Here is a 124,646-nt window from a genome sequence, read left to right as displayed (position 1 = left end):
GTAACTGACAACTGATAATTTCTACTTTATTCTTGGCTCTCTATATCTAACTTTCTACCTAGCATCTTCTCAAATACATTTTGAATAACAAGGGTGAGTAAATAATGATAGAATTGTCATTTTTGGGTGAACAATCCTTTTGAACTAATGAGAAAGGCCCCAACATCTGCGTCTACTTTTAGTGACACCATAATTAAATGTGAAAAGTTTTTTTTTTTTGTAAAGTCACAAATATCACTATAAAACACATGAACACAAGAAATTAATTAATTGACTTTTTTTTTTTCTTTTTTTTTTTTTCTTTTTTAGGAGATTCAATTCTACACAGCAAAGAAATAGATGCTGCTGATTGAAAGCTGTGATTGACCTACCAGATACGTCTTCTGCGTTTGCTGTTCTTTTCATTTATGTGCTTAACATCAAGTACTAAGTGGAAGCCACTGCTTTGTTGTTTATTTAGAGGTAAGTACATCTTGCAGTATGCTGAAATATTAAGTAAGCATTAAAGGGAAAAATAAAAATAAAATCCATGTACATCTAGGATTGCATGAGGGTAAGTTATAAGAGAATTTGCATTATTGAGTAAATCCCATAAAGGAATAATCCACCCAAAAATGAAAATTGTCATCATTTACTCACCCTCATGTCGTTCCAAACCTGTATGCACTTCTTTCTTGTTTAACACAAAAAGATATTTAGAAGAATGCTGGTGACCGAACAGTTTGTTCCCATTGACTTTCATTGTGTTTTTTGTCCATAATTATTAGGCATGTTGATAATCTGGTCGTATTTTTTTCCCAAGCACATTTTACCAATTCCAAACCATAACAATCTTAATAACTACTATTAATTTTGTATTTAATCATCTGTAAGTGATATATATTTGTCCGTGAAGGCTGGAAGTGAAAAACTCCTTATATTCAGGTGTGCATAATTATTAGGCATGTTTTCTTTTACAGATAAAATGAGCCACAAAAGAGATTTAACCCAGACTGAAAAGTCCAAATTATTAAATGCCCATGAGAAGAAGGCAATACTAATGCATTACAAGAATTTCCAAAGTTATGGCTTGACCATTGGACAGCGAAACACTTGTTGAGTCTGCATGGTCAGAAAAAAACAAGTGGAGAAGAAAAGATGCATGTTAACTGCAAAAGAATTAGGAATTAAGGTGAAGAATTAGGTGAGACACCATCAGGAACCGTTTCCAGTTCCACACATTGTACTTCTGAAGACTCCAGGTAGGTTGCAGTTCTGGAAAATGGTGGCGCTGGAGAACTGGAAACGGTTCCTGATGGTGTCACACTTAATTCTTCACCTTAATTCCTAATTCTTTTGCAGTTAACATGCATCTCTTCTTCTCCACCTGTTTGTTCTGACCATGCAGACTCAACAAGCGTTTCGCTGTCCAATGGTCAAGCCTTAACTTTGCAAATTCTTGTAATGCATTAGTATTGCATTCTTCTCATGAGCATTTAATAATTTGGACTTTTCAGTCTGGGTTAAATCTCTTTTTTGGCTCATTTTATCTGTAAAAGAAAACATGCCTAATAATTACGCACACCTGAATATAAGGAGTTTTTCACTTCCAGCCTTCACAGACAATTATATATCACATATAAATGACAAAATACAAAATTAATAGTAGTTATTAAGATTGTTGTGGTTTGGAATTGGTAAAATGTGTTTGGAAAAAAAATATGACCAGAATATCAACATGCCTAATAATTCTGCACACAGTGTATAATGGAAGTCAACAGGACCTGAAACACCAACACTGGTCACCAACATTTTTCAAAATATCTTTTGTGTTCCACAGTAGACAAAAGTGTATACAGGTTTGAAACGACATGAGGATGAGTAAAGAATGACAAGAATTTTCATTTTTCGGTGGACTATTACTTTTTTTAAGGGATTGTTCACTAGTGATGTGAGATTTAAACCAAGCATTTGAGAATAAATGGAATGAGAATAAATGGGCGCGCCAGATGAAGCCTCGATTCAAGGCTTGTGCTTTTAACGTAGAAATCACGTGACAAATGACATATGAAGCCTTAATTTCTTTCTGTTCGAACTCTCAGAAGTACATTTACATTTAAACCTATTTAATTACATTTTTATATACCCAATCATACAATATAAATACAAATGATTTTTTTACTCCTTTGTTACCTTGGTCGTGTATTTTGGGTCATTGTCATGCTGGAATACCCATCCACGACTCATTTTCAGTGAGGGAAGGAGGTTCTAACCCAAGATTTGATAGTACATTTGTGCCTTTACAGCTCCTACTTCAGAGACTGTGCCAAAAAACATATGTTTGGTTTTGATTATCATGTCTGTCGTGCTGAAATCATGCGTTTTAAAATCACATCAGTTTAAATTCATGATGTAAGTTTTTCTAAGTGCACATATCCGAAGCAAACGCACAGGAAGTGGCTGTCAGACGGCATCCCTGGTGAAAAAACCAGCATATGCTGGTAGGTATGTTTTGATGCTGGAATGCTGGTTAGGTAGGTTTTGATGCTGGTTTAAGCTGGTCCTTTGCTGGTTTATGCTGGTCCTTGACCAGTAACATGACCAGCAAAAACCAGCAAAGGACCAGCTTAAACCAGCTAAGGACCAGCATAAACCAGCAAAGGACCAGCTTAAACCAGCATCAAAACCTACCTAACCAGCATTCTAGCATCAAAACATACCTACCAGCATATGCTGTTTTTTTTCACCAGGGATGTGAGTACTAAACTAGGTTCTTAAACTGTGGAATACATATGTGTATGTTATAAACACACAGGAGTTACAAAAACAGTCGGTTATGTCTGTGAAGATAAACAGCCAGGAAAGAAAGTGCATGTTTATATTAGATATGTGTGGCAGCAGCGCAATATACAGTAAATAAGTCCACTGTTGTAATGGCGCCAGTTACCTGGATGAGTGGCTATACTGGCGATACTTGGATGTACTACTGAATACATTGTTCTGCTAATTTGTGCTGTCTAAACCATGTAAAAAATGCGTGGAAGCTGCTGAATCATATGGAGAAGGACTTAGTAAGCAGGAAAGGGTGCAATATTTTGACTAACTAAAGTTAATAGGTGGTAAAGGTACGTATGAGCAGTATTAATAAAGATATTAGCCTAATATTTCACCTTCCTGACTGAAAATGATAACAAACAACATGAATGTTGTCGAGATTTTTGCCCTGGAAATCCTGGTTCAGTTTGGCCAACCACAAAAACCTTTTGTTTCTCATTTTTTTGCACTCTTTTTCTTGATTCGTTACAACAGTAATGTTTTAGTACAGGCCAAAACATGACAATAATTGACCATTTTCAGCAGTAATAATCATCTAAATGTGCGAGTTTCATTCAGGTCAGTGTCATTATTTACGTTCAGTGCCGCCAAAATGGCCAATTGATGACGCCGTCATGAAAACACTGTATTATATACTAAAGTTACTGGTTCTTTTTCACATTTTTTGGGTTGGTAGATACACTAAGGACCCAATTATAGCACTTAAACACTGAAAAAGTCAGATTTTCATGAAAACTGTCAAACATTCACAGCTTTCGAAACTGATTTGTGTGGTGGACACTGTTAGAGACACACAAACACACTTCAAGAGACATATTTCCATATACGAATCACAAAAGAAATGTTTTTAATATCTCGGTTGTTTCTTTTAAAATGATTTTATGATTGTCTCTCAGAAAAGAACTTCATGAAATTTTTATTATTCAAAAAAGGCAACAAAAATAACAATAACAATAACAATTATCTACAAATGTTGGTCATATTATATTATTATGTGACTGTTTACGTGATTGCTCAGTGTGTTCACAAGTTTGTGTGTGTGTGTGTGTGTATGTGTGTGAGTATTTATTTTTTAATTTCTTCTCAGCTGCTCCACGTGAGTCTGAACCCAGACGGGAGGACGGCAGACTGGGCTGAGAACTGCACGAATACAAGGTTTGAAGATGCTCTGAAAGGGGCGATATTTGTCTCCTGCAAAAAAAAAAAAAAAAAAAAAAAGCAAAAAATAATTATATATCCGTATATAATTTTAGAACTACAGTTCAGAAGTGCATTTATTTGGTTAAATATGCAGTAAAATATTGTGAAATATTACTGCAATTTAAAATAACACTTTTCTATTTGAATATATTTTAAAATGTAATTTATTCCTGTGATCAAAGCTGAATTTTCAGCATCATTACTTCAGTCTCCACCGTCACATGATTCTTCTGAAATTTGCTGCTTAAGAAACATTTCTGATTATTATCGATGTTGAAAACACACACCGTTCCACAGTACGGCCCAACAGCTGGTGAATTAGCATCTGGTCCATCATACAGCTTCAAGTAGTTGTTCTCGCAGTCTCCTGGATCGTCAATGCTGATCTGGTTGAATGTGACCGTCACTATTCTGCCACTAGGAGCCCTTATTCCCCACTCACAGGAAGTGCCGTTGGCGTAAGTGCCAGGGTAGTTTGGACTGGTGAAAGAGCCGTGATCTCCATATAACATACCTCCACAACCTTGATGCACAAAAGGAGCACAATTAGGACTTGTATAAAACTTTCAGCAGTATAAGCAATTGTTGTAATATAATAAGCATTGCATTCTCACCCTGTGGAGAGGAAGTCCAGGTGATCTCAAAGCCGTTGCGGGCTGTAGTAAAGTCACTCTTGAAATATATGAAGAGCTGGTTGTCTCCTGGGAAGACAGGACTGGGAAGTGTGCTTCCACAGTACTTCCCTATCAGAGGCGCTGTGGCAGTACTGCCATTTCTGATCTACATTAGCAGAAAAAAACATTAGAAAGCTCATCATTATCATAATCAGGTGTTAGCGCTGCATAGTAACATACTACTTTTATTATTTCAACAGTATTTATGAGGTATGCAATACTTTTGCATGTATGAACTATTCAAATGACTCGCATTTTCCCAAATGTGCATCAACAGTGCAGTACCATATCCCATAAGGCAATGCATTTGCCTTGACACCAAATTACCAATGTGACAAATAAAGCTCAAGTAATATCAGCTATGATTTTTTTAAAAAAAACCCAAATACTAGGATTTTTTTCTACGTAAAACTGAAATGTTTATTATTTTTAATTTAACTGTATTTAAGACAATAACTAAACAGCTTGCTGAATTAAACATGAATGTATTTAGGTCATATGTTATTTTAGAATTATTTATATGCTATTAAAATATTTTGAATCAGCTTTTATTTTTTTAATTTTTGATTTGATTTAAGGTTTACTATTTGTACGTGTTTTTTCAATTGTATTAGTTTTTTAATATTATAAATGAAATGCAAAAAAATCAATTTAATTTTATATAAATATTTATTAAACAATATATACATTTTAAATACCCTTGTAAATATTTATATTTAACTTTAATATATATTTACTTAAGTTTTTGTCATTTTAGAACGTATAATTTTATAACTAATATTTAATATTATAAATACAATTAAAATTGAAAAATATTAATTACATTTTATATAAATATTTATTAATCAATATATACATTTTAAATACTTTTGTACATATTTCCATTTACCTTTAAAATGTTTACTTCAGTTTTAGTCATTTTAGAATTTCAATTTCAGTTATTTTCTAAGACATTTCTAATTTTCATTTATTTTAAGTTAAAAAATGTCATTTAATATTTAATATTATAAAATTAAAATAAGTTACAATTTTTCATCCAATATTTTTGTTGTATTTTATTTCAGAAATTAAAAAAATATATATTTGTAATAGTTTTAGTTTTAGTAATACTGGGTCATAGTTAAATAATGCAGCTTACTACTGTATAAAATGTTTAATGTTTTTAATAAATAAATAAATAAATGGGTAGATTAAAAAATGCATATTTTAAAAATAGTATTTAGTATATACTGCACAAATATAGTAGTGTGCTAATAATTTAATCTAATCAGATTCTACACAGAGCTTTGTCCTGTCTTCCAATGTACATATAGTATGTTCAGGATTTCCTCATTCTGTAAATGTTTTTGCATTTATTTCTTCACATTGCTGTTAATCTGGTGCCATTTCACTATGTTTATACTCACTTCAAGATAGTCAAAGTTGCAGGAAGGATGATTTTCCACATCAAAACTGGTGAAGAACAGAGAGATGTAGCTGTTCTGTGGGGCCTGCAGTACGATGCTGCATTCAATATTATGAGGATATACGTCAGGCCAGCCTGGGCTCTTAAGGTAACCATATTCCTGTTCATACACCCTGCTGCATCCTGCAGATACACAAAGTTCAGACATATACACACACACAATAACAACATAATCAGACTAAGACGAGTAAAAACACTTCTAGTAATCACAGGAAAAGGACTCACCTGCCACCTGATATGTGAGACTGAATCCATTGCCAGTCATAAAGGCTTCTGATTTGAAGGAGATGTGCATGGTCCGGCCGTAACTGTAGAAATCTGCCACAGTTGAGTCACTGCCACAGAACTTGTGAGCCTGTCCATAATCTCCCTGAAACACGACACACACATAAAAAAAAAGGTAAAGACGTTCTGATGCCAAAATACAAGATGAAAGTAAACTTCAGCAAACTTCAATAAATGCACATTACTGTATGATAAATGGCAAAATTTAATGGAAAATGGAAAAATGTTAGAATAAAGGTTACAAAAAACCTTTATAAAAAAAAAAAAAAAACTAAATTAATTTTATATTGTATATTAAATTCACATGCAATAAGGTCAATTTTTATTAAAAAAAAAAGTGTGTGTGTGAGTGTGTATACATATATGTGTGTGATTAAAACAGAGTTACCGAAAACGATTAAAAACATTTGTATGTTTATAAATAAAATAAAAAGAAATCTAAAATAAAAAAAATATATAAAAAATAAAATGCAACAAAAAAATACAACTAAAAAAAAAAAAATTAACCCTAAATAGTAATATTTAAGAATATAATAGAAATGACAAAAGCACAAAAAAATGTTTTTAATATTAAATTAAATTTTGTTCTGCAATCCAGTGTGATCCTGGGATAATTAGGATTGAAAGAGTGACTATTATTAACTGAAATTAAAACTATTAAAAACATTTTTGTTAATTCAAATAAAGCATTAACAATTACTGGAAAGAAATAAAAACTAAAATGCAACTAAAAATAAAACTGAAATAAAAATAAATTAATAAATAGTAAAACTATAGTAATACTGAATAGTAACCTTAAAAAAAATAACAAATGGCAAAAGCACAAAGTTACTAATATTAAATTAAATATTAAATTTTGTTCTACAATTCAGTGTAATCTTGGGATAATTAGGATTGAAACAGTTACTAAAACTAAAAGTATTAAAAACATTTTTGTTAATTCAAATAAAGCTAATGTTTCAAATGAGGCATTAAAATAACAGGAAAAAAATATAAACTAAAATGCAACTAATCATAAAACTGAAATAAAAATAAATTAAACCTAAATAGTAACATTTAAAAATAACAGAAATGGCGAAAGCACAAGAAAGTAACTAATATTAAATTAAATTAAAAAATACATTTTGTTCTGCAATTCTGTAATTTTGGGATCAAGCTGAAGCATTATGATGTCTAACTAGAAAGGAGTAAAAAAAAAAAACTAAAATTGCAACTAAAACTGAAATAAAAAATTAAACCTAAATAGTAATATTTAAGAAAATAACAGAAATGACAAAAGCACAAAAAATGCAACTAATATTAAATTTAAAAACATTTTTGTTAGTTAATATAAAGCTGATGTTTCAGCTGAAGCATTAAAATGAATGCTTCAAAATAAAAACTAAAATGCAACTAAAAATAAAACTGAAATAAAAATAAATTAAACCTAAATAGTAATATTTAAGAAAATAATAAAAATAACAAAAGCACAAAAAAGCAACTAAACTACAAAATAAATTTTGTTCTGCAATCCAGTGTAATCTTGAGATAATTAGAATTGAAACAGAGTTACTATCATTAACTAAAACTATTAAAAACATTTTTGTTAATTAAAATAAAGCGGATATTTAAGATGAAGCAAAAGAAATATAAACTAAAACTGAAATAAGAATAAATTAAACCTAAATAGTAATATTTAAGAAAATAATAGAAATGACATAAGCACAAAAAGTAACTAATTAAAATTGCAAATTAAATTAAAAATTAAGATTTTTTTTTTCTACTACTAGGGCTGTCTACATTAAATCAGATATATGTATATACAACACTCTCCATCCACACTAGTGTTTTCTAAAACTTGCTCATCCATACTGACACGGACCATATTGTCGTTTTCACATACATACAACAACACGTAAACACTCCTATTTCAATGGACAAAATCATTGTCTCATTGAGGACGAAAAGTCAAAACTAAATAAAAAATGTGTCTAGTCTAAGAAAATGATGTGCCGTTGTGACCTGAGAGATTTTATATATTGTTTTAGTTAATTAGCAAGGCTGCGGTTGAGTCTCACCAGAGGGAAGTCCTTCAACTCCAGGAAGTTGCTGGTGCAGCTCTGGCTGGAGTCCAGATGAAACTGCTGAACAGACACTTTCACCACCTCCTGAGAAGGTGCATCCAACACCCAGCGGCAAGAGGTGAACGGCGGGTAGGCGTTGGGGTAATACGGGGATGTGATGGTCTGAGATGTTGCTGTGGCGTTGAACGCACCTCCACAGATACCTAAAGTGTGAAAAAGCATTTTAGCATGACTGATTCAACATGAAATGACCTGCAATGATAAAACCACAGGCCAACGTTCAATCTTACTGTTTATTGTGCTGTAGGTGGCATTGAAACCACGACGTTGAACGGTGCCGTCCGAGATGAAGTGCACGGTCAGGAAGTTACTGGCCGAGATGAAGGGGGCAGGTACTACATCTCCACAGAATGTGCCACCCAGTGGATATATAGTACTGTCACCATCATAGATCTACAGATGGGTGAGACGCAAGTATAAATATATAGTGTGTTTTGGACATTATGCTGCATTTTAAATTGTTGTGATGTTTTTACCTTGACATAATCGTATCTGCAGACGGTTCCAGTGGGGCCCTCGACGTCAAAGTTTGTGAATGTGAGGTTAATGGCTTTATTGACCTCCGCAGCAATGATCCACATACAGTTCAAACGTGCCTCGTACTGCCCATTCATGTCAATATCAGGAGAACCAAACAGTCCGGTGGGGGACGTCAGGTAGCCGCCACAGCCTTGCTGAGGACCTGGAGCGGATGAAAACAACGGATGAGGAGATGGAAAGAGAGAGTGAGAGAGATTTACAACTACTATAGGATGTGCTTTCAGGAAACCACCTGCAGGAGGCAGCAATGTCCACAAAAGTGACAAAATGTGACTTTTTGTCTTTTAGAGATTCAAAACCTAGTATACTCTTAAAAGTTGTCCAAGTTAACTATAGGCAGATTTATTTAAAAAAAAAAAAAAAATAATAATAATTTCTTTCACATGATACCATGCGTCTCTGATTTAAAAAATGTACTAAAACTAAACTAAAATTTAAATAAAAAAAATTATATGAAGTTAATATTATAATAACAATAAAGAAATATTTATTTACATAAGTTAATATTGTATGAAGTGAACATTACAATTACATATATTATAAATAAATAAAAATATGTATAATATTAATTATATATAATATAGATTAACATTCACAAAAATAAAATTTAATTTAATATTACTGTAAGAAAGTAAAAAAAATAATAATAATCAATGTAATCTCAAATTTCATTCAATAAATGAATTAACTCTATATTGATAATACCTTGTGTCTGACTAAAGGTAAAAGCTAAAAACTAATCTAAAACAAAAATTTTAGTTAATATTATATGAAGTTAATATTATAAGAATAAATAAAATTATATAACAGCATTATTTACAATTATATAAGTAAATAAAATATTGAAGTTAATATTATATGATGTGAATATTACAATGACGTATTATAAAATGTTATATACAATTTAAGTTAATATTATCAAAGTAAAACATAATATTACATAATATTCATATATATAATATAAAATATTAATACTATATTAGTTAATATTATATTAAGGTAATAAAATGTAGTTATTAACTTTGCAACTAAAGTAAAGTTCATATAAAAATTAAACCAATATTATATTTTTAAAACAAAAATGAATGTAAAATAAAATCAATGTAATCTCAAATTTCATTCAATAAATGAATTAAATGTATATCATTGATGATACCATGTGTCTGACTAAAGGTAAAAATTTGCTAAAACTAAACTAAAACAAAAATGTAAGTTAATATTATATGAAGTTATTATTATGATAGGAAGAAATTAAAAATATATAACTACATTTATTTACATTTATATAAGTAAATAAAATATTGAAGTTAATATTATATGACGTGATTACAACAATGACATATATTATAAATAAATAAATAAAATATGCACCAGTAATTATATATAATATAATGTAGATTTACAACCACAAAAATAAATTGAAGTTAATAAGTTAATATTATTATATGTTTTTTTTTTTTTGTATATAGATATAGATTCTATAGTTATTTCTTTTGTAAGTCGCTTTGGATAAAAGCATCTGCTAAATGTAAATGTAGATTACAATAAATATAATAATAATAATAATAATAATAATAAAGTTAATATAATATTGTTTTTTAAATAAATATTTATTAATTTAAAATAAATGCAATAATGTAAAATTCTAACCAGCCACAAAAATACTGTGTTAATTTTCATATAAATTGTAGGACACAGCAAAAAAATGAGAAGTATTGGTTCTTTGACAGCCCTGGCCGATAAAAATAAAAGATTACAATTAAAGTGAATTCATATTATAATAATAAAGTTAAAATAATATCGTTTTTAAAATATAAAAATGAATGTAAAATAAACTCAATAATGTAACCTCTAATTCAGTGTACATAATATATATATATAATAGATGATACCATGTGTCTCTGACTAAACGTAAAAATTTACTAAAACTAAACTAAAAACTAAAACTGAAGTTAATATTACATGACGTCAATACTATAAGAATAAATACATAAGTAAACATTACGTTACAATTAATATTATAATAAAGTTAATATAGTTTTTTTTAAATACAAATAAATATAAATAAATTCAATAATGTAATGTCAAATTTCATTTAATAAATTAATTAAAGGTATATAACTGTTAATGTAAATTCATCCTAAAACCAGCCACAAAAATACTGTGTTAATTTCCATATAAATTGTAGGACACAACAAAAGAATTAGGAGTACTTTATTGGCTGTTTGACAGCACTGGCCAAGACTTATGTCTTGTTTTCTGTCAGGACGAGGGAACAGACTCTTGTGGTCTGAATAAGCTGTGTTGTTCTCCAAGAACAACAGTGGCAGTTGTCAGACAGGGCGGTTCACTCACACCCCCAGAGATGGGCTACAAAAGTGTCTACAACTCAGTTCTTAAAGAGCCTGGTCATCCTGAAGTGACTGCTGCATCAGATGCTTTAAAGCACAAAGCTGCTACAAAGAACACTGTTTATGACCCCTGAACTCTTTGTTCAGTCCTCAATGAGATCTTTGTCTTTGTGATTCACTATGAAATCATCCTTCACACTATCCCAAAATGAGAACCATAAAGGAACAGTGTCAAAGTATCACACATCTTGACCTGTCAGATACTTTTGAATCAGACGATGTCATAAAAGAATCATCTTTGGTTCCACAAAGAGCCTTTCAGTAAACGGAATCTTTTTCTACTTTAAAGAACCTTTTGTAGAATTAAAAGGTTCTATGGATGTCAAAGATTCCAGTAAAGAACCTTTAGTTTTAAGCTCACTATGTTTTGTAACAGGGCTAAAATGAGATGTGCTTTATTTACTGAGAAGATGGAGAAACACTACCTAAAGTCTCGCTGTAGGTTGCTCTCCAACCCTCCGCCGCTATCGATGCATCTGTAATGAACTCAACATACAGGTTCTTGGATGAAGATCTGAGGTTGGGCGGCAGTTCCCGTCCACAGAACTTGCCCATTAGTGGTGCCAGAGTGTTTTCTCCATCATATACCGCCACATGGTCATAGCGGCAGTTCGAGGAGGCTTCCAGACTGAAAGAGTTGAACCTTTTGGACCGGAAAAAATACATACAGTTGATGAGGAAATGTTGCAGAACAATCCAGTTTTTCAAAAAGTGATACTACTAATGAGAGAGGGGGGTAGGAGGGTTTCCCTGAAAAAAAAGCCTTTAGGGACTGATTATGGGTGAAGGGTTTCCTGTCATCCATACAGGATCTCAGTGGGGTTTACTGAACAAAGAGAAAGACAGGTGATCAATACCAGAATGCTTTTGTCTTTGAGCATCTGTCTCTCTCTGGTGGAACACAGCGAGCATGATGGATACCTAGTAGGATTTGAGCTGTAAAGATTTTTTCTTTTATTGCTGTTCTTGTTTGGAACCAGATATGTGTGTAGACCAAAGGGAATGTGGGTGAGGACGAGGAACCTGCGTTTATCATCGGAGCACTAATTAGGATATTTTTGATGAAATCCGAGAGCTTTCATAGACAGCAATGCAGCTACCATGTTTATGGCCCAGAAAGGTAGCAAGGACATTGTTAAAATAGTCCATGTGACATCAGTGGTTCAACCACGATTTTGTGTGGTGAAGACTTACACGAAAGAGAAATTGTTGAATAAAGTCATTGTTTTTGTTTTTTTGCACACAAAAAGTATTCTCGTAGCTTCATAACACTGTGGCTAAACCACTGATGTCACATGGACTATTTTAACAATGTCCTTACTACCTTTCTGGGCCTTGAACGTGTTAGTTGCATTGCATCAAAAATATCTGAATTTGTGCTCTTTTTTAACTTTTTGAAATTTAAGGCCTGAAAAAAACCCTTGAAAAGTGCCTCTAAAATGTATGAAATAATTGTTTCCTTTTTTCAATCACATATCTTTCCCAGCAAAATTTATGCAATTCAAAAAACATCATACCTTTTTCGCTTATTTCAGTTAATGTCATAAAACTAGCGAGCTAAGCCAGTAGTACTGACAATTTTGTGTAAACATGGCTGAAGACAAAAAAAACAGATGAACCAAATCAGTGAGCCATTTATGCTGAAACCGCTCCGACTGATTCAAACTCATGACTTCGACCATTCATTTCAAGTGATTCACTAGCAAAAACCAGATCAAATTAAAAGAGCCATTAATTTTTGAATTTCAACATCGCTTGTAATGTTTTTAAAAAGCATGCGATGGGTGAAACTGAGCTTTTCGAAACTCCGAATCAGTTAAATTATTGTGTCGCAAAATGATTCACTGTTTCAAAGCGCTCCGATCAGATCACGTGTCACGAATCATTTGTTTCAAATCGGGACTTGTGTATCACAAATCATTTAATTTAGATTGGAACCTCAGGCGGGATCGCAAATCATTAGGTTTAGATCGGGACTGTGCATATCGTGAATCATTTAATTAAGATCAAAACGGGTTTGTGAATTATTTCATGAATGAATCAAATCAAATGATTCGTGATACGCAATTTGAAGTCCCAATCTAAATTGAATGATTCACGATGCGCAAAGTTACGGTCTAAGTCAAATTTCATGATCCGCGTTCCGAGTCCTGATCTGAAATGATGGTTTGAGAATCATTATTGAGACAAATCCCTAAGAATATTAACCATGGCTTTTCTATAAAAGTGTAGTATACTTTGTAACACTTTAGTAGTGATACTTTGCATGTGCTTCACTTTATTTTTTGCCATTTTTTAGTATATTTCTATTAGTCTATCTTTAGAATTTAGAATTTGAAAGAGAAGACATTGAGTTTTAGTGAGATCTCTGATTAAATCCTTAAAAATCACAAAAAGCAGTGCTTGAAAAGTCCATTTTATAGTATCTGTATAAATCCTGTAATTATGTCTATAACAATACATTTTCAAAACTTTTCCTAATCATATGACTAATTCAGATCACTTAAATTGGATCAAACTCACTTGAGATCGATGACACGGTTGTCACGCACAATTATGTGGTATGTGCAGTTGATATTGTGGTGGTAGTTGGAGATAGCATGAGATGGACTACTGATTGTCCCAGCAGTACCATTATACACGCCACCACATGCTGTAAAAAACACATAAATACACATATTGTTATATATACACACAGGAATTATAGACATGGAATAATCACACATGGAATCTTTTCTTCAAACTTAATTTCTTTGCGACTAAAGAAAGAAAAACTTCTCTTTTAATTGTATTTAAATGTCTTGTTCATGTGCTTGAGGCTGGCAGCTATTCTTTGAGAAATTTGGGCTGTCTTCCCATACAGCACTAAGTCAAAGAGCACTTGACTGTGCATTTCTATTGTGCACCATTTACAGTGAATGAGTTTGTTTGTGGAAGTAGCAGTGGAATCTGCAATGGAATTCTCTTGCATATTTGCATATTCTCCCAAATCCCCTCATATTGTTTGAAAAGTGCAGCGTCCTCTCATTCCACATTTGTGGGCTCAGTGAATCAGATCATCATTACTGCAATGATAAACAACCCAAACTTACTCTAGCATACACTTACATCCAAGCCACACTCTTTATCAGCACACAATAAAGTATAAAGACAACCAAAAAAGTATTGCATTAAATGTACAGTTTGCTTTGTGGTTGAGGCTTACGTATGCTTCTGTATTCTGCCAGGAAGCCATTGTCACTGATGACAGAATCAGAGTAGAACTTGATGAGCATTGGTCCAAATGTGGTGAAGGTCCCTGGGATGGTATGTCCACAAAGAGTAGCCAAGGGAGTACCAGTGGCGGTGGTGCCACTATAGATTCTCACACCATCGTAGACACACACGGAGTGTGCTATAGAGGAGATGGAAAGCCATTTTTTACATTTTTTAGATCCCTCATGTCAAGATGTATAAAACAATTTGTGATTTTTGAGGAAGTGCATACCTTCTAACTGGAAAGTTTTAAAAGTAAGCACAACCACAGACTGATCTCCAGCATCAATGATGTAATCACAGTTCGAGTTAATCGGGTAGAGGTCTGGGTAGTTTGGAGTTATGACACGGCCAGTTGAGGCTGTGAAATTGGCCCCACACCCTAAAGAATGATGCGAAATAGAGACATTACGTTATTTCAATTATAGACGGGATGAAAACTTTTGAAGAACAACCAATACCATACATACTAGTGTAGAATGCAGCAGAGAAGCCTTTGCCGAGTGTTTCTGAGGACTGGAAACGAGCCGTAATAACATTTCGGGGTGCAACGACTACAGCAGGGGCTGTAGTGCCACAACCAGTGGCTAAGAGATTATCATCATTCTGTACATTGTCAGACCACATCTGTATGTAGACAATATAGACAAAATGCAAAATATAAATCACCAGATGGCTCTTAGAAAATACAACAATGGGAAAGGTTTTGAAATGGTTATCTGTTTACCTTGATGTAACTGCTTTGACACTGTCCACTTGAGTCTGGGATCTCGAAGTTACTAGCAAAGCCCATCTCTAGATGGTTTCCATCGTGGGCGATGATAGTCCAGGTACATTCAGCATTGGCTGGGAAATTCTGAGGGTAATTGGGAGATTTGATGGTGCCGGTATCAGCATGGATAATTCCTCCACATCCTGAAGAAAAGAAAGAAATTTTAGGAAAAAGTAATCCGATATTTGACGTATAACACTTTCAGAAGAGTATATATAAACACACATACCTGATGAGTCTGATGACCAGGTGGCAGTAAATCCTCCTCTGGACACTGTATGATCAGCAAGGAACAATATAACTAACTTGTTGGAGCCTGATTGGATAGTTCCTGGAGAGTTGTTGCCACAGTATTGACCAATGACTGGGGCTCCCGGTGAGGCTCCATTGAAGATCGTCACTGAATCCCAGGTGCACTGGTTGTGTTCCTCCACTTCAAAGTAAGTAAAAGTGAGCTGGAATGGATGGAAATTATGTGACGTTAATGATGAACTTCACTGTAAAGGTTTAAAGAAACCAGCAGACCCAAGAAGCAGTCTTAACTTACAGTGATAGTGTGGCCCACCGGAGCCTCAAGAAGCCAAGTACAGCGGCTCGGGCCGGGGTAGTTATTGGGATATCCAGGACTAGAGATGGCACCCTCCCCTCCACTTTGTGATCCTCCACATTCTGAGGAAAATCATAGTTTGAGCTCATGCAGAATTTTAAAGAGCAGAGATAGATCTGTCAAAGTGTCACCGATTGAACGACGGTACCTGAATAGTAGTACGTGGCTTTAAAGCCCAGATCACCCACATCCTCATCAGACACGAACTGAACCCAGAGTTCAGGGGTGGACACTACTATGGGGTTCCTAGGAGGGGACTGACCACAGAAACGAGTCAAGAACTCTCCATTCATATCTCCTACAAAGAAAGAAAGAGACAAAACATCCCACAAATGTTTGCTCATCAGTAACAGTTTTAAAATATAGTGAAGTGTTAAGTCTCTCTTATTGGATTTGAAAACTCTTACCCAATCTGAACTCCAAGAAGTCCCAATCACAGGTTTGGTGATGCTCTAGATAGAGCTCTTCTATAATGACCACAATGGAGGAATTTGTATGATGTGGGTTCTGGATCAGCCATTCACAGTTCAGGTTGTTGCTGTAGTTTCCATTGCCAAAGTCAGGCGAGGTGAAGTTTCCAGGTTCACGGAGTGTCCCACCACAGACTACCAAAAGGACAAAGATTCACCAATCAAATCAGGACCCAAAAAACATATGCTAATGTTCAAAGCACTAAGTTCTTCTTTCTCACCTGCGTCCTCTTCTGAAGAGTAATCTGCCGTGAATCCACCATTAGACCCAGCTGAATTCGTTTTGAAAATTACAAGCATAGTATTCCCAGAAGATTTGATCTGGGTACCAGCAGGGACTGTACCACATAACCGATTCAATCTTGGGCTACTGGGTGTCAGACCATTTATGACCTACCAACCCAAGAGTCAGGCAGTGTTAAAGCACTGAATTAAACAATATTCAGAGAAAGCAATACATAGTTTGAATGCTTAGTTAACAGAAACATACAGATGACCTCACCTCCACATAGTCATATGCACAGGTGCCATGGTCCTCCAGCCTCAGATCATTGATCGTAAGAGTGACCCTACGACCCTGAGGAACAGTGATTCTCCAGCGGCATACTCGGCTGTGAGGGTAAAGATTGGGGTAGTTGGGAGATGATATGGTGCCGAATGGTGCGTTCAGATCGCCTCCACACTCTACAAGAGCAACAACAGCTTATCATCATTTACCCATGGAACTGCTCCATAACCAACAGCATAACTATGTAAGTAGTCATGTAAGTAGTCATGAGCTTTATTCACTGGCAACACACTTGCCTTCAACACTGGCTTCAAATGATAAACTAAACCCTCCGGCATTCCCGCTGCCATCACTGACAAATTTTACATAGGCAAAACTGTCTCCAGTGTCCATGGAAGCAGGAAGGCTGTTTCCACAGTGTTTCCCCAGTAGGCGACCTGGTGAGAAAGAACAGTTTGGTTTACTATCCCTAACATTCAACAAGACTCTCAGGTCTCTTTTATGTAGGGAGAACCCAAACCTGAAGCATTGTATTCACGTATCTCCACATAGTCATTGTTGCAATTGGAGGAGCTCTGCAGGTCAAAGGCAGTGTAGGTGAGGGTCAGATAGTGTCCAGTGGGACCTTCCAAATACCATTCACAGTTAGAGTTATCAGGATAATTTGAGTCTGGATAACCAGGGCTTATGATGATACCATTCTGGCCGATGTAGGTACCTCCACACGTAGCTAAGAAAAGAAAGAATACTCTTTAAACCATTGGAAATTAACCAGAAACTGTTGGAAATATCATGGGGATTGCATACCAATGGAATACTTGGCTTTGAAACCAATATGCGTGACGCTGCGATCAGTTCTGAATCGTATATACATGTTGGTGCCGGATGAATGCTGCGTAGATGGGCGGGTGTTGCCACAAAGCCTGCCCATCAAATCAGCATTTGATGTGGGACCATCACGGACCTCGATGTAGTCAAACATACATCTAGGAGAGAAGATTGTGATTATGTTCAATGGTCATATGGTACCAAAAGTGAGCATTTTGATTGTTTAAAATATGTTAAACATACCCAGAATGAGGCTCAATATAGAAATCACCCTCGAAGTCAAGTCGTACAGCCTCTCCATTGGGTACAGTGACTATCCATACACAGTCAATATTTTGGGGGTAGTTCGATGGGTAGTTAGGAGACGTGATGTATCCTGGTGGATCTCCATCATTGAGCTCAATGAGACCACCACAAGCTGAAGACAAACATTGAGATTTTCTCTCATTTACTCTTCATTATCCAATGAATCCAAAATTACTGGAATATTCTATATTAGATAAAAGTATTAACCTAAACTGTGGGCTTCAAAAACCAGTTTGAAGCCATTCCCCTCATTGGAGCCATCAGAGACAAAGTGGGCATAGAGGCTATTATCTGAGGTCTGAAATGTGGATGGAGGGCTGGACCCACAAAGACGCCCTGATAGAGTCGGTGAGTTGCCATCAGGTCCATTCCGTAACTAATACAAAACAATCAAACTATTTAAAGCTTTTCCTTCATATGTAAAAGGACATTTTCTATTATCTTCTTCTATAATAACTCACCTCCAAGTAGTCACCTGTGCTGCAATGATCGCCATAACCCTGTATTTGGAAAGGACTTTGGAAATTTACCGACACTCTAAATCCTGGGGTGACCATTACTTGCCAGTTGCAGTTCATGTTGGGCTTGTAGTTCTGTGGATACTGAGGAGAACTTAGAACCCCTCTGTCTGTATGGAGGAAGCCACCACAACCTGATGGAGAAGGCACCAGAAAAATAGCTCAAAGTCCAACTAAATGTATAATACACATCATGATAAAAAGTTGGCTCATGGACTTGCTGTTTACCTCTGGAAAAGGTGGCATTAAAGCCTCTGCCATTAATGCTGCCATCAGAGGTGAACTGAAGGAACATGGCATCACCGGTAGAGTGTAGAGAGCCAGGCAGCTGCCGTCCACAAACACTTGCAATCAGTGGAGACAAGTTGGTGTCACCTTAAAAAAAAAAAAAAAATAAAGTCATGAATGTCAGTTTAGAGTTGGGATTAATGTTGAAGTGACTCCATATGACAAACCTACCATCCCTAATGGCCAGACTGTCATGGAGACATGAAACCTCATCTTCCATGTCCAGATAGAGCAGATTAAACTCAACGATAGAACTTGGAGACCGGATTACCCATGAACAGTCAAGGTTATGCTGATACACCTCGGGCCAACCAGGAGAGAATAAGAACTGGGGATTGTCTCCTGTTATCAATGATCCTCCACATGCTCCTGAAAAGACCCAAAATAGTAAACAATTGTGAAATGAGACCAAGCATCAATGTCGAGCATGATTTGAGAGGCAGATTCCTTAGAGAACTAACCTGGGGCTATAGTTGGCAAAGGACCAGAGCCCTGAACAGCTGTCCACTCAACGAGGAAGCCTTTCCCTCCATATATACTGTCAGATTTAAACTCAAGCGTTATAGAGCTGCCTGAACTTCTTACAGAGTTAGGCAGGTTCAGGCCACAGAACACACCCAGAAGGAAAGCATTGGTGCTCGGACCATCATATATCTAAGGAAAGAGAAGCTATGATCGTCAACCTCATCTACATCATTTGTTTTGATCATTTGTCTATGTTTTAAACAAGAGTGCATACCTTGAGCTGGTCATAATAGCAATTGAATAGGTCCTCAATGTCGATGTCCAGGAATTGAATCTGGACATAGGAACCTGAGTCCACTGTGACGGTCCAGCGGTAATCTGCATTGTTTGGGTAGGTGCGGGGGTAAAGCGGGGAGGCTATCTGTCCCGAACTGCCCGTGATCTCATTTCCATACACTGAGGATGCAGAAAAAGAGTAAATATATTCCCATGTAAGATTTTAATTCAGAAAAACTTCAGAAGAACCAGCAAGACTTTCTTGTACAACCAGAGCCAAGGTTTTTGGTGAACAGAATGATCATTCAGGCCCAGGAAACCAGCATTAACCAACAAAACCACTCTAGAATGGACTAGAATCTATTGCTCTGACTTACAGTGGGAGAATACTGCTCTAAATCCAGCTCCGCTGACTGAGGAGTCAGAGACAAACTTGATCCAAAGAATGTGGCCCATTATAGAGGTGTAGTTGGAAGGAAGGGAGTTGCCACAGAAACGACCAACCAAAGTACCAGTGGAGTGTTCTTCACGAATCTCTAGGTAGTCATTACTGCAGTCTGAACTTTGCTGCAGCTGGAACATTCTGTAACACAAAGTATAGCACTGTTTGTTTTGATGAATCCATTACAATTGTGAAATCAATGTAACATCCTGACTGGCTTACATGAAGGATAGTTGTAGACGGTTCCCAGGGGAACTGGTGATGGTCCACACACACTCCACATTAGGTGGATATACATCAGGATAGTTCGGACTGTTAAAAGCACCTGACTCCATATGCAGAAGTCCACCACAGCCTGGAAAAGCAGGTACCCGAATAGTGTTAAATCACAACCTAAATGAAAATGACATTACTTGAAATAAACATTGAAATCTAACCTGAGGTTGAGGCCATGTAGGTTGCCCTAAAACCTTTCAACCCTACTGAAGCATCTGAGACGAAGTTTACCACCAGGCCATTGCTAAATGAAGTGACTGGATGTGGCAACTCAGTCCCACAGTAACGACCTGGAGAAAGGTTACTTATTACTACTAACCACTTCATCAGCATTCAGTGCATCAGTACACACATATTTAGTTTATATCTTTGACAGGAAGAGATCTTTACCAACAGATGGGGCGTTGTAATTGTCTCCATCCAGGATCTCCACACGATCATGAGAGCAGTTACTATTCAACATTTCAATCTCAAAGTCAGTGAAGGACAAAGTCACGTGGTTGACTGAAAGGAATATAGGAGATCAGAGAATCTGTTAAGATACAATAAAGGCAATACAACGGAGTGGTTTTGTGAATTCTATGTTCAAAATGCCTTGGTTTTGACTTTGAGATTATGGATACTTACATGGCTCCTGTGGCCGTATGATCCAACTACAGTTCTGATTGGGTGGGTAAGAGTATGGATAGCGAGGAGAAGCGATCTCCCCACCCACGTCGTCAGCCGTTATAGTGGATCCACATGCTGGAAATCATAAGAGTACTCAATGAGGTTTAACAACGAACAAGCCATGTTAAAATCTTGTGGGCTCATTAATGAAGATGGCACTCACCTTCTGAGAACTGGGCACTGAAGCCTTTACGGTTCTGACTGTGATCTGACCTGAAGCGAACATAGATGACATTTGTTGTGGATGTAATGGGAGGAGGCCTGGATAGTCCACAAACTTTCCTCAGGAGTGGAGAAGACTCATATGGACCATCATGGATCTAGAGAGTAGAACATGATACTTTAGTCCATAAATTGGTCTAAACCAGGGCTGCCCAAACTCGGGCCTGGACGGGCAGTGTCCTGCAGAGTTTAGATCTAAATTGCCTGAACACACCTGTCTGGAAGTTTCCACAGTAGTATGCCTAGTAAGAGCTTGGTTAGCTGGTTCAGGTGTGTCTAACTGGGGTTGGAGCTAATCTCTGCAAGACATCTGCCCTTCAGGACTGAGTTTGGGCACCCCTGGTCTAAACTCCATCCATTATGCACACACAGAAATGTAGGTTACTCACAGCCACGTAATCGACACTGCATGACATGACATTTTCAATATCCAAATCAGTGAAGTTGAAGAGGACTCGATGCCCTACGTCCACGGTGATGACCCAGGAACAGTCCACATTGTCAGGATAGTTGTTGGGATACTGCGGAGAGTGGATCTCTCCATTGGGGGCTGTGACAATCCCTCCACATCCTGAATTTTCAAGGAGAAGATTTTAATAATATATAGTATTCAACTAGAGATAAAAGAATTCTATAGTTGACACAGGTGACTAACCTCCAGAAACTTCTACCCAGGTTGCGTTGAAGCCTCTGCCACTCACGTATGCATCAGATGCGAATCGAACGGTGACAGTGTTACCTGTGCTGGCCACCTGTAGAGGGTTATTCGGAGGCCTTGTGGTGCAGAGCTGGGCCAATCGTGGGGATGAGAGATCAGGCCCTCCGTACACCTGGATAAAGGTCAAAGGTGAGGGGATACTTAGGAACTTAGGTAACAAAATATCAAACCAGGTGGGTTCATGATATGTTTATTAATATCATGAATTTTAAAGGATTAGTTCACTTCCAGTTTAAAAATGTTCTGATAATTTACTCATTCCCATGTCATCCAAGATGTTCATGTTTTTCTTTCTTCAGTCGAACAGAAATTAAGGTTTTTGAAGAAAACATTGAAGTATATACTTCATAACTATAAATGCGATGCGCATCCGTGACTCTACACATTACAGTACATAATAACATTGGAAAGGTCATGCGTCGTTAGTTCTTCGTCTGTGTACTTTGGTTAAAAAAAATAGGGTAGTGCAAAATAAAATAAGCATTAAGCATTTGTGGTTAAAAAGTGTCAATTTTTATTTTTATTTTTAGAAAATGACTGATCGTTTTGCTAGATAAGATCCTTATTCGCTGGCTGGGATCATGTAAAGCCACTTGAATCTGCAATTTGGATCTTCAAGCCATTGGCTCCCAGGCCATTGGTCCACTATATAGAGAAAAATCCTGGAATGTTTTCCTCAAAAACCTTAATTTCTGTTCGACTGAAGAAAGAAAGACAGAATGATTATCAGGAAATTTTTATTCTGGAAGTGAACTAATCCTTTAACCAACCTGAAAGTCTGACTACCAGAAAGTGTCAAAATATCAAATTTGATTGTCATTTTGAACAGTGGCCCACATCAGCTGTTTTATGTTGTGAAATGTTTTGCAAAAGTGTGCTTGTGTTGTCTCTAAGATGCATACCCCTTTTCTTTAAGACGATAATTCATACAAATCTATCTGTTGCGTAAATGTCCAAATATTGCAAATTGCATTTTGTCTCTGTTGTGTCATTTACTGTAGAGTACATAATGAGCAAGCAAACAAGACATATAATAATAAACCACAGGCCACTAAAATTATTGCAATTTTAAAACAATGCCTGGATTTGGTCTGGCATCTGTGTGGCACATAAAGTGTATGTTTGTGTGCATGTGAGACTCTGAGTCTCTAAGCCCTCTCTAAGCTCTGATTTCCAGTTAATTTCTGCCCTGTTGGCTCCATTCAGTGCTACAGTGGAGGTCAGCATTCCACAGGTCTACGCTACAAAACATAAACCAACAGAGCCTAGCAGATGCCAACAGGGCACACACCCACATAAACACACACACTTGAATTTTGATCTCATAATGATGGACAAATGAGCAATTGTAAATGTAATAGAGCATATTCAATGCATACAGACATTTTGCATACTGTTTTTATTTATTTTCATACCTCCAGCTTGTCATAGTTGCAGTCAGGATGATACTCCACATCAAACTCAAGGATGGTGATGGAAATGCTACTTCCAGGGCTTGTCTGGATGTGCCAGATGCACTCACGGTTTGCTGGGTATCTGTCAGGATAGCCTGGGCTGTTGAAAGCACCAGCAGGACCAAAGAGTTCCCCACCACAACCTGCAGGGGGTGACAGTGAGGTACTTTGACTTTCCCTGTTTTTAATCAAGGATCCACATGAAATTTCACAACAGGAAATCTGATTCACATATAACAAGTCTTTTGTATAAACAGAAGGCAACCAAAAATGACTATGACACTTATTTGGCACTAGTGAAAGCACCATGGTATTTTCATCTTATATGACTTAAAGAGTCTCTGTGTATATGTGGTCAGGGATGCTGAAGAGGACAGAGAGTTGCATTACAGTGTCCAGACAGAAAAAATGTCTCCCGTCAAGCTTATCAGAGGAAATATGAAACCACAAGGCAGTAGCAACAAGACTAAAATGCGGTCAGTGTAATGTGATATTCACGAAAGATCGGTCAGAACAGATTCATCCTCTCCACCCCCACTGTCTTAATCAATAACATCAATCCTAACGGCGTCCACAGGTCTGTGAGAGGACAAAGGAAGGGTGGAGCTACGTTTTTAATTTTCAAAATGGATCAACTGGCTTGTGGCCATGAAATACTTTATTAAATTGAGGAATCTCCACAGCACCTACATTATTCATCCCTCAATTTTATGTTTAAGTTGTCTCTTATTATAGGGACATTTCTATCTCGTCCGTCCCTGTTGTTTTTTACTCTCTGCTTGTCATTTTCCTCTCCGTCAGGAAGGTTTTTATAGCAGTGCTGTGCACATTACATAATAACATTACAGTGTTCATTCTCTGCACACTGTGTCTATGGAAACCAAGACCATTTCCTTCCAAATAATGACATCATCACAGACAGAGGTGCATGAATAATTAAGGTTCAGAGCGTACGTCTCTCTCTCTCTAACTCTGATCCTGCTCTCTGTGCAAAAATAACAGTCCACACCCTTGAGCAATGTTACTCAATGTCTCACAAGGACAGAGAAACACACACAAAACATTAGTTAGTGTAGGTTATCGCACTAATATGTGGCTTTGAGACATTTATGTCAGTGTTTCTTCTTTGAGATGTTAAGTGTGACACTGCAAGAGTTAACCCTCTGGGATCTGAGGGGGATTTAGTTTTTTTTTTAGTATCTTAAACAGGGGCGTCTCCCAAGACAAAGAACAAGGACAGAGCTTTATTGGTCTGTTCTCTGTAGAGGAGCTTATAGCCTTGTTTTCTGCTGGAAGTAGGCTAATACATGTACATTTACTCTTTCCTTTCTTTCTTTGCTAGATTCATTCATCACTTGTACTCAGCTCTTTCCCTGCTGGCCAATCACAGTGAAGCTTTCCTAAGTGATGTCACTGCTTTGCTCATTAAGACCGCTATTTGTCCAAAAGATTTAGTGACATCATCACTCAAGAGATTACAGGTCGCTGACCTCTGGCTGCCCAGTAATGACTCTGCATGTTATTTCCTTCTGAGTACCTCATATGTCTTTCCACTCTCATACACATCTAGATGTTTCACACAGTGTTTTCAGGCTGGCACATGTCCTTGAAAACGTTTCCATGAATGGTGGTACTTTCCATGAATATTTGGACGTGCTCTGTGCTGTGTGTTGGCTCTTACCATTCTGGTACCAGTCCATCTGAAAGCCTCTGTATGAGACAGACAAGTCTGAATGGAACACAATGTGGAGGCTGGTACCGGTGGTGGTGTTGGCTGGAGGAGGTGTGTTTCCACAGAACGTACCGATCAGAGTAGCCTGATCGTTTGGACCATCGTACAGCTAGATTGGAAACAGAAAGGAGGATTATTTAATACAGTAAAAGACTGTTAACTGTCACATCTCACAATTCTAATTTCCTTGCAATTCTGACTTTATATCTTGCAATTCTTACTTTTTTCTTTGTAACTGTGACTTATCTCGCAATTCTTTTTCCCTCAGAACCGTGAGTTTATCTCTCAAAATTCTCTTTATTTCTCAAAATTGTTGGTTTATCTCTCACAATTCTGACATTTTTCCTCAGAACCGTGAGTTTATATCTCGCAATTCGGCCCTTATTTCTCAAAATTGTTTATATCTCGCAATACTGACATTTTTCCTCAGAACCGTGAGTTTATATCTCGCAATTCTGACTTTATTTCTTAAAATTGTTGGTTTATCTCTCACAATTCTGACATTTTTTCCTCAGAACCATGAGTTTATACCTCAAAATTCTGACTTTATTTTTCAAAATTGTTGGTTTATCTCTCACAATTCTGACATTTTTCCTCAGATACGCGAGTTTATACCTCACAATTTGGCCTTTATTTCTCAAAATTGTTTAGATCTTGCAATTCTGACTTTTTTTTTCCTCAGAACTGAGTTTATATCTCAAAATTCTCTTTATTTCTCAAAATTGTTGGTTTATCTCTCACAATTTTGACATTTTTCCTCAGAACCGTGAGTTTATCTGTTGCAATTCTACAATTTTTCCTCAGAACCATGAGTTTATATCTCAGAATTCTGTCTTCATTTCTCAAAATTGTTGGTTTATCCCTCACAATTCTGACATTTTTCCTCAGAACCATGAGTTTATATCTCGCAATTCTGACTTTTTTCCCCAGAACCGCAAGTTTATATCCTGAATTTTCAGACTTTTTTCCTCAGAACAATGTTTGTATCTCGCAATTCTGACTTTATTTCTGGAATTTGTTGGTTTATATCTCGCAACTCTGACTTTTTTCTCAGAACCATAACTTTATATCTTGGAATTCTGATTTGTTTCCTCAGAAGCGTGAGTTTATATCTTTCAATTCTGACTTTATTTCTCAAAAGTTTGAGTTCACACCTCGCAATTCTCACTTTTGTCCTCAGAACGTGAATTTATATCTCGCAATTCTTTTGACAATTTTAACTTGTATCTTGCAATTCTGACTTTATTTCTCAAAATTGTGAGTTTATATCTTGCAATTCGGACTTGGTTCCTCAGAACCAAGAGTTTAGATCTCTCAATTCTGACCTAATTTCTCAAAATTGTGAGTTTGTCTCTTGCATTGTGACATTTTTTTTGCAATTTTGACTTGTCTTGCAATTCAGACTTTTTTCCTCAGAACCTTGAGTTTATAGCTCGCAATTCTGACTTTACTTCTCAAAATTGTTTTGTGCCTCACAATATTTTGTCCTTTTTCTTCAGAACTGTGAGTTTATATCTTGAATTATCTCACTTTTTAACTCGAAATTGTGAATTTATATCTCACAATTCTGACTTTATACCTTGCAAAAAAAAACTGAAAATTATCTAAAAATTCGAACAATTATACTAGTTTTCTGACAGAGTTGATATACTGTATGATTGGGACACAAAAATGGACAATTACTTTTTTTTTTTTTTTTTTTGAGAAAAAGTACAAAGCTGTGCCTGATCATGTAATTTCATAACTTTGACAAAATAACAGGGAAATAAAACAAGGTGAAAAAGTAGTCAAATTAAAGTGTGAAACACATTTTCTCCTGCACTATGTCTGAAAAATCAGATCAGTGACCTTTCACAGGAAATACAACCAATGACATCACATCAGAAATTCAGACCATCTGTTCCACAGCCTTAGGAACAAAAGTGTGCTGTAATATTGTTGGCTTGTGCACAAAATCTCACATTCCATTCGTAAGAAGTCATCAGAGTCCAAAATATCCAACACAACAGTCCATGTATTTACCCAGCTGATGAATGCCTATCTATGGAATGAGGTTTATGAAAACAAGAGTGTAGCTCTTTCTCAAGTATGCCTAAGGGAAAAGGCAAAAACTCAACATCTCTAAAAGAGGCCCCAATGATGTCATCACTGTTTGGATCGCCATGGTGATGAGTGTATGGAGAGGAACTCAAAGGCCCATTGTACATTTTCAAAGACTCTGCCAGTAAATCACTGTAGTGTAACTGAATGACAAACTGTCGAGCATGAATTAAACAACTTGACCCCTTCACAGGGAAATAATATGATGATACAAGCTTGAAAAGACACGTAGATGGTCCTCGAGTCAAAAAAACCCAACTCAGTCTGTCAAAACAGATCAGGAGCCAGCATTCACAACCCATTTTGTTTTAACAACGTGACATATTTCAGTCCAAAACAAAATAATCAATGAGAAAATTAACTGGGCTTGATTCAATCCATCAGAAACTGATTTCATATCAGTATAGAGAAATCCAAAAATGTAATAACATGCAAAATATGACCATAAAGTCTACTAAGTAAGCAAATATATTAAATTTCGAATTCATGACAGAAGGAGGTGCCGGTGCGGTCGCTTGCTCTTAAAATACTGTCATTTTTGGTCATACAGATTAAAGCTACACATTTGTCGAATCTGTTAAGACTCTACATCTATTTGTGTGCACCCAGAATAACAACAATAATGAACCAAACGGGACGCGCTTTCAGCTGTTTCGTTCTCTGTAAACTTCGAAACTCTGTGTAGACTATATAGAATATAATCTATAGAGAGTGAAATGTCTACTTTTAAATGAATTAATTCAAATCGAAAACAGATTATATAATTCGTATGAAACATGTAGGCGCATCACTACTGCGGAGATGACGAGTCAGTGTCGCCGAAAACAAATAAAGCACTAATTTATCAATAAATTATTAAAATGTGAATGCTTTTTTTCCCTAAAACATTCATACTTATTATATCTGCCGGTGCACTGTGGCAAGCTTTTATTACGTGCACTGTAGGCAATTAAAGGCTCATTGTTATGATTTATATGGTTTATTAAATGTGCGACTAATAGTCGACTAATCCTTAAAATGAACGACTACTAGTCAACCAGAAAGATTTTTAGTCGATGGCAGCCCAAGATGACAAATTGAGTGGGTTTTGGTTGTAATATTCACTCGAAGGGCAACAAGAGAAGCGATGCAAGTCTTCACTGACTTCCTAAAGACCCACATCTTTGTTCTCTCCACTTTAGCCCTGATGCCTTTGAGGCTTTTAGAAGACCACAACTAAAAGAGTTTACAAATGGCAGAGAAAAGAAACGCTAGATGCCATCCTGGCAGGATATAAACATGCAACGCTTGTCATGATGCCACAGCCACTGAAGGAGTTTCTTAGCACGGATCTCTGGGGTTTACACTCCTTGTAGGGAAAAATTTATTTCATGGCACCACCTGTAAGCCCTTTACGTAGCTGTGGTCATCCTATCAGTATTTGATTTTCCAAGTTGTGTTGCTGTAAAAATAGCAACAGGTAGTGCCAGTAGCTTACTGAGTGCATCCATTTCACGTCATCGAGATAATGGCGCACCCCATAGTCGAAAAACAATGTTGATTTTTTAAACAACATAAATCATTCATGGGTTTTCGAAGTAAGTGACATCATTTATGTTATATTAAGCAATACATGTTTAAGGTTGTATAATTTAAGACAAAGCATGTACTGACCTTCACGTAGTCGTAGGCACATCCGATGTGGTACTCCACCTCAAAGGTTATAAAAGTGTAATTGATGGTGTTGCCCATGCTGGCCTGAATGGTCCAGCTGCAGTCAGCGCGAGATGGATAGTCGTTGGGGAAGTTCAAGCTCTCAATCTTTCCCCGGCTCCGATTGGCGATCAGCATACCTTGGCAAACTATAGCAGAAAAGCCGGTCTTGATTAAAAACGTATTAATAATACGAGATGCGAAGAATTGTGTAACTTGTTGAAGACTTGGAGAATATTTTACACCAATTTTAAGGCAGGAATGCATTAAATTGGTGCAAAGCTGAACTTGACCCTGCAGTAAAGTTTTAGAGTCTGGGAAACACACTGGCATGTGAACATTGACAGCCAAAAGAAAAGGCAAACGCCTGAGAGAATGCACAAGAAAAGAAGACAGATAGTGCACTGAGCTCTAAACTGTGACATTTAACCTCTACAAACATAATTAAAACAAGACTAAAAAGCAGAGATCCAAAACAAGTCTATGTCCTCTGGGTGAACTTAACTGCTAAATACAAAAATACTTAACTTACAAAAAAACTAGCATGTTATTCCCATATTTTGGGGAATACACCATGGTAATACCTTTCTATGAAGTACCACTGAAATATGGAATCCACTGCAAAAATAAAACTAAGTATTTTTGTCTTGTTTTCTAGTACAAATATCTTTATAACATTATTTCAATACATTTTCTTAAATCAAGAAATATTTACTTGAGAAGCAAGATGACATAATCCACTGATCATTAAGTTTTTCTCTTAAAAAATTATCAAAATTAAGTTTTTGCTTAAAAATATGTTTCTGACAATGAAAAACAAAAATGTAATTTTTTTTCCCCTTTCAATTAGCATTATTTTTCTTCCTCGTTAGATTTTTTTTAAGCATAAACTCAAATTTGGTAATTTTTCTGAAAAAAATAAATTCAGACATAATACCTTAAGCCATTTTGTTTCTTAAGTAAATGTATTTTGATTTAAGAAAGCTTACTATACCGTAAAACAAGACAAACATTCTAGGAAAAATATTTTTGCCATGTATGAATATGTTCCAAACTACCACAATCCTTTTTTTGTATGAGTTTACATCAAATATAAATAAAAAAAAACTATATTTTTACTTTTTTCAGAATTTTAACGGTCCTTGGTGTTCAGTGTAACTCACGGGTTTGGTAGGAAGCCAGAAATCCGCCTGTGTGGACGACGGCGTCTGTACGTAGCTTCACATACATGTTCTCTCGGGAGGAGTAGAGTGGGGCAGGAATCTGATTTCCACACAGTTTGGCCATCTCTGGAGCACTGGTGCTGTTGCCATCATACACCTGGTAAAACATGTACACATCAGGGAAAGATACCTCAATACATCAATACCTTGAATAGAGAAGTCTACAATTGTGTAGTAAATCGTTTAAGTCAATGCTTTCTAACCGCCAAGTAGTCATAGTAGCACTCGTTGCTGTTCTCCAGGTGAAAGTCTCCAAAGCTGAGCGCGACTGTGCTTCCTGCACTGGTTTTGATGTGCCAGTAGCATTCGGCGTTGGGGTGATAGGGCAGGGGGTAGTTGGGCGAGCTGAAACCTCCAATACTTGTGGTCAACGTCCCACCACAACCTATAAGAGAGATACACGGTAAGTCTGGGAGAATATAGTCCATTGATCATCTAATGCATATTAGAAACAAAATTGGAGTGCAAACTTTATGTTCCAGTTAAAATTGCTATGATTTCTGGGATGTCTGAGTTGTAATTAGGCCTTCTGGAAAACAAATTTGTGTGTATAAGGTAACAGGTTGATAGTAGCACTCAATTAGTACTTACTACTTTTGGATCTAAAACTATAAAATGATTTTTTTAAACTATAAAATGTTTATTATTATTATTATTATTATTATTAAAATAAAGTTGAAAAATAAAATAAATATTACATCAAAAAAATTGCAAATTTTTTATATAAAATTATAAAAAAAAGAAAAAAAAAATCACTAAAGCACATGACAAAATTACTAAAACAAAAACTATTAAAAACCTTTTTTTAATACAGCAGACATAAAATTAAATATAAATATTACAAAATGAACTTAAAACAAAAATTGTAAATTTTGCTTTGGAAACTAAATGAAATAAGTTTAAAAAAGTAAAATATAGTAAAAAAACATAAAAATATAATAAAAAATTTAAATATTATAATATAAAAATAAAGTATTAAATATAATAAATGTTTACAAATAAAAAGTAAATAAATATTAAAATATAAAATCATATTAAAAAAACTACATTCAAATATCAGAATATAAATATAAAGTATTAAATATAAGTTACTTAAAATAAAGCAAATATTTACAAATAATAAAAAAAGTTTGACTAAAAATGAAAACTGTAAATATAAAAATAAAAGTTAATATTAAATATTAATAAATACTATAATAGTATGTTAGTAATACTAAAAGAACATGGACATATAGTATAGAAATTATGATCACAAAGACTACACTCTAAATTATCTGCTGAAAAACAGCACTAAAAAACAAACTGCAGTTGGTCCTTTCAAATGACAGTCAGACATGTTGGCAGTTCTTGGCCAGACTTTATGCAAACGGTCTGGCTGATATTTATCTGGCTGATTGAATACACAAAGCAAACAATAGGAAACGAATACCTGTCTGTGTGCCATCCCAGTGGGCTTTGAATCCCCTGAAGGTGACTGAGTGGTCGGATCTGAATTTAATCCACAGCCTGTTGCTGTGGGACATTATGATGGGTGGACCATTTGTTCCGCAATATTGACCAATCAGGGGGGATGTTTCATAGCCACCATCTCTGTAAAAAGAAAGGAAAATGTTCGAAAACCAAAAAGTGACCAAATCAGTGTCTCAAGATGCTGGAAAAGTTCCTCACCTGATCTCCAAATAGTCAAAACCACAAGTACTGAACCCTTCCAGCTGAAAATCGGAGACATTCAGCATGATCTGCATGTTGACCTCCACTATGATTTTAAAGATACACTCCCGATTGTTAGGATAATTGTCGGGGTAGTTAGGCGAGTAGAACTCCCCAGTGGGTGAAGTAAATATCTCACTGCAATCTGCATGGGCAAAACATATGAGATATAAGACAACATTTAGCTCCTTTGTATATCTCTACATACTTCACTATGAGGCCTGGACTTTCATGGCTTTTCCAATTCAATTTTCATATCCAGTTACTGGAATAAATTTATACCTGTGCTTGCATTGATGGAGACATATTGTGCAGAAAAGCCTTCGGCAGACAGACTGTGGTCAGAGACCAGCACAACGGTCATTAGACTATCAGTGCTGGTTAGAGATGGAGGAACGGAGCGCCCACAGAACCTAAGAACAAAATAACCAATATTTTCCAACATATTCATTTACACATCTATAATTAAGTGATGACTGTGGCCTAAACTGTCTAATGGCTGGTTTACCTGCCCATAAGGGTGCCGGTCAGTGCTGTGCCATTATCATAGACAGCCACATAGTCGTATGCGCAGTTGGTGTGATACTCCAGGTTAAAGGTTGTGAATGACAGACGGATGAGGTTGCCGGGCTCAACGGATATGTACCAGGTACAATTGGCTCCATGAGGGTAGTCAGTGGGATGTCCTGGGCTGGTGAATGAACCCGATAGTTCTGTGAGAGTCTCTCCACAACCTGTAAAAACGAACACAAGTGTTGAAATAATATGAAAATGCTTTTAACAGTGGAGAACAATTATGCGCTGCTCATCGTGGGAATCAAACCTAGACCTTTTTGGTTTCCAGGCCAAATCTTTAACTAGTATGTCTCACCATCACTGGTCTACCAATATCTGTTCACTCTGATTCACCAAACATAAGCACGAATATAGCTGCAAGCAGCGATTACCAGGGTTTAAGCGCATTTTAGCACATATGAAAAAGACATTACATATTATTTAGCAAGCTTGTAACCAACTAAATCAATGATTAAAAAGAGCATTTCTGGAAATTCCAGGTAATTTACCACAGAAATATGATGTTTTTTAACATTTTAGCTGAAGTTTTCATGAAGTTTTGAGTTTTCATTTAGGATTTATAGGCTTTTCGGCTTTTGGGTATATTTGGTCACGCCTATATCGTAAATTATGTGTTATAGCTGTGCGAATGCAAAAGTTCAACTTTAATAATTATTGCCCGAGAGAGTCCAGAATTGCATTGCTGTGTTTTTTTTTTTTAGTTGAGCAAAAAACCTAGGACTAGTTTGCAAAAGAAGGTTTTTTACATAATAGAGAATATTTAATGAATGATTTGATTGACATCAGTGGTTCTTGAGGCAAAGTTGCTTGGTATGAAGAAATGTATCAGATGATATGAATATTGTGTGGATGTTTGAAACACCACATGATAACAAAGGCGTAAAACTTGTTAGTGCCACCTAGTAGCCGATTTCTTTCAAAGTTCTTACAGACCTCGAGGACCAAGTGTTGAACGTGCCCACCGAGTTTTGTTCCGATCCACCTCCGTTAACCTTGTACAATAGCTGCTCAAAATTCATTGGCCGATGGCGGCCGTGTTTTTTGGGATATTACGCAGATGTCCTCATAGACACTTGTGGCACTTTGGACAAAGACACTGCATACCAATTTTCAAGTCAAGTCGAACTAATGGGTACATACTTATAGATGTTTTTAATGTTTTTTTCCCTACTATAGCGCCACCAAGTGGCCAAATTTCGCCTTTTTACTGTGACGCCAGATTGAGCTTTTACATATGTGTTCCAATTTTGCCAAAAATATCTCCTTCCTATCAAGCATTTAAGGCGTTTTAGTAATAGTGGCTTACTGCAAATTTAACATTTTAACAGTGATCACTTTCACATTGAGATTGTTGCTGTTTAGTCTAGGTAGGCAGCTCACTAGATAGTATATACAATATGTTTAAATAACCTACATTTAAAAAGAACAAAACAATAGTTCACCTTGCTCTGCGGATGCAAACTCAGCAGTGAAACCATGGTTGGACACTGATGAATCTGTTCTGAATCTGATATACATGGACCTCTGGGTGGACTCCAGCATGGGAGGCATGTTAATTCCACAGTATCGACCAATCAGAGGGGAGTCTACACTGGGACCATCTCTTACCTAAGAGATAGAGAGTGACATTTCAAAAAAAGTGTAATGTGCAATCTGTATGTTGGCTGAATAGGATTAGCACAATATTAATGTTGTACCTCAACATAATCGAAGATGCAGGTAGCGCTTCCCTCAACATCAAAAGTGAGGAAGTTAAGAGTGACCACATAGCCTTCAGGTTGGTTAATGACCCACTCACACACCTTGTTGTGGGGGTAGGGGTCGGGGTGCATGGGAGTGCGAATCTGACCGGTTCCAGAGAAGGTTCCTCCACAAGCTAGAGAAAACAGTTAAACTCTGAGATCATGTTGGGGTGGGGGTGCACTTATCATACTTACAGTTGAAGTCAAAAGTTTACATACACCTTGCAGAATCTGCAAAATGTTGATTATTTTACCAAAATAAGAGGGATCATACAAAATGCATGGTATTTTTTTTAGTACTGACCTGAATAAGATATTTTACATCTACATTTACATATAGCCCACAAGAGAAAATAATAGTTGAATTTATAAAAATGACCCCATTTAAAAGTTAACATACACTTGATTTTTAATACTGTGTTGTTATCAAAATGATCCACAGCTGTGTTTTTTGTTTAGTGATAGTTGTTCATAAGTCCCTTGTCCTGAACAATTAAACTGCTCGCTGTTCTTTAGAAAAATCCTTCAGGTCCCACAAAGTCTTTGGTTTTTCAGCATTTTTGTGTATTTGAACCCTTTCCAACAATGACTGTATGATTTTGAGATCCATCTTTCCACACTGAGGACTGAGGGACTCATATGCGACTATTACGGATGGTTCAAACGCTCACAGATGCTCCAGAAGGAAACACAATGTATTAAGAGCCGGAGGGGGGTGAAAACTTTTGGAATTTGAAGAAAAGATCGGGGTAAAATTAACTTTTGTCTTCTGGGAAACATGATCAAATATCTTCTGTAGCTTCTGAAGAGCAGAACTAAATGAAAAAAATATGATATTTAGGCAAAATAAGAAAAATTTACACATCTTCATTCTTTTCAAAAGTTTTCACCCCCTGACTCTTAGCACATTGTGTTAACTTCTGAGGCATCAGTGAGCGTTGGAACCTTCTGTAATAGTTGCATATGAGTCCCTCAGTTGTCCTCAGTGTGAAAAGATGGATCTCAAAAACATATAGTCATTGTTGTAAAGAATTTAAATACACAAAAATGCTGAAAAACCAAAGAATTTGTGGGACCTGAAGGATTTTTCTGAAGAACAGCGGGCAGTTTAACTGTGAACATAATGAACATTTTGCAGATTCTGCAAGGCGTATGTAAATTTTTGACTTCAGCTGTACATTGTTGCATAGAGTATGTTTCTGGTCTTGTTTTTACTCTTTGGCGCCATACACTTTACATAAAAAGGAGGTTTCAGTGTCTCACCGACTTCATAGGTGGCCCTGAAGCCAGCACGGGCCACAGAGCTGTCAGACTTGAAACGGATCCAGAGTCCATTAACAGAGGACAATATTGGTGCTGGCAGGGTGGTGCCACAGTACCTCCCAATGAGTGGGTCGGTCTCACCCGTCCCGTCTCGAACCTAAAAGACATTCGACGTTGTAAGATCAAAATGCTATTTACTTCTCCTCTCCTCAACTCTAATTACACAGATCATACCTCCACAAAATCAAAAAGACAGCCACTATGAATCTCCAGGTCAATGTGGGTGAAGTTGAGCGCCACTTGTTCGCTACGTGGCATTCTGATGACATATATGCACTGCCTATTGTGAGCATAGTTATTAGGCCAGTTAGGAGAGATGATGATGCCTTCTGTGTTTGTAAAGATGCCTCCGCAGCCTGGGTCAGCTGGTGGCACAAAGTAAATAGCATTATACTCAAGCAATTCATCCGAGTATTGTAAGATAACTGGGTTTGCCCATTTGAACCTAGTGTTGTTGTACATCATAAGTTTACAACATTTGTAATGTGACTCCTGACTTTTAATATCTATATAACGGCAATAAACTGTTTTATAAGCATTCGAAGGACAGTATTCCACTGATGGATCCATTAAAATGATCCATAATTCATTTACTGGAACTACTGCTAATGCATTATGATTAGAGTACTTCATTTACATAACCACTGACTGCAAACAAGAACATAGTGCCGTAAAATTCAAATAGGTTCAGAAAATGGTTCACAAACTGCAAAATATGGGGCCAGTTAATACTTTTATGCATGCATTATAAAGGCATTCATGTTACAAAAGATTTCAATTTTAAACAAATGCTGTTCTTTTGAATTTACTATTCATGAAAGAAAACCATTTGTTACAGTTTCCAAAAAAATATTAGGCAGCAAAGCTGTTTTAAACATTGATAATAATAAGAAATAAGTCTTAAGCAGCAAATCAGCATATTAGAATGATTTCTGAAGGATCATGTGACACTGAAAAGTGATGATGCTGAAAATTCAGCTTTGCATTCAGAAATAAATTCTATTTTAAAACATATTTAAATATTTTATATTATTTTCTATAATAATATTATTTACATCATTTTAAAATGTAATAATATTGCTCAATATTACTGTTTTTACTGTATTTTTAATCAATAAATGCAGCTAAAAAGATACTTCAGAAACATTAATGTAAAAAAGAAAAAAAAGAAAAATACAATCCAAGCTTTTGAATGGTAGTGTAAAGGTGTATTATCCTGCCTAAAATATCCCATAATCCCCCTCTCTCTGTGGTTTGACAGCATGGGCTTTACTTACATGGTGAAGTAGTGTATGTAATGTGAAATCCCCGATCGCTGACACTAAAATCAGAGTGGAAGTGGATCCAGGCAGATGGTCCTGTTGTCTGTATAGGCGGTGGTGATGCTGTACTGCAGTATTTTCCCAGAACTGGGTCTTGTGGAAGCAGTCCGTCTCTGATCTATAAAATAAATCTGAAAACTGAAGCATTTTAACACATATGCAAAAAAAATGGATTCAAGATGCAACAAGCTTTACCTCCAGGTAGTCAAAGTTACAGCTATCATGGTGCTCCAGACTGAGGGTGCCAAAAGCGAATGTGATTAGCAGACCAGGGTTCACATTCACTGTCCAATAGCAGTCCCGGCTGGGTGGATAGTTACCTGGGTACCCGGGTGACTTGATATCACCGTATGTATTGGTCAACTCTCCACCACACACTGGAAAAGGAAAAAAAAAGTATTGGAATAAGAAGTAATTTGTTACTATAATCACAAGGGAAGCAATCATTTGGACCAATCAGTAAAGGTTTTTGTTTTCACATGCATAATCCACTAAATCCACTATTTTCACATGAAGGCGCACACTGACTAGTAGAAACCAGCTTGGTTTGAAAGTGACTTCTGTGTAGGCAATTGATGTTTTTGCCTTAGAAATTTCACTAATGTGAGTTTATTTTAAAGGAGAAGTCCACTTCCAGAACAACAATTTACAAATAATTTACTCACCCCCTGGTCATCCAAGATGCTCATGTCTTTCTTTCTTCAGTCGTAAGGAAATTATGGTTTTTGAGGAAAACATTTCAGGATTTTTCTCCATATAATGGACTTGATTGGTGACCCGATTTTGAACTTCCAAAATGTATTTTAAATGCAGCTTCAAAGGGCTCTAAATGATCCCAGCCGAGGAAGAAGGGTCTTATCTAGCAAACCAATGGGTCATTTTTTTCGAAAAATAAAAATTTGTATACTTCTTAAGCACAAAAGCTTGTGTAGCACAGGCTCTGGGATGCACGTTCATGATGCTAGGAATCAGTGATGGGTCGTTCTTGAACGATTCGTTTATTTTGAACAAATCTTTAATGTGACTCGGGAAGAACGAGTCGTCTCAGGGAGTGATTTGTTCAGTCATGCAAGCACAACATCCTATTAGGTTCTGTACTGGAATTAGTTCACCTGTTTCGAGTCTTCAGGTTTTTCAAGAAAAAGATTCGTTCATTTTGCTGAACGAGTCGGTAAAATGATCCGAACTTCCCATCATTACTACGAAGTCTGTGTACTCCGACTAAAAAAAGGTAGATTATGGAAAATAACTCCATCTTATTTTCTCCTACAACTTCAGTGTCGTTCGACATCGTTGTACCTTTTTGTTTGTAAACAGCATTTGACTTACTTGCACTTTCTTAGTCTTTGCACATTCGCTTTGTAAACATTGGGTCTGTGGTTCCGCGTGACCTTTCGAAGTGATTTAATAGTACGTGAACGCGCATCCAGAACCTGTGCTACACGAGCTTTTGTGCTTAAAAAGTTTACAAATTTTTGTTTTCCGAAAGAAATGAACGATTTCGCTAGATAAGACCCTTCTTCCTCAGCTGGGATCATTTAGAGCCCTTTGAAGCTGCATTTAAACTACATTTTGGAAAATGTTGAAATGTTTTCCTCAAAAACCATAATTTCTTTATGACTGAAGACAGAAAGACATGAACATCTTGGATAACAAGGGGGTGAGTAAATTATTTCTGACTTGTTGTTCTGAAAGTGGAGTTCTCCTTTAAGATTATTCTTGGTTTACCTGGTGCTTGGGATTGCCAGGCCACTGTGAAGCCGCGACCACTGACTGAATGGTCGGAGCGGAACCAGAAGTACAGAGAATTGTAGGAGCTGAAGAGTTCTGCTGGGGCGGCGGTGCCGCAGAATTTCCCGATTACATAACCTGCGGCACTCTCGCCATCGTGGACCTGCAGGAAATCGAAGTTGCAGTTGGCGCTGTTCTCGATGTCGAAGAAAGGGAAGGTAATCCGCAGAATCTGGGAAGAAAAAACACAAGAAAGCACAAAATGCAAAGTTTACTTTCATGGATAATTGCATCATGCATCTTGAAAAAAAAACTGCTGATTTCCAAACAAGGCCTAATATTATCTAATCTGATGATGCAAAGTTTAAAAAACACAGTACCAATCAAAAAGTTTTGAACAGTAAGATTTTTAATGTTTTTTAAAGAAGTCTTTTCTGCTCACCAAGCCTGCATTTATTTGATCCAAAATACAGCAAAAGCAGTAATATTGTGAAATATTTTTACTATTTAAAATAACTGCTTTCTATTTGAATACATTTTAAAATGCAATTTATTTCTGTGATCAAAACTACATTTTCAGCATCATTACTCCAGTCACATAATGATGATCTTGATTTGCTGTTCAAGAAACATTTTTTATTATTATTATTATTATTATCAATAATAACATTACACACAAATAACATTATATATTATACCATTCAAAAGCTTGGAGTCAGTATTTTTGTATTTTTTGGGGGGTGGGGGGGGAAGAAATTATAAAAATTAATCTTACTGTTCAAAACTTTCCACTTTCCTCAAAATAGGAATGAAAATTGTTCAAATTATATACGTATTAGTCAAATGCAAAATTAAATTAAATAATAAAATAAAATAAAAATAATTCAAAATGTTTAATTTCACTTACAGTCTGCAAAGAAAAAAGTATATTAGGCATATTAACAACACTAATTTATTTGGAGAAAAGTCTTGAAAGAATATGATTATTTTAAATAATATAATCTAAGATAATAAAAATGATACTACACATATGAATAACTTTAAAAATTAGCGCATTCTGTTAAAATGTATACTTTTTTAGAACAAAATATAATTATGCTTAATTAAGATTCTAAATGTTAATATAAATTAGAAACGTATATAATATTACAAAATCATACTGAAAAATTACGCATATCTGCATGTTTTGGTTCCTCTTTATGTTTATTTAAAAAAAAAAATTAAGAATAATTATGCACTTTTTCATAATTAAAAAAGGGCCTACTATTACCTAATCTGATAATGTGGAGTTCAAAATATTAATAAAAACTTTCCATTAGGTACACAATGTGTATATATATATATATATATATATATATTCAAAATGTATCATTTAACTTACAATCTGCAAATGTGTGGAAAAACATGATCTAATACTAAATCAAAGAACATTACAAACAAATAAGCTTTTTTCACAAAATCACATTTTTTCTGTCACTGTTTGGATGTAGTAAAACACCCACAAATGTAACATCTTTGAAACTTGAAACATCTGGGTCATGTTTGCATTTTCTTCTGTCACTGGCCATAAAATAATGTCTTCAGAATCATTCATACATGTGAAAACCAGCTAAGAATTGAACAAATACAAATCATGTCTTTGTGGCATTTTTTTCTGATAATTAAGGGATAACACAAGACTTCTTCTCCTTCTCAAAAATACACATCAAAACAGGCACTATTTTTGAATCAGCATGCCAAAATTAGTTGGAAATGATTTTGGATTTCATTCAGCATGTATGATGTAGGATCAGATTTTTAAAAAGGTCATTGATGTATCTTTACTAACCTGGTTGGGGTCGGTTCTGACGACCCACGCACAGCTGACCTGATGATCATAATCGCCCGTTCCAGGATTCGTAGGGTAGCTAAAAGTGCCGGCTGGACTTTCCAGAACTCCTCCACACTCTGAAGCACACAAAAGGTCATGTAGTCACCGTATGGAAAAACATACACTACCACATGCATCACTTTTCCAATAACACACACCTTGCTGTGGAGTCTGGCACTGCGGGCCCGTCCATTGGGAGGTGCAGGTACAGGTGTAGCCGTTGATGCCGTCGGTGCAGGTGCCTCCGTTCTGGCAGGGATTGCTAGAGCACTCGTTCACATTCTGATCGCAGTTCTGCCCCGTCCAGCCCGGGTCACAGCGACAGATGTAGCCAGTCAGGGTATTCTAGGAAAATCACAGACAAAAAAAACATGCTGACTACTGTAATTTGATGGAAACAGAACAGAGAGGGAAGTCAAAGAGATAAACACTTACCTCACACTGACCATTTACACAAGGATTACTAGTGCCACAAATGTCAGTGATCTGAGTGCAACCCGCAGGTCCGTAGCCATTACCCACGTAACCAGGAGGACAGGTGCATGATGGGATAACGCTTCCTGAAAGGAGAACAAAAACGAACCCATTTATAATTCAGAAATGATACTTCGACTCACTTTTATTTTTCATCTACACACAGATTTGCCAATGATAGAAAGATGTAGAAAGAATATGATTATTAAGACCCAAAGATATTATCATAGATAATACATAATATTACAGATATATGAAAAACTACTTTTTTATTTTTTTTAAAAAAGTGTACTTCTTCAGGAACAAATATAGTTTTTATTTCTGTGTTTGTTTTGTATTTTACTTAATTTTTTTATTTAGTTTTGTTTTATTTTTTATTAAAAAGTTTTCATTTTTACCATCAAAATGGTACTAATTAAAATTCGATAGCATTTTATTCTGAGTAAAACTGACTGAAATGAAAGAATATGACAAAACATATAAACAGTACACATGACATAAGTAACACTAAAAATAACAGCATTTTTTATATTTTGTTTTATTTTAATTTACTAAAATTATGAGGTAAATGAAAAAAGGACCAAAAATGATTTTTTTTTAAAAAAAAAAGCATGAATTTGACAAAAATTAAAATATAAAATTTTTTATGACATAAGTAACACACTAAAAATAAGAGCATTTTATTTTTAAAAACGTTAACTTTCAGGAAAAAATATAGTTTTTAATTTATGTGTGTTAGTTTTTTTTATGTATTAAAAAACACACTTTTTTTCAAAGTGTTTCTGTGTGTTAGTATTTTTTGTTTGTTTGTTTTATTTTGTTTTTATTTTTCTAAAACAATAGAGATAAATGAAAAAAGGTTACATTTTCACTATATATTTCACATTTTCTTTATTAAAATTAGACAGCATTTTAGTCTGAGTAAACATGACTGGAATTAATAAATATGACAAAATATTAAAAAATACATCAACAGTATATTAGACATATTTTAAATCTACAAAAGAATATAATTAATAAGACTATAGTCAAAGATACACAACGTACTATTACAGATATATGAATAACTACTAAAAAAAATTAAAAAAAGAAAATCACAGAATTTTTTTAAAGTGAACTACAAAAAAAAAAATATATCATTTAATTTATGTTAGTTTTGTATTTTATTTTATTTTATTAAAGCAATAAAGATAAATGGAAATAAAAATATGTAAAATAGAAATAAAATATATTGAAATGGAAATAATATATTAAATGGAAATAAAATATATTAAAAGTATATAAAACGCATATGACATAAGTAACACTAAAAATAACAGTATTTTATGTAAAAAAAAAAAAAAAAGTGTACTTAAAGAAAAATTTTTTTTTTATTTTAATTTTTCGTTTGTTAGTTTTGTATATTTTTGTATTTTGTTTTATTTTAGTTTACTTATGGTTTAATTTACACTATCCAAAATGTTATTCATTAAAATTAGATAGCATTTTAGTCAAAATAAAAATTGACAAATGTATATAAACCGTACATAAATAGTTTTTTATATATAGTTTTTTGAGAAAATATGATTATTAAGAATATAACCATAGATACACAACATAAACGTAATAATACATACATATATATATATATATATATATGAATAACTACTAAACACCACAGCATTTTTTTATTATTTTTATATTCATGTGTTAATGTTTTCTTGTTCAAAATGTAAATGTAAAGTTAATAACAAAAGGTTTGATTTTGCCATTTTTTGTCAACAAAAATGTTTTCTAGAATGATATCCCCTTTTAGTCACAGTAAAATTGGTTGAAATTAATGAACATGACCAAATATTGATACGATCTGAAGAATATTTCCATCAAAAGACAAACGCTATGACTAAAACAAACTAACTTGTAAAAACCGACACATACAGCAATAACATTTTTTACTGTATATCAGGAGTTTACGTCACAGAAACTAAACTTTTAACACCCATTTTATTGATCCTGTTATAACATACCATAAATGCTACTAGTCATGCGCTGCTGTAAAGAATAACTACAGTAAAAGTATGCAGTGATTGTGTGTGTGTACCTGGAGTAGAAGTACAGGTAGCCAGTGGATGACATCCTCCATTGTTGGTGGAGCAGATGTCAGCTTGAGTGCAAGTCTTCCCGTCTCCCTCATAGCCTGAGGACATACACATGGGGTCAGCAGTCTCATCTTACATTTAATGGCTATTTTAGCTCAATCATTTCAGTGCGTCTGGTCTTCCTCTGCAATCTAGCAGTCAATTGAGACTTGTAAAGCTGAATATATTAGCAGGACCCGTAGACAGCACTGTCCTCAATGAACCCAGCTAATGGATCTCTCCACCTCTCCTAGCTTTCTCTCTCCATCTCTCCCAGAGGGAATATAATGAAACTGAAGATCACACAAGCATCTGTCTCTTATTTGAAACATACTACAGTGAGGAAAAAACATGATTCAGCAGGATTTTACAGGCCAACCTGTGCAGAAAGCAGGACAGAGGAGCAGCAAATATGAGAGATGTACTAAAAATAGGCATGTTTCTTTTTCCCAGCCATCTCTACAGGGAAATTATGATCTAGAAATGATTCAGATACTGAATATTAGGATATCAAATCCATAGTTCACCCAAAATGAGCCAAATTTTTAACCTATGACCTTTGATACTTTTACTAGAATCTGTTAAATTGATCAAAAGTGACATTTAAGACATTTTTATTGTTTTAGTGTTCAAATAAATGCTGTTATTTTTATTCTAGTCATTAAAGTAAAAATACGTTTCCACAAAACCATAGTGAAAAAAATATACTAAAATGTATTTGAAATACATTTCTTTTGTGCTAAGTATACTACAAGTGCATTTACATATTTACGTGCTTAATAAAAATACCCTAAAATCATACTTTTGGTATACTAAACTGGTATACTTAAAGTCTGCCACATTAGAACGAATAATTTTGAGCTTAATGCACTTTAATGGTGCGAAAGTAGTGCTAAGGTCCAACTAAAGATACAGTTGAGGTTAAAAGTTTACATCCCCCTTTCAGAATCTGTAAAATGTGAATTATTTTATCACAATAAGAGGGATCAAACAAAATGCATGTTGTTTATTTAGTACTGACCTAATTAAGATCTTTCGCATAAAGATGTTTACATATAGTCCACAAGAGAAAATAATAGTTGAATTGAAAATGACCCTGCTAAAAAGTTCACATACGCTTGATTCTTATTACTGTGTTGTTACCTGAATGATCCACAGCTGTGTTTTTGTGTTTGGTGATAGTTGTTCATGAGTCCCTTGTTTGACCTGAACAGTTAAACCGCCCACTGTTCTTTAGAAAAATCCTTCACGGTCCCACAAATTCTTTGGTTTTTCCAACATTTGTGTATTTGAACCGTTTCCAAAAACGACTGTATGATTTTGAGATCCATCTTTTCAGACTGAGAACAACTGAGGGACTCATATGCAACTATTACAGAAGGTTCAAACACTCACTGATGCTCCAGAAGGAAACTAGATGCATTATGAGCTGGGGGTGAAAACTTTTGAACAGAATGGGAATATGTACATTTTTCTTATTTTGCCTAAATACCATATTTTTTCATTTAGTACTGACCTTCAGAAGCTACAGAAGATACTTACATGTTTCCCAGAAGACAAAATAAGTTAAATTTACCCTGATCTTTAAATTCCAAAAGTTTTCACCCCCCAGCTCTTAATGCAATTGTTTTTCCCTCTGAAGCATCTGTGAGCGTTTGAACCTTCTGTAATAGATGCATACGAGTCCCTCAATTGTCATCAGTGTGAAAAGATGGATCTCAAAATCATACAGTCATTGTTGGAAAGGGTTCAAATACACAAAAATGCTGAAAAACCAAAGAATTTGTGGGACTTAAAAGAACAGCAGGCAGTTTAACTGTTCAGGACAAACAAGAGACTCATGAACAACTATCATTAAACAAAAACACAGCTGTGGATCATTCAGGTAACAACACAGTATTAAGAATCGAGTGCATGTAAACTTTTGAACACAGTAATTTTTATAAATTCAACTATTATTTTCTCTTGTGGACTATATGTAAACATCTTTTATGTGTAATATCTTATTCAGGTCAGTACTAATTAAAAAAATATCATGCATTTCATATAATCCCTTTTATTTTGGTAAAATAATTAACATTTTTAATGATTCTGAAAGGGGGGTGTAAGAGGGGGGGGCTTTTGACCTCAACTGTAGGAGTTTAAAAACATTTTAAAAATCTTACCAACCCCAAACTTTTGTTAAGCAGTGCACACATTCAGCAGTTGGGTAAACTATTCTTGTTAAGACAACAGGTCTTATTTTAAATTGCATGAGAATCAGGATGTGAGTTAAACCTGGAGGACACTGGCCGCAGTGGAAGGAGCCCATGGTGTTGAGACAAGGCACCATGGGGGAAGTCGAACAGCCTCCATTGTTTGTGGCACATTCATCGACATCCTGGCAGCTGTAACCGTTCCCTTGCCATCCTGGAGGAACCAAAAGAAATAACTTCATGAAAAGATGTCCTTGATAAGAATCTGTTAGTTTATTAAATGCCTTCAACATAAATACACCCAATAATATTATACATGAACAATCTAAAAAAATTACATGAATGACATTTGCCAATAATCATATTTGACATGGCTCAGCTTTGCTGAGTGCTCTAACCTGCAGGGCAGGCACCGCAGTAGAACGAGCCCAGAGTGTTGAAGCACTGCACAGGGGGGGTTTGTAGAGCAGGGTTTGTTCGGGAGGCTGCACTCATCAATATCAGCTGTGCATGCTGACTGTCCGGGTGGAGACATCCAGCCAGCATCACAGATACACTTATATTTGGGCTGAAATGAGATGTTAAAGAGATGCATGTTGCTCTGAAGCTGTATGACTTTATGTAGAACACAAAAGGAGACGTTAAGCAGAATGTTCACGCTGCTCTTTAGTACATAATGAAAGTGAATGGTGACCAAAATGGCCAAACACCATAAAGTATTTTAAGTCATGTATACATATGCTACCAGTCAAAAGTTTTTAAACAGTAAGATTTTGTATGGCTTTTTTTTTTGTTTGTTTTTTAGAATTGCATTTGTGGTGCAAAATACAAAAGCTGTAATATTGTGAAATATTTTTACTATTTTTTACTAACTTGTTTCTATTTCAAAATATTTTAAAATGTAATTCATTCCTGTGATTAAAGCTAAATTTCCTGCATCATTACTCCAGTCTTCAGGGTCACATGATCCTTCAGAAATCATTATAATATACTGATTTGCTTCTCAAAAAAACATTATTATTAATAATAATAATATTTAAAACAGTTAATTTTTTCAGCATTCTATGACGAATAGAAATATCCAAAGATCAGCATTTATCTGAAATAAAAAGCTTTTGTAACATTATACACACAAATTACAGAAATCAATACTTTTACTTGGCAAGAATGCTGTAAATTAATCAAAAGTGATGATAAAGACATAATGTTGCAAAAGATTTGATTTCTAAAGGACCATCTGACTGGAGTAAAGATGCAAAAATTCAGCTTTGAAATCACAATATATATACATACATATATATACATATATATATATATATATATATATATATAAAATATAAAACATATTTAAAAATTTGACTGTCTTTGCTGTACTCCGGATCAAATAAATACAGCGTTAATGAGCAGAAGAGGCTTCTTTAAAAAAAAAAAAAAACTTATGTATGTATGCATTTATTTATTAATTTAGAAAATTAATTAATTTATTTAGCAACAATGCATTAAATTGATCAAAAGTGGCAGTAAATTATTACAAAAATTAAACTGCTACAAAATATTTCTAAAATAAAAGCTGTTCTTTTGAACTTCCTATTCATCAAAGTATTGTGGAAAAAAAAGCTTTGCAGCACAAAAATAAATTACATTTTAATATACATTAACAGAAAATAGTTATTTTAAATTTAAAATATTTCACAATATCCTGAGTCTGAAATTTTTTGTATGTCAAGTGTGTCAAAACACCTCACAAAGTGCTTGCTAATGATGTGAAAAATGCAGAAAATTGAACCAGATCTGTTTTATATAATATAACATAATATAATATATATATTTGGGGGATTTTATGCCTTTTTTATTAGATAGGACAGTAGATTGCAGACAGGAAGGTGTTGGATGGAGAGAGGGGGGTGGGATCGGCAAAGGACCTCAAGACAGGAATCGAACTCGGGTCGCCGCAAGCACAGTTGTGCTACACGTCAGCGCACTAACCACAAGGCTATCAGTGCTGACCAGATCTGAATTTTTTTTATGATGAACGAAAGCTTCGGAGGCAGTGTGTAAGTGTGATTGAAACATGAGCTAGATTTATTTTTTAACATGCAAAAATTTTGGATGAGAATTTCAGACTTCGTACAAGGACCTTAAGAGACTACTTTCAAAAACTACATGAAGCCATATTTTAACTTTCTGTGAGGAACTGACTCAAAATTTAACCTGTTCCTCCAATTAGAGCTGTTATGCAAGTCAAATGGACTAGTTTTTATGGTGCTCTTTGTCTTTTTTGGATAATGAAAAATGCATGTAAAAGGGTAACGTCCCGTTAAATGGTTTTTATTTTATGTGGGTCATGATACAATCACATGGAATGACAAGAGCGTAAGCCAATGCCTTAAATTTTGGCGTATTCATCACGCAAAGCTATTTTATGACTTTAGAAGAGATGTAGTTGTATGAACCACTTTTATGATACTTCTATGACAAAGCATCTATTTTGAATCTTAAAAGTCCTTATTAGGATCTTAAATTTCCCGTTTTTTTTCTATGGGACAAAAACGGTAATACAAGTACAACATGAGTGTACATTATGAAAGAATATTAATTTTGGGGTGATCTACTGTACTTCAGTGATGATTATCGATCAGTATGTGGAAAACTGAGAATAAATACAAATAGTTTTGAATCACCTCATCGGGATTGACTCTGTCTGAATCGATGCACACGCCGTGAACACACAGATCCTGACTTCCGCCTGTGCAGTCATCATAGCGAGTTGTACAATGTGGACCGTACCATTCTGGAGTACAGGTACAGCTGATAAACAAAAGAAACGTAGAATATGAACATACAAATCTCTCAGGCTACGTTCACACTATCAGTTTTTGAGACTTTACTTATAGGTGTGAGTCAAGAAATGTTCCGTTCACACAGCGCGTGTGTTCCGAGAATGCGGTTGTGAGCCCTGAAAATGTACGGGTGTGAGTTCGGTTATAGAACGCGGTTGCCACAACCGTAAATAACCGTGTGAACGTAACCGTATTAAAGATTCAAATACACGACTGACAGTCGTATTCTGCTGCTGTGTGAACGTGGCCACAAATACACCTAAAACCCCACTCAAGAGAAATAACGGAGGATTACGTGTAAGATCCGGGTGTGTTTACACATGTGGCTCCGTTTTGACAGCCCAGCGGAGTTCCTGCTAACACCTGACACTCATTCACGTCCACAGCACATGTGGGACCCTGTAGAGATTGAACCAAGTGGCAGTCAGAACGACATACAGTATGAACGGGACAGATGGACAGATGGATATCTGAGTGACTGACCTGCCAGTTGTCAGGACAGAGGCAATGAAAAGCGTCTAACAAGTTCAAGCAGGTTCCTGCATTTTGGCATGGATTGCTGCTGCATGTCTTCCGCTGTATTGTCTATGAAATACAGAATGTTGTAAAACTAAGATCAAATCGTAAAGGCTGTAATGGAAGGCAATAATAAGCAATAAGAGCCTCGAGTGAAATTGATGATTACAGCAATACCTGCTCAATTGTCTGAACTTTTGTCTCGAGTGTCGTCACTCTGGTGTTGAGCTGATTGAGCTGGTTTGTAATATCTGGAGACGGGCCACTGTTCTTTATGGTATCGATGTCATCTTTGTTAATTTTGATCTGGAACAAAGTGGATTCAATTTGATTTAAACTACACACAGATGGAAAGTGCTTCAATAACACAGACAAAATGCTTGCTATGAGCTGACCAGAATAAAGAAATTGAATCTAAATGGAATAAAACACTATCACAATCATGGAATAAAATTAAATTAAACAAAATGCACTCAATAAGAAACAAAACAAAATAATACAAGTAAAAATAAAACAACAAAACAAAACCAACCCTAAACAAAATGCACAAAAAGACAATGAAACATAGGTAAAAATAAACAAAAAACAATAAAATAAAATAAAACAATACAAAAATCAACAAAACCAAACCAAATAAAATAAAATAAAAATTTTAGGATTTTTTTTTTTTAAATCAAAACACAATGAAATATAAAAACAAAACAAAAACAACAAAACCAAACCTAAACAAAAGGCACACAAAAAGACAATGAAACATAAGTAAAAAAAACTTAAAAACAAACAAACAAACAAAAAAAAAAAACAATACAATAAAAAAAGCAACACAAAGGCAGCAAAATTAAATAAAACAAAACAAAATCAACAAAACCAAACCAAATAAAATAAAATATAATACAAATTTGGGGATTTTTTAATGAAAACATAATTAAGTATAAAAATCAAACTAAAACCAAACCAAACCTAAACAATAATCACACAAAAAAGCAAATAAATAAATAAACAAACAAATTAATAAATGACTTAATTAATTAACAAAGCAACATAACCAAAGAACATAAAAAAAAAAAAAAATTAAATAAAATACAAAAATAGACATTATGGGTTTAAAATTTAAATTTCATAATTCAAAACACAATTAAATATAACAAAATAATGAAATAAAACCAAACCTAAACAAAACGCACACAAAAAGACAATGAAACATAAGTAAAAATAAACAAAAAAAACTATAAAATAAAATTAAAAAAGCAACACGAAGGCAACAAAATAAATAAAGCAAAACAAAATCAACAAAACCAAATTTTAATGAAAACATAATTAAATATAAAAATCAAACCAAAACAACAAAGCCAAACCAAACCTAAACAATTAACCACACAAAAAAGCAAAAAAATAAATAAATAAACAAACAAATTAATAAATAACTTAATTAATGAATTAATTAATTAACAAAGCAACACAACCAAAGAACATAAAATAAAATAAAATAAAATAAAATACAAAAATAGACATTTTGGGATTAAAATTTAAATTTCATAATTCAAAACACAATTAAACATAACAAAATAATGAAATAAAACCAAACTTAAACAAAATGCTAAAAATAAATAAAAATAAAATAAATAAATAAATAAATAAAATGTTCATTTTGTATGTTAAAATAAAAATGAAATGCCCTATAGACATTTTGGATTTTTTTTTCCCGATTCTGTTCATAATACCGACACCATTACAGCATCACAATATGCTTGACCAACCTAAACCTTAAGTCTCAACTCTTAGCGCTTCAAATACAAGCCATATTTTTACTCAGAAACCTGATGTTTCAACCTCACCATGAACTCACCTGATTTATCTGCTGGATGAGGTCTTCGGCCCCCACTTTTACACTTCCACTCCCTGAGGTTGTGAAGCGAATGTCTTTGTTGTAGCCAGCAGAGAATGTGAGGTGACCATTCTCCGATATCATACGAGGCCTGCAAATCAATCACCAGGTAACTTTGGAAGACACTTCCACGTTTAATTTCTAACTCACAGTAGAATTAAAGTATTATTTATTATACTGTTCAATAATATCATACATTTCATGTTAAAATCTTTACAAAATTATACAGAGAATTGCAGCAGAGGAAAACTCAAACAAACCCTATGCAAGAACTGATCTACTGAAATGTCAATTGCTCTCGAACAAGGCAATACATCAATCCCTCAAGCAAACATAAAATAATTTAAAATACATACTGGTCAGTGCTTGCCCTTGTTTGCCTGTTGTTGGATTGTCCATGGTCACACTGCAGTCCAGAAAGGAAAAGCAGAAAGACTAAAGGCCAGGAGAAGCTCAGTGTCCGAGCCATGCTGAGAGAGCTCGTCCCAGGACGCTCATCAGACACTGGACTGTACCTTCAAACCTAAACCTGCCTAAAACACAAGCAACCGGAGATGCACTTTGGCCCCGAGGAGTCCTAACGCCACCGAATTTCCTAAAACTCACTCATAAAGAACACATAACTGACTAGAGGGCATTTAACTCAGCTGCATGCAAGTGATTTGACTTTTATTGGGCAAGTGTCAGCGGCTGTCACATGTTTTTTGGAGATCAGTAACCAAAGTTAAGACTGTGAACCTGCTGCTCAGAGCTCAGTCTATGAATATGAACAGCTTCACTGCAAATTACCCATAAAATTGGCTATTTAAAATACACTTTAATCCATATTTCCACAGATCTCCACATTTCCACAGATAACAAAACCAACAAAACCTTTAGAAAATTTGCATAAAAATAAATAAATAAATAAACAAATAAAATAAAAAAGCAACACAACCACAGAATAAAATAAAATAAAATAAAATAAAATAAAAATTTTACTTTGGGATTTTTTTTTTAAATCAAAACACAATTAAATATATAAATAAAAAACAAACCAAACCTAAACAAAATGCACACAAAAAGACAATGAAAGATAAGTAAAAAGAAATAATAATAATAATAATAATAATAATAATAATAAAATAATAATAAAATAAAAAAGCAACACAACCAACGAACATAATTAAAAAAGCAACAAAATAAAACAAAATAATAAAATAAAATAAAATGTTTGGTTTGTATATTAAAATAAAATACAATAAGAAACAAAACAAAATAATGCAAGTAAAAATAAAACAAAACCAAACCTAAACAAAATGCACACAAAAAACGATGAAAAATAACAAGTAAAAATAACCAAAAAACAATAAAAATAAAATAAAAAAGCAACACAAAGGCAACACGACCAAAGAACACAATTAAATAAAATAAAGCAATACAAAAAAAATAACAAAAAACAAACAACAAAAAAAAAAAAAAAAAAAAAAATAAAATAAAACATTTCCACAGATCTTGAAAGAAAAAAAAAAAAAAAAAAAAAACCAATTTCACACACTTTGTGGCAATAATAAAAAACAGTTGTTCTGTAAAAATAACATTTTATTTATTAGTATACAAATTTACAGAAAAAAAAAATCCAAAATATACAGGGCCTCAATTTGAAGAAAAAAAAAAAAAAAAAAAAAGTTCTATATACTGTATACATATATTTTCCCTGTATACTGTTGTTTTCTTTCAGTCCATTTAATGTCTATTCTCAAAATGTCTAGTTTGAGATCATGAGACGTATAAGATGTGAAACCACATGGACGTTCAGGCTGTTTCCCAGCACTCGGTACTGCTGCTTAATGGAAATGTGCTTTGGAAATGCTGAAACACACAAAATATGAAAAAAAACATCAGGTCCAGTGAATGATATTTCATTGAAAACTACAATAATGTAATATATTTCACTAAATGCGCAGTACACCCTTAAAATGTACAAAAACTGATTGAATTTTTTACTTTTATATGGTAAAAAGCTTAGGAGTCTGTCTAAAAATAAACTGTGCTATCATATGCAGCTGTTTTTGAATTGAATCGAATCCTGAAAGAGCTTATTATCTGCATGGAAGCTGAAAGTGAATAATTGGTTATTTATTAACCTTTTCACAATGGAATGACAAAGTGGACTTTAAAGCTTATGTTGCTGAAATATAACAGCATGCAAGGATATCTGTGCATATCTGTTTATACTCATTTTAAGTTAGAGAAGATTTCTGTTCATTCATGTAATTGTATTGTGTGCTATGAGGGGTGAATGGGGTTAAAGTCTTACTGAAATCTGCTGGAAAGCCCATGAGGTTGGCGATCTCTCTGGGTGTGAAGTATCTCAGCTTTAACTGATGAAGCTGCTTTAGTTTGTCTTCTTCAGAAAGCAGTTCTAGGTTCTTGAACACACTCTCGAGCTCCACATCCACACAGGATTGCAGGACGGAGCCAGTGCCTTCCACATAGTGACCATAACTACACAGAAAAAAATTAATGGTTATATTCAACAAGGATATTAGCAAATCATTTTAAATATGGTAAAACATGTTAAATAGTGGTACACTCCTACAGATGGCTAAAAACATTAGTAAATTAGTATATATTAAATACATTTTAAAATGTATTTATATACAAAATTATAATGAAGATAATCTTATTAAAAATCTTATTTAAAAAAAACTACATATATATATATATATATATATATATATATATATATATATATATATATATATATATATATATATGTATATGTATATATATATATATATATATATATATATATATATATAGATAGATAGATAGATATTCCCTTATTTTAAAAAATATATACATAAATGTATAAACAATATAAATGAAGTATATATTGTAATGTATACTAAGATCACACACTCTATAACGTAAAAAAGCAATAAACAAATAAATAAACAAATAAAAAATAAATAACATTATATATATTTCTAATATATTTCTATACATAAATACATATAAATATATATAAATTATTAATATAAAAATAATTAATATAAAATATAATATAAAATAATTAAATTAATTAAGCATATTAACTGAAATAAAACAAACTATTTAACTAATTAAATTAAATTTGATGTATATAAATATTTATAAATTAAATATTATATTTTATATATATATACACACACACACACACTCAAAATAAGTAGTATATATCATAAAATATTTTCTTGTTGTATTAAATATTAATTATAAATATACTATTTATTTATTTTCCTTTTTATAAAACACATAATAAATAAAGGCACACACCCTATAATGCAAAAAAGACAATAAAATAAATATATATATATAAAATAAAACTCATATAGTAAGGCGCACACATTATAATGTATGTATATATATATATATATATATATATATATATATATATATATATATAATGTTATAAAATACATTAATAAATGTATAAACAAAATAAATTAAGTACATCTCATAATATATAGTAATATAGTAAGGCAGACACCCTTTAGTGAAGCAGACTGATCTTCTGCTGCTGGGCTGAACTACATCCATCAGCAAAGCGTATCTGAGCAGGGTTTTAGGGGGCAGCAGATACTGGTCCATGTCTTCTTCACCCTCCTGCAGGAAGTCCTGCAGCCTCCGTACTGTTTCCTGACTGTCCTGGATCCTCTTCCTTTCCAACTCTTGTTCTGTCTCCAGCTTAAAAATGATAGTCCCAGTCTTTTCTATCTCACTTTCAGATGATGTAGGGTGATTGTGTGGAGCAGCAAGATTGTCTGGGGATCCAGACATGGGGAAGCCTTCCATAATCTACCAGTAGAAGAAAAGCTTTAGTATGCAACAGCAAATGCATTAGTTAGAAGAAAAAGACAGAAAACAGAAAAATACCTCTGCTGATGTCAGGAATGAGAAGGATCCTGGCGGTCTCTTTGCAATGAGGAAGTATCTGAGCCTAGAGTTTGGTATTCCAAGCTGTGACAATAAAAACCATCATAAAAAAGTATATTCTGTGAGATTTTTAAGAAATGATCAGACATACTTACAGATGTTGGTGAGATTAGAAACTCCTGAAAGCTGTAATCACACTCTCTCAGTGTCTGCAGCAAAGCATCCCTGTAAATCAAATAATCAAAATTTGAAAAAGCTCAGATATGTTTTTGATACTTATTAAAAGCAAATAAAATAAACTAAAGGTTCTTTATTGGCTTTGATGGTTACATGAAGTACCTTTAAAGGAGAAGTTCACTTCCAGAACAAAACTTTACAGATTTACTCAGCCCCTTGTCACCCAAGAAGTTCATGTCTTGCTTTCTTTGTCGTAAAGAAATTATATTTATTTGAGGAAAACATTTCAGGATATTTCCCCATATAACGCTCCCAAGTTTGAACTTCCAAAATGGAGTTTAAATGCAGCTTCAAAAGGCTCTAAACAATCCCAGCCTAAGAAGAAGGGTCTTATCTAACAAAACGATTAGTTATTTTCTAAAAAAATTGACAATTTATATACTTTTAACCTCAAATGCTTGTCTTGTCTAGCTCTGCGTGAACTCTGTGCATTCCGGGTCAACACAGTTAGGGTATGTCGAAAAACTCCCATCTCAATTTCTCCTCCAACTTCAAAATCATCCTACATCGTGTCAGAAGTACCGACCCAGTGTTTACAAAGTGAACGTGCAAAGATGATCAAATGCCCTTTACAAAAAAGTTAAAATAGCAATGTAGGATGACTTTGAAGTTGGAGAAGAAAACAAGATGGGAGTTTTTCAACTGTCTTGAACCGGAATACACAGAGTTCACGCAGAGCTAGACAAGACGAGCATTTGAGGTTAAATAGTATATAAATTGTAATTTTTTTCATTAGATAAGACCCTTCTTCCTCGGCTGGGATCGTTTAGAGCCTTTTAAAGCTGCATTTAAACTGCATTTTGGAAGGGGCACCATTGAAGTCCATTACATGGAGAGAAATCCTTTAATGTTTTCCTTAAAAAAACAATTCCTTTACGACTGAAGAAAGAAAGACACAAACATCTTGGATGAAAAAGGGGTGAGTAAATTATCTGTACATTTTTGTTCTGGAAGTGAACTTCTCCTTTAACATCCATGGAAAATTTAAAGGGACAGTTCACTCAAAAATGAAAATTCTGTCATCATTTACTCACCGTTACATTTTTCCAAAACAAACAGTTAATAGTAGGCATTGACTTCCATAGTATTTAAATACATACTATAGAAGTCAATGGCTACCGTCAACTGTTCGGTCACCAGTATTCTTCAAAATATCTTCTTTTGTGTTCAACAGCTGATAGAAATTCATACAGGTTTGGAAAAATTTTATTTTAATTTTTTGGGTGAACTATCCCTTTAAGGTTCTTTAAAGTGGAAAAAGGTTCTCTCAATACTCTTCTAAGAACTGTTCACTGTAAGGTTCTCAAAAATAATTCTTCTAAGGCATCACTGCAAAAACCCACTTTTGAAACCTTTGTTTTTAAAAGTGTAAGACCAATTTTAAAGTAACGTTTTACTTTTAGCATTTTTAAAGGGTTAGTTCAATTTCAGACCCAGAATTTCAGGCCTCATGTCATCCAAAATGTTCATGTCTTTCTTTCTTCAGTCAAAAAGAAATTAAGGTTTTTAAGAAAAACATTCCAGGATTTTTCTCTATATAGTGGACCTCAATGGGGATCAGCAGGTTGAAGGTCCAAATTGCAGTTTCAATGCAGCGTCAAAGGGCTCTACACACTCCTACTCGAAAGGAAAAAAATAAAAATTTATATTCTTCTTAACCACAAATGCTCATCTTGCACTAGCTCTCTTCATGCATTACATAATGACATTGGAAAGGTCACATGCGCTTTGTTCTTCGTCTGTGTATTTCATTTCAAAAAGGTAGGGTAGGGCGGAAAACTCAATCTCATTTTCTCCTCCAACTTCAAAATCCTTTGACGTTGTTTTACCTTTTTTTGTAAAGGGCGTTTGACTTTCTTCGCACATTCGCTTTGTAAACACTGGGCTGGTACGTCAGTAATGCATGAAGATAAGCTAGTGGAAGATGAGCATTTGTGTTTAAAAAGTATATCAAATTAATTTTTTTTAGAAAATGAGTGATTGTTTCACTAGATAGGACCCTTATTCCTCAGCTGGGATCATGTAGAGCCCTTTGAAGCTGCATTGAAATTGCAATTTGGACCTTCAACCCACCGGCTCCCATTGAAGCCCACTATATTGAGAAAAATCCTGAAATGTTTTCCTCTAAAACCTTAATTTCTTTGCAACTAAAGACAGAAAGACATGAACATCTTGGATGACAAAGTGAATTAACCCTGTAAAATACTTTAATGCATCCAAGGTTCAATGTGCAGAGACAACTCTAAGATTCTTGTTATCACAATCCATGGTGACAGAGACACATGGGGGAAACCGATGACCTCATTGGCTCATAGCCATGTAACCATGGTGATCTCAATGCTCCTGCTGGTTACCTTGCAGCAGAGGTTTCAAAGCCCTTCACATTCTCCAGCAAAATGAAGCGCGGCCGCTTGCTGAGCCTGCGGGAGGAAGAGAGGTACATTCTTTCACAAACTCACTCTGGGAAAGGACAACTCTGGCAGAGATCGAGAATAACACAGCGGACTTGAGAAAGGGCAAATGGAGAGGGAGAGAGAGGAAGCTTTTTTTGTTCTTTCATCAGAAATCATGAATTAACAATGTCAGATCTGCAAAAATACTGCAGAACGTACAATGGCAGGAAATTTGGCTTGTTTAGAGGAAGTAATATTAATTTGGAAATCAATATCAGAGAAATAATGTTTAAATGACTTAACAAGAGCACAAATTGATCAATCTAACCTTGGCAGAAGGTCTAGGATATAGAGGAAGCTCTTTGTTCTGGGGTCAGCAACATCTCCCTGCAAACCAATCCTGTTGAGAAACACACATTAGCTTTAGTTGACCAATTTACTAGTCTTTTAAACATTACAGAAGTTTGGAAAAGTCTCTTCTGCTCACCAAGGATGCATTTATTTGATTAAAAATACAGTAAAAACTGTAATATTGTGAAATATTATTCCAATTTAAAATAACTGTTTTCTATTTAAATATGCTTTAAAATTTAATTTATTTGTGTGATGCAAAACTGAATTTTTAGCATCATCACTTCAGTCTTCAGTGTCACATGATCTTTCAGAAATTATTCTAATATGCTGATTTGATGCTCAAGAAACATTTGTTATTATTATTAATGTACAGTATTGCAGTTCTTAAAACTTTTGTGGAAACTGTGATCATTTTTTTTCCCCTCAAGAGTTTTCAATGAACAACAACAACAACAAAAAAAACATTCTGATCACCTGGTGAATGGCTGACATGGTGGGCTCATCAAAATCACGTCAAAATTCAGTTTGTCAAAATCCTGTAACGTCATTCCCTAATAAACAAAACCAAAAAAAGCTATTATTAAACAAATTTAGTTCACTAAAAACAAATAAATTACTGCTCTTTCTTATATATTTAGCTGTTTTATTTTTTTTAAACTCACATATCAAAATATATACACTCCCAATCAAAAGTTTTTGAACAGTAAGATTTTTAATGTTTGTTTTTTTTAATGAAATCTCTTCTGCTCACCAAGCCTGCATTTATTTGATCCAAAGTACAGGAAAACAGTAATTTTTAAAAATATTTTTACTATTTAAAGTAACTGTTTTCGATTTGAATATATATTAAAATGTAATTTATTCCTGTGATTTCAAAGCTGAATTTTTAGCATCATTACTCCAGTGACATGATCCTTCAGAAATCATTTTAATATTCTGATTTGCTGTTCAATAAACATATATTATTATTATTATTATTATTATTATTATTGTTGTTGTTGTTGATAAAAACCGCTTAGTAGATTTTTTTCAGGTTTTTCAGGTTTCTTTGATGAATAGAAAGTTCAGAAGAACAGCATTTATCTGAAATTGAATTTTTCTGTAACATAATAAATATCTTTATTATCACTTTTGATCCAATTAAAACATCCTTGCTAAATAAAAGTATTAATTTCTATCACTCAGAATCTTTAAGCTTTTAAATGCAATAGTGTATAATGTTACAAAAGCGTTTTATTTCATATAAATGCTGATCTTTAAATATTTCTATTCATCAAAGAATCCTGAAAAGTTTTAAATATTGATAATAATAAAAAAAATTCTTGAAGAGCAAATCAACATATTAGAATGATTTCTGAAGGATCATGTGACACTAAAGACTGGAGTAATGATGCTGAAAATTTAGCTTTGTCCAAAGGAATAAATTACAATTTAAAATATATTCAAATCAAAAGCAGTTATTTTAAATACCAAAAATATTTCACAATATTACTGTTTTTGCTGTACTCCGGATCGAATAAATGGAGGCTCGGTGAGCAGAAGAGACTTACTTAAAAACCTTAAAAATCTTAATGTTCAAAAACTTTTTGACTGGTAGTGTACGATTAGCTAATCAGTTATTTATAAAGGCAAAAGATTGATCTGAAAACATTCTTATGTTTTTAAAATCATATTTAAATTTACAACAACACTGTGATTTAAATATGTAATCCATCATCATTATCATTACTGAGGCCAGTGGCAGGTACATCATTACCATGCTGACGAAGCACAGAACCTTTAACCATCACAAAAACCACTCAGTTACACTTTTACCTCCTATTGCTTTTAAAAACGCAGTCATGGGACTACACGCCAGTAGGATTAACCAAGAAACATCATTTTCAGGATGTTACAAAAGATATTACATGTTGTTAGGAATGCAATAAATCAGTTAAATATGACAGATTTTGTTTATACAAGCTGTTTGGGTTGCAGAAAGGTCAATTATCACTGACAAGTCAGTTATAACTATCTTGCTTGTTAGATTATTGTCTAAATACATTTGCATATACGTATGGGAGCCACTTACTGTTACTTAAATGAGTTTAAACTAAATGTGTCTAAACATTTACATAACCAATTGAGCTTCATGAGGGCAAGGACTGACCTCGATAGTTTTTGGCAAGAGTGGGGTATTGGGGAAGTTGTGTTTGTAGATGTCATTGGCTGTTGTGTTGACATCCACAGCAGCCACAACTTCAGCAGGAACTGAGCTCTCTGAAAGAAACACACATTTGAGAAATTAGCTGGTTTAGACACAACTCTAAAGAAACAAATGAACTTTTTACAGTTTGTGAATGTCATATTTTATGAAGTAAATACTGTACAAAGATACAGTAAGGGAACAGTGACACCTGTGGGAATCGTATAACAGAGACTCTAACGCTACCAGCGTGTCAATAACTTTATAAACAGAAAGCTTCTGCAACTGATCCTGTGTCAGGTACAGTATGTCAACAATCGCTACAGATTTAGATCAAATAACGTACCCTTTAAAGCATAGTGCATCCCTCCTATACCGCTGTATAACTCCAGAACACGGAGTCGCTCCATGTTCTCCATTTTTCACTGCTAATATGATGTTTTTAATATTTTGACAGCGTCTCAAGCATGCCACATGTGTGCGATCCCGAATACACGACCCTCTAGAAACGAGTGGACAGGAGAAACGTTCCGCTCTTAGTTTTCTTCCTCTTCTTCTTCATAGTAAAAATAAATGAATAAATAATCCATTAAAATTTCAGTTGCATTTAAATGTTGTTGATGATGTTACATTTAAAAGGTACGAAACAGTCGTTTTATTTGTTTGTATGTTTTCTTCTCAGAAGTTTTCACCTAGGTAAATATTAATATATGTAAATATAATATAAATATAATAAATATTATATATATATATATATATATATATATATACACACACACTACCGTTCAAAAGTTTAGGGTCAGTACATTTTTATTGTTTCTTTTTTTTTTTTTTTTTTTTTTTTTTTAAGAAATTAATACTTTTATTCACCAAGGATGTATTAAGTTAATAATTAAAAGTTTATTAAAAGTTAATAATAAATAATTTACATTGTTATAAAATATTTATATTTTGAATAAACACTGTACTTTTTAAACTTGTTATTCATGAAAGAATCCTGAAAAAAAAAAATCACAGGTTCCAAAAAATATTTGTTGATATTATCCAACACTGTTGATATTATCCAACTGGATAACAGCTGATAAAAATTCATTCTAATAATAAATTCTATTTTAAAGTATGTTAAAATAAAAAACATTATTTTATATTGTAAAAACATTTTGCAATATAATAATATAAATGCCCCTGATGAGCATAAGAGACACTATTACAAGTCTACTGACCCCAAACTTTTAAATGGTCAGAAAGTCAATTTTTTTTTTTTAAACTGAGAGTTATACTTTATTATATTTTGATATATTTACGGTAGAAAATTTACAGAACATTATTTTTTACTTGATATCCTTGTGGTATTTGGCCTAAAAGAAAAATCGATTATTTTGACCCATACAATGTATTTTTGGGTATTACTATAAATACTGTATACCTGTGCTTTATTTATTTATAGAAATAATTTATAAATATATTAAATAAATTAATATTTAATTAAATTAATAATAAATTAATATTTAGCAGAACATTATATATATATATATATATATATATATATATATATATATATATATGTATGTATATAATTTGTATGAAAAATCAATTATTTAAAATGTTAATTTTTATATATTTGTTATTTTGTGACAAATAAATTATTAGTATATTAATATTTAGTTAATAAATATTAATAAATTATTTAAAATTGTATTTAAAATAACTGTATATTTTCTTATATTTTATGAAAAAGAAATGAATAATATATTAAATAAATCATTATTATATTAATATTTAGCAGAAAATGTTATATGGTAATGTTATATGGTTATATATAATTTAAATATATATCATTTAAAACAATTTTATATTTATTTTTTAGATTATATATATATATATATATATATATAATAACTTATAATATATATAAGATAACTTATTATTTTAAATGAATTATTAATATACTAAATAATTAATTTTAGATGTATTTTTTATATTTTTTATATATTTTATGGATTTTGTTAATATATTAATATTTAGTTAATAAATATTAGTACTTTATTTAAATTTTAATTTACAATAATTTTATATGTATTTATTATAGTTTTATATATTTTATGAAAAATCATTTATTTAAAATTTAATTTTAAATAATGTAATATTTATTTTGTATATATATATATATATATATATAAAATAAATTATTAATATATTAAATAAGTTATTAATATATTAAATAATTAATTTTAGATGTATTTTTATATTTTTATATATTTTATGGATTTTGTTATTTTATTAATATTTAGTTAATAAATATAAACACTATTTTTAAGTTTAATTTACAATAATGTTATATGTATTTATTATAGTTTTATATATTTTATGAAAAATCATTTATTTAAAATTTAATTTTAAATCATTTAATATTTATTTTTTATATTTATATATATTATAAAAAATAAGTTATTAATATATTAATAATATATTAATATTTAGTCAATAAATATTAATAAATGTAAAATAGTATTGAAAATAACTTTACAGTTTTTTTATGTATTTATATATTGCTGAATATAATATTTTGCAAATGATAATAAAATCATAGTTTGACTTGAATAAACCCAATACATTTCGATGTAAGCCTTTTTACAAATACATAATATTTAAAACTATTTTATAAAGTAGCTAATAAATTCATATTGAGTGGATAAATGACTGAATCGATAAAAAAATAATAAACTGATTTTTCCTGTTTGCTACGGTCAAACACATCCTGCTGTTAGTTTATTAAATAATATTTTAAACTAAATTATAAGAAATTAAAATTATTAATTAAACGGGCAACCGAATAAATGCAGAAACAAATAACACATTTTCTTGTTGTTGCCACAGTCAAACTCTTTCCCTGATAGTTATTGAGGGGCACATCCTGCTCCTCCGCCCCGACGGCGCTTCTACGTCACTAAAACTCCCTGCACCGTTATGTCATTAGCATAGGGAGTGGACTATAAATACAAGCCGAATCTCTGCAGTGGTCTCGGTTGGTCTGGACAGGGCGCGGTAGTTCGTGAAAGTAGACGCTGACTTTAACAATAACCCAGAACTAAAGGATTACAATGGCCAGCCGAACAAGCACATCTTCTTACAAAAGGATGTTCGGTGGGGAGCGACCAGCTGTGGTTCGGTCCACTTACTCCACCCGCCAGTACACCAGCCCGGTGCGCGCAACCTCTCGCGTGTCCTACAGCAGCGCGTCCTCCGCGTCTCCATCCATCTATATGAGCAAAGGGGCGAGGGTGCGCTCCAGCGCGCCCCTGCCCAGGCTCGCCACCGATACGCTGGATTTCGGGCTCGCCGACGCCATCAACACCGAGTTTAAAACCAACCGAACCAATGAGAAAGCGGAGATGCAGCATCTCAATGACAGGTTTGCAAGTTACATAGAGAAAGTGAGGTTTCTGGAGCAGCAGAATAAGATCTTGATCGCGGAGCTGGAGCAGATGAGGGGCAAAGGCTCGTCCCGGGTCGGTGATCTGTACGAGGATGAGATGAGGGAACTCAGGCGACAAGTGGACCAGCTCACCAACGAGAAGGCCAGAGTGGAGGTGGACCGGGACAATCTGGGAGAGGACATCGAGCGCCTCAAAGAGAAGTATGTCCAAACATTGTCCAAGTGACTGTGCAAACAAATAAAAACGGGGAAAAGTGTAAAATAATATTACATATCTGCAAGGTGCAAGCTATCTGCAAGGTGGGCGTGCATAAGTTTCTTAAAAAAATAATAATAATAAAAATACAAAAAATATATATATATATACATATAAATAAATATAATTTCATGTTTCATAACTCTAATAGCAAAATGCAATATATATAAATACAAGCCGATATATATATATATATATATATATATACACTGTATATATATATATACACTGTATATATATACTGTGCAAAAAATAAAAATGGGTAAAAGTGTAAAATAATATTATATATCTGCAAGGTGGACATGCATAAGTTTATAAATATATATATATATATATATATATATATATATATATGTATGTATATATATATATATATTTTGTTTTTTGCAAACAAGTTTTAAAAGTCAGATTATTGTCATGTCCTATTTCACTGTGGCTAATAAGAAAAATGCATTTATAAATGCATTTTAACAGTGCAGTTATACAACAGAACAATTAATAAGTTGAAGATTTGGTGTCTATTGTTTAAAACTATATAAAACTATATATATATATACACACACACACACACACTGAAAACTGAAAATGCTCTGATCCTTAAAATGATTTATTAATATTTAATAATATTCTTCAGTTTTACATTTAGATTTTATTTTATTTTATTTTGTTTTGGCATTGTAATATGGTATTGAATTTCTCTCAGGACAAAGCTTTCTCTTTACCAGGTCAAATAAAACCAAAATGTTCTCTTAAGTTTTATATTTCATATGAACAGCACATGAAATGTGATATGAATTGTATAAACTGCAGGCTAATTAGAAAAATGTCTATAAATGCATTTTAATGATGCATTTATGCAACAAAGACTATATAGATTTTATAATCCTATTAAATATATTTTTTTAAAGTAACCATTATTTACTTTTACATATCAAAAATGTTATACATTTTTAAACATGACTGGGGGAAAAAAACGTTTCTTTTTCACTATGTAAGATAAATCTAGTTGAATTATTTTTAGGACAAAGGGTTGTTTTTAACCTCATAAAGAGAAAAATCTTTAAAGAAGTTAGGTTTTACTCTTTACCAGGTTAAAAACAACCCTTTATATGTTTTTTTTTTTTTTTTTAGATACAGCCAAAGAAGAAATTAATCTTATTCAGTTTGATGTCAAAACTGAGAGATGCTCCAGTGCTGTGTGTATTAGAGTGGGTTTGGTTGTGTTCTACAGGGTGTGGCTCTGCTTTAATATTCATATTATTTTCAGACTCCAGGAAGAGATGCTTCAGAGGGAGGATGCGGAGAACAACCTTCGGGGCTTCAGACAGGTACATCTTTGCATATTCAGAGAAACAACAACCATTTTTTATACATATTCTTGGACCTGATGCTTAAGTTCTTCCAAAGCCACTATTATGATGCAATCTGTTAGCGTTCCAGTCAGTGTTTGCAAGACACTACTGATTGTCTGCTCACAATAAAAGGATCAGTGCAGGCCTGGTCAAGCTGCCCTCTTGTCCGGCATCAGATTTAGACACACAACTGAAAAGAAAGCTTTGTCTGAGAGCAGGCTGGGCGTTCATGACAAAGCAAACTGTTGTACGAGTGGGAGGGGTCAGTGTTAACCAGGGGACATTTGTGACTTATGGACACAGAGGAGAGGATGTGTGTGTGTGTGTGTGTGTGTGAGCTTTAAAGGGTGTCTGCCACCACCAGCTGCAGCACTACAAACAGTTAGCAGCAGGCAAACTATTGTTATTTAATTTAAAAAATAGCTTAAAAATTTACATAAACTGGGGTTAATAAGATTACTGTAAAAAGAGAGCAGTACTTTTGTTAATACAACTGCAGGGTTGTATTAAATTGATCAAAATAGACAAATTCAAAAAATAGCAAATTCAGTGTTTTTCAGGATGTCTTGTGGCTTGCACAAACATATTAATCAGCACAACTGTCTTCTACTTTGATAATAATAATAAATTATTCTTGAGGAGCAAATCAGCATATTAGAATGATTTCTGAAGGATCACATGACACTGAAGACTGGAGCAATGATGCTAAAAATTCAGCTCTGTATCACAGGAAGAAATTACATTTTAATATATAAAATAGAAAACTATGGAAGCTCACCACTGAATTTTACAAAAGGTTATTGCAACTTTTCAATCTTACAGCTCTGAACTCTGTGATATAAACTCACAATTGCAAGATATAAAGTCAGAAATGAGAGATATAAACTTGCAGTTCTGACTTTTCCTGAGAATTGCATGATATAAACTCACATTTGCAAGCTCTAGTCAGAATTGCGTGATATAAACTCACAACTGTGAGGTATAAACTCCTGACTTTTTTTTCTTGCAATTGCAAGTTTATATCACACAATTCTGACTTTTTTCTCAAAAATGTGTGAAATAAACTCACAGTTGCAAGATATAAAATCAGAAATGAGAGATATAAACTTGCAATTCTGACTTTTTTCTCAAAATTGCAAGATATAAACTTACAATTACGAGTTATAAAGTCAGCATTGAGATATAAACTCACAGTTCTGACTTTTTCCTGAGAATTGCACGATATAAACTTGCAATTGCAAGTTCTAGTCAGAATTGTGTGATATGAACTCACAACTGCAAAACACAATTCTGTTTATATCTCACAATTTCTTGCAATTGCGTGTTTATATCACACAATTCTGACTTTTTTCTGAGAATTGCATGATATAAATGCACAATTACAAGAAATAAAGTCAGAATTGTGAGAAAAAAGCTTGCAATTTGACTTTTGTTTCTTGCAGTTTGCAAGTTAAAAGTTATAAAAAACAATTTTGAGGGGGGAAAAAAATTGCTATGTTCTCAGAATTGCGAGTTTATATCTTACAGTTCTGTCTTAATAACTCACAATTGCTATTATCTTGCAATTCCAAGAAAGAAATTCAGAATTGTGACATAAAAAAAAAATCACAATGACCTTTTTTATTTTATATTCAGTGGCAGAAATGGGCTTTCATAGAAAACTATTATATTAAATTGTAATAATATTTCACTATTTTATTATATTTTTGATATACTGCAGACTTTTTTTTTCAAAAACCTTAAACAATGACCCCAAATGTTTAACTATAGCATATAATGTGATTATATTAGTGCAAAGAAATAGAAGATGAGAATGTGTAGAATTCATAGGAAACACAAGTAGAAGTTTAAAACAACATTTTTAGGAAAAATGTCTCCTATGTTTACACAAACAGAACTGATGAATATTTTACATGTTATGCCCACAGGATGTTGATAACGCCTCTCTGGCTCGTCTGGACCTTGAGAGAAAGGTGGAGTCCTTGCAAGAAGAGATCGCTTTCTTGAAGAAGCTTCATGATGAGGTACTCAACCACCTGAAGAGAGAAACATCAAAAATGAGATCTCTTTAATATCTCAGGTGTTTCTTAATGACAGCAATAACATTAAATGCAAAATGGCAATTTTCACAGATTTTACGCCTGAGAAAAAGACCCTAATATTTTCTTGTTTCTCTCCAAGATCTCAATGATCTTCTGAGACCAAATGAACTGAGCAGTGCTATCCACAGTAAAGGGATAGGTTGCTAAAAAATGAAAATTCTGTCATTAATTACTCACCTTCATGTCGTTCCAAACTAGTAAGACCTTCGTTCATCTTCAGAACACAAATTAAGATATTTTTGATGATATCTGAGAGCTTTCTGACCCTCCACAGACAGCAATGCAACTGACACGTTCAAGGCCTAGAAAGGTAGTAAGGATATTGATAAAATAGTCCTTGTGACTCCAGTGGTTCAACTGTAATGTTATGAAGCTACAAGAATACTGTTGTGTTGCTGGCTATGCAGGGTCAGAAAGCTCTCGGATTTTATCAAAAATATCTTAACTTGTGTTCGGAAGATGAACGAAGGTCTTACTAGTTTGGAACGACATGAAGGTGAGTAATTAATGACAGAATTTTCATTTTTGGGTGAACTAATCCTTCAAGGTTCTTATCAATTTTAAGAGAAACATCCAAGACAAAGCTTATACCTAAAAGAAACAACTCAGAGTTTCCTAAGCCATAAAAGAATAGCTCTGAACAATAAAATAAATTAAATTTCCCCTGGCCATTCAACCATTCTTTTCACAGTCGTGGTTTTCTGGCTGACTGACACTTTTGTTGGGCTTGTTAATATCAGGGGATTGTCAGGCATGTGTGACTTGCTGCCATAGTGATTAAATGGGTCATGGAAAAGGGCGTAATTCCAAGAGAATAAAGCGGAGACATTGTTTCAGGATCAGGAAGTGCATTAGCTCAGGGCTAACAAAGTACTGCTATTATATTCTGAATGAAATTTGTTCAGTTTACATTCAAATTGAACATACAAAATTATGGTACACAATTATTATACAATTCCATTCAATAGTTGAGGTCAGTCATATATTCTTTTTGCAATACGAAATACTTGTATAAAAACGATATGCAATATTGCAATGCGATATGCAAGAAAAACGAATACTTGTACTTTGCAAGAATTAATTAAACTGGTCAAAAAGGACAAGAAATAAAATGTTGTCAATATTAATAATAATAAATGTTTCTTGAGCAGCAAATCAACATATTGGAATGATTTCTGAAGGATTATGTGATGATGCTGAAAATTCAGCTTTGTATGACAGGAATAAATTAAATTTTAAAATATATTCAAATAGAAAACAGTTATTTTAAGTTAGAATAATATTTCACAATTTTACAGCTTTTACTGTGATCAAATAAATGCAGCTTTGATGAGCATTAAAAACTTTCAAAAATATCTTATTGACCTCAAATTTTGGAACAACATTCAGGATGGGTCTCAAACTGTGCTTTTGGATTATTAAAGTCATCTTTTCCAACATCTCCACAGGAACTTGCCGAACTGCAGATCCAGATCCAGGAACAGCATGTGCAGATTGATATGGAAGTGGCCAAACCTGACCTCACCGCTGCCCTGAAAGACGTCCGGCAGCAGTATGAGACTCTGGCTTCCAGGAACCTCCAGGAGTCTGAGGATTGGTACAAATCCAAGGTTAGAAAATACATAATCATAATTATATATATATATATATATATATATATATATACACACATGTATATATACCTGTGAGCAGTGATTACCAGGGTTGAAGCACTTAAGGCATTTAAGCATATAAGGAAAAAGACATTACATATTATTTGGCAAGGCTATACCCACCTAAATCAACAATTTAAAAAGCATTATTGGCATATCCAGGTAATTTACCATAGAAATATGATGTTTTTTTAAATGTGTATGACTGTTATAGCACCAGCTGTGGTCTGATCCCCTTTAAACTTTGCATGCTTGCTTAGAACACACAGGTTTTGTGAAGTTTTGAGTTTTCCTTTAGGCTTTATAGGATTTTGGGTAAATTTGGACAGGCCCCTTTTCTAAACGACCCCATTATAGCTTCCCAAAGGGTAAAGTTCAACTTTTTTTTTTTGATAATTATTGGCCTAGAGAGTCCAGAGAAGTACTGCAGTGTTTTTTCAGAATGAGCAAAAAACCTAGGACTAGTTCGCAAAATTACGTTTTTGACATCTTCTCAGTCATTTAACAAAAGATTTGATTGACAGCAGTGGTTCTAGAGGCACAGCTGTCCAGAATGAGGAGTTCTATAGTATGATGCGAATATTGTGCATATGTGCAAAAAACCACCTGACGTACAATCGTTTACACCCTTGAAAACTACGATATCGCCCCCAACAGCAGCCGATTACTTTCAAATTTCTCTCAGACCTTTGGATCCATGAGTCAAACAGGCCCACCAAGTTTTGTTCCAATCAGCCTTCGTTAACCTTGTCTAACAGGTGCTCAAATTTCATTGACCAATGGCGACCATATTTTTTGAGATACGCAAATGTCCTAATAGACATTATGGCGCATGACCAAGACCATTTTTACTAGGCTCACGATCAAATCTGAGGCATGTGTTTTGTCCGAAATGAGCCAAGGATTCCAACGACGTAAGACACTTGAGCCTGCAACTGCAAGTTTAGGAGTTATGAGTGATTTTGTACTTTTGATCGCTGTAGCACCCCTGTCAGGCCAATTGGGGCGAGACTTGGTCAAGTTATAGGCAGCATGAGTACTACCATCCCTCCAAGTTTCAAGTCTCTACGACTTACGGTTTGGTCTGCACGATCAGTTTAACGTAGAGATCGCTATCCCTAAATAGGCATATCATCTTTTGAAAGAAGGAAAAAACATTCCTATATTTCAGATCTTTTCTGTATCTTGCCAAAGTTGTGCATCTAATCTAATACGGATTTACGTGCAGTAAGAGTAAACACCTGAGATAAGGTCGATAAACTTACAAGAACATCAGATAGAACTCAGTTATGCTACAAATGAACAATGAAACATTTCAAGGAAGGTTCTGATCTGGTAAGACAGAGTGAGATGTTTGAGGAATGAGTAAGACTCGGCTCAGGATTCTCTCCTTAAGACATGGCAGATGGTTGACGTAGAGGTTTGTGTGGATTTTAGAGACCATCTGCTCCTCTGTCACAGTATTGATCGTCCTAATGGACCGATTGATCTATTAACCTAGATTTACAAATGTGAAACTAGCACAGTCATCAGTGTTATTCAGTTGTAAATAGAAAACAAAAGCCAGAGAGGCAGATGGAGATTTATCTTTATCTCACACTTTCTCTTTCTTTGTAGTTTGCTGACCTGTCAGAAGCTGCCGCCCGTAACAACGAAGCAATACGTTTGGCTAAGCAGGAGGCCAATGACTATCGACGCCAGCTTCAAGCTCTCACCTGCGACTTGGAAGCTCTTAAAGGAACTGTAAGTCCTGGAGAATTTTATATTAGCTTCATTGTTATTTTAGTATTTGTTTTTTTTTTTTTTTTTGACATTTTTTTTATTTGCACTTTTATTTTATATTTTAAATATGTTTTTACAGTTTTTATAATTTTTTATTTCAGTTTTATATAAGGTAATATTTAATATTTTTATTTATTTTCATATTTAATATTTTTTTTTTAATGTTGATTTTAGTAACTTTTTTTTTTTGTTAACTTCAATAACATTTATCAATGTGCTTTATATTATGGCTGCTTAGATTACTAATTATCGGATCCATCATTTCAGAATGAGTCCATGGAGCGTCAGATGAGAGAGATGGAAGATAACTTTTCCGTTGAGGCGTCCGGTTACCAGGACACCATCGTCCGTCTAGAAGAAGACATCCGCAACATGAAGGATGAGATGGCTCGCCATCTGCGTGAATACCAGGATCTGCTGAATGTCAAAATGGCTCTGGATATTGAGATCGCCACCTACAGGAAGCTGCTGGAAGGGGAAGAAAGCAGGTGAATGTTTGCTTTAGGAAATATATATATAATATATTCTCATCTTTTCTTTAAACATGCATTCAGCTTATGCATTCTGCTAGACTTATAATAACATCTAGTTTTGGTTACTGTATTTAATGTACAATTGTACATTTATATTGCACTGTATGTACAATGTAATTGTAAATATGTGCTATTAATTAGCAGTGTTATTTTAGCATTTAGCATATGTTATTATACAATTGTGAATTAGGTTTTTATTTTTATTTTTTCAGTTTTCATTTTAATTTAACTTATTCATTTGATTTTTTTTATGTTAACATTTTTTAAATGTTTTATTTTCATTTAGTGTGCGTTTTTCATCTAATATTTTATTTTATTTGAACTTTATTTCAATTATAAAAAAATAAATTAAATTAAATTAAATTAATAAAGCAAATAGTTTTGTATTAAAATAATATTTTATTTCAATTAACAAAATATTTTTAATAGTTTTAGTTAACATCATTAACTAATACATTAAAACATTTTTAACCCTGTTAACTAGATACTGTTTTCTGCTAACAGAATAATTTAAATTAAATTAAATAAATTTAATAAATAAAAAATAAAATAAATAGTGTTTGGCTTTTATTTTATTTTATTTCATTTCAGCTTTATTTCAATTAACAATATATTTTAATAGTTTTAGTTAACATAATTAAATTTAATTTAATTAAATTTAATTAAATTTAATTTAATTTAATTTAATTTAATTTTTAATTTAATTTAATTTAATTTAATTTAATTAATAGTATTTGGCTTTTACTTTATTTTATTTTTAATAGTTTTAGTTAACATCAACTATTAGTTAACTAAAACTATTAAAACATTTTGAACCCTGTTAACTAGATTATTTTCTGCTAAAATAATAATTTAAATTAAATTAAATTAAATTAAATGAATAAATAAAATAAACTAAATGGTATTTGGCTTTTATTTTATTTTATTGTTAGACATTATGTTCTGCTAAACAGAATCATTGAAATTTAATTAAATACATTTAAATTTAAATAAAATAGATAGATAGAAATTTAATAAAAAATTACAAAATAAATAGTATTTGGCTTTTATTTTATTTCAGATTTATTTTAATTAACAAAAATATTTTTAATGGTTTTAATTAACATTATTAACTAAAACTATTAAAACATTTTTAACCCTGTTAACTAGACATTACTTTCTGCTAACAGAAAAATTTTCATTAAATTAATGAATAAAATAAAGCAAATAGTATTTGTCAGTTTACTTGACCTCAACATGGCAGTCCCTGTTTACTGTAAAACAAAACTATAAATATATAGTTCGAAAGGTAAAATGTATGTGTTTTTTAGGTCTAAAATCTTTTTAATGAGGGGGAAAAACTGAATGCAACTTTTAGACTTTTTAAAATAAATTAAAAATATGTTTTTTGACTTAACATTGGTTTTTAAACAATATTTCTCTCTTTTCTTTTTCCTTCTAGGATCACCACACCATTTCCCAACCTCTCATCATTAACCCTTCGAGGTACAGTATATTTTAGTTTATCCTTATAAATATTGTGAACAGTTGGAAAACAGTGCTGAATGTAAATAATGTATTGCATCAAATCAAATCAAATACTTAGAGTGAAAATTTATTTAATTTTATTACATATTTATTAAATACTTATTTAGAACCAATGAAAGAGATATAACAGATATAATGTTCAGCTTTCCAGTTTAGCTTTCCATATATTTGGACTTACTTTTGTATAATAAAATAACAAAACCAGTTGATAAACACTGGTTTAAAACAAGTACTTACAGTTAGAGGCTGATAAAATAACTATGTTTGATTCATATTTTTCCTGTAGAGTCCATGAAGGAAACCAGACCTGCGATGGACAGCCTGTCAAAGAAAGTGGTGATAAAGACCATCGAGACCAGAGATGGACATGTGAGTGGCATGAAAAGTATTTACACAAGTCATTAAGTTTCCATATGAAAATAATGACCTTTTGACCTTTCATCCACCGCAGATAATTAACGAGTCCACCCAAAACGATGATCTGGAATGAGCCGCACGTGAACGTGTGACTACTAGGGGCACTAGAGAGCTGAAGACTCATGCTGAAGTAGATCGAAGAGGCATTGCGTTTCTTTTGTTGTTTCTGTTAAGAGAGAAAAAAGAAAAACAGCTTTAAAGTGCCTTTTTTGCATTGCCACATTAGAGCGGTTTGTTGGTAGAGCTGAAAAGATAATATAGGCCACTGAGTAAACCAGCTTTATCCAGGTTTATGTTTACCACAATGTCTGTAGTTTACACTGTTGAAGACCACAGCAATACTGCTACACCTTTTTCTGTTTTGTATAATTATTGCAAATGACCAAAAACTTGATGAACTCGTGTCTCTTGCACCGGATGAAGACCAAACTGTCAACAAATTTCCACAAATTCAATAAACCTTTTAAAAAATAATCATAATTCCTTTCTTTCTTATTGCTGTGCAAAATGAGTCAAACATCTAAATAGGTTTTTCAAATGCTCCTCTAGCTGTTGCGCAGTAAAATCTTCTGCGTCTTAAAAATAAACAGATTAGCAGGATCTATCCGGGCAATGAGCAACACAAGAACATTTGTATGATTTAATTAAAGGCAATTTCTTGAACGCAACCATTAGTCTCTAATGAGATCATCATCTCATCATGTTTAGTGATTTGCTCTCTGCATGCATAAATAGCTGCCAATCAATCCCCAAGACCTCCACATGTTTTTTTTACAGTGTCATTATGTGATTCAGAATACCTTCATAACCAAAAACTAATCCCAAATCCATTTTTTTCCTGATGGGGAAAGGAAAGAGCAAAGACCAGGCAAATGGTGGCAGTCTGAAGGAGGATTTGGCATATTGGCATTGATTCTATGCAAGATTAAGATATTAAACCAACTCTGTTGAAATTAAGCCAATATCTTAAAACACCCTTGTACCAGTGTTGTTTTAGTTTCATTGAGATCATACATTTACTTTTTATTTGTATATATTCTATGGTTTTCTATGGTTTTAGTTAACTACAGCTGAAGTCAAAAGTTTTCATACACCTTGCAGAATCTGCAAAATGTTAATTATTTTAACAAAATAAGAGGGATCATACAAAATCCATGTTAATTTTTATTTAGTACTGACGTGAATAAGATATTTCACATAAAAAATGTTTACATATAATACCAAAAAATCCTTCAGGTTCCAGAAATTCTTAGGTTTTTCAGCATTTTTGTGTATTTGCACCCTTTCCAACAATAACTGTATGATTTTGAGACCCAACACAACCGAAAGACTCAAATGCAACTATTACAGAAGGTTCAAACGCTAACTGATGCTTCAGAAGGAAATACAATGCATTAAGAGCCAGGGGGTGAAAACTTTTGAAACAAAATGAAGATGTGTGCATTTTTTCTTATTTTGCCTAAATATCATATTTTTTTCATTTAGTACTGCCCTTCAGAAGCTACAGAAGATACTTACATGTTTCCCAGAAGTAAAACTTACCCTGATCTTCAAATTTCAAAAGTTTTCACCCCCGGCTCTTAATGCATCGTGTTTCCTTCTGGAGCATCAGTGAGCGTTTGAACCGTCTGTAATAGTTGCATACGAGTCCCTCAGTTGTCATCAGTGTGAAAAGATGGATCTCAAAATCATAAAGTCATTGTTGGAAAGGGTTGGAAACTGTTCAGGACAAACAAGGGACCCATGAACAACTATCACTAAACAAAAATGCACAGCTGTGGATCATTCAAGTAACAACACAGATATCAAGTGTATGTAATTTTTTATAAATTCAACTATTATTTTCTTATGTGGACTATATGTAAAATCTATGTTTTATGTGAAATATCTCATTCAGGTCAGTACTAAATAAAAAATAATATGCATTTTGTATGACCCCTTATATTTTGTTAAAATAAGTAAGATTTTGCAGATTCTGCAAGGTGTGTCATCTGTATAACATATAATATTTAAACTGTAATAACCTTCCATTGTACAAAAATCAATCTAAATCCAAAAATATTACAATTCTAACGATTCCGTTTATATCAAACTGAACTATTAGCCGAACTCAAATATTAATCTCAATGTTATTGCTCTGTAAACAACTATTATTAGATAATTTTTTAATAACTATCTTTAAATATAGGCCGATTATAGGCTGAGGAAATCCAGATATTCTATCAGGTGTACACAATACATGAAATAATCTAGTTAAAATTGATATACTTCATATTTTAATTCAATTACACCTGTTCTATACCCAATGTTGTTTACATTGGAGAGTGAAGTTATTAGCATGTAAATAAAACCGTTCTGCATTTATTTCCATTTCTATGGTCCAAAACCTTTACTTGTCTGCTCTCTAGTGGACACTGGTTTCAACTGCACATGGGTGGAGAATGTATAAAAACATATTTAGTGATGTACTGAAAGCAGTAGAAAGAAGCAGTAAGCAAAGTGTATCTATAGTATTTTTGATACAGTTATTGATCTGCAGGTTAAGACAATTGTGAACTGTGTGATGTAAACTCAGAATGGCAAGAAATAATGTTGTAAGACATACATTTTGTAAGAATTGTAAGATACAAACTCACAATTGTAAGAAAAAAGTCAAAATTGTAAGATGCAGTCTTGCAATGTAAACTTAAACAAAAAAGATAACTGTGATTTTTTTTTGTTATTGTTCTAATGCAGTGACATTCATATATTTGTAAGCCTACTGTACAATCTACATTTAACTCATTTTAGCTTTTCTATCTTATAGGTCTAATACAAGATGCTGCACCTACAACAAACTACTTTCCAAACTACTTTACTTGATTTGATTAAGTGGAAGACAGTAAGAAATCATCTATGCTTGATTACAATCATGAACACACAGGGTCTGATGAGAAGAATGTGCCGTATAGCGCCATCATTTAATCACTTATACTAATACTGTCCAAATTAAAAATGATTAGACAGAGACAGCAAGGCCACAAGAAGCAGAAGCTCAGAAAATATATTTTTCATTAAACTGAAAATGTGTTTAGTGGCTGTTTGTGTCTCCTACCATAAAACCTGAACTTGACATGGACGGCTCAGCCCTTAAACTGTGTTTAACAAACTCCAGCATGAAAGTGCCTGACTGGTGTTGTTCTGATTCAGTAATTGCAGGTCTAGCAGCTGCAGGGACTCATCTCAGGCATCCAAAATGGTCCACAGCTCTGCTGTTCCATTACAGATTTCATTACCTCCTCCAGAAACACTGTGAAGGGCAATCTGTGTCATCAGCAGGGATATGGGAGAATTGTGAGAGATGCACAGGAGAGAAAGCATCGGGATGGTCTCGGATTTCTGTCAAAACAGACAATGTTGCTTTCTTAAAACTAACAAATATGATAATAAATCTGCACAACAAGCTCATAAACATTTATGGCAGTGTGGAATTGTAAATTATATATTCATTGTTGATACAGATACATGTTATACGATGTTGACCTTTTTAAAGTTTTTTTTCTTTAAAAATTGGCTGAGAATTCCAACTTCAAGAGTTGGATTTTACACGGTTATCTGGAATACTTCATTCTGATTGGTCAACTGTACAGAGTCCCCATAGAATGGTAAAAATATGAGGTGGGAGAAAAAAATTCTCTGGCACAAGTACTGTGTTCCCTCAACAAACTTTGCATTCACTTACGAAACATTTGCATTTGGTCACAAAAGTATTGCAAACCCCCAAGAAACTTCGTGTTTGCTTGCAAAACCTTTGTGTTCTCTCACAAAAGTATTATGTTCCTCTGAGAAACTTTGCATTGTCTTGCAAAATATATGCATTCTTTCACAAAAGTATTGTGTTCCTCTAAGCAACTTTTGCTCAATAACATTTGTTTTTTCACAAAAGTATTATGTTCTTCTAAGAAACTTTATTATCTTTTCCAAATATTTGCAAATATTTTGTGAGTTCTCTCACAAAAGTATTGCAGTCCCCCGAAAAATTTTGCATTATCCTGCAAAATATTTGCATTCTTTCACAAAAGCATTGCGTTTCTTGGAGAACTTTGTGTTATCTTGAAAAAAAATGTTAACAAAAGTTTTATGTTCTTCTGAGAAACTATATTATTTCACTATATTTTATTGCACTATATTTTCCAAATATTTGCATTATCTTGCAAAATATTTGCATTCTTTTGCAAAATTATTGCATTCCTCTGAGAAACCTTGCGTTATCGTGCAAAATATTTGTGTTCTCTTGCAAAAGTATTATGTTTCTCTGAGAAATTTTGTGTTATCTTACAAAATATTTGTGTTATCTTGTAAAATATGTGCATTCTTTCACAAAAGTTTTGCGGTCCTCTAAAAAACTTTGCATTATCTTGCAAAAGTATTGCATTCCTCTCAGAAATTTTGCATTTTCTTGGAAAATATTTGCATTCTTTTGCAAAAGTATTGCATTCTCCAGAGAAACTTTCTGTGATCTTGCAAAATATTTTGTTTCTTTTGTGAAGATATTGTGTTCCTCTGAGAAACTTGCAAAAATATAATTTTTTTTTTTTTTTTTTTTTTTTTTACAAAAGTATTAGAAATTTTGTGTTATCTTACAAAATATTAGCAAAAGTATTGTTAGGGTTAGGGTTACAAAAGTATTGTTTTCTTCTAAGCAACGTTGCATTTGCTTGGAAAATATTTGCGTTCTCTCACAGAAGTATTGCGTTTCCCCAAGAAACTTTGTGTTATCTTGCAAAACAAGATAACGTTCTCTTCAAAAAATATTGCGTTCCTTTGAAAAACTGTTTGCTTGCAAAACTTTTGCGTTTTTTTGCAAAAGTATTCTTCCTCTGAGAAACTTTGTGTGATCTTGCAAAATGTTTTTTTTTACAAAAGTATTATGTTCCTATGTGATATTATGTGATAAATTTAGCATTATCTTACAAAATATTTGCGTTATCTTGCAAAATATGTGCGTTCTTTCGCAAAAGTACTGTGCTTCCCTGAGAATCTTTGGGTTATCTTGAAACATATTTATATTCTCTTGCAAAAGTATTGCATCCTCCTCAGAAACTTTGCATGATCTTACAAAATATTTGGTTTCTTGAATGAAGATATTGTGTTCCTCTGAGAAACTTTGCATTATCTCGGAAAATATTTGCATTCTCTCACAAAAGTGTTATGTTCCTCAGAGAAACTTTACATTTTTTTTACAAAAGTATTAGAAATTTTGCGTTATCTTACAAAATATTTGCATTATCTTGCAAAATATGTTTTTTCACAAAAGTATGCATTTGCTCGGAAAACATTTGCATTCTCTCACAAAAGCATTGCGTTTCCCCAAGAAACTTTGTGTTATCTTGCAAACTATTGCGTTCTCTCACAAAACTATTCTTTCTCTGAGAAACATTGCGTGATCTTGTGAAATATTTGTTTTGTTTTTTTTTTCACAAAAGTATTGTTCCTCTTAGAAATTTTGTATTATCTTGCAAAATATTTGCGCTCTTTTGCAAAAGTATTGCGTTCCTCAGAGAAACTTTGCATTTTCTTGCAAAATATTTGGTTTCTTTTGCAAAATGATTATGTTTGCTTGCAAAACATTTGCATCTCTAACAAAAGTATTGTGTTTCTCTAAGAAACTTCGCTTTATCTTGCAAAACATTTGCATTTTCTCGCAAAAATATTGCATTCCCCTGAGAGACTTTGAGTTTGGTCAGAAAATATTTGTGATCTCTCACAAAAGCATTATGCTCCTCTGAAAACTGTAAATTGTTTTGCAAAATATTTGCATTTTCTTGCCAAAAGTATTGCATTCCACTGAGAAACTTTGAGTTTGCTTGCACAATACAGATGTGTTTCCTCAGAAAAGAACTGCGTTCCCCTGAGAAATGTTGTAGTAATACAGTAACTGTACTAGTTTCCCGTCTCTTGCATCTCTGTGGCTGCTTTCTTCTCACATAATATAATAATATGAATATAATACAATATAAAAAAATCATGAAATCATGACCATTTATTGTTTATTCGGTAGAGAGCCACATAATTAGCAGGATAATGAACAGTTGGTCTGAATCGCAAAATAAACCCCCTCAGGGTGACTAGTTTAATTGCTTGCCTGTATTATAGTTATTGTAACACATTTTGGATAAAAGTGTAAATGTCACAGTTTATTTTGTGATAATAACAAGTTGTCTGCATATGACCCATCTCAAATAATCATATTTTTGGGGGTAAAAGCAAGATAATAACATTTATCACCTAAAAGTTCTTAACGTTGTAGTACAACTAGTTTGTCAGTGTCTGTTTATCATTAAAGTTACTAGATGACTAATAAATCTGCCTTTCTATTTCATACTACATGTTACGCTCATTGCAGAACATATATTTTGATTATAACTGGTTCAGAGTGAACTTCAACAGAGTTTGTGCCCAGATGGGTTTAATAACCCCAGGCCCCATGTGATGCAGTCCGATGACTACGCCTTTTGTGGCTACTTCATGCAAAAACTATGTGTAGTCTGTATGAATCTGTAATGTGACCTTACAGTTGAGAGGTCAAAGTTTTGGACACAGAGATGGAGAATTTACTGCTAAAGCCTGTGGTCAGTGTGACATATAAGAACGTTGTGTTCAAAACCAACTTTGCTGCAAGCCGCCAACCAAAAGAAAAGGTCATTAAGGTCAACTCTGCTTCTAGCCAAGGTCACCGGTCAGATTAATGGGAAGGAAGTGGGGTCAGAGGTTGAAGGAGTTTTGAGCAGTCATGATCAGGAGGTCAGTATATGAATTTGGAATAGCATACTTCATACTTGTTAAAATAAGTTAACTGGAAGCTGTTACCATTTATACATTTATTTTGTGAGCCGTTTAAATGAATCATGCATTCTGACAAAATAAAACTTCTTTAAGTTACATAAGTAGGAAATATTTAATTATATTAATATATAAGTGCGAAAACACATTCTAAAGATTTTTAAGCATTTGCATGTGGCTGACTAGGATAATGACAGAAGAGCTCAATTACGCTTTATTCATGTTTGACATGCAGTGGCCTTAATAAAGATGAGCGTTTCTGAGCAACTTCTTCCTCTCCGTGATACAAGGGCTAATTGCTAGGGATGAGGCTTTAATTACCATAGTCCTTGATGAAACACTCGTTTTCTTGTTTAACTCTCAGCTATGAGAGCAGAATTAATTGCAGTGCTCAAGAGGGGCAAAGTAATCAGAGAACCATTATAACGAAGTTCTGGTGTCAGATTGTGACACAAAAGATAGCTGTCTGTTTCAGAGCGCACTTTACTGAGAAAAGCAGTTGCGTGCTGGGAGTTCAGTAAATTAGAGGTTTACCTCATTTCAGATCCCATCTGTTTTATGATCTTCTGTCTTATTGATTCCAGAAACAGAAAATGTTTTTTTTTTTTTGTTTGGCAATTGTTAACCATTAAAAACTTGCTTTAAGATGAATTGAAAACAACGTTTCTATTTGTAACTTATACGTATTGGATACGTTTACTGTGTTGTAACGGTCTTAGCTACTTATATAACTGTACTTACAGTATTGCACAGAAAAAGAAAAACATTTGGTATATCTGTGGAATGGATTAAATGAGTTATCTCTGAAACTGTTTTTGTGGACACTATCTGAAAATCTCGACTTGTTTTGCCTCAGGATTTCAGGATAGGAGACATTACACTTTATTTATATACAGTATCGAAATGGTTTATTGTAAAAAGTAAACAAAAATGTCTTTAAAATGAAACACCGGAAACTATTGGTTTTTGGGGATGAGGACATGTTACACAACTGGTCTGTTTTGCCATCTGCCTTTATAGCTTTCACCAAGTGACATATTAAATGTGTGCCAAAGTATTGTTTGGGTCAACAGCTAAACATATGGAAAATATTTTATCCTTCCTTTTATAAGCCGATAAGTGTATTAATTTAGCTACAGATACAGTGCTGCATCGTGCCCAAAGCTGGGCAGAATACAGAAAGCATTCATGGCTGATTACTAATGATGTTTGTTTTTGACTGACAGACCCTTTAGTGTTCATTATATGAAGGACAGAAGTCATAGTTTTGTCACATGTTGACTCATTTACAACTCTGATAGAGTTCTTTCAGTGGTTCATCAGACTGAGTCAAACCGTACTGGTTTTTAGTGATTCATTAAATGATCTAACTCATAAAAGTTCATAAAAATTCATAAATCAGATTGATTCAGTGTTATTTTAACAATTAATTATTATTTAAAAAATCGAGTTATTTGTTTGTGAATCGGCCTACTGGCTCATATGAATCACTTGTTAGTGAACCGAACTACACTGATTCCGTGTGTCTTTGATCAGCTAAAAAGATCTGGCTCATATGAATCACCTGTTAGTGAATCGAACTACACTGATTCCACCTGTTTTTGATCAACTGAAAAGATCTGGCTCATATGAATCACTTGTTAGTGAATCGAACTACGCTGATTCCGCCTGTTTTTGATCAGCTGAAAAGAACTGGCTCATAAATTACTTGTGATTGAATCAAACTAAACTGATTCTGCCTGTTTTTGATCAACTGAAAAGATCTGGCTCATATGACTCACCTGTTAGCGAATCGAACTACACTGATTCTGGCAGTTTTTGTTCAACTGAAAAGAACTGGCACATAAATTACTTGTAAATGAATTGAACTACACTGATTCTGGCAGTTTTTGATCAACTGAAAAGATCTGGCTCATATGACTCACCTCAGTGAATCGAACTACACTGATTCTGGCAGATTTTGATCAACTGAAAAGAACTGGCTCATATGAATCATTGAACTACACTGATTCCATCTGTTTTTGATTAGCTAAAAAGAACTGGCTTATATGAATCACTTGTTAGTGAATCGAACTACACTGATTCCGCCTGTTTTTGATCAACTGAAAAGAACTTGCTCATATGAATCACTTGAACTACACTGATTCCGTGAGTTTTTGATCAACTGAAAAGAACTGGCTCATAAATTACTTGTGAGTGAATCGAACTACACTGATTCTGCCTGACTTTGATCAACTGAAAAGATTTGGCTCATATGACTCACCTCAGTGAATCGAACTACACTGATTCTGGCAGTTTTTGATCAACTGGAAAGAACTGGCTTATATGAATCACTTCAACTACACTGATTCCGTCTGTTTTTGATCAACTGAAAAGAAGTGGCTCATATGAATCACTTGAACAACACTGATTCCACCATCACTTGTTAGTGAATCGAACTACGCTGATTCCGCCTGTTTTTGATCAACTGAAAAGAACTTGCTCATATGAATCACTTGAACTACACTGATTCCGTGAGTGTTTGATCAGCTGAAAAGAACTGGCTCATAAATTACTTGTGAGTGAATCGAAATACACTGATTCTGCCTGACTTTGATCAACTGAAAAGATTTGGCTCATATGACTCACCTCTGTGAATCGAACTACACTGATTCTGGCAGTTTTTGATCAACTGAAAAGAAGTGGCTCATATGAATCACTTGAACAACACTGATTCCGTCTGTTTTTGATCAACTGAAAAGAAGTGGCTCATATGAATCACTTCAACTACACTGATTCCGTCTGTTTTTGATCAACTGAAAAGAAGTGGCTCATATGAATCACTTGAACAACACTGATTCCACCATCACTTGTTAGTGAATCGAACTACGCTGATTCCGCCTGTTTTTGATCAACTGAAAAGAAGTGGCTCATATGAATCACTTCAACTACACTGATTCCGTCTGTTTTTGATCAACTGAAAAGAAGTGGCTCATATGAATCACTTGAACAACACTGATTCCACCATCACTTGTTAGTGAATCGAACTACGCTGATTCCGCCTGTTTTTGATCAACTGAAAAGAACTGGCTCATATGAATCACTTGAACTACACTGATTTCGTGAGTTTTTGATCAGCTGAAAAGAACTGGCTCATAAATTAGTTGTGAGTGAATCAAACTACACTGATTCTGCATGACTTTGATCAACTTAAAAGATCTGGCTCATATGACTCACCTGTTAGCGAATCGAACTACACTGATTCTAGCAGTTTTTGATCAGCTGAAAAGAACTGGCTTATATGAATCACTTATTAGTGAATCGAACTACACTGATTCCGCCTGTTTTTGATAAACTAAAAAGAACTGGCTCATAAATCACGTGTTAGTGAATCAAACTAATACACTGATTCCGCCTGTTTTTGATCAACTGAAAAGAACTGGCTCGAATCATTTGTTAGTGAATCGAACTACACTAGTCGCGGCTCGTGTGAAATGTTTTAGTGCAGACAGTATACAGATTACGCGAGGAAAACTCAAAAGAAACACTTGTTTTCTTACCACTGTTTGTGTTACACATTCCGTCAGATTGCAAGCTCTTGCCACGGGAAATTCAGCCGTTATGGCCTGAAAAACTAAAACAGTGCGCCTGCTTGGGAGCTTGAGACACGAGGTGTCCGAGGGCTCAATACTCCTTTTCAGTTCAGAATATATGTATTGTGTGACAACCAAACCCTGATTGTGCCATAAGTAACGTTAGCCTGCAATTTTCATTGCTGCAGATGTGATTCTCATTTCAAGACTACCGAGGCAGTCAGCATTTGTATGTGTGCGTGTTCTTTAAAAAAGTCTTTTATCTTAGTGACAATTGGCCTTTTGGGAAGGCGAATCATTTGATGACAGATGAACAGTGATTTGGCTGGGATTGAAAGTTCAGATTCATGCTAAATGGCTCTTTTGACTTGCTATATATGAATTGAATATGAATTGTTATTACATTGCCTTCAGAGTTGTTCATTTTGATGGTAGTGGAGGCATTGCACATTTTCTGTTAAGTTAAGCATCAAGCACCTCTGGCAGGGTTGCCAGAGCTAAGAAAAAAAAATAATTCCAGGTCAAAACCAACTCAAAGCCAACGAAAAGGAATGAAAACTTGTCCAAAATGTAGTTCCACAGCTCACAGATACGGGAAAAGGTATTTATTTAAATTTCATGTATTCTATGTTTTACATTTTATAATTTTTGCGTTTTTGAAATAACCCAATTATATAGCAAAACCACAACCCTGGCAACACCGGCTCCAAGTTATCAGTCTTTGCATGTTCACTTTCACTTTCCGCTTCTCCATGACATAAAATGTTAAACATCTGTGGTAGACTGACTCATATCTCCAGAGATGCCCAATCAGTGTCATAGCTTGAAAGATTGCTGTTAAAAGTTTAATTTTTAAAGTTAGTTTAGGCCAGTTTAGAGGTATAATACCTAGACAAAGCTATTTAATTTCCATAAATTTCATAGGCAGCTCCTCATCTTGCACAAAATTGTCCTCAGCAGTGATGTGAAGGACAGCAGACAAACAAAAACCAAAGTTCAATGAAACTTGAACTTGTGTCCGGTGTGATGTGGTGTAAAGGCCCGTCCCAGAACTTAAACTTGCATTTTTGGGCACTTAAAAGCACATACATGTGACAGAAAGTATGCATGATTGTCCCAAGATGGGAAAACTGACATTTATTGCCTTGAATGCATAATAAATCTATGCTTCGCTTTGGAGATGAAACCTGTCCTTCATCACATTCAAGAACTTGCGTGTCCCAAAAATCTTGAAATTTTAGAGGAAAACTTTCAGTGTGAATTAAATTAATTAGGTATTACATCGATATGTGTTTTTCAGGGCTGATGCCGATACGATTATTACAGATCAAGTAGACTGATATTTTCTTAAACCTAAAAACTTAAAGCACAGTCAAAATTTCAGGAGCACCTTCTAATGAATAAACAAAAAATCTCATCAAAGGTTAGCCTTCCCATTACAAGCTGATATTTAACTCCTTAAAGTGATTTGCAGGGGAATTTAGTTTTTACCTTTGTGATGGCATTTTTTCTAACTTTATTAAGTGTGTCATCTTTTATCTCAAATTAAAAAAAAGATATTTTATAAGCTTTTTAAAATGCCTAATTAAAACAACAGAATAAGAACAAGTAGAAATAGAACAAGTTACCAATCAAATGAAATCATTATTAAGAAAATTGACTTGTACTAGTACAGAGGTGGCACAGAAGAACACAAAAGTGGCTTGTAGGTGTATTTTCAAATGTTAAATGAGGCTCAGAGGTGGCATCCGTGCAATCAAATTTGTAAATTCATGTTGAGAATAATGTTTTAAATGTCAAATTTTGAATATAGGAATAATAAATGATTAAAGCAACTGAAAAGATACTTTAAAAATGAAACTAAAACTACCAGTAGGTGGCTGCAAGTCACTGATTTAATTTCTGAATCATTCATTTATTTGATTCGTTCAAACGGCTGATTTATTCAGGAATAAAGGAAGTGTTTTTTTATGAATGGGAAATTGAATCATTGACTCACTAGATTTGTTTAAAAACACACGATCACGCTGTGTTTGAATGGACATGCACAGCGGTCCAGCTTGACTTGTTTCAAACTATTTTTGATGACGAAATAGAGCAAAATCATCAATAGTGTTATAGTCAGACAATGTAATGTTTATTGAATTGTTGTATTAAATCAGTATCTCATTTACAAACTCCCTTAAAAATCATTAAAAGCTGTCACTCATCTTAGTTCATCACAATCTCACAAAGTTCCATTATAGCTCTCTACACTGCACAGTGAATCTATTATTTTAACTCTCTCTACACTTTGTTTATAAAAGGATTTGTGAGATATGTCTGTGATACATTACTCAAAGTTGCAAAAACACATAGAAACCTATGAAGCTCCCCTCAGTGCAAACACAAATGCTGATCAGGCCAGTTGCACATGGTGCTCCTAAATATTTTTTCATAGTCGCACGCAATAGTTTAAGTCGCAAATTATATGGCATAATTAAATTATATGTCTTATTTACATGTTCCCAGTTCGAAAGGTCTGTAAAAATAGATACGATAGTGGCATTCAGGTGCGTTCATCAAATGTTATTCCAACATGACATTATGGCAGCATTAATTGTATGCCTAAGTAAAAAGCTTTTTAAATGAAGCATTAAAATCTGTCTGATTTGAGATGTGGAGGTGTTTGTGAATGCTGAGTTGGGCAGCGTAGACCCACCGATCACAGCCTCTGCAATGCACTGTTCTCATTACCCGCAGTTATACCAGCTAGATAGTCTACTTGAACTTAACACCAGGCTTTTAGCAGCTCAATCATACGAACTCTTGAACAAGACATTTGATGCTGCGAACGCAGTCGAGCGTGTCAGAAGCTGTAACACAAGTGTATTGGTTTATCAGGCCTGTTGTTGGAGCGATAGAGTTTCTTACAAGTGTTTGTTGCTCTCACTGTGATGAGCGGGTAACCAGAGTCGAACACGCAAAGCAGAACCGACGGAGCGTAAAGCATCTTATTCTCTTTCTCCACCTCGGAATAAGGCGGAGGAGCTCCTCAAACATTCATGAGTCAATAGAAAACTCCTTCATGATCCTTTTGTGATTTTAAATGAAAAGGGTGGATTGTTTTACACGTAACCTTTGTTTTGCACTTACAGGTGATTTAGGCGTTCAAAGTTCAGACAGCTGTGATACGCCAGTTCTCCAGAAGACTTTTCAGAAGACTGAATTGGAAACTCCCAGAGGAGGTTTTATTGCACAGAGTTTGCACCAGAGAGTCTATAGACTTCTCACTTGTGCTTCCTTTAAGTACACTGACCAAAATTATAAACGCAATTAAAAACACTTTTTTTTTTTGCCCCCATTTTTCATGAGTTAAACTCAAAGATCTGGAACTTTTTCTATGTACACAAAAGGCCTGTTTCTCTCAAATATTGTTCACAAATCTGTCTAAATCTGTGTTAGTCAGAACTTCACCTTTGCCGAGATAAACCATCCACCTCACAGGTGTGGCATATCAAGATGCTGATTAGACAGCATGATTATTGCACAGGTGTGCCTTAGGCTGGTCACAATAAAAGGCTCAAAAATGTGCAGTTTTACTGTTTTGAACTGGAATGTTTTCAGCTTCCAGGAATTGTGTACAGATCCTTGCAACATGGGGCCGTGCATTATCATGCTGCAACATGAGGTGATGGTCGTGGATGAGTGACACAGGGCCTCAGGATCTCGTCACGGTATCTCTGTGCATTCACAATGCCATCAGTAAAATGCACCTATGTTCGTTGTCCCTAACATACTCCTGCCCATGCCATAACCCCACCACCACCATGGGCCACTCGATCCACAATGTTGACATCAGCAAACCGCTCACCCACACGACCCCGTACACGCTGTCTGCCATCTGCCCTGTACAGAGAAAACCGGGATTCATCCGTGAAGAGAACACGTCTCCAAACTGCTAGATGCCATCGAATGTGAGCATTTGCCCACTCAAGTCGGTTACGACGACGAACTGCAGTCAGGTCGAGACCCCGAAGAGGACGACAAGCATGCAGATGAGCTTCCCAGAGACGGTTTCTGACAGTTTGTGCAGAAATTCTTTGGTTATGCAAACCGATTATTGCAGCAGCTGTCCGGGTGGCTGGTCTCAGACGATCTTGGAGGTGAAGATGCTGGAGGCCGGTTGGATGTACTGCCAAATTCTCTGAAACCCCTTTGGCGACAGCTTATGGTAGAGAAATGAACATTCAATTCACATGCAACAGCTCTGGTGGACATTCCCAAGTCAGCATGCCAAATGCATGCTCCCTCAAAACTTGCGACATCTGTGGCATTGTGCTGTATGATAAAATTGCACATTTTAGAGTGGCCTTTTAATGCATCGTGTTTCCTTCTGAAGCATCAGTGAGTGTTTGATCCTTCTGTAATAGTTGCATATGAGTCCCTCAGTGTAAAAAGATGGATTTCAAAATCATACAGTCATTGTTAAGAATACACAAACATGCTGAGAAACCAAAGAAGTTGTGAGACAGGAAGGATTTTTCTGAAGAACAGCAGGCAGTTTAACTGTTCAGGACCAACAAGGGACTTACAAACAACAATTACTAAACAAAAAACAAAAAAACAACAACTGTGGATCATTCAAGTAACAGCACAGTATTAAGAATCAATGTATGTAAACTTTTGAATGGTCGTTTTTATAAATCCAACTATTATTTTCTCTTGTGGACTATAAGTAAACATCTTTTATGTGAAATATCTTATTCAGGTCAGTACTAAGTAAAAAATAACTGCATTAAATGCATAAAATGCATTTCCTCTTATTTTCGTAAAATAATGACCATTTTGCAGATTCTGCAAGGTGTATGTAAACTTCTGACCTCTACTGTATTTACCATGGATGCCAATATTAGTCAAGGGCACTGTAATTTGGATGAAAATGAGGAGAAATTGTAGTATGAAATCTCATTGCTGTCTTAGAGAAACAGTTGAGATCTCATTGCTTTTGATTCTTCCAGACTTACCTGCAACACAATTTCCTCCGCAAACAAATGTAACCAACCACATGAGCTTAGACTAGAGTGCCAAAAGCTGTAAATACGCTGAATGTTTCTGGCACATAGCATGTTGTGAAACCACAAAAAAGGCACTTTTTTAACCTGTGAGCGCCGTATTGGGTTACCATGGAAACCTATGAGCTGAGAGTCCTGGGTGGGGTTTTGTGGACTATGGTCTTTTCAGAATCAGACAAACCTAGCTTTTATCCTGCTACACCCACTCAGAGATAGAGAAGTTAACCTGCTTCGTTCTGCTATTAGCGTCCTTGAGGTTTATATCTTTCTCTCTGGCGTTCTGTCAGAGTGTCAGTGTAGGCTGACCCTGAGTTTTTATTTCACTTGTTGCATTGTTTGAGTGAATTGCCGACTGGCCATGGACTGACTATACAGCAGTTCTGTAGAAAAACACCATCGCTTTTGATATAGTTGTGATGTGTATGCTGATTATGTGCTGATTATTATATCTAATTTCAAGATTACCATATATAAAACTTCTGTCATCATTTGCTTGTCTTAACGTTGTTCCAAACTCATACAGTATGCTTTTTCTTTCTTCTGTAGATCTCAGAAAGAGATATTGTGAAGAATGTTCATGCTGGTGTTCTTCATACAATGAAGGTGAATGGAGACTGATATACTTGAGGTACAAAAATGACAAAAACCATCATTAAAAATAAATACATATGCAAGAACTTCATGCATTTCTACTGACGCTACAAAAAAAACTTTATGCAATGAACAGAAGGAAGTATATGCTGTTATTATCTTTCCAAACACTTCTCGCATCTCATGTTTCATAACCAATAAAGTTTAAATATGTAAACATGAAAATGAGAACTACTTACTTGTAATATTATGATTTTTATTGTGTATCAATTATAATTATATTTTTATAATTTTTATATTAAGAATTATAATTTCATATTTTATATAGTGTGTATATATAGTGTATATTTTAATATTTAGTGTTTAAACATTATAAGCAAATCTTTATACACTACCAGTAAAAAGTTTTTTTAATATTTATTTTATTTATTTCATCCAAAGTACAGCAAAAATAACTTCTTTTCTTTTGAAGCTTTTAAATAACATACTGTAAGGAATCCTGAAAAAAATTTACTTTGCTGTTTTAAATATTGATAATGATGATAATAATAATGATAAATGTTTCTTGAACAGCAAATCAGCCTATTAGAATGACACTGAAAATGTAGCTTTGATCACAGGAATAACATTTTAAAAATATTAAAATAGAAAACGGTTATTTTAAATAGTAAAAATATTTCACAATTTTACTATTTTTGCTCGACGTTAAATGCAGGCTTGGTGAGCAGAAATTAATATTTTAAAAAACATTACAAAACTTTTGACTGGTAGTGTATGCAAATATGGAAATAAGAAAAACTACTTATTTGTAATATTGTGTATTTTTATTGCATATCAATAATTTTATATATATTTTGGATGTGATTAATCACAATTAATCATGATTAATCGGGTTGACAGCCCTAATTTTAAAACAAATTTTTGGTCAGCCCAGGTTTTTATGTCAGCCAATTTTTATTAGGTCTTTGTTTTTGTTCACTTTTAAGGTTTTTTAAGATAGATCCTAAAAACTTAGTTACAGAACAGTTTTTAAATACAATTAAACAATCTTTGTCTTGAATGTTTTAAATGGTTAGGTATATACAGTGCAAAATTGTTTTGCATCTGTATCTATAATAAAACAGCATGTGGAGCTGATATAATGGCAATAAATGTAAATACAACAACAACTTACTATATATTAATATACTATATATTACAATATATTACATTTTTTCATAATTTGTTAAATTATGAATATTTTGAGTGTTGTATGGACCACTTTTATTTATTTATTTATATATTTATTTGACATGTATGTCACTCAATTTCTGAAAAAGAGCAGCATTAACATTCTGCTAAAGATTTTGTTTGTGTTCTTCTGAAGAAAGTTAGTTTTGCAAGTTTGGAATGACATGATGGTGAGTAAATGATTACAGGATTATCATTTTTAGTTCAACTAACCCCAAAAATAACTATTTCTCTCTCTTTGACTCTTTGAATTAAAGGTGTAAGTAAATTTTCACACATGCATGTGTAAATCTATAAATAGAACAGGGGTGTAAACACACATCAGGTGAAGGTGTGTGAGCTTTGTGAGAAAGAGAGAGAGCGGGAGAGCCACATGCACAATCATCACTCTCAGATTTTAATCTCAGCAGGTTTACAGCAGGTGTTTCTGGGTAATGACGCTGTACTTTGGTCTCTGTTTTCTGTGCAGGTGGGTGAGGGGGGATTTGGAAAACAGGTGCTCAAAAACACAGCTGAATGGGAATGTCCACTCAGCTTGTGTGCGTGAGGTAGATCACATTACACTCATGTGGGAGAGTCACGTATACGTCCACACAGCAAGTAACAGGTGCTATATGTTTTAATACAGCGTGAAGGGGTCTCCATGTCTCCATCCCCGAAGAGCTCTATAGGATTGAACTAATATGACAGTTTAATTATCACTATGCACCATCCGGTGTATATGAATGCAGGCTGCATGGAACGACCCCTTCACCTTTGCTTTACGAGAACATATATCCAGACAACATTCATTTTCACTTAAACGCACTCATCTGATTTAGATCTGACACCTGCTGACACTGTACCGAATCCTAGTGAAAACAGATCACAGCAATAAGACTCAAATCTAAAGGACACATATTTTTGTGGTTGCTAAGTGACACCAAAATTGGCTCCTAGCCTTCAGGTGAATGGCGAGAGAAATTTATTTATTATGTTTTTATTTCACCTGTTGCGTTGGGGATGGAGACATATTTTTTATTGGAGACCCCCCCAAAAAAAAAAAAAAAAATTTACCATGGAAACCACAGTTTCTGCAGAGTAATGTTAGTTACTCCAGTTACTGTTTTTGTTATTATGGAAACATTATGAAGTGAATTTACAGTGTGTCTATCCAGAATGATTGCAAGCTTTTATGGTCTGTTTTGTACTGTTGAGTTCAAAAGTTTACATACACCTTGGAGAATCTGCAAAATGTTAATTATTTTACCAAAATAAGAGGGATCATACAAAACGCATGTTATTGCTTTTAGTACTGACCTAAATATGATATTTCATTTACATATAGTCCACAAGAGTCAAGAGTCCACAGCTGTTTTTTTTGTTTAGTGATAAATGTTCATTTATCATCGAGTCCCTTGTTTGTCCTGAACAGTTAAACTTTGGTCCCACAAATCTTTTTTTTTTTTTTTTTTTTTTAGCATTTTTGTGTACTTGAATCCTTTCCAACAATGACTGTATGATTTTGAGATCCATCTTTTCACACTGAGGACAACTGAGGGACTCATATGCAACTATTACAGAAGGTTCAAACGCTCACTGATGCTTTAAAAGGAAACACAATGCGTTAAGAGCCAGGGGTGAAAACTTTTGAACAGAATGAAGATGCATGCATTTTTCTTATTTTGCCTAAATATCGTATTTGTTTTACATTTAGTACTGCCCTTCAGAAGCTAAAGAAGATACTTACATGTTTTCCAGAAGACAAAAGTTAATTTTACCCCGATCTTTTCTTCAAATTCCAAAAGTTTTCACCCCTGCTCTTAATGCATTGGGCTTTTGTTAATACTACAGTAGATCTTTATGAATGTAAATGTCTCGTGATAATACAATTTAAGACTTTGAATAGAGATGCAGAATGGTTGATGCTTCAGCCTTGTACGTGCGGTTTTCAGATCACGAGGGCTAATCAGTGAGTGAATTGAAGTGCCACAGGGTTGTAACGTAACACCAGTGAATGGTTGCATCACTCAGATTAGCTCAAAGACCTGTTCAAAAGATCTGTTTTGAAAGAGATAGTAAGAAATGTGTGTAACTGGATCAAATAAGTCTGATATTTCAGCAGTAAGTGGATCAGAATCTTAAAGTATGTGCAGATGCTAATTTTTGGCCAGCTTATGCTAAATGCACCATGCTGTTGTACAAACATCCGTATTTGAAGGGATAGTTCACGCATAAATGAAAATTACCCCATAATTTATTCACCCTCAAGCCATCCTAGGTGTATATGACTTTCTTCTTTCAGATGAATACAGTCAGAGTTATATGACCTTGTGGCTCTTTCAAGCTTTATAATGGCAGTGAATGGGTGTTGAGATTTTGAAGCAAAATAAAGTGCATCCATCCATCATCAAAAGTACCCTACACGGCTCTAGGAGGTTAATAAATGCCTTCTTAAGTGAATTAATTCATTTTTGTAAGAAAAATATCCATATTTTAAAACTTAAAAAAAAAAAATTTCAAAGTTGTAAAAATAAAACAATGATTACTGAAGTACTGAAGTACTTAAAACTTTCATGTTTAATTCAGTGTATTACTTGCTGTTTCTTTGTACTTGGAATTGAAATTTAGACATTTCTGAGTAAAACTTTTTTGAAAAGAAAAAAAAAAAAGCAGTTGAAAAAGAAAACCTGAAAGAAAAAAAACTGACTGTGGAAGATGGTTTATTCTAATACCTGTTATAGCGCCCCTAGTGGCAATGCATGGAATGCAAAATGTACTTCTGTTGCACTATAATTTGTTTTGTGACTCATTTCAAAACTCCGTAACAATGTTTCCATCCAAAAACTGTGAATTGAACTGTTGCACTACTTTGGAATATCGCATATAAAACATTTGCGAATACAGTGCTGTTTCAGTCTCATAATATCTCAAAATATCCGTAAAAATAGAAGTTGCTGCAGTCGTTTTTAATGTTTTTAATGTGCATCTTTGTATTTCCAGCTATTGACAGACGAAAGTCTTCTAAAAATTGTTTACTTTAAGTCCGAAACTACGAGCGTTTTAGTGAATAGAAAACACAATTAAGATTATGAGATTGAAGTAGGAATATTTCGGGAATAAAGTTGAAATTACGAGAATAAAGTAAAAATATTACGAGAAAAACGTTGAAATATTACAAGAATAACGTTGAAATATTTCGACAATAAAGTCAAAATTATGAGAATAAAGTTGAAATGTTTTGAGAATAAAGTTGAAATATTTTGACAATAAAGTAAAAATTATGAGAATAAAGTCAAAGTGTTTCAAAAATAAAGTCAAAATATTTTGAAAATGAAGTAAAAATTATGAGAATTTGTAGCAATTACAAGATTAAAGTTATCAAAGTTGATTCACAAGTGCAGTGATCTGCCCCACCACATTAAAAAGTGTGAAAAGCACAAAGCTTATTGCTATTATTGGGTGGCTGGCGCACTACAAATGAAGGCCTAATGAATGCAATCGAAGATGTGAAATATTACTTCCAAGCATACTGTACCTGCGAGTATAACACATGGTATGATTTTAAAATTACAATTAAAATTTTGAAATTTCGATTTTATTCTCGAAACATTTAGCCTTTTTTTAAACATTTAGACTTTTTTTCTTAAACATTTAGACTTCATTCTAAAAAACAGTTACACTTTAGAATAACACAATACACTTTACACTCAGAATTTTGATTTTATTCTTGAAATATTTACACTTTATTCTCGTAATTTTGAATTTATTCTCGAAACATTTACACTTTATTCTTATAATTTTGATTTTATTCTTGAAATATTTAGAATTTATTCTTGAAACATTTAGACTTTATTCTCGTAATTTTGATTTTATTCTCTAAATATTTAGACTTTATTCTCGTAATTTCAACTTTATTCTTGTCACAGATTTTCAGTTATTTTCATCATTGACCATTAGTTTTGTTTTCATGGACTACTGATTGGTTATCTTTAGTCACATGGTCTCATTTGTTCTGTGTTTCCCGCCACTCTTTAGTTGTCATGGTAATTAATTTAATCAGCTCAGGTGTTAATTATTATTTCATTCATTTGGTTTGTACTTAAGTTCCTGTCTGCACACTCTTGAGTTGTCTGATATTGCGTGTGGGTTACCACACTATTATGCTGTTTTGACTATATTGGAGTTTGTTAATAAACCCGTTTTGCTCTTTATTCATCATCTTTGTCATCCTCTTGGACTACATGTAACAATTCTTGAAACATTTAGACTTTATTTTTTAAACGTTTTGACTTTATTCTCTAAACATTTACACTTTATTCTTGTAATTTCAATTTTATTCTCGAAATATTACAGCTTTAATCTCATAATCTTAGATATTTTTGTAACATGGCACTAAATCACCGTCGTACAACACCGTGTTAATATGACATTCTTCATAATGTAGTAAATAATGACACAAAACTGTCATTTTGTGTAATTTTTGCATGAACTATTCCTTTAAGTAAAGTTTGTAAACAAGCTGAAATTTTAAAAAAGAGTCCTATATTAATTGTTTTTTTTTTTTTTTTTAATTGTTTTTGACACCATAACCTACTTTTAATCTCATCCTGCTAGCATTTCTGGCAGAGTGTTTTGTTTAAACATCATAAAAAGGTTGCCTGTTGCTTGTACACACACACACACGCCCACACATACAGTAACCACACATGTTTGAAGAAGGCACATGCAAAAGCGTCCAAGAATAAACATCAGCGCGTATCACTGACTCAGATCAGCGAATGCATATATGCTTAGCGCTCAAGTAAATGGGCGAGTGAGTGTGACAGTGAATGAGAGAGAGAGCGCCTGTAATCAAGCACAGTTTAGCAGTGGGAAGGGTCACAGTGTGAGCGGGAGGGGGAGAGAGAGAGAGAGAGAGAGAAACATCTCCCATCTGTGTGTTTATTCTCTTTACAGTGTAAGAAAGGCAGGCAACAGAGAAACAGGCTGTATGATGAGCTCAAGAGGGATTTTTACAGATGGGATGCGCTCCCTGCAGGAGATGTCAACCCTGTGACTTCCTTCGCTAATGATCCTCTCTGATCTTTGACGTCCCCGCTCAGAGCACGCTTTCCCACCTGAGGAGTCTGTTTCCAGAGTTTCTTTCCCTTCGCAGACGGACCGAGTCAACTGGAGAAGATGTCAGAGCTCAGCTCCAAAAAACAAGGATTTAAAAAATGCCGGAGTGCCACTTTCAGCATTGACGGCTTCAGCTTTACTATTGGTAAGAACAGCTGGTCAGGTATGTGTGGGTGGATGTGTGTTTCTGTGGCCAGCACTGATTTTTTTTTTCTGTGTGAGCGAACGTGGTGCCTCTGCGAGAGCCTTTGGGCTTTTGAAACCATTAAATAGACTGTTTAGTTTGAGAGAACTAATTTGTTTTAGTTTACCTCAAACAAACATCTCAATGGGACATGCGAGTTAACTTTTGCAATATGTTTAAGGGTCCCAGAGACCTCAAAGGTGTATAATAATAATAATAGTAATAGGATATTTATTTATTTTTGTTATTTATTATTATTATTATTATTTTTAATAATATTATAATATTTTATGCATTTATTAAAGTTATTATTGTTGTATTATTCTAAATCTTTCTTAATAAAAATAATACAAATTGAATTCTTAATTTTATAATACCAATAATAATAATAATGAATAACAATAAATTATTTTTCTCTTTCCCTTTTCCTTGTTTTTCTTTACCATATAATAAAATAAATATTAATAAAATACTTAATGAGTATTAATTCATTCATTTATTTATACCATTTTATGGATTTATTATTTTTAATTATTGTTGTATTGTGTTATTCTAAATTCTCTCTTAATATTATATATATATATATATATATATATATATAAATATATAATATTATTATTAATTGTGAACAATAATATTTTTTTCTCTTTGCCTTTTCCTTGTTTTTCTTTACCATATATTAAAATTACTATTAATATTTATTTTTTAAATAATATTGAATTGTTGAATAAAAATAGTACATTTAAAAATAATAATTTTAATGAATTGTTGAATAAAAATAATAATTTAATAATGATAAGAGTAATACAAATATTTGTATTATTTTTTATTATAATTAATTCTTGATTTCCCTTTTCCTTGTTTTTCTTTACCATTATAATAAAAAAACGTAATAAAAAATTTAATTAATACAATTTTAATAAAACATTAAATTCTTAATAATAATAATAAAGCTTATTTATATATTATTTTTATTATTTGGTAACATTTTATGTATGTATTATTTTAAATTATTGTTGTATTATTCTAAATTCATTCCTAAAGAAAATAATAAAATGGAATTCTTAATAATGATAATAGTAATAATAAATAATTCTCTTTGCTTTTGCCTGATTTTTCTTTGCCATTATGTTAAATAAATATTTATAAAATATTTAAATTATTAATAATAATTATTATTTATTATTAGATATAAAAGAATAATAACTACTTTATTATGGTGATGATATTTCTTCTTCTTCTTCTTCTTATTATTATTATTATCATTATTAATTTAAATTCTTTTAATATCAAATCAAAGTTGAAATATTGTTGCCGCTTTGTTTCATGCAATTACAGAGCAATGGGAAAAAAAATGCATTTATTTAAACCCCAAATATTTGGAGGACCGCTGAAGCGTGTCAACTATTAAAGTCATTAATAATCAACCTAATATGTTAATATTTTGTATGTTTTGAGCTATTGGATGTATCATATTCTGACACAACATGAAGGTTAAATTAGCATATGTGTGCTCAAAATTTTGGTGTTTATGCATTTGTGAAGTTTTCAGAAAAGGGTTTAGTCTCAGTGAGTCACTGATCTTAAGCACAAGGGTTTGCTAAATAGTTTCAAGACCGATCAAGATCGTTTTCCTTGCATGCAAACTCTTGTTTTGTGTTGTGTCATAGTAACATGAATGCAACAAAGTGATTATGTCTCTTTCAGTCTCTTTGGGTTTCTCCGAGTCGCCTGAGTACAATTAGATTACATAAGAAACAACTTCTTTCGGTTCAAAATGAGTCACGGTTTTCTGTGTTCTCCAAAAGCAAGAATTCTTTTATTGCCCTGTCAAATGATGGGGGACACAACATCAGGACGTTGATTTTTCTGACAGGGTTAGCGGATTTAGGCAGGCGCTGAACAAAGAGAGCTCGAACGGCAAAGTGACATGACAGTTGTTGTGGCAGAACATTGGATGGTGGTAATTATACTCCTAAAAGGTCAAGGGCTTATATAACAGTCCACAATCAGGAGATGAAGAAGTGGAGAAACCACAGTTCTGCTCAAATCAAAGGTATCAGGTGGAAAACAGAGTCATGTGATCATTCGGAGTCCTTTTGTGACTTCTAACCTGTCAGATTAATTCTGTTTGATGGGATGAAGTCTCGCGGGAACCTGTGTTTATCATTAAACCGAAGCCTACACAAACAGTCACGCTTTTAAATCGCACTGGGCCGGCGATAAGGGTTTGCTCCCGTAGATCTCCCATGCTGCCTTTGCGATTACCATCTCCATGGTCACCGGCGGAGGCAGGATGTGATGTCACGACCTAGTGATTCTTCCCTCTGCCTGACAAACAACCCCAACCCTTTCGTTTACCCAAAGCGCTGCCTGTATGTGTGTATGTGTGGGCAGGACGCCCGATGGGCCTCATTAAAGCACCTGTTGAGGAGTCACTAAGGCTTCTGGGTTAGATGTGGAGCCTGTATGGAGACCTCAAAGCTATATGTTAGTAATAATAATAATAATTGTAATTGAGTAGTGGTTAAGTTTAGGTTTTGGGTAGGATTAGGGATGTGGAATATGGTCATGCAGAATATTTGCTTTATAAGTACTAATAAACAGCTAATAGGTATATATGATAAAACTTATTATTACTATATAATTTATTACTATATACTATATATAATACTATATAACTATATATATTATATGTCTATCTATATAGAATGTAGACAAGTATATGTACAGTATATAATAAAGTAATATATTCATATTCATAATACAATAATTATAAAAAGAAGAGTATTATTTTATGTTTTTATATATGTATGTATGTGTTTATATAAGAATAAATTTATTTAGAACTATATATAATTTTTTATTGATTTGTGTGTGTATATAATATTACATAATTATTACATAATTTAAAATATATATATCAATATAACAGTACTATATATAAAATAATTAGTAAAATAATAATATTATTCATTTTACATAATGTAATAAATAATAAAAATGTTACACTAAATATACTGTGTATGTATATATATATATATATATATATATATATATATATAAAAAACATAATTTAATAAATAATTAAAATTATATATATACTGTGTGTGTTTGTATATATATATATATATATATATATATATATATATATAATTTTACAGAAATTAATAATTTAATATATATATATATATATATATATATATACTGTGTGTGTATATATATATGTAATAGTAATGTATTAAATATATTAATATTCATTATTATAAAATATATTTTTTAAAAATTGTATATATGTCAATATTTTTACAATATTTTTACAACATAGTGTTATATATATATATATATATATATATATATATATATTCATAATTAATGATTTTTCTCTTTCTCATTTCCTTGTTTTTTTACTATTATAATAAAATAAATATTAATAAAATATCAAATTCTTAATAATAACTATTTATGTATTTATTATTTGTAATTATTATTGTATTATTGTATTATTCTAAATTCTTTCTTAAAAAATAAAATCCTTAAAAAATTGTTAATAATGAAAATAGTAATAATAATTAAAATAAATTATGAATAACAATGCATTATTTTTCTCTTTCCCTTTTCCTTGTTTTACCTTTATCATTATAATAAAAACTAATATTAATAAAATGTTAGATTCTCAATAATAATAATAATAATAATAATAATAATAATATATTTATCATTTATAACCATTTTCAAAGGAATAATAACAGTAGTTTATTGTGGTTATGAGGATGATGTTTATTATTATTATTATTATTATTATTATTATTATTAATTTAAATTCTTTTTTGAAATTCTGAAATTCTTGAGTTGAAATATTGATGTTTGTTTTCTGTCTGTTTTGGGTCAATTTGAGCTAAAAAAAAAAAATAAAAATGCAATAAATCCAAATAAACCAGTCAGAAATTCTTATAGTCTAATAGTTCTCCTACGATTGTCAAATTATCTATATTGGATAATCAACATTTATTAACTAGCAAATGTAGAAATGTAAAACTAGTCAACATAATGGATTTGTTTTTACAGAAACGCACACCTATAAACGCACACATGGAGACCTGTACGTACTGTACGGAAATCCAGAGGGGTGAATTTAAAAGAGAAAGGGGTCTTTGCTTGGTTACCTGGCAGGGGAGGCGTGGGTGATAGCGTGCACCCCTCGCTGGGGGCCTTTCTGTCGTCAGCATATTAGAGAAGTAGTGTGAGCTGCCCAGGGGGAGTCATTATCACTAATGAAGAGTCCTTCCTCTTCTCCTGAGTACTGACTCGTTGGACACTCAGCAGCCTGACAAACTCTCCGTGCTAAAGGCTCCTCTCTGATTTCCCTCTCATTACCTGTGTGCCCCCCACGGACCGGCAGTCCCCACTTAACAACCTCACGTCTCTCTCTCTCTCGCTAACTCGCTCTGTCTTTTTCATGTAATGTTTTTTTCTTTTAGCTCTTTTATTCACCTGTGTAATTCTCAGCGGTTCACCTTTTCTGTGTTTTCTGTCTTTGACTGTCTTTCATTACTCTGAATGGCTATTTATATAAAAATCCCCTTATGCCAAAATTAAATCTATTTAAAAAATGTGTTAATTGTAATAAAACTGAAAATATATTAGATTTTCATCTAATATATTTTCAGTTTTATTACAATTAGCACATTTTTTTTAAATAGATTTAATTTTGGTATAAATAGAAATGTTGCCATGGCATCACTAAAATAAGCTGAAGCACCAAATTTACTGGAAATTAATAAAAACAAAACTGAAATACAAATTTAAAAAAAAAGATAAAAATGACTAAAATGCTCATTTAAAATGAACTGAAAATATAAAGACAATATGAAATATTAATAAAAACTGTAATTGGAGTTTAATGTATTTTTAATGTAATAAAATTTTATTACTAATAAAGTAGATACATCACACTTTCATACATGTACATTTAACAATCAGAATCCTCATTTCTGCCTAAATTATTTCTGTATAATATAAATAGGCCTACTAACAGAAAAGATTGAACTAAATTAAGATATTTTTAATTGTAATAAAACTAATATATATAATGTAATAAAACTAATATCTAATATATTTTCAGCTTTATTACATTTAACACATTTTTTAAATAGATTTAATTTTGGTATAAATAGAAATGTTGCCATGGCATCACTAAAATAAGCTGAAGCACTAAAATTACTGGAAATTAATAAAAGCAAAATTGAAATACAAATTTTAAAAAAAGATAAAAATGACTAAAATGCTCATTTAAAATGAGCTGAAAATATAAAGACAATTTGAAATATTAATAAAACCTGTAATCGGAGTTTAATGTATTTTTAATGTAATAAAATTTTATTACTAATAAAGTAGATACATCACACTTTCATAAATGTACATTTAACAATCAGAATCCTCATTTCTGTCACGTTCGGTGTACGGAGAAAAGAGGTCAGGGTCCAAAATGCAGGGAAGGGAATTTAATATAACAAAACACAAAAGAACATTAACCAAAAGGCCAACACGGCACAACACGACTAGAATCAAGGATCAAAAATAAACCGAACAGAAACACACACGAAGACAATAGACAATGCAGACCTGAACAGGAGTGAGAAGTGAGAGTTCTTATACAATAGTCCAGAGTGTGAACAGCTGTGAGCGTAATCAGTGCAAATGACAAGACAGACGTGAACAATCAGGGGAGTGCAGTGCAAGGGGAACAGCGACCTCGAGAGGCTGAGGGAAGACCCACAGCCCCGATCATGACACATTTCTGCCTAAATTATTTCTGTATAATATAAATAGGCCTACTAACAGAAAAGACTGAACTAAATTAAGATATTTTTAATTGTAATAAAACTGAAAATATATTAGATTTTCATCTAATATATTTTCAGTTTTATTACAATTAACACAGTTTTTAAACAGATTTAATTTTGGTATAAATAGAAATGTTGCCATGGCATCACTAAAATAAGCCGAAGCACTAAATTTACTTAAAATAAATAAAAACAAAACTGAAATACAAATTTTAAAAAAGATAAAAATGACTAAAATACTCATTTAAAATTAACTCAAAATAAAAAGACAATTTGAAATATTAATAAAAACTGTAATTGGAGTTAATTTTAATGTATTAAAATTTTATTACTAATAAAGTAGTTACATTACACTCTCAGAAATGTAAATTTAACAATCAGAATCCTCATTTCTGCCTAAATTATTTCTGTATAATACAAATAGGCCTACTAACAGAAAAGATTGAACTAGATTAAGATATTTTTCGTTTTATTAGGATTATATATTTTTGTATATGTTCTTTAAACGTTTTAGATTTAATAAAATTTGTATTTATCCTCCTGTTTTAAATTTTTCTTTTGTTCTGAAGCTCGCACATCTGAGTCATTTGACAAACGATTCACGATTTGATTCAAATGAATCATTAACGACCAATCGCTAACGAATCAGACGCCACTAATCCGTCTCGTAGCTGCTAATTTGACGTTTCTGGAGGTCTGTAATCTCCTGTTTCGTTATTAGGGTTTCTAAACCTCTTGTGGATTCAGTAAACAGTGTTTCCTGCGGTCAATTTATTAATTGTAATTAGTTTAGTGTCGTTAGGTGGCCTGAAGGGGGAGCTGTCCGTTCAGTTTTTATGTCAGTGCGCCTCCTCAATGTAAACAAAACAGCTGCGTGTTGAGTCTTTAACCTCATACGGCTTCTTCTACTCATCCATCCTAAGGCTGTTTGACAATTTTATTGCTCAGAAGCTTAAAAGCCACAACAGAGTTTAACAAGGAGCCTTTTTCAGCAGAAACTCTTCATGTAAACACAGAAAAACCTCACGGTTGATGTCCCCTCAGCAGTTGACAGTGTTTAAACCAGAGCTGGATTTATGTCTGCATTTATGGGGAATGTAGGAGGACTGTGGTATCACACATGTGTGTCCCACATCTGTGACCTTGATTTTTGTGTTCACTATAAATCAAACAGTACGAAACTGCTTAGTTTTTCACTCTTCTGTTCTGTAGAGAACAATTTTGTTTCTCTTTCATAGCTTTAGAGATGATTTCAGTTATGTTTCATGTAAGTATCAAATCTTCGTTCAGTTGTTTATTCTAAAATAAGAGGTAAACTAAATATGATAGTAATTCTGAGTTCATTCCCATTCTCATATGCTTCTCATTGTGGATAAATGCCAAAATCCTAAAATGTTCCACCCTTGTATTGTGTAAATAAAAAAACATCTACTTTAACGTTGTTATATTACCATATCATTTGCATATTTCATGAGTGATATGCAAATGACACACTGAGTGAAGTGATTTATGCTTCATTTATTGCATGCATCAGGTGAACAGCATCAACAGCAACACTGATTTTCACATAAAGCCGAAAAGTAATTTTTGTACTTTCGTGACTGTTTCTGAAAAATCTGTCTGAGAGCAAACTTGAGATTTGTGGTGAGAAAAACAGTTTCTGGTGAGTCATCGTGATTGAAGAAAGGTCTGCATCACTCATCCAAATGTGTGTTTCGTTCTTTCTCTCCACAGTGGCGAATGAAACCGGAGAGAGCAGTGCAAGACCTCTGGCACGATTCGCACGTAAGTATGTGCTATCAAACACATGATTAAAACTTTGTTGTTGACTTCTGTTTTACTTTAGAAAGTTTCCTGCACAGTGAGGAAAAGGGTATGAGCGTGACACAATAAAGCTCACAGTCAAGTATGTGATAGTGACAAAAAATGTTACTGATGTTTTCTGGAGATTTGTTGATAATGATAATTAGGCAATATTTTGCTGAGAATGTTATTGTACTGGCATATCAACAGGTTTAGGCCTGCCATAGGCAGCTGACTCCCATAGCTTTTGATATTCTTCCTATTCTGTGCAGTGATTAGTTAACATGAAATTAACTTTTCAAATAAGTTTAAATTGCTTTTGCATTTTATGGGCATTTTTAGCTTTGTAAGGCCAGTTTTTCCTTTTTTTTGTGTCAAATTCTTAAATTCAAACAGTAATTTCAAATAGCAAGAACCTTGTGACCCTGGATCACAAAAACCCGCCATAAGTCGTGCAAGTCGGGTATATTTGTAGCAATAGCCAACAATACATTGTATAGGTCAAAATCAAAATTATAGATTTTTCCTTTATGCCAAAAATAATTAGGATATTAAGTAAAGGTCATGTTCCATGAAGATATTTTGTAAATTTCCTGCCATAAATATATCAAAACTTAATTTTTGATTAGTAATGTGCATCGCTAAGAACTTCATCTGGACAACTTTAAAGGTGATTTTCTCAATATTTAGATTTTTTATTTGTTTTTGCACCCTCAGATTCCAGATTTTCAAATATTTGTATCTCAGCCAAATATTGTTCTGTCCTAACAAACCATACTTTAATGGCAAGCTTTTTTTTTCTTATTTATTATTAGAATTTATGCACCTGAAGTGGGATTTAGATGCATTTACATAGACCGTTTAATGCAGGACTTGAATGCAAATTGATCTGCAGTTACAAATGCTTAAATAATGTTTTAAAAATAAAACGTGAAAAAACGTTTTTTGGGGAAAAAAGGGAAAATATACTTGCCTGCATGAGTGAGTCATTGAGTCATTCACTCCCACGTTTTATTTTTAAAACATTATTTATGTATTTGTAACTGCAGATCAATTTGCATTCAAGTCCTGCATTTAATTTGCATTCAAGTAAATATCACTTTCAGGTTTTATTTTTACAACATTATTTATGCATTTGTAACTGCAGATCAGTTTGCATTTAAGTCCTGCATTAAATGCTCTATGTAAATGCATCTAAATCCTACTTCAGATGAATAAATAATAATAATAAATAAGCATTCAGGACTTGAATGCAAATTGATCTGCAGTTACAAATGCATAAATAATGTTTTAAAAACAAAACAAGATAGTGATATTTAAAATGATTTTTGGAAAAAAAGGGAAAATGTACTTTTACATTTTTACATGTACTTTTACAAAAGGGAAAATGTAACTATTAATTAAGATATTAGCCTGTTTATTTTTAAAACATTATTTATGTATTTGTAACTGCAGATCAATTTGCATTCAAGTCCTGCATTAAATTTGCATTCAAGTAAATATCGCTTTCACGTTTTATTTGTAAAACATTATTTATGCATTTGTAAATGCAGATCAATTTGCTTTAAAGTCCTGCATTAAACGGTAATGTAAATGCATCTAAATCCTACTTCAGATGCATAAATAATAATAATAATAAATAAGAATTAATAAGCATTCAGGACTTGAATGCACATTGATCTGCAGTTACAAATGCATAAATAATGTTTTAAAAATAAAACATGATAGTGATATTTAAAATGATTTTTGGGAAAAAAAAAGGGAAAATATACTTAAAATGTAAACATAAAATTGCCAGTAGATGGTGGCAAATCACTGCACGAGTGAGTCATTGTGTCATTCACTCTCACATTTTATTTTAAGGAGATGTACGAGGACTATTAATTAAGATATTAGCCTAATATTTCACCTACCTGACTGGAAATGATAAAAGCAAACACAAATGTTGTCAAAATTCTTACCCTGGAAATCCTGGTTCAATTTGGCCAAACACAAACGCCTTTTGTTCCTCAGTCAGTTTTTGCACTCTACTCCTTGATTTGTTATAACTTTTGGCAGTCTATAATTCTCCAAATGTTTTTCCCGGTCCAAAAGATTAGTACAGCCCAAAACATGACAATAATTGACCATTTTCAGCAGCAATAATGAGCCAGATTTGCAGGTTCTGTTTGGTTCAGTGGCATTGTTTACATTCAGTGCTGCCGATATGGCTGTGAGTGGTGTTTGAAATCAATCAGGTTGTCTCTGTGCCATCTAAAAGTACGCAACCTGCATCCTGCCATATTTGCTCATGGGCGCTCAGATGTGGAAATATTTATTTAACCCAATCACTTGAGCATTAATATTATATGACTAACCAGCCAAACCTTCACCCCTTGACTGCCTGTTGCAAAACAGGAAACTAGCACAAATTGTTTCTCTTCCTTTGTCTTTCGATCTCATTTCTCTCTGTGCCCTGGTCTTGCATTCTGTCATCTACACCCCTCTGAGCTTTTGATCTCTGATTGTTGCATCAGGTTCCAAGTCCCAGAATGCTTTGTGGAACGCCATCACAGCAGGCATCGGGATCAAGGACAAGGACAAGCGGGGTATCCTGATTGACCCGCGGAGCCCGGAGGAGATTCTAGCTGATGACCTGCCCTCAGTCGACAGTCCTGATGCTATGGAGAAGACAGCCATCAGGTTCGGAAGGAATCAAACACTCACTCACACCTCGGGGCGAATTGATCAATCAGTATAGCCCGATATCGACTTTCGATCAATCAATGCTCATTTTGTGTTAACTGCTTTTGTGAAAAGTACTTTTCCTTTACCAGCTGTTATCTAAAAGCACTTTAGAAGCCGGTGAATGGTTTAGTGAAACCTTGTGAATGGTCATGCTCTGTTAGCAGGAATTATACAGCGATCATGTCACATAAAGTGCTTTGTGTGTGTGCTTTCCACTCATAAGCACAGCTGGCAGGCCTAGATAGGAATATTGATTTGTTTAGGAGCAATGGTGTCAAACCAACACTTCTATTTCAGATCACAGCAGGCGTCTCAGTATTGAAAGACCACATTCTCAAAAATGAAGGTTCCACCTGGAACCAAAACGCTTTTAGGTCACAAAACCATAGGAGAACCTTTTCAAACCCTGCTAAAAAGTTTTTACGTTCTAGTTATTTAGAAAACCTTCTGGTACTTTTAAGATCTAAATGTAAAATTCTGTCATTAATTACTCACCCTCATGTCGTTCCAAACCTGTAAGACCTTCGTTCATCTTTGTAACATAAATTAAGATACTTTTGATGAAATCCGAGTGCTTTCTGACCATGCATAGACAGCAATGCAACTGATACGTTCAAGGCTCAGAAAGGTAGTAACAAGGTTCATACAAAGTGCTTTAAGTACTTGAATATGACTTTTTGAATTTTAAGGCCTGGAAAACCCTTGAAAATACCAAGGTTCCTGAAGAGGTACTTCAAAAGTCTTTTCACACAACATTCATGCAATTTAAAAAACAAAATACTTTTTTGCTAGTAAAAAAAATAAACGTAATAAAACAAAAATAGCGAGCTAAGCCAGTAGTAGTGCTGACAATGTTGTGTAAACGTGAAGAGGCGAAAAGAGGAACAGATGAACCGAATCAACTGAGTAATTAGCACTGGAACCCGCTCCAAATGATTCAAACTTGTGACTTTGATCATTCATCTCAAGCAATTCACTAGCAAACAAAAAAACAGATCATATTAAAAGAGCCAGTCAGTTTTGGTTTTTGACATTGCTTGTAATGATTTAAAAAAAAAAGGAGGTAGTTATAGGTAAAACTGAGTTTTTTTAAACTCTGAATCAGTTAAAACATTGCATCGCGAAGTGATTCACTGTTTTAAAGTGCTCCAATTGGATTGTGTATTGTGAATCATTTGAATCAAATTGGGACTTCAGATCAGGTATCACAAATCATTTGATTTGGATCGGGACTTCAGAGCAGGTTAGCGAATCATTTGGTTTTGATCGGAACTTTGCATATCGGGAATCATTTAATTAAGATCGGAGCTTCGGAGCATGTATCGCAAATTTTATTTAGATTTGAAACTTTGGAGGAGGTTTGCTTCACATTGGAACTATGGAGCAGGGATCACGAATCATTTGATTTAGATTGAGACTTCCGTGCAGGTTCATGAATAATTTGATTCAGTTCGGGTCTTCAGAGCGCGTTTCTTGAATAATTTGTTTCAGATCAGGATTTTGGAGTGGTTTTGCAGATATTTTTTTCTGATTTTTTTTTTATCAAACAGTAGAAATCATCAAACCATTAAGGCAGTACAGTTACAAATCCCTTACCAATATTAACTGTAGTTATAATTTGAAAGAGAAGACATTTCTCTGATTGAAGAAAACCAAAAAAGTAGTGCTTGAAAAGTCCCTGAAAGTCCTGAAATTTCATTTTACAATATCTGTATGAAGCCTGTAGTAAGGACATTGTTAGAATAGTCCATGTGACATCAGTGGTTTAACCGTAATTTTCCAAAGTTGTTTAGTGAAACCATCAATGTAGATAAAGAACCTTTATTTTTGAGAACATATAGCAACTCAAGAACCCTATATGTGACACTGGACCACAAAACCAGTCATAAGGGTCCATTTTTGAAAGCCGAAAGCTGAATAAATAAGCTTTCTATTGATGTATGGCTTGTTGTGATATGACAGTGTTTGGCCGAGATACAACTATTTGAAAATCTGGAATCTGAGGGTGCAAAAAGCTCAAAATATTGAGAAAATCACCTTTAAAGTTGTCCAAATGAAGTTCTTAGCTATGCATTTTACTAATCAAAAATTAAGTTTTGATATATTTACAGTAGGAAATTTACAAAATATGTTCATGGAACATAATCTTTACTTAATATCCTAATGATTTTTGGCATAAAAGAAAAATCGATCATTTTGACCCATACAGTGTATTGTTGGCTATTGCTACAAATATACCTGTGCTACTTAGGAGTGGTTTTGTGGTCCAGGGCTGCATATAACAAATGTCTCTTGATAAGATGGTCTTACAGGTTATTTTTAAGAGAATATGTGCTCTGTCTGTCTTCAGATTGTGGTGTCATTCTTGAAAATCTTATTTTCTACAAAAAAAAAAAAAAAAAAGTGGTTTGGCTAGGGTGGCTAGTTGTGCTGCCATTTATACGGACTTTTGACATTTGTACGTAGTTAGAAGGCCATATTTTGAAATCTAAAGCATGAGTTATAATAGCAGTTCAGATTTTAAAAAGTAATTTATTTCTTTGATGGCAAAGGTAAATTTTTAGCAGCCATTACTTCACTGACACATGACTTCAGAAATCATTTATTATGCTAATTTGGTTCTCAATTAACATTTTTTGTTATTATCAGTGTTAAAAACAAAAAATTTTTTGGAAACTAGATTTTTTTTTTCAGGTTTTCAGCGTTTATTTGATTTTTTTTCTTGTAATAATGTAAAAGCTAAAAAAAATACATTAAATACTTAAAAAAAAAAAACTATTTTTCTGAAATATGCAAGATAAAGATTGCGTACGTGTGTCCAAACTTCAGAAAAACTATTTCTTGAGTAAAAAAAGTAATGTATTTAAAATACATTTATTTCATACTAAGTATAGTTTAAATCTATTAACATATTTACTGACATATTGTTTAAGACTTAAGACAGATAAAAATTATAATTAATCTGCACATTTACATTTCTTAATATTAAGCCTTAAATGTATTTTAATGTCATTATTGATGAGGTTTGTATGATGTTTGAATAATATTGATCTTTAAATGCAAGATATTTAAAGTGTACCTGAAATATACTTACAATAGTTCAACTTTAGCACAATTAAATATACTTCAGTATATCTTTAGTAGGACTTCAGCACTACTTTTGCACAATTAAAGTGCATTAAGCATTAAGTTGTTCCAATTAAGCAGACTTAAAGTTTCCCAATTTAGTATACCAAAAGTACAATTGCAGCCAGTTTTTATTAGATACATAAATATGTAAATGTATTTGAAGTATACCTAGAGTAAAATAAATGTATTTCAAATACGTTTTATTATATTTATTTTCATTAGGGACCATATTATTTTATTTTATTTTATTTTATTTTAGATAAATTATGTGCAGTATTTATTTTAAAAAAAGAAGGACATACATTTTTCAATGCCATAAACCCACTCCCACATCAATCCAGTAAACCATTCTAATCCATACCAACCCTAGTCTATCCCTAACAGATTTCACATGTACACCAGACACATAAATCCCGTCGTTGTGGCGTTCTGAAAGGAAACGACAGGACAATGAATGATGAAACCGTGTGATATTTGGACTCAGCTGTCTGCTGGTGCGACCGGCTGTGTTAAACAGGGAGACTCCAGTGGACTGTGATGTTCTGTATAGTGAGCGGCTCCTCATTAATCACCCTGTGTGAGGAAGGGAGGGGAGAACCGTATAGCATTAGTCCTGACGTCAGCAGCAGGCACCGTCTGCTATAAATATCCACTGTAAAACTGTGCTCCAGTGAATCCTTAATGTTCTATTAGTGTGTTATTGTGCACTTGGGCAGCTCGGGAGGGCACGTGCGGCAGGTTGGGTTATGGGTTGCAGGTGAGATGAGCATGGCATGATGGGATGACAGGATGTGGCATGCCAAAACCCGCCTGCTTGTTATCAGATGTCCCACAGGGGGAATTTAACCCTTCACCAGAGAGACAGAGGCGATGAACACAAAGAATGACCAAAATGAACAGTTAAAAATAGTTCTGTTCATAGTGGCCATGACTGCCATGCTCAAAAGCACAAGTAAACAATTCATGCACTATAGTATATTCTAAGTATATACTATATTATTTAAAAATTCAGTGAATTGTCATTCACTTATAATCTTGTCCTTTAGTTGAACTTGAGAACCATCTTTTGAGCAAGTCCTTTGAAATGAACCTGTTGATTAATGCTTTATTTATATGAAATGGATGTGCTATATTTTGGTTTAATAATGCATTTTATTTAATATTTTGGGGATTAATATTAGGGGATTTTTTTTTATCATATGGTATATTAAATTTATGTCATAATGATCCATTGTATTATACCACTAGACCTCAAAATGAAACTTCACAAAATGAAGTTTGATCTCTTTTTTTTTTTTAAACAAGACACTTTATGGATTTTTAAAGAAGACACTTTGCAGATTATTAATGTATTTTATGGTATATTAAATTTGTCATAACGACCCATTTATTACCTGTTAACCACTTTTTTTTCCCAGAAAAATTGTTTGACCTCTTCAAACTTTTATATTTAAATTTATAAACTTATTATTGTGAAAAATAAACACACAAAATATTTTTTTTTTTATCTTATGGTATATTAATTTTGTCATAATGACCCACTTTCCAAATTATTAAAGTGAAATCAAAATTTTATTATTAAATTTATAAACTACTTATTATGAAAAATACACAAAAATACTATTTAAACTATTTATTTAAATTTGGTATGAAATATATATGTTTCCAAAACATGTTACTTTAAATGAAATTAATGTACTATATTTCAGTTTGATAATGCATTTTATTTAATAATTTTTATAGTTAGATTTTGGTAAGATTTTGTTTGGGCGCAGTACAAAACGTTTCCCATTCATTTGCAATGCAGTCATTTTTGACCACAAACAGTACAATTGTGAATATTTTGTTCAGGATCATTTAACCTTTTTCAAATCATGTCCATGATTTTTGCATGTTGACCTAGCGTAACATTGCGATGAAGTAAAAAATGAATAAAATTTTTTGGGTAAAAAAAAAAATGAACAGCACCAGAGAGTTAAGTAAACAATCTGACTGATAAGATTCTTGGGTTACACTTATTGATTCAGTTATTTGGATGCAATAGTTTTTGAATGAATAGATAACCAGGAATATACTGCAAGAGTCGAATTTGCTTTTAATTTACTGGGTGAACTATTGATTTAGGAAGACGACACATTGAGACAATGGATTTTGTGGAACTGTGCAAGTTCTTGTGTGTGTTTAAGGCTGATGAGGTGCCTGTGCGCTTAATTAAAAGGGCAAGGAAAGTAATGCACCTTTGAGTGAGTGGTTGGAGAGGACCAGTCTGATCTTATGTTAAGCCGAGGTCTGTGTTTTTTTTTTTTTCTCCCCCCAGGGTAGGATATTAAGATTGGCAGGGCTGCTCTTCTATTAGTCTTATCTAGAAATTGTGTGACTAAAGAGGTGAACTGATTCAGCGTGACCCTCACAGATGAGTGTCAGCTGCATTTATTATTCTAATTTACTAAGAGGTGACTTTTACTCCATGACAGACACATTCACCTTTACGCAGCCTGTTGAGAAAAACTGCACATCCTGGACATTTCTCTGTGGCTTTAAAATAGCTTCTTAACTCTGGTTCTTTTTGACATTTATGTCATTTGTAAGCTCAGGCCTCATGAGCTTAGATTGTTTTTTCGTATAAATTTAAAGTTCAATTTATATTCCTGCTCCCAAACTTATGCCATTTGTGCTAGTAAATAAATAAACAAACGCATAAATAAATAAATAAATAATATTAAAAGATATGATATGGCATAACTGAGATGTTTTGAGAAGTTCTTTTCTCCACCAGACATAAATCTAGTACTTTCTGAAAGCAGTTGCTAAACATTCTAATTTGAATTTATTTTTTATTTTGTATTTTTTTTTTATTATCATTATTTAAATACTATTGGTTGTGAAACATTGGGCCATTTGAGCCAATAAATAAAAATGATAAAAAGTAATGCAAATTTGTTAATAAAAAATAAATACAAAACGATTAATTGAAAAGATTATTGACCGATTAATTAATTTTTTTTTAATTGAAATACTATTTGTTAAAAAATTGTGCCATTTGACCCAATAAATAAAAAATTAGTAATATTAATATAGAAAATAATTAAAAATAATAATTAAAACAAATAATAAAAATAAATAAAATTCTACTTTTTTTGCTAAACATTCTAATCTGAATTTGTAAAAATGTATTATTATATCTATTTTTTTATTTATTTAAATACTGTTGGTTAAAAATTGTGCCGTTCGAGCCAATAAATAAAAATGAGTAATAATAATATAGAAAATAATGAAAAATAATAATTTAAAAAATTATAAAAATAAATAAAATTCTACTTTTTTCTGGTAAACATTTTATTTTGAATTTGAAAAAATGTATTAAATTTTTTTTTTTTCCATATTTAAATACTATTGGTTAAAAATTGTGCCATTCGAGCCAATAACTAAAAATTAGTAATATTAATATAGAAAATAATAATAATAAAAAAGAAAGAAATACAATTCTACTTTTTGCCAAACATTCTAACCTGAATTTGTAAAAATGTATTATTATATATTTTTTTTATTTAAATACTATTAGTTAAAAATTGTGCCGTTCGAACCAATAAATAAAAATGAGTAATATTACTGTAGAAAATAATGAAAAATAATAATTTAAAAAAAATAATAAAAATAAATAAAATTCTACTTTTTTGTACTAAACATTTTAATTTGAATTTGTAAAAATGTATTATTATATTTTTTTCATTTAAATACTATTGGTTAAAAATTGTACCTTTTGAGCCAATAAATAAAATTAATAATATTAATATATTAAATGATATAAAGTAAAATATACTATTATATACTAATACTATACTAATATATTATATACTAATACTATGTAAAAAATTAATAAAAATAAATACAATTTAATCACTATCTGTAGATTTTCAGTTGCTTCGAAAAAAAGCAATTCCTAAACATTCTAATTTGATTGTATAAAATTGTATTAATTAATTTATTTAAGTACTATTGGTTAAAGAATGTGCCATTTTAGGCAATAAATAAAAATGAATAATATTAATATATAAAATAATGAAAAATAATATTTTTTGGTTATTAAAAAATAAATACAATTTTTCAAAACTTTTTTGAAGCCGATTAATTGAATAGGTTATTGAAAGATTAATTACTTATCAAAATAATGGTTAATTGCAACTCTTTCTTGTATATTTTCTCTTGCTTAGAAAATAGACCACAGTCATGTACCTATGCATCTTTCCATTCTAATGATGTTGTAGCATTCATTTCTCGCTCCATTGTTTTTTTCCCTCCCTCTCTTTTTCTCCTTCTTTCCTCTGGAGCAAATTCATGTGTAACACAGCAGGCTGAGGTTCATCTCCTCTGAATGAACTCATTACGACTGAGTTTGCAAGGCGCAGCAGGATTGTTTTGGGAGAGCGTCTGTCTCTCCTTACATCAGCTGTCCCCGATGCTTCTCCTGACTTATGGATGATTTGACCTTTGCACGCCTCCGATCTTTAGCCGGGGCTCGTGGGATCGTACGCAGGTGGACGTCCCATTCTCATCTCGCCCAAACTGAGAGTTTTCTTTCGATTATCGTTTCTCTTTTAGCCCCAGCTTTCTGCCGGCTCTCTGATAGGTCTGTAGCAGGCAGAGCTCATTTTAGTGGAGAAACCTAATTTTCCAGTTGAGCGCAGCCCCGTTGAGTAGAATGAACTGAGTGAATGAAAGCAAGATTGAGCAGGATCTTACAGGAATGCTGGGAAACACGACGGCTGGTGAACAGTATTCAGACTCGGGTGCCGGTCGGGCAACGATTTAGCCCAGCTGTGATTGGAGTTTAAAGCTTAGATGCAAATCTTTTAAATGTAGCATTAAAATATTTTACCTATTCAAATGCAGCAATTTGCAGATTGCCCACCAATTAAGTTTCAGCCCATTCATAGGCAGTTCATGTAGGGTGATTAATCACCTGTAAAAGATATCTGCATCCTTTCTTTCCCAAGCTTTGTTTATCCTGTCATTCTTGCACAAAGGGGACCCTGGAGAGTATTTGTTTTCTCTGACCTACAAATCTCAAAGAGCAGAGGCTGTCATGTTTAGGGAGCTTGTTACTCAATATGAGTGTCTCCCTCCCCCTCCCCCCCCAATAAGTCACCTGACCTGCCCGGTGGAGACCCTACTGTGAGCTGACGGGATTAAAAACTCAATAATTCATGCACTGACTGGATGTTAATTAGCTTGTCCAGTCCGGCTTTGTATTTGTGTCGTTTAGCTCTATGGTGCCCTTGAGTTTAAGGGAGAGTAGAACTATCACTAGACATCAAGTTGTTATTGATGTGTACTGTATGTACTGTATAACACAGTAGTTTAAGAATGTCACTTTATATATATAATTTATGTAAAATATATTTTATATAAAATATATATAATAGAGAATTACAATAAAACAATATTAGCATATTTCATATATATATATATACAAAACCTATATATATATAAAATATATATATATATACACACACACACACACACACACACACACACATACATATAAATATATGTATATATATATATTCTTAATAATAACAAATATTCATTTAAATATTAATACAAATTTTAATTTTTTTTTAATAACTATATATATATAATTTAGAAATTATAATATATTATAAAATTGTATTATTATTTGAAAGATCTCGTTACACAATGTTAATGTATATGTATATATAATTACATTATATGAGTACACATATTAATATTCATAAACATTTTATAATATGTAATTTTATCAAAATATGGAGGGAAAAAAATATATAATGACAAATCTTAATTTAAATGTTAATATAAATTTAAAAGAATATTTGTTATTATTAACTAATATATATATATATATATATATATATATATACATATATAAATTAGGAAATAATATTATACATTAATATTTATAAACATTTTATAATATATACATAGTTTTATCAAAAAATAATGACAAATATTAATTTAGATGTTAATATAAATTTAAATGAATATTTTTTATTAACATATCTATATCTATCTATCTATATATATATATATATATATGAAATATTATATAATTTTAAATGTTATAATGTATTTTATATATAATTATATATGTAATATGTTTAATTTTTATATTATTATTATTATTATTATTATTATATTTATTATGTACTTATATATATATATATATATATATATATAAAGAAAAAGCTATATATATGTATATAATTAAGAAAAAGACATATTTTATATAATTTTATAATATATTTTATATTTCTACACACTATGTATATAATTACGTTATATAACATTATATAACTTATTTACTCATATTAATACGTATAAGCATTTTAAAATATGTACATTTTATGTAAGTTATTTAATTTTATTCATGAAAAATGTAATGTAAAATAAAACATACACGCGCACACACACACACACACACACACATATTTAAGTTCAATTAATATATAAATTCATGTTTGGTCAAATATGAATGTAAATGAAGTATTATATATAGTAATTACTATTTAAATTTATGTTTGGTCGAATATTAATTAAATATATATATACCTCAAATATATATCATGAATATTTTAGAGTGTGTACAGACTGTGTGTACAGACTTCCTGATATTTGACAGTTATGGAGAAATACTGTAGCTCAACCTGTCCGGATGGTAGCAGGGATATGGATATTCCCTCGTGAAATTCGTTACTTGCTTTTAGTCACAGAACAATTTGAATTATTTTTTAATGAATAGGGAATATTCCGGTAGGTCATCAATCTACACAGTCAGACCAATGACTGCATGATTAGATATGCCAGCAATGTTAATTAATAATGCAGATAAATTTCATTTCTTTTGTGCTTTCTCTCTCTCCATCTCCCTTCATTCTTATTAATACAATTATATTCTTGCTCAAGGAATTAAGTGAATGCAGTGATGAAATCGATAAGTTTTAATTACAGAATTCTTACCATGTTGAACAATAAATGGCACTGATAGTACGGTTATGGTCAGGCTGATCTCTTCCCTGTAGTTCCACCCACTCCAGCTTGTTGAAGAACACACCGCATGTTTATCTCCCCTCAGAGGTTTTCATTTTTGTTATCTGTTAAATATTCATGTCTGTTGCTTTCTACCTGCATATTTGTTTTGGGAAGGTCAGATTTGAATAATTCGGTGCAGTCATGCTTTTTGCTTGATTTGCTCAACAACACTGATTTTAAAATGTGCAAACTCTTGCTCACTCCAGCCCACGACATACAAATGTTAAAACACCCCTAGCACCACATACTTTAGGAAATTGTAGTTTCTATCCTAAACCTTAAAGGAATCGCTCAATCAGAAATGAACAGTCTGTCAATATTTACTCACCCTCTTGTTGTTTAAAATCTGTGAGCTGTTATTTGTTACATAGAACACAAAAGAGTTTTTGAAGCTCTGCAATTCAGTCAAAAGGAGCTGTCAAGCTCACAAAATTATAGACAAACATCAAAAACCATAAAAGCATCATGAAAGAAGTATGTGATTTGTGCACTTAGTTATTTCTAAAGTTTTTCAAGGGTTTTTTTGAGGAACTGACCAAAATTTAAGCCATTATTATATCGTAATGAGAGATTGGAAATAAAGTGGTATCAGTTGTTGACTGATAGTTTTTGTCTTTTCTTTTTCCTTTTTTTTACTAAAAATAATAATAATAATTATTATTATTTTATTTTTATCATTTTTTAATTTATTAGTTGATACTGAATAGCTATTATATATATATATATATATATATATATATATATATATATATATATATATATATAATTTTTTTTTATGTACATTGTAATGTTCTAAAGCTTAAATTCACTTGAAAAATGAATGATTATATATATATATTTGTTTTATTATTTGTGCATTATTTATTTATTGTTCTATTTTATTCTTTTTATTTCATTATTTTATTTTATTTTAATAGTGTTCTATTTTTATTGTAATATATATATTTTGGAAAATTTTTGAGAAACTGACCAAAATTTAAGCCATTATTATATCATTATTAGAGATATTGGTATATATTGAAATATATTGGTATCAGTTGTTGGCTGATAGTTTTTTTTATTTTCTTTTTTCTTTTTTTACTAAAAATATTTATTTTTACTTTACTTTTACTTTTACTTAAAATACTTATTATTATTATTATTTTATTATTATCATTTTTTAATTGATTAGTTGATACTGAATATTTATTATTATTAATATATATATATGTACATTGTAATGTTCTAAAGCTTAAATTCACTTAAAAAATGAATGATTATATATATATATATATATATATATATATATTTGTTTTATTCTTTTTTTGTTCTTTTCTTTTCTTTTCTTTTATTTTAATAGTGTTCTATTTTTATTGTAAAGTATATCCTGCAATCAATAATTATAGTGTATGATGATTGTAATAAGCAAAATGATGAGTAAAGTTGAGTAAATGTGACCCTGGACCACAAAACCAGTCATAAAGGTCAATTTTTTACATACATCAAAATACAATACATCAATAAAATGATTTTAATGTATTATAATGATTTTATATTTTTGGCTATTGCTAAAAATATACCTATGCTACTTAAGACTGCTTTTGTGGTCCAGGGTCACAAATAATGCCAGAATATTCATTTCTGAATGAAATACTCTCTTTTAAAAATTGCTGTGAGAGTTTGTGCTGAGCTAGATATTCACACAAAAAAAGAACACGGCGGGTTTGAGCTTTTATGATGAACAGTTTTAATACGGTTCAACATTACAGCTTGGTTCATTGCTCTGTCTAGAACACTAAGCGTGAGTTCACAGTGTGATTTCAGTTTTAATGCTTACATCTGCCATTATCTGTTTTGTTCATGGTCTTAGGAAGTGTTTTGATTTGCACAGTTTTTCTTTGTGAATGTGCACCGAGAATGGAATAATGCTGTAGTATTTGTTAGTTCTGGCTACAACTTAACACTGATTATAATCATTGTTGAATTGTTTGTTATTAATACTGTATGTGGTTGTGAATCTCCTTTGTCAAACGGAAGAACTAAGAGGATCATCCAGACGTGTCACATTAAACCTGCACTTAAGTTCCCTCTTGGCATGCTGTACAAATAGCTTTAGCCTTAACAGATAATTACTGTAATTATGAGTTGTAGGGAAAATAGTTTCTTAAAATGTCAACCAGTTGTGTTTCTATCAGAGATTTAAAGAACACCCGGGTATTAAGACTTGTATGGCTTAATATAATGTAAATAATGTCTCTTACTGAAATATTCAGTAGACAACCTATGAAAGATTTACATAGTTTAAAAAATCCACTTTGTTTTATGCACAGATATGCATTTGATTCATGTGCACACACATTTTTTGTATATTCTTGACATACAGAAACAAAAGTGTTTCTTACATTTATATTCTACTGTAGGATAAATCAGTATCTCTAGGCATTCTGTCATCTAAAATAGTAAAAAAAAAAAAAAAAAGTTACAGTAATGCACTTTGAGAAAATCTGTGAGAAAAGTGTTTATAAATATTGAAATAGAAATATTCAGTGTTTTATATATGCAACTTTCACATTTTTTTAAAAAATATAACTATAAAATGTAAATGTTACATGTTAACCAGGGTTGTTATTGTTAAATAAACTATTAAAAACATTTTTGTTAATTGAAATAAAGATTAAATTAATATAAATATTAGATGAAAAACTCAAACTACTACTTCAGTAGCAAAGTTGAAGCACTAAAATTAGTGGAAAAAAATTAAACTAAAATTTAAACAAAATAATAACAGTAATAATAATAAAATGACTAATATAGAAAATAATAATTTGTATAAAAAATACAAATAATAAACTTAAATAGTAATATATATATATATATATATATATATATATATATATATATATATATATTATTATTATTATTATTATTATTATTATTATTATTTTTTCTATATTTTTTATTTTATTTTATTTTAGATATATTATACTTAATACTAAATAGCACTAGTGTTAATGTATAGAATATGGTGGACCAAACCTGCAGAAATAAAAAATATATATATTTAAAATAAATATGTAGATAAATGAAAGTAATAACAGGAAAAAAATAAAGAAATAATGACTTGATAAAAAAATGAATATAGTTCATTTGTAGTAAAAATTAATCCTGTATTTATTTTTATTACCTTTAACAAATATAGTTCATTTTATAAAATGTTATCCTGTAATTATTTTTTTTTTTTTACCTTTTTTCCTTACATATTATTTTCTGTATTTATGTTTACATTTATTTTTAGTATTTTTAACTTATTCTTTCATTTTATTTAGTATTTATTTAATTTATTTATGTTTTTATTTGTTCATTTTTTTATGTATTTATGCATGCATTTATTTTTTAATATTTATTTTCAAAATATGTATGCATATTTATTTATTCATTTATTTTAGTGCTGGGTAACAATTAATCGTGATTAATCACATTCAAAATAAAAGTTTTTGTACATAATATATGTGTGTGTGCTGTGTATATTTATTATGTATATATATGTAAATACACACACATGCATGTATATATGTAAGAAAAATGTTATGTTTATATATTAAATATATTTATATATAATATAAATTCTATGAATATAAATATATGCATGTAAATATTTTCAAAATATATACTGTATGTGTGTGTCTTTATATATACATAATAAATATACACAGTACACAAACATATATTATGTACACAAAAACACTAATTTACTTCTTTTTACTTTTCCGTGTAGAACATGGAAATGAGGGAGGCGGTCCTTGCAGACCTCTGGTGAATCATTGGTTTTATTTAATTACATTTTAAATTTTAAATTAAATTTTTACATTTTATTTGTGACGTCTTACATTTTCAAACCGTTTGTTTGAAAATGCATTCTTGTTTGGTTTTCATGGTAATTGCAGTACTGTTAATTTTGAAGGATCAGTAGAAATTATTATTGTTAGTGGTAATCAAAAGCATCCATGGGCTTTTTGCGATTCAGTAGTGCACATTATTCCAACCCTGATTTTATTTACAAAAATAAAATATGCCGGGAACCCCAACATACTTCTCATCACACGTTTATCTGCATGACTGTAACGCTTTACTATATTGCCAAACATAATAAACACACTGTGTACTGAATGTGTTGTAGGGTTTGCTCTAGAGCGTTGAGTTGTTTAGGAGTATTTGCCTCAGGTCTGCAGGTGTTAATGGAATTATTCACAGCTCTGGACTGATCTTATTTCAGCCGATTCCCTGTGATCACCAAATACGGTATTACCACAGAATCCTACGATGAATTCATTGCTCATCATCTTGGTCACACTTCTCAACAGCTCTTCCAACTGCACCTTTCCCCTCTCATCCATCTCTCAACACCTGCTATTTCTCACCTGATGGCCTTTCGAGTCTTGTTCGGTCTTATCCTCATTGATTTGAGTCATGCTGGTCAATATAGCTCACTGCACACTGCCTGTAGCTCAAAACAAGAAAGCGCTATCATCTTAATTATTAATTTGCCACATCTGCATCAAAGAGGAACGCAAACAGAGCAGATGTGCTGTTGAGCGTCTCATGCTAATGGAGCGTGGTCAACCGTCATCAAAACGACTCCGTCTAATGGTGCTTTAGTCTAAAGCTCAGTCGGATGTTGATGCTGTCTTGATTTGACTGCGTGGGTTGTGGCGTCCTCCCTCTGCTGTGCCAGCCATTGTGTTTTCATTTGTTGTTATGATGATATAATTTGTATTTTCACGTCAAGCCGTAGCTGTTCTTCAGTCAGAGATACAATCTCTGTACTAGCCATCTGCTGTTTTGTTTCAGGTTTCATGCACGGTGACGTTTATGAACCATCAGTTTATGTTTAATGACAGTGGGAATTTAATTTTATATTTCTTACTGGTACAGTATGGTTTTATACAGAATGTGCTGTGGGTTCACTGTATTTTGGGGTATTTTAATCGTAAGGGTGAAGGGTCAAAAGTACATTATATTATTGAAATAAAATGGGGAGTAATTACATGTTATGAGTACATGGTGCATATACTGTAAAAGCAAATTTTTAGTTATTTGTACCTCAAAACACGTTTAATTTTTTCACTTTTCACAACACATCACTTTTGTTTATTCATTTTAATGCTTGGTTACTGTATTCAGTTTCACTTTTTTATTTTTGGTGCATATATAGTTAAACTATTTGGCATTTTTTGGTAGTAAAAGTACATTATTCTATTAAAACTGTGGTTACAATTATTTTATACAATTATTATTTATCAATTTATTATATAATTCGTTTTTTACAAAATTATTTAATTACATTTTTTGAAATTGTTTCTATCTATCTATCTATCTATCTATCTATCTATATATATATATATATATATATATGTGTGTGTGTGTGTGTGTGTGTGTGTGTGTGTGTGTATTTATTTTAATGCTTGCTTACTATATTCAGGAGGATTCTTTTTTTATTTTTGGTGCATATATGGTATTTCAACTTGTTTAAATGTTATGAATTTAAGTATTACTGTAAATATTTTCTTTTTTTATTGTAAGTATTTAAAAGATATATTTTAAGTATTTATTTATACCTAATCTGACCCAAACCCCCCAACTTTATATATAACTACTTTTATATATTTATGTGTTCAGGTTGATTACCTTATTTGTGGTGCATATATGGTATTTAAACTCATTTACTCATTTAAATTTGATATTTTAATTATTACTGTACATATTTTAATTTATTTGGCACTTTTTGGTAGTATAAGTTATTCTATTAAAACTGTGGTTACAATTATTCATAAAATAATTTTTTATAATTTTTTTAAGTCTTTTTTTTTTAATAATTATTTATTTAGAAATATTTAGTTTAAAAATTGTGTGTGTGTATATATATATATATATATATATATATATATATATATATATATATATATTATTTTATTTTGTTTTTTTTAATATATACATGTCATATATATATTTATTTTAATGCTTACTGTATTCAGGATGATTCACTTTTTTATTTTTGGTGCATATGTGGTATTTAAACTTGTTTAAATGTTATATAGTTTAAGTATTACTATATATATTTTCTTTTTTTTATTGTAAGTATTTAAATGTTTAAGGCTTTAAATTCTAAGTATTTATTTGTACCTAATCTGACCTAAATCCCCCAAAAATAATTTTTTTATTGTCGTTCCTTTCACTCTCAGTTATACTTTTGTGTAACTTTTGTGTAAAAATATAAACTATTTAACTAATATATATTTATTTATTTTTGGTGCATATATGGTATTTAAACTTTTTCAAGTGTTATATAAGTAGTACTATACATATTTTAATTTAATATTAAATATTAAATATTAATTTAATATTTAATTTATTTAGCACTTTTTGGTAGTATAAGTATGTTATAGTATTAAGACTGTGGTTACAATTATTTCTAAAATTATTTTTATACATTAAGCATTAAAATAAATATATATATAAAAAAATATATATATGTATATATGTATGTAAATTATTTATATATATATATATATATATTTTTTTTTACACTATATTCATAACTTTAAAATCAGCATGATATTGTATTTGCAGCCCATTTCATTTAACGCATTTTGAAGTGAAACAGGATATTCAGCAAAAAATGACTTGATTTTATCCATCTGAAATTGATTCAAGGGTGAAAAGTCATAATTTTTGATCCAGGTGGTTGGAGAGGAGGTTGAAAATACAACTGGATGACATCCAACAGCTGAAACGGAAATTGCTTTGAGAGACAACAGGCTTTTGATGTTTACCATTGTACCTTTTGCAATAAGACAGGAATATCTATTATGTGATTTCACATTGGCTTTCAAAAATGCATTACAACACACCATTACACAACATAACCAATGACATTTAGCATTTATAGTGTGTTTTAATGCATTATACACTTATTTAAGGTAGTATTGTAAGTGTTTATTCAGAAAAATACTACCTTTTTCTTCCTGTCATAGCTTCTTTATATCTCTCAGACACTTCATTTATACTCTAGAGACATCCTTTCCTCCAGACCCGCCTCTTTTAACTTCTTCTTATCTCGAATTTGTTTTTTCCCTCCTGTCTCTCCACTCACCCCAGAGAGTGCAGCGGTCCATGCTTCCATAGCAGTGGTTTTATTCTCCATTTGCGTGGCTGTATGAAGCCGAGACTCTGATACAGAGATCAACAGCAGTTGTTTAATCCCCTCCCCTCCTCCTCCTCCTCCTCCTCCTCTCCTCTTCCTCTCCACTGCCTTATATTCATGAGGGGGAGAGAGAGAGAGCGGCCCCCTGCAGTGCTGCCATACGCGCTCCTCTCTGTACACCTGACCAGAGCTGGTGACACAAGCCCACAACCACAGAGAGAGAGAGAGAGTGAGAGAAAGAGAGAGAGAAACAGGATGAGGGACGTGCTACAGCTGTCTCTGTGACAGACTCGGCGTCTGCTGCTGCTGCTGCTGACGATTGCTCTACAAACTGCCTCTGCGTCCGTGCTGGCCAGATACAAACTCGTTCATGTCGTTTTGCCTGGTCGACTTTTTTGACATGGAGTCGCCCACCAAAGAGATTGAGGATTTCGAGAACAACTCTCTGAAGTACCTACAACCGGATCAGATTGAGAAGATCTGGCTCAGACTGCGAGGACTGTGAGTTGAGTTTTATACTTTCTGTCTCTGTGCATGATTGAGCAACATGTATGTGGATTTGAATGGTATTAAAGAGCAAAAAAAAAAAAAATAGCACAATAATAATAGTAATGTTTAATAGAAATATGAAGTGTGAAAGTGCAAAAAATCATGTTTTTGTTATTAATTGTATTTCATTATTTTTTAAACTATTTGAAATTAAGTTTAACAAATTTAAATTAAAATTTTACATTTAATTTAAGTATTAATAAAAGTAACCTGAAAGAAAAAATACACATTATGAATAGTAAAAGCATATAATTTGAATATTAAATATGATTATTGTAATTCATAGAAATTGCTAATAAATTACGAATTAATTGAAAGTACTGCTGTGAGATAAATTGATTAAAAATATGGATTATATAAATAATGTCAAATAAACTATCATTTTCACATATGAATAAGAATTAAATACACTACAAAGTGTAAAATAACAGTAACACAGAACAAGAATCTTACATTACACAATAGCAAATAAATAATATATTATTTTAATTAACAAAAATGCTAATGATTTACAGTTGTAAGAAAATTAATTATTTACATTTTAAAAATGAAGTAAATTAAATAAGAATATAATACACTACAGAGTGTAAAAATGTAAAGAATATAATAATTTATTACAAATTGCTCAAAATAAAGATAATATTTCATAGCAGTATGAAGTATAAAAGTGCACAAAATTAATATTTTAACAAAAATAAATAATTGTGCGGATTATAAAAATAACAGAACAAGAGTCTTACATTACACAATAAATTAAATAAGAATACACTACATAGTGTAAAACTAAATATCTTTATATTCATAGCAATATAAAGTAGAAAAGTGCATCAAATTAATATTTTAACAAATAAAATGTAGAAAGTTGAAAATTAAATATTATTTAATTTAATTTGATTATTTTAATTAATAAAAATGCTAGTGCATTACAGTTGTAAGAAAACAAATTAATTAAAATTTTAAGAATTAAATAAGTTAAATAAGAATATAATACACTACGAAGTGTAAAAATATAAAGAATATAATAATTTATC

The 124,646-nt window shown here is 32.7% G+C and overlaps 4 protein-coding genes across 8 annotated transcripts in view; 2 read left to right on the top strand and 2 right to left on the bottom strand.

The window, feature by feature from the left end:
* Nucleotides 1-3,713: 3,713 nt before the first annotated feature.
* Nucleotides 3,714-51,288, bottom strand: cubn (cubilin (intrinsic factor-cobalamin receptor)). The gene is given in 67 exon segments (XM_051097823.1): nt 3,714-4,005; nt 4,302-4,537; nt 4,629-4,794; nt 6,095-6,276; nt 6,379-6,523; nt 8,496-8,704; nt 8,792-8,954; nt 9,038-9,243; nt 11,938-12,155; nt 14,036-14,165; nt 14,718-14,906; nt 15,000-15,149; nt 15,238-15,394; nt 15,495-15,682; nt 15,769-15,994; nt 16,087-16,208; nt 16,295-16,444; nt 16,554-16,751; nt 16,838-17,009; nt 17,119-17,300; nt 17,421-17,561; nt 17,645-17,854; nt 17,932-18,110; nt 18,196-18,370; nt 18,466-18,634; nt 18,720-18,910; nt 19,005-19,151; nt 19,236-19,433; nt 19,526-19,718; nt 19,804-19,985; nt 20,183-20,388; nt 20,470-20,602; nt 20,685-20,813; nt 20,914-21,027; nt 21,151-21,267; nt 21,356-21,512; nt 21,804-21,985; nt 22,070-22,244; nt 23,548-23,729; nt 25,268-25,427; nt 29,072-29,259; nt 30,274-30,430; nt 30,537-30,718; nt 31,763-31,923; nt 32,002-32,188; nt 32,326-32,456; nt 32,552-32,777; nt 34,062-34,227; nt 34,317-34,495; nt 35,625-35,781; nt 35,859-36,049; nt 36,962-37,124; nt 37,202-37,383; nt 38,735-38,969; nt 40,566-40,684; nt 40,766-40,952; nt 41,043-41,167; nt 43,162-43,257; nt 45,476-45,607; nt 45,792-45,852; nt 45,854-45,961; nt 48,075-48,201; nt 48,529-48,632; nt 48,717-48,818; nt 48,927-49,055; nt 50,596-50,725; nt 50,991-51,288. Coding segments are annotated over 67 exon segments (10,875 nt in total). The 5' UTR covers nt 51,104-51,288; the 3' UTR covers nt 3,714-3,897.
* A 980-nt stretch (nt 51,289-52,268) lies between these two features.
* trdmt1 (tRNA aspartic acid methyltransferase 1) lies at nt 52,269-60,220 on the bottom strand. Its single transcript, XM_051098440.1, has 10 exons — nt 60,050-60,220; nt 59,668-59,777; nt 57,993-58,069; nt 57,493-57,564; nt 57,126-57,191; nt 54,690-54,759; nt 54,535-54,618; nt 54,149-54,456; nt 52,934-53,121; nt 52,269-52,485 (listed from the first exon to the last, which is right to left on the bottom strand). Exons 1-10 carry the CDS (start codon nt 60,120-60,122, stop codon nt 52,382-52,384), a joined length of 1,152 nt encoding a protein of 383 aa, XP_050954397.1. The 5' UTR covers nt 60,123-60,220; the 3' UTR covers nt 52,269-52,381.
* A 2,489-nt stretch (nt 60,221-62,709) lies between these two features.
* Nucleotides 62,710-73,234, top strand: vim (vimentin). The gene is made up of 9 exons (XM_051098642.1): nt 62,710-63,340; nt 64,663-64,723; nt 66,676-66,771; nt 68,298-68,459; nt 70,119-70,244; nt 70,551-70,771; nt 72,258-72,301; nt 72,630-72,712; nt 72,795-73,234. Exons 1-9 carry the CDS (start codon nt 62,805-62,807, stop codon nt 72,831-72,833), a joined length of 1,368 nt encoding a protein of 455 aa, XP_050954599.1. The 5' UTR covers nt 62,710-62,804; the 3' UTR covers nt 72,834-73,234.
* A 21,703-nt stretch (nt 73,235-94,937) lies between these two features.
* pde1ca (phosphodiesterase 1C, calmodulin-dependent a) overlaps nt 94,938-124,646 on the top strand; it is a 106,663-nt gene continuing 76,954 nt past the window's right edge. For 4 of the 5 annotated variants that reach the window (XM_051098266.1, XM_051098270.1, XM_051098269.1 and 1 more), the window contains exons 1-3: nt 94,938-95,274; nt 102,894-102,944; nt 105,479-105,644. In XM_051098266.1, the coding sequence (XP_050954223.1) occupies nt 95,190-95,274; nt 102,894-102,944; nt 105,479-105,644 (302 nt within the window). In that variant the 5' untranslated portion in view covers nt 94,938-95,189. Of the gene's footprint in view, nt 95,275-102,893; nt 102,945-105,478; nt 105,645-123,210; nt 123,568-124,646 lie in introns of those variants that run through there. The other variant, XM_051098271.1, reaches the window with a different exon arrangement.

This window comes from Labeo rohita, chromosome 24 (genome assembly GCF_022985175.1).
Source record: "Labeo rohita strain BAU-BD-2019 chromosome 24, IGBB_LRoh.1.0, whole genome shotgun sequence".
In the NCBI taxonomy this organism is placed as follows: Eukaryota; Metazoa; Chordata; class Actinopteri; order Cypriniformes; family Cyprinidae; genus Labeo; species Labeo rohita.
The sequence above is the reverse complement of the archived record's forward strand: the minus strand, read 5'-3'. Positions and strand labels throughout refer to the sequence as shown.

Coding starts and splice junctions, on each gene's coding strand:
- trdmt1 (XM_051098440.1), bottom strand. CDS start 60,122: ATGGAGAACATGGAGCGACTCCGTGTTCTGGAGTTATACAGCGGTATA. Junction 54,619..54,689: donor TTCTAATCTCACCAACATCT/GTAAGTATGTCT, acceptor TTATTGTCACAG/CTTGGAATACCAAACTCTAG. Junction 52,486..52,933: donor GGGCTTTCCAGCAGATTTCA/GTAAGACTTTAA, acceptor TGTGTGTTTCAG/CATTTCCAAAGCACATTTCC.
- vim (XM_051098642.1), top strand. CDS start 62,805: ATGGCCAGCCGAACAAGCACATCTTCTTACAAAAGGATGTTCGGTGGG. Junction 63,341..64,662: donor ATCGAGCGCCTCAAAGAGAA/GTATGTCCAAAC, acceptor TATTATTTTCAG/ACTCCAGGAAGAGATGCTTC. Junction 72,713..72,794: donor TCGAGACCAGAGATGGACAT/GTGAGTGGCATG, acceptor CATCCACCGCAG/ATAATTAACGAGTCCACCCA.